This window comes from Talpa occidentalis, unplaced genomic scaffold (genome assembly GCF_014898055.3).
Source record: "Talpa occidentalis isolate TD23 unplaced genomic scaffold, MPIMG_talOcc4v2.1 talOcc4.17, whole genome shotgun sequence".
NCBI lineage: Eukaryota > Metazoa > Chordata > Mammalia > Eulipotyphla > Talpidae > Talpa > Talpa occidentalis.
In genome coordinates this window covers 7130492-7252387 of record NW_023601754.1, presented here as the reverse complement: position 1 = coordinate 7252387, position 121896 = coordinate 7130492, and the positions used below count along the sequence as shown (strand labels likewise).

General features: G+C 50.0%; 5 protein-coding genes and 1 long non-coding RNA gene across 14 annotated transcripts in view; 2 read left to right on the top strand and 4 right to left on the bottom strand.

Annotated features, from left to right (window-relative positions):
- Window positions 1-412: 412 nt before the first annotated feature.
- SMPD3 (sphingomyelin phosphodiesterase 3) lies at window positions 413-24852 on the top strand. Its single transcript, XM_037515973.2, has 9 exons — window positions 413-454; window positions 1115-1186; window positions 11426-12955; window positions 17816-17891; window positions 17996-18151; window positions 19495-19584; window positions 19853-19916; window positions 21597-21759; window positions 22009-24852. Exons 3-9 carry the CDS (start codon window positions 11630-11632, stop codon window positions 22108-22110), a joined length of 1977 nt encoding a protein of 658 aa, XP_037371870.1. The 5' UTR covers window positions 413-454; window positions 1115-1186; window positions 11426-11629; the 3' UTR covers window positions 22111-24852.
- Window positions 6379-15243, bottom strand: LOC129146056 (uncharacterized). Its single transcript, XR_008552395.1, has 3 exons — window positions 15121-15243; window positions 14066-14153; window positions 6379-7659 (listed from the first exon to the last, which is right to left on the bottom strand). It is a non-coding gene; the product is annotated as an uncharacterized LOC129146056 (long non-coding RNA).
- PRMT7 (protein arginine methyltransferase 7) lies at window positions 24599-74645 on the bottom strand. Of its 4 annotated transcripts, none has more exons than XM_037515967.2 (18): window positions 74562-74645; window positions 71073-71265; window positions 67154-67190; window positions 57464-57613; window positions 51981-52089; window positions 45419-45531; window positions 41403-41644; window positions 41002-41182; window positions 36760-36887; window positions 36230-36365; window positions 35187-35270; window positions 34747-34794; window positions 34076-34165; window positions 31358-31519; window positions 30160-30234; window positions 27156-27316; window positions 26230-26326; window positions 24599-25998 (listed from the first exon to the last, which is right to left on the bottom strand). In XM_037515967.2, the coding sequence occupies exons 2-18, from the start codon at window positions 71165-71167 to the stop codon at window positions 25819-25821; spliced, it is 2088 nt and encodes a 695-aa protein (XP_037371864.1). In that variant the 5' UTR covers window positions 71168-71265; window positions 74562-74645; the 3' UTR covers window positions 24599-25818. The 4 variants fall into 4 exon arrangements, with proteins under 4 accessions (XP_037371864.1, XP_037371867.1, XP_037371866.1 ...); XM_037515970.2 differs by having other exon boundaries at window positions 74587-74645; XM_037515969.2 differs by lacking the exon at window positions 74562-74645 and adding an exon at window positions 74324-74504.
- Window positions 74646-74702: 57 nt separating this feature from the next.
- SLC7A6OS (solute carrier family 7 member 6 opposite strand) lies at window positions 74703-81934 on the top strand. Its single transcript, XM_037515971.2, has 5 exons — window positions 74703-74929; window positions 75025-75303; window positions 78073-78273; window positions 79280-79400; window positions 80829-81934. The coding sequence occupies exons 1-5, from the start codon at window positions 74735-74737 to the stop codon at window positions 80954-80956; spliced, it is 924 nt and encodes a 307-aa protein (XP_037371868.1). The 5' UTR covers window positions 74703-74734; the 3' UTR covers window positions 80957-81934.
- SLC7A6 (solute carrier family 7 member 6) lies at window positions 79906-110667 on the bottom strand. 4 transcript variants are annotated; one of them, XM_037515972.2, is made up of 11 exons: window positions 110629-110667; window positions 108711-108837; window positions 102316-102874; window positions 92988-93113; window positions 90679-90823; window positions 89911-90034; window positions 89593-89696; window positions 87462-87558; window positions 85365-85514; window positions 85070-85253; window positions 79906-84535 (listed from the first exon to the last, which is right to left on the bottom strand). In XM_037515972.2, the coding sequence occupies exons 3-11, from the start codon at window positions 102836-102838 to the stop codon at window positions 84441-84443; spliced, it is 1548 nt and encodes a 515-aa protein (XP_037371869.1). In that variant the 5' UTR covers window positions 102839-102874; window positions 108711-108837; window positions 110629-110667; the 3' UTR covers window positions 79906-84440. The 4 variants fall into 4 exon arrangements, with proteins under 4 accessions (XP_037371869.1, XP_054552910.1, XP_054552911.1 ...); XM_054696935.1 differs by lacking the exon at window positions 110629-110667 and adding an exon at window positions 110352-110394; XM_054696936.1 differs by lacking the exon at window positions 110629-110667 and adding an exon at window positions 109314-109860.
- Window positions 110668-112258: 1591 nt separating this feature from the next.
- The window catches only part of PLA2G15 (phospholipase A2 group XV), a 16663-nt gene continuing 7025 nt past the window's right edge, over window positions 112259-121896 (bottom strand). For 2 of the 3 annotated variants that reach the window (XM_037515965.2, XM_037515964.2), the window contains 5 exons: window positions 120141-120297; window positions 118034-118152; window positions 117691-117789; window positions 117089-117313; window positions 112259-115112 (listed from right to left, as the gene is read on the bottom strand). In XM_037515965.2, coding sequence (XP_037371862.1) covers window positions 114601-115112; window positions 117089-117313; window positions 117691-117789; window positions 118034-118152; window positions 120141-120297 — 1112 coding nt within the window. In that variant the 3' untranslated portion in view covers window positions 112259-114600. The remainder of the gene's footprint in view (window positions 115113-117088; window positions 117314-117690; window positions 117790-118033; window positions 118153-120140; window positions 120298-121896) is intronic. The other variant, XM_037515966.1, reaches the window with a different exon arrangement.

The following is a 121896-nucleotide window of genomic DNA, read 5'->3' as shown; positions in this document are numbered from 1 at the left end:
CTCTGCCGACACCTTTGGCTTGGGGACAGAAGGCCCGGCTCTATGAGTGTAGATAAAGCTCAGGAACGGTCCGGGGAGCCTGGGGAGTAAGCCTGCCCTGCTCAGGATGTGGGGTGGCAGGAGGGCTTTGGGTCGGGCAGCGGATTTGGCAAGAGGAGGTGGCAGGCCAAGGGCCTAGTTGGCAGGGGCAGAACTTCCAGGGCCTGAGGCTGGAGGCGGGGCCAACAGTCAAGGATTCAACTAGAAAGTCAGGGGCGGATCCTGGGGCTGGGAGGCGGGTCGAAGGAGCCGGACAGCGCCTGAGGCCCGGGGCGGGGCCAGAGAGCGGCGCGCGCCCGCCCCGCCCTCCGCCATCCCCGGCTGGTGGCCTGACAGCGGCTTCTCCCGCTGGGTCTGCGTGGGATGTGGGGGAGCCAGTGTCCAAACGGAGGCGCTGTGTCCTCCGTCCACACAGGTGCCGTCCCCAAAGCCCCCTCTGAAGGCCCCTTTGGGTTCACGATGTGTTCCCGTGGAATACCCCCTCCACAGGTCTGTTTACCGTCTCCCTGATGGATCTGTTGCTCAATTTCTCTAGTTTTTCCTCCCAGCGCGACTTTCTCCTCCCTCCACCCACCCCCATGCCAGCAACCGCAGTCCCTCTGCCGGGCTCTGGGTTCAGTTCTCCAAGCCAGGTATCTCTGCAAGGCTGAGATTACACAAAGCTCCCGGGGAGAGCTCTGATTGCCCTGGCTTCACCTATCAGATCAAATCCAGGCCCGCCCGCGGGAGCTCTGGATTCGCCTCTCCCGGCCCCCCAAGCCTCCTATCCAGGGCCTGGCCTGAGTTCAGCTGTCCACGTGGAGTCCTCATCCCTCCCACTTGGAGCGCGCTCCCTACCAGCCAACCCTCCTACCCTCCCCACCCAGTCTGGCTGGTCACACAAGCCTCTCCCCCACCCCTCCCCGCTGCACTTCATCCACAGGGACTGCAGGGCCCACACCCTCTCCTGGCAACAATGTGGAGGGTGTGGCAGTACCTGCAGCAGGTGGGGCCCCTTGGTCTTTGTACCTGGCTGCACCGTGGCCACCGTTGGCTGAGCTCCTGGCACCTCCGTGAACTATTCATCTCCTTTCAGACCCTGACTGACTCCGTAGTGACGGCCCCTCTTCAGACGAAAATTAAGAAGGTCCCAGCGGCCCCTCCTCAGGTAAGACGCGGGTTTCTAGAAGGGGGTTGGGGGTGCCACTCCAGGCCACCCTTCATAGGCTGCTTCTTAATGTTTTATAAATATTGTACTGTGTAAGGCCATTCAAGGTGCTGCTACTTGGTTTTAAAGTTCGAAACCATAGCTTTGAGTTAGGTCATCTGGGGCAGACCAGCTGGTCCTGGCTGGTCCTATCCTGCAGGGGAGCTCAGGGGAGTAAATGCCAGAGGAGGTGGCATGTCTGATATACCCATATCTGTGGAGAAAACACAAATTCCTTTAATACACAGGAAAAGGATTGAAGCAGCACTTTACAAAAGTGAAGGAATATAATTTTAATGTTAATATCCTGGGAAATGCAACCAGATATCATCACCCACTAATTAATTAACTAATGTAAATTTTAATATTAAAACCCAGAGCTAATAGGGATGCTATGAAACAGGCACTCTCAAACAATAGGTGAATTGGTGGGAAGCACTTTGGCAATACGTACCAGAGCTTTCAAGTTACCTAAAGTGAAACCAGGAACGCTGGCTTGGAGGGAGGTTGAGGTCGCGAGCAGCTGCATGTGGCCCCAGATGAGCGGGATCACTAAAGCCTCCCCGGCTGGACTCCAGGTCTGCAGGTGTGCAAGGCTGACTCTTGTCAGTCATCAGGGATTCCTATTATCTTGCCGACTATGCACTCAACACACAGCTAGGGGCAGGTGATGAATAAAACACTGAGTGCTGGCTGGGGACTCAGGCCTCAGACTTGGAAAATGCATCCCCAGCACTGGAGGTGGAGTGGACGTGGGGAGGACCCCAGTCCTGCAGAGTCTTCTCACAGGGCCACATATTTAAGGTCCTCCCTCCTTTTGCTTTGAGGGGACGGAATTTACTGACACTGCTTTCTCAGTTCTGGTCCTAGCTTGGGAGCTCTGAGGGCGAAGGCCCAGTCACCTTTGTGGTGTACAGACTATAAACGCACAGAACCACGAGCTGTCAAGAAAGCCAGGTCAAAGGTCCCCTAATTATCCCCGGGGGTCACAGAGTAGGGGAATGGCTGGGGTTTGGGGAAGATACCATCACTATGACTTCTGAATCCAGATTTTCTCTGCCAAGGCCTCACCCCTTAATACAAATGAGTGATGTGGGAATAGCCCCAGCAAATGCATGGAGGCCTAGAAGGGCACAGTTCGGGAGTTCCTGGGACTCCAGAAGCAAAAGGGGATGCAGCACAATTAGGCTACTGGGTCCATGCTGCTGTCCCCATCCAGGTGCTTGGGCATCTCCCTGGGGTCAGCAGGAGCCACTATAGAGTTTAACAGGGAAGCAACGTGGTCCGATGTGTAGTTTGGAAAGATCCCACCAGCCACCATGTGGGTCAGAGGAGCGGGGATTGCCGTGGAGAGAGCAGGGGATGGTGGTTGCAGTGTCAAGTGCCAGAAGGTATGGCACGAACTGGGCATGGCCAGGGAGTGGATACAAGGGGAAGGAAGAACCAGAAGGAAGGCTGTGAAAGGAGGCTGCGTATGGAGGAGGCCCAGGGCCTAAGGACTATTTGGGAGACTGAGCTGACATTGGGGAAGTGGGGGAAGAGGAATGACGAGCTTTTAGAGCTACGGGTCAAATCATGGGATCAGAGATGAGGCGAGAGGAGAAGTCACTTGGAAAGAGGTGACTCGAGAAGGATCAACCAAGAGAGGAGAGACAGGCAAGGGAAGGTCCTGCCCCTCAGGGCGAGCCAGGGAGGAGGGGACAACAAAGGGCTTTGGGAAGAAGCAGTCCCAGGGGCAGGACTGCAACTGGGATGGTGGCCCAGGACAAAGGGGCAGAGAACTCAGGGACAGATGAGCCTCTTGTTGGGTCTGTTTCTTAAAGCCAGTCTGGTTGAACTGCACAGACTCTTTTCTCCTTGCTACTTGATGTCTGTTCTGGAAATTTTCTTTCCAAAACTGTATCAGAAAGATACCCTGTCCACTGTCTCACAATGGGGGGTGTGGGTGCAGTAGCCTCAGCTGGGTCAGCTCTCAGAACTCCAAGCCAGCCAGAGGGTCACTCAGCACTTCCAGAATGAGGATACAGGCGGGCCCCGCAGAGCTACACTCTGGCTGCTGCCTTGCTCCTGGCCAACTTGGTTTGCTCATTGTAGGAAGGATGTTAACCAGACATTGCAAGCATTTAAGTTAATCAAACCCAAGAAGGGATACACTATAAGTGAATTATTTGACTCCTCTCGGGCCCATTTTCCATAGAAGCTCCTCCTCAGTTTCTCCTTCAGGCCTACAGTCTGGGATGCAGCTGTTAACCTGGTCACCAGGGGCATGACCTGACAGCAGGATTTCCTAGTGGCTCTGCCTCCCATGTGCTAACCCTTGGCTCTCTCTCTGATCCTCCACCTTACGTCCCTCCCTTGCTCACTGCTTGCTCCACCCACAGCCCACCATTTCCACTGTCCATATGCTCTAGGAGAACACCCCCATGCTCAAATATACACGCCTCAAAAGCAAAGGTTCGACCCCCAGAAATTTCTGACCCCTTACTGTGATATACCTGGACCAGTTACAGTGCTGCCTCTGACTCACTGGCACTAGATGGCCAGGCCCTCAGCCTCCCAGCTGCTGTCCTGCCCCTGGACGGTCCTGGCATGCATCTGGCAGCCCAATCTGGCAGTGTCTGACCTCGCCCAGCATTGGGCCTGCTGGCTCCATCTCAACCTGCAGGCCACCGTAGTGGATCCTCATCTCGTCCTCCCGCCCAACACCTGCAGGCTCTACTTGGACCCTGGGACCAGCCCCATCTACCAGTCCCTGACAGAAGCTTCTAGTGGATTTATTTCCCTATGTCTATGGATCAACCTGGCTACCTGTATCACTAGCAACTGCCCCTTCTCTGAACAGAAACTATTTCCACTAAAAATTAAAGACTAAAGCTCAACTCCCCAGACTGTTCAGGGGCCAGAGGAAGTGAGGCAAGAGTCCAGCCCTAGGTTGTGGAGGCAGATGTGGACACAGGGGAAAGTCTACCCAGACCTTCACAAAGGCAAAGCATGCTTATCTTTTGTTTTTGTTGTCACTCCTGAATGGGGATGTGTCACTGTCTGTATCAGCCATCTGGGGACACATAGCCTCTATGACCAGAATCAAGAGTTCATGTCTCCTTTTCCAGAGGTCAGGCTTCAACAAACAAGAGCAAATAAACTTTGTCCACAGCAAAGACCAAGTCACAGTATTATGCAAATGAAGCTCCCTGTGAGCTGTCAACTCCAGCAGCCCCCAGTCCCCACCATACTCATTCTGGAGGCAGGTAGGAGGCCTCCCCAAGCAAGTGGCCTTTGGTCACGCTGAGCTGGGGCATCTTTTCTCAGGGTGTGTGGGGGTTCTGGCTGGTTCTCTCAGAGCCAGGGGTTCCTGTAGTACCATGTGCAGGGGAGGACCTGAGTCTAGCAGTGAGCTGGGGGGTGGGGCGGTGAGGTCTCTGAAAGACCCTGAACCAGGGCCTCAACCCTCAGAGTGAGACCCAGCCTTCATCCAGAAAGCCAGGCCCTCAAGTGGCCCAAAGCGGAGGACAGTTGGTGAAATACCGATGCCTAATTTTATTTACTCATTTGTGCTCATTTGCATTTTAATCTCTGCATAAATTCCCCTCTAGGACTCAATTTGTTGAATGTTCTTTGCATAGAAAACTTTCGGCTGAATGTGAAATGATTCCCTCCAGAAGAATTTTAGCAAGTCTGTTCCGTTTTAGGAAAGTTTGTTGTCTTCATCTGTGTTCTCTGGTGCCTTGAAATGCCTACACACAGCTCTGTCGGCCAATCCATCCTAGGAGGAAACGTTGTGATTGAAATGCAGCTGAACGCTGGGTCTGCAGAGAGCCTACCATTTGTGTGGTCTTGTATTTAAAGTTCTACTCCCACAGAAAGTATGTTGTCACTTCTTCACAAGCAAAGTATGTTCTGAGCCTTGTTCTCCTCAGGAACCATTAACATCAACCCTCCTGTCAAGGGAGCAGGGACTTTGCTGGGATACAGCGTCAACAGTAGAGCCTGAGAAAGCGGGATTCTGAGATTCCTCCTGGCCTCCATCCATAGGAGGGTCTCTCCTGAGGGTGGAGGTGGTGCCAGCCAGCTGGGGCTATGTGGGGGGGGCTGGCACTCAGCCAGTCATGCTGCTGATACAGAGCTCGCCTGAGGCAGGTGACTTGACTGGCTGCTTGTGGCTATTTTTGAGGCCCCACTGAGGCACACACCCCAGCATCTGGGAAGACTGAGTGCACTTGGGGTAGGAGGCCCTTGCTTGTGTATCTCCTGAATTGGGTCTGCCTGGGGATGTTGAAGCCTCCTCACCTCTGGTCACTGCCCTGCCCTGAAGATGCCCTGCCAATGCCCTGTATGGAGGACTGTGTGAACACAGTGCTCTCAGAGCTGGTTTTCCCATTGAGCAGGTCCCCACCACTCCACTCCCACCCTACTCCCTTCAGCCCAGGTTCAGCCTCCAGCAGACTGCAAGCAGATGGATCTAGCTGCAGACAGGTTCTTGAGCACTTAGACTTCTCTTTAATGGCTCCACTGTGGTCACCAATAGATGATCCTAGAATGGCAGGCAATGGAGGGGAGAGGGGAGAGTGGATCCCCTCCTGTGGTGGAGGCCACACTCTCTGGCAGGTGCAGGCTGAGGCTGCACAAGGGCCTAGACCAGGGATACTGCTTGTTTGAATAGCAGCTTGGTTTGCACACCCTTGGCACATATGTTTCCAAGCTGACTTGAGATTTGCTTTCCTCTCATGCAAAAATTCTGGGTTTTCTGAGTTCTGACATGGAAATGCCGAAGCTGGCTGATTGAAGGAGTGCCACCAAGCTGTTTGCAGCCTGTTCCTATTCTTAGAAACCACAAGATGCATTAATAGCTCCCATAGAATGTTGCTTTTGAAAATTTTATGGCCCCTTTGCCTGCACATGGCTTCTGCAGCGACCTGTGACTTGGGCTTGCACAGGTCCTGCAGGAGACAGAGGCCCTGTCATCCCCTGCCATCCTTCCTCTGCTTATGGGATTGCAGGGCACTCACTTTGCCAAGCAACTGACCATACAAAGAGGAAGCTATGAAAGCTCCAGCTGTATTCTGAGGGCCTTTGCAGCAAGAAAATTACTACTAGTAATAAAAATAATACTACAGATGAGGCAGGCACTGCACTCAGTATCACGGTGCCTCATCTCCAACTACCCTGACAGGTTGTTATCATCCACCCTTAACAGCTAAGGAAACTAGCGCACACAGTCACTTAACCATCTTGTCTAATATCCAGCAGGAGGACCGGAACCTGGCATGTCTGACACCAGTTTGTGCCTGTCACGTCTGTCCTGCCATCTCCCCAGGGATGCTCATTAGACACCAACCTCATTAGACACCTCACAGCACCTTTAGGAACTCAGGAGGGATGCCCCATTTTGCTCAGTGAACAGCAGGCCAGCGGTGCTACTTGAGGTTGCACAGGAGAGGAACTGAGAACTGAGTTATAGATAGAGCACATCCCTGGGATAGATTAAACAGGATTCCTTTGGTGGCAAGTGACCGAAACTCAACTCAAAGTGACACAAGCAAAGAAATGGGTAACAGGCTGATTTGTAGGGTTTTGCACTGATTCATTAGTTAGAGTCTGAGGACTGCTTTGCCTTCAGACACAGGAAAATCACTAGGACTTGGCCTCTCTCCTGCTGCCCTGAAGTGGGTTTTTTTCCCCAACAGGATTTACTTTCAAGGAAGGCTCCAGAAGCTTCAGGCTCTTAGTCTTTCCATCTCTAAAAGAATGTTAGCTTGGGCTATGTGAACATTCATCTTGGGGGGAGAGGGGCCCGCGGTGCCAAGTGCCTGATGTGGCTCATTGCATTCCCCTTGGATTGAAGCAGGACAGACAAAAGTGTATCTGCCTGAAGAGAGGTGGGGCAGGCTGGGACTTGGGACCGGGAACTCACAGGCTAGTGGCAGCGCCGCAATGTACAAACAGGAAGGTGCCTGATTAGAGGGGCAGTCAGGGGTGAGCAGGGCAGGAAGAGTGTGGGAGCACTGGGGAGGTTGGTGAGGGCTTCTGGGAGGAGGCAGATAATGTGGATCATGAAACAGTTAGGCATTTACCTGGCACACCTATGTCAGTGGGTGTTGCTACTACTGTACATGTGCTCACGCCAGACCCCACTTCTGCTTTTGGGATATGGCTTGCAGGATTAGCTGGGATCCGTCTGACCCACATCACTCAGAAAGGTGCCCTCCTTAGTCTTTCTTCCTGTCATCTCAGCGATGAGTTGACTTCAAGTTTCAGCAGCTCCGAGCTTACGTTGCCATGACAACCCCTGCAGCAGGCATCCAGGCAGAAATGGGCTGGCCCATCCAGGCCCTGCTGGTGGATGTGAGCACATTCGGGTAATTGGATCGGAGCAACCCTCTGGGCCTTTCCTGCGGAAACCTGGGGCTTGGCCCGGCTCCTGTTCAGACGGCAGCCTGTAGACACAAAGAGGAGGGGAGTAGTTGTCTGTCCAGGCCTCCCAGCTCTGCTGCTGGAAAGAGGGCTGGGCACACTGAAGACAGCAAAGAGCAATGAAGCCGGGCCATGTCCTGTCCTTGCCCCACCAGGGGGCGACTCCCGCCCCTCATCAGCTTCCTGGAAGTTCCTCAAGGTTCAGATTCCTAAAGATGGGTTTCCTCAGAGCAGCTGCTGGGGAACAGAGCTAGTCTGGCTCACTTACTTCCCCACTGTAGGAGAAATTCAAATTCACAGCCAGTGTCCAGCCAGTGCCCCGGGAGTCTGCAGCAGGTCTTGGGTACCAACATGCCTGCCAGGTCCATTTCCCAGGGAGGTGGGCAGTGGAATGGCTGTCTTGGTGTCAGTGTTGTTTGGCATCCTAGTAGAGGTTCTGCCACCTGCAGCTTGCCCAAAGAGGTTACTGGGGTCTCCCCCTCCTCAAACAGGACCAGGCCTGGCTAGGCCCTGTAGCCGAAGATGCCCTTCCCAGGGAGCAGGAGCTTGGCCAGCCCCCAAGCCTTTAGAGCCCCGTGTAGGGAGAGACTTGGGTGTAGCTCAGCCTGTCAGCAGTCTGAGTCCCCGCCATGTGCTGTGGCATCACAGGCTGCAGGTTAGCAACCAGGTGTCTCACTGTTACAGTTGCTACAGATGATCAATAACCCACAGAAGCAAGCACTACCCCATGTCATACATGAGGAGACAGTGCCAGGATCTTATTTAGGTCAATCAAACCCCGAGCCCAAGCTGAGCATTGACTGATGCCCCTGGAGGAAGAGGGGAGTCTGGGGTCTCATGTCTAGGACAGAGAGGTTGATTCCTAGGAGCACTTTCTTGGGACACTGTGTAGCCCCTACACTGACCCCAGAGTTTAGGAGTGACCATGAAGATTTGAGCGCATCTGGAACCCCAGCCCAGCTCTGGATCTGTGGCGTTGGGGCATCCCCAGCAACCCTAATACACACTGGGATTGGCAAAGGGGCTAAACCCAGGGGTGACTAACAGAACCTGAAAGGGAAAAGCAGCCTGGGAGGTTGACTGGCAACAGCGCAGCACACATCATCTGTGCTGAGGGACTTGTCAGTCCCATCAGAGATGCCCATGATGGGCTTTGCTTGGCAAAGGACTTGGAAGCAGGGAACTAGGGCGAGGAGGGGGGAAGGTACTTTCGCTGTGCAACCACCCCATGTCAGCTGCACAGTTGGAGCACAGCTAGGGGAAAGGTTACACAAGGGCTGCAGGCTGGGCACCTGTGTGCCCACCCCCCGCCTGCCCACCTCCCAGGACTCCAGGATTCTCTGAGAAGTTGCCAGCCTCTAATGTTTAACTCTCGCTCTCTTTTATGAAGAAAGTGTAGATCAGACTAATTAATGTGTTGTTGTTTGTTTACCCTCCCTTCATTTCACTGAGACAAAATAATTAACCACAGAGCTTTGGAAGCCCGCGCCATTGGTGGCAATCCCTTTTGTGTCAACTGCGTCAGCAGCTTCTGTGCGTAGGTGCCAAGACTGCATGGGGAGCAGGGCAGGTAGGCAGCACCTGGAGGCTCCTTCTGCCCAGGACACTGTGGGAGGGCAGGCAGGTGAGGGACTCTGGACAGGTGGGGCCAACGCAGCTGTGAAGGGACAGGATGGCAAGCAGGAAGTGCTCAGCCCTGCCAGGTCTAACAGGACCCCTCACACCCATGGATGCTTGACTGGGGACCAGTGACATTCCTAAGACTGGCCCAGCGGAGGCAGAAAGATCAGGCCCGGCCACTGCCAGTGCATGTGGAGCTGGGGAAGAAACTTGCTCAGAAGGATTTCTGGGGTTGCAGCGGGAGTAAGGGGGACACCAGACAGGTAAAGAGGGGGACCCTGCCCCAGCTGACAGCAGGTTCCAACACTGTTGGGGATGAGTCACTAGGTCCACCTTTGACTCATAACAGAAAGGAGGTGGCTGCAGAGAACCCATCTCCCGTGATCTACCTGCTTCTCCGAACTGTAAATTTCCAGTGTTGGCTTTCAAGCCATTTCCCTTGACGAAAGTAAAATCCTTGCAAAATGTTGCCAGAACTTACTTAACCCCCCGCTGAAGCTCTCCCTTGAGTCTGGGGTGAGTGCCCTGCCACTGTCGCTCAGCCCTAGGGATGGTGGCTGAGGATGTGCAGTCACACAGACTCCCCTCCTCACACAGGGGCCCGCGGGCAGCGCAGAGGCTCCTCTCCTCACGCTTACCTGCCATTTCTCGAGCTGCCACTGGTGCAACCCTGGGAGTCTCGATGCCCTCAGTGCAGCTGCTTCTTTCAAGAAGTTCCCACTGGGCAAAGGTGGGGGGGACTGGCATCCCATAAGCATTTATGGTCTGAACCACAGAATGCAGGCCATGCACGGGGGGACAGGTCCCCCAGTGGAGGGGCCTTGGCACCTGGGCAAGGAACAGGCTCAAGGTTCTGTCTGAGAAGGTGATCTCTAAGCTGAGTATTAAAGGTCAGGGGCAGCAGCTGGGCAATGGCAGGGCATATGGACAACAAACCACATCTCCATGGGTGGCAGGTGAACACAGAGCAGGTGGGGCTGCAGACACAGGCTGAGAGGTGTCTCCTGTAAAGGCCGAGCAAGGCCTCCGAGGGGTTGAAGCAGGCCTGAGGATGGCCTGAGAAGGTGGGTGATGTCTCATGCAGTGCCAACCAGCACAGGAGCTCCCGGGGGCTTGGGTGGGGAGATGGCACTGAAGGGACATGTGGACTGAGGGAGGATGGAGTTTAGCTGACACCCAAATTCTGGCATGGGTGACCAGGGACACAGAAGGAAGAGCGTCAGGCCAGGATGACGGCCCCCATCTTGCCAGTGCAGAGCATGAACCCCCAGCTGACTGGTAATGAAAACTCTGGTTTGCGCTCACACAAACCTCACCACAGAGCGAGTACTACAGGCCTCTGGAGGCTGGGTAAACACTCCACACTATCGTCTTTATTGATTTTATATTCAGTGCAATAAATGCACCTGCTGGCCTTTCCCGGGTGAGGCCCTGGCCTGGGGTGCTTTGGGACCCCCCTGTGGCTGCCACACAGGCTGGGATTAGTCAAAGGTAGCCTTGTTCTCACCCTGGGCTGCATCTCCACATAGGAAGCGGATTAAAGCTCAGGCCAGGCCTTGAGACCCCAGGAAGTGCCTATAAAAGTCATCCTGTGGTTGGGTAACAGGTCATTCTGGAAGTTGTTAAGGTCCAGGCTGTGCCTGGATCTCCCTGGGATGAGGATTTCTGCCAGGGGTCCACAGGGTGTGCACCATGTGTGTGCCGAGTGTTCTGCTGCAGCCCAGTCAGACAGCCCTCCACCCCAGGACTCTCCAGCCGCTTTCCCCTGCAGTTTGTTCCCTCTCCTTCCTGACCTGTGGGTGCCCAGTGACAGGCAGCTATGCCTGCAGTCCCTTTCCCTGCCAATCATGCCCCTGGCTGCTCCTAACAGGCTTCCGGCTGCTCCAGCTCAGTGTCAGAACTAGATGTCCTCTAGACTCCCCGGCCTGCCTCCTGAGCACCCACAAAGCTATGCAGCCAGGCTTCAAGGTCAAGCTGCCGAGCTGGAAGCAGTCAGGTCACCAAACTTTTACAAACAGGAAGACGGAGTATACAGGACAGCTCCGGTCCAGTCCTGGAATAGTCTTGCTCATGGGGAGGAAGCAGGAATGGGGTGAATGGGGACAACGGCCCCAGTTCCCTCCTGTTCCCCTAACGATAAATAATGGCCTCTCACTTTTTGTCTTGCAGGTTCTCCAGCAGGCCTTGGTGGCCCAGCATGGCCCTGAGGTGAACCATGACCCGCTGGCCAGCACTCGCCACTGACCATCGAGAGTTGCATCTCACCGGGAGGTGACCTCCTGCTGCCCCCTCTCACCCACCCCCACCCAGGAACGTGCCCGCGCCGCCACGGACACCATGTAGTAGGGCCGCTGAGGCGCCCAGTGAGCTGCGATGGTTTTGTACACGACTCCCTTTCCCAACAGCTGTCTGTCTGCCCTGCACTCCGTGTCCTGGGCCCTCATCTTCCCATGCTACTGGCTGGTGGACCGGCTCGTGGCCTCCTTCAAACCCACCACGTATGAGAAGCGCCAGCAGGCCGACGACCCGTGCTACCTCCAGCTGCTCTGCACCGTGCTCTTCACGCCCGTCTACCTGGCCCTCCTGGTCGCCTCACTCCCTTTCGCGTTCCTTGGCTTCCTCCTCTGGTCCCCACTGCAGTCTGCCCGCAGGCCCTACATCTACTCCCGGCTAGAGGACAAAGGCCCAGGGGGTGGGGCAGCCCTGCTCAGTGAATGGAAGGGTACGGGTCCAGGCAAAAGCTTCTGCTTCGCCTCTGCCAACCTCTGCCTCCTCCCCGACTCACTGGCCAGATACAACAACCTCTTTAACACCCAGGCTCGGGCCAAAGAGATCGGGCAGAGAATCCGAAACGGGGCCAGTCGGCCCCAGATCAAAATCTACATCGATTCTCCCACCAACACCTCCATCAGCGCAGCCAGCTTCAGCAGCCTGGTGTCCCCGCAGGGCGGTGATGGTGTGTCCAGGGGCGTCCCTGGGAGCATTAAGAGGACGGCCTCGGTGGAATACAAGGGCGACGGCGGGCGGCACCCCAGTGATGAGGCTGCCAACGGCCCAGCCTCTGGGGATCCAGGGGATGGTGGCAACCTTGAGGACGCCTGCATCGTGCGCATCGGGGGAGAGGAGGGTGGCCGGCTCCCTGAAGTCGATGACCCGCCTACTGGGGTCCAGGCCAGGAATGGAGCCAGTGGGGGCTCACGGGGCCAGACACCCAACCACAATCAGCGGGATGGGGACTCGGGAAGTCTGGGCAGCCCCTCGGCCTCCAGGGAGTCCCTGGTGAAGACACGGGCCGGGGGGGACAGTGGCAGCGTGGAACCGGGCGCCACCAACAACAGCAAGCTCCCGTACAAGACCTCAGTGGTTAAGAAGGCCACTGCGCGCAAGAGGCGGCACCCCGACGAGGCCTTTGACCACGAGGTCTCGGCCTTCTTCCCTGCCAATCTGGACTTCCTGTGCCTGCAGGAGGTGTTTGACAAGCGTGCGGCCGCCAAGTTGAAAGAGCGGCTGCACGGCTACTTCGAGTACATCCTGTACGACGTGGGGGTCTATGGCTGCCGCGGCTGCTGCAGCTTCAAATTTTTCAACAGCGGCCTCTTCTTTGCCAGCCGCTACCCCATCATGGACGTGGCCTATCACTGTTACCCCAACGGGCGAGGCTCGGATTCCCTGGCCTCCAAGGGAGCGCTGTTTCTCAAGGTAGGAGGCTTCGGCCGCCCAGGGCACACGCTGGCCCCACGCTGGACATGGTCCTACATGGGGGTACCTAAGAGGTATATTCAGGGGACCCTCATCTCTTGAGGGACTGAGAGCAGACAAGGACTGCTCTATCATGGAGCAGAAGAGGGGAGGGGAACAGCTCAGGGATAAAGGAAATGAGAAGGTGGGGGAAAGCAGCTGAGACTCAGGGATTGGACAGACCTGGCTGGATGCCCTTGGGCAAATTCCTCAGATCTCTGAGATGCTGAAAATTGGGGGCCACCTAGTGCCTACTCAGGGTGAGGAGGCTAGTATGAGAAACAAGGCCTGGTGGTGTAGGTGGCTGTGGCGATCATGGCGGTGAAGAGGGGGCAGGAGGAGGCAGGGGGACCCTCTCTGTTATAGAAAAGGGAAGCCAGAAGTTGCTAGAGGGAAGTTGGGGCTTCCAGCTCCTAGCCTAGGCCACCAGCCTCACTGGCCCGGATGCCCCTCCCTCCTCACTGTCATGCAGCTGCCGTGCCAGGCACTCTGCCCACCAGCCCATGGCTGCACTTCCATAGTCACTAATTAAAGTGAATCATAATTATTTCTGCTAATTTGAATGCAATTGGAGGAGTTTTTAGACCATGGTAATTTGGTCATTACGAATTATCTTCTACTAAGCCTGACACGCTTGGAGTGCCGACTTTTTGTTCCTTGTCCAAAAGCCGCTCTGGTGCCTCCAGAATTTTCGGAAGCAGCATTTGGCCGGCTGATACAGAGCAGCGCCTTCTGTCCCTAGAGGCAGCAGCTGCTGTGGGTGTGGGTTCTCTCTTGAAGCTGAGAGGTGAACAAGTAGAGGCCCAGGAGGGAAGGCATTTCCCTCAGGACTTCTCAGCCCCCCTTAGAGGGGGATCTGTGTGTTGGTGTGGGGAGCACTGGTGTGGCTCATGCAGGAGCCCCATTATGGTGAAGCTCTCATCCCCCAGTCTGTCAAGGAAAGGGCCATCACCAGGGGCCTGGCCCCCACTCTGAGGTGCCTAATAGCTCCGTGTGGCTCTGCAGGTCCAGAATTGGAGTCCCTGGTTCTCTATTCGCAGCCTGAAATGCTGAAAGTGAATGAACTCTTACCGTAAAGCCCGCGTTCCCAGTTCGGCATATGGTTCAGCAGTGTTCTGTTCCACAGATGTATTTTGGTCTCCGCAGCCAGAGTGACTTTCTGGGGAAGAAGGAGACCTGGCTCAGGGTGGGAGAGCACAGCCCCCTCACTGCACCTGCCCCCCCCCCGTGGCAGATGGTTCAGGGGCTGAGACCTCACCCTCCCTCTCCTCACCGCCCTCCTGGGTCTGGTGTTCCAGCCATGGTGGCCCCAGGCCAGCAGCAGTGTCCTTGGGCCAGTCCCGCAGCTAAGGCTCTCCTCCCCGCTCAAGCTGTTCTTTCCAGGCTCCTTGTCACCTGCCTGTCCCTTAAATGCTGCTTCCTCTACCTCATGGAGCTAAAAATGGTCTGCAGATATGTTTGATTTGTTCTATACCACTAAAAAATTATGTCAGTTAACACATAAAAATCTGGTATTTCACAGAAAACCCAGTTTGCCACCTCTCTCCCTACCTCAGCAGATCTGGCAGCCCCGGGTCTGTTGCATTTCACCCAGCTCTCAACCGTACAGTGAGCCCCACCCAGTAGACCTCCTCGTTTCCAGATGGTCATACCCCGTCCTACCAACCTGGCTGGGTGGGACTCCACAGCCTCCCTTCCATCCTCGTCCAGCGCCCTCAGGTTTGCCTCGGCCCAGGTCTCTCCAGAGCCATCAGCTCTTGTCTGACTGCCTCCTAGACACAGTCTGTGGACTCTTGGATCCAACTCATCAGCTGCTTGTCCCACCCTCCCAGGTGCCAGGTGCACCATCTCTCGGGCCTTCTTGATTCCTCTTTGTGCCCAGAGCCCATCTAACCCATTCATGATGGCTAGCTGCACTTTCCAAACTCATCCGGGTCCACTCCATGTGTCCAGGCTGCCAACCCTCTGCATCAGCCCAACTGCATCCTGGCTCCCTCTCTAAGCCTCCCATCCTGGGTTGGGCTCCTCTTCCCACACTTCCCACTGCCTTCACCTGAGCCCCTCTACCCTCAGCCACCTGCACCCTACACCCAGAGGGTGCCAGCCTCCCACTTGTCTGCACTCACCCTGGGTTGGCTGCCTTGCACAAGCCAGCTGTCCTTTGGTAGGGGACCTTCCTCAGCCCTTGTCCCCAGGATCTTGTCTCCCGTCTCTCCTACCAGATTTGAGAGCGGAGCTGGGTGTGCCCCACACACAGCAGGCCCAGCTCAGCTGCTGGCGCGTGCCTGTTTCTCCTGCATGCAGGAACAAGACCATGAAGTTTCAAGAACCATACCAGCTCAGGAAGGGGTCCAGGGCGGTGAGAAAGAAGCTGCCCCGGCCAGCACTCCCTTCACCTGCAGGGTTCTCCCCTCCAGCCCCACCCGCCCAGGTTGCTCTGTGGCACTCTCATGGCACTTCTGATCCTTGACAACTTCCAAGGGGCCCTGAGAAAAGACGGGAACCACTTCTGCCTCACCTAGCAGAGAACCTCGTTCTTGGTCTTGTCTATTAACAATCTTTGCCCACAGGACTAAAAGGCACAACCTCCTCAGTGTGATTGTTTGTTTTTGCAAGAGAAACATAAGCCTTTGCGGCTCCCAAGGACTCGAGCCTGAAATCAATAAGTTCCAGCGCATAATAAAGTGGCTCTCCACAGCGGCAGCGGCAGCAGCGGTGCAGGGGCTAGCTCGCAGACTGATGGGGCGTGGAGTGAGGGGTTGAGAGGTGGGGCAGGGGTAGGGGGCAGGAGTGGCCTCACCCTGTGTCCTCTCCCGAGGTGGGGTCTCAGCTCAAGGTACAGTGGTGCCTCTCTGCACCTGACCCCTGGGCCCACCCAGAAGGCAGCACAGGCAGGTAACACTGTGACGAGGGAGTGAAGGGCTGACCCACTGAGACCATCAAATGGGAGGCCAATGATAAGCCTGGCCATGTCCAGGAGCTCAGAAAGCAGCACGGAGCAGGGTGAGGAGCTAGGTGTGGGCAGCAAACGGATCTGACTTGAACAGACCTCTGCCATGGGGGCCTTGTGAGCCCGGCCAATTGTGGAATAATTCTAGCATGATCCTCATAGTGGTTGCAAACCTCTAGCAAGGCAGTCTTCGGGACTAAGCACTAAGCATGAATGCTCATAGCTTGATATTACTCCAACAGACCCATGGCCAGAGAAATACCAGGGACAATAGCGCCATCACGTGGTCCTTGGGGGCACTGTGGTTTAAAAACTGTTGTGTTTTTGCAACGCGGAGTGGGGGTGGGGGGAGCCGGGGTGTGCGATTGTCCCAAGCAATTCCAGGCACAGGGGTACAATTAGGCTCAGGTGTGGTTCTGGGACACGGGCAAGAAGTGAATGGTCAACATGTGAGTTTATAAGCATCCCCAAATCTCGGCCACCTAGCCTGCTACCAGGTAACTAGACACACACACAACCCCCCGCCCAGGGAAAGACAGACATCCATCCTCACTGGGGAAGGGGGTGAAGAGCTATAGAGTGAAGCTGTGAAAGCCCGTATGGAAGAGAACAGTGCCAACTGCAGCAGCAAAAGAAAGACGGAAGCCTCCTGGGGCTCTCAGCAGGGGGCGGCAGCGAGTCTAGGCCATTCTACCGGGAGGACAGGCAGGGTCATGATCATGTCCCTGCTGCTGCTGCAGGACTCCTCAGCCAAGAACTGGCCTCTACAGTAATGCTCCCTGCAGGGTTCCCAGCTCAGGGGTTCACTACTTCTAGTCCGGAGTGCACTGTCAAATTTCCAGAAGACAGCCGGGGCTTGGACAAGAGGAGGCTAAGGGGCCACCCAGGGGAAAGGTGCCCACAGGCGGTCCTGGGAGTGTGTCCAGGAGGGGCCTTCCTGTTATGGCCTCCAGCAGCTGTGCCATAGCCTGGGGCTCGGGAGAGCTGGCAGGCTAGGCAGCCATCCCTCGCCTCCCCGGCCACAGCCCCCACAATGACTCAGACTTGCTTTGGGGTCACCACGGGCATGGGGTGGGAGGTGTGCATTTTCAGTTGTCTGGGATGTATCATTAAGAAGCTTGTTTTCATTACGACCTCTGGAGACAGCCTGTCAGGGTCATCTGCGGGTTGGCAGGAAGTCAGGGGAAGATCTGACCCCTCTCCACCCCAAGGACTCTTGCTGGGGTTCAGGACAGGCTACCTGGGGCCAGCCTCTGACACAGGCCGTGGGGGACACAGATCACAGCTGTCATCCAACAATGAAAGACTAACAGTCAAAAAGATAAAGTGATTTCTCATGAAGCGGGGGGCGGGGGGCGGGCAGATGCTGGGGAGAAGGAGTAAAGAGTCCGGGGTGAAGCCTTCACAGCAGAGGGACAGTGGTTAGCTTTGCAGCTGGATTACATCACAGAGGGAGCCCCACTTAGATTTCAGACACAGACTCTAGGGTATGACTGAGGGAGGGAGGAAAGAGACACCAGGCTGGAGCAGACAGGACCTGAGGGGCTGGCATGAAAGTGTCATCCACACGGGCATTGCGCTTAGCCAGCAGGAGACAGCAGAGGTTTGGGGAGGGAATATGAAGTGGTTTCTGCATTTTTCCTCTTTTAAAGCCTTGCATGAATTGCCAATAGTACTCACCATGCCAGGGGCCAGTATTTCTTTATGCTTCTGCCTTCCGCACTGGACCAGAAGTTGCTAGAAGGAAGATGTGCTGTTCCTACCTGGGCCAGGAACCGACAAAGCCAGGCTTGTGGGGTTTGACCTGGTGGGGGTGGGCATCGCCAGGGAGTCACTGCTTCATCGCCAACACCACACTTCCTCCCCCACAGGTGCAGGTGGGAAGCACACCTCAGGACCAAAGAATTGTCGGGTACATCTCCTGCACACACCTGCATGCTCTGCCAGGTAAGGTCTGGGGCCCGTGCTTTTCACAGGATGGGCTTGGTGCTGGGGCCTAACCGGGGTCTGCTGCAGCTTCATCACCAGCTCTTCATGGTTCTGCCCTGCAGAGGACAGTGCCATCAGGTGTGAGCAGCTGGACATGCTTCAGGACTGGCTGGCTGATTTCCGAAAATCTACCTCCTCGTCCAGCACAGCCAACCCCGATGAGCTGGTGGCATTTGACGTCATTTGTGGAGATCTGAACTTTGACAACTGCTCCTCTGGTGAGGCCTGGCTCATCCCCGTTCCATGAGCTCCTGGGGAAGGCGTGGGCTCCCAACAGGGCTGGAAAGACTGGGGTTAGACAGCTTGAAGAACTTCCTGCTCCTTGCGAGCATGTGGGTGGGATATTAGCAAGTCTATGATTTCTCTGCCCTGCCCCCTAGAAAGTCGAGAACAGAAAGAGCCCACGCTCTGCCTAGAAAGCTCAGGGGCTGCCTTGCTGGAGACAAAGTGACATCCAAAAAAAGGAAACTGACTAGGAAGGCCATGGGGCCCGGGAAACTCAGACTAAGGGCGAGTTAGTCTTCACTAAGTCTTCACTCAGTTCTCTCTGCACTGGACACAATTCTAAGGACTGTTCACAGGCCAACTGTTTCATTTCCGTCTCATAACAACTGTAAGAGTGGGCACTGGTGTGGAAGAAGCAGCTGAGACCTAGAGTTGTTAAGTAACTAGTCCAAAGTCACACAGCCAAGAAGTGACTGAAAGTGTATTTGAACCTTAGAAATCATGCCTTAAACCATTAGGCAAAAAGAAGAAAAGTGCATCATGGGTAAAATGATAAATAATTGATTTTTAAAACTGACCTGTGACTCAGATGATCATGCTGACTCTAAGGGCTTCCTGAGAGCTGAGGCAGCTCTGAACTGCCTTTGGCCCTAGAAGCTAAGTGCCAGGAACCACCCCTACCCACCCACCTCTAGCCCACTGGCTCTTGGGCCCCTCCCCACTGGCCATAGGCCCCAGGGGAGACTGAGGATGGGTAGGTGATGGGGGGTCTGAGAGTTCATGCCCATGCATCAGTGAAGGCAGGAAGCCTAAAGATCCCAAGGGTGGGGCTCACCCTGTTCACGACCCAAGGAGGATCACTTGACAATGGTGGCAATTCCAGGGTGAGTGGGGAGAACAGGACCCACCATGGAACACAGCCTCCCCACAGCAGCCCTGTAACCCCCTCAAAGTCACATGCCAGCTCCAAATGCTGGGCACCCCTGGCAATCTTCCTGAGTCAGGATGGGGACCCAGCATATATAAGAGGTTGTCAGGAGGGGGTTCCACTAGGGTAGCATCAGCCAGACCCCACAGAGTTTGCCACAGGATCTGGAAAGGCCTTAAAATCACTGAGCCCTAGAGCCCAAGAGGGACAATGACCGCCGTCCTCAGACAGGAAGCTGAACACCCATGTGTGGGTGGAACAGGGGGCATTCTCAAGGACCCAGAAAACCAATGACAAATGAACCACGGACCCTACCTAGAGGCGGTTACTGAGGGGCAGGGACCAGAGCAGCTGACAGGAACCGCTAGATACCCTGAGTCACTGCATCCCCTCTTCCTTCCTGCACAGACGACAAGCTGGAGCAGCAGCACTCCCTGTTTACACGCTACAAGGACCCGTGCCGCCTGGGGCCAGGGGACGAGAAGTCGTGGGCCATCGGTGAGCTGGGGCTCGGGGGAGGCAAGGGAAGGACACGGCTTAGGCCTGAGCCCACCATAAGACCCAATACCATACAAGGCTTGGCCCCCCACAGGTTTCCCAGAGACTCCAGGGCCTGCCCCCAAGAACTCAGAGTGGGAGGGCAGTGGGGGTACACAGCTACCCAGGCAGGCCAAGTTCTCACCTGCCCCTCCTGCCCCAGGGAGGCAGCTCTCCTTGAGCTGCTGGGAACTACACACCTTGACTGCTCTCACCCCCTCATCCCCAGGTACCCTGCTCGACACGGATGGCCTCTATGATGAGGATGTGAGCACCCCTGACAATCTGCAAAAGTAAGCACCCAGCACCCGTGCGGCTGCAGGCAGGTTGGTGGGCCAGTGACCCAGGGAGGCTCCCAGGTGATGAGCACTTGACCCAGGTTGGAGAGACAGGTGCACAGGGCAGACTAGACAGCACTGCCTTGGGAGAAAGAAGCCTTTGGGAGCCTCAGGCACTGACGCTGGGAACAGGCAGAGGCCCTCACACCCCAGGGCTGGCCTTGTCAAGAAGAAACCAAGTTGGCCTGGGGTCTCCCGGTGGCATTTTCCACACCAGCACCCTGTGTCTGGGCTTCCTTTTTAAGAGCTTGGCCTGCCCAGGCCTCAGCCTACTTTGGGGGCTTGCTCAGTACAAGAAAAGGGGCCAGAATCCCCAGGGGCAGAGCTGAGGGTTGCCCAGACCCCTGGAGAAGGGCCCTGGGGATGCTGTCTGCTCGGGGTGCCCAGCAGCTGGTAACCATCAATTAGGCAAATCAAAGAGAACATTGGTGGTCATTTTTAAAGTCGAGATAGTTCTATCCCAACCAAACCTCATTCTTGAACCTGATGAAACTTCCATAAAGGACACAGTTGAGAGACCAACAGCAGAACCAATTTATAATTCTCAGTCCGAGACTGCACAGTCACGGCGATGGTTCTTTGCAGCTAATTTGGGCCAATTAATTAGATTATAGACTAAATTTGAAACATCATCCTATACTGAGAAAATTATCTTTTTATGAGATGATTAAAAAATGACTATCAGAAACTCCTAGAACATTGATGCTGGAATTATTTCTCAAAGGCAAAGGACAGTAACGGATTACATTTCTGATATGTGATGATGCCCTGTGTGTTATTAGTATATTTATCTCAAGGCTCATGGAGACCTTGCAGGGACCCAGGTTTGCTGCTGGCAACCCTTCCATTGGTCCAGACATCAGCGGCCCTGGCCAGCCTGTGCAACCTCCCACCCCCAACACGGGCCTCAGCCTGCCCTCTGTGTCCTGTGAAGGAAACACACCCACTGGTGGAAACCCCCAGGAAGGACTCAGGCCCCAGCCTGCCTCATGGCAGATGAGATGGCAGACTCAGATTCGGGATATAAGGCCCCACCCAGGAGCCCAGCGCTCCCTGTAAAACCCTGACAAGCCCTACCTAAGCACACAGGGCAGTTTCCATCCTCTGAGAAGTAGGATGGCAGCCACATCCCACCCCCTGGGATGATGTCTGCCTCCCCTGCCCACCAGCCCACCTGAAACAATAGCCACGGGCAGCCTGGAGGCATGTAGGAGAGAAGGGTTCCTGGGGTTCAAAGCAAAGAAAGACCTGGTTCTCTCAAACAGACCCCTGCTGGCTCGGGGCAGAGCTCCACAGGGGAGTGCAGTTCTGGCCCCAACTCACCACAGATTCTGGCTGGTGCCGGGTGCAAGTTGTGGCCAAGGCCCACTTCCGAGTACAGAGGGGAAAGCCAGCGCTTGGCGAACCAGTGGACACGGGGCAAATCTGGACAGGCTGGGGTGGCCCAGTGCAGCCAGAGCTTGTAGGCTCGAACTGTTTCCTTCCATCTCAATTCCGTTTGGGGGGTGGGGGGGACCAAGGGAAGACAGTTAAATGCAGGAATCTGGGCTTACCGGCTTTTCACTCACTTGGGGTTGAGAATGTGGCTCCACCCTCAGCACCTGGGGCTCACTCGCCTTCTGTGTGTGTGAGCAGGGTCTTGGAGAGCGAGGAAGGACGCCGGGAGTACCTCGCCTTCCCCACCAGCAAGAGCCCCGGAGGAGGCCAGAAGGGGCGCAAGGACCTGCTGAAGGGCAATGGCCGGCGCATCGACTACCTGCTGCACGCCGAGGAGGGGCTGTGCCCCGACTGGAAGGCCGTGAGTCTTGAGTGGGGCAGGGCAGCCAGGCTGTGCGTGTCATTAGGGGACCCATGCACCCTTCATCGGTACTGAGCTCCCCTCTGAAAGTGAGATGGCTGGCCCCAGAGCCTAGGGGCCCCAGAGGCGCCTCCAGGTCCCATCCTACTGCCTGCAGGAAGATCTGGGCTGGCCCAGCCCCGCCCCACCCACCAGGCCCCTCCTCGAGAAAAATGCCCTGAGTCTAATCCGATGCTTCTGCCCCTATAGGAAGTGGAAGAATTCATTTTTGTCACTCAGCTGTCGGGCCTGACAGACCACCTCCCGGTGGCCATGCGGCTAATGGTGTCTTCAGGAGAGGACGAGGCATAAGCCAGCCAAGTAATCAGGAGCAGCGGGCCTCTGCCAGCCTTTAAAGCCGCAGCCCCTCCCGGGCCACGTCCCCTCCGGCAAGCACCGCCTGGTGCTGGGGGAGGGCAGAGGCCTGGGAGGAGCCGCAGCCAGTCCCGGTGAGCTGAAGCAGCATCGCCCTGCACCTCTGGGGCACACGCCGTGGACAGGAGTCAGGCCCACCCGGGGAGCCCCAGCTGCCCGACCAGTGCCATTCTTTCACAACGTGATTTTCTACAACTCTACAGCACAACCTAGTTTGTAACCGGTGGGTTAGTATGAGAACCGGGTTTCTGTACTCTTTGTATCTCTTCTCAAGCTTTGTCCAGGGTTCACTCTTTCTGTCTGCTGCCATGTTGTCTCGCATGCCCACACCCTCGCATGCCCGCTGCCCGCATGCCACGTGCCACGCCGTAGCCACACAGACCCCTTGCTCGGGCCTCACCCAAGGCCAAACTCCAAACACAATCAGAACCAGCCAAAGAAGCACTTCTGGGCACAGGGCCGCCAGCTGGCCGCCTCCAGCCCGACAGCTCATGAGCAGGGACCGGAGGGCTGTGTCCAGTTACCAGCAAGCCCACACTCCCCCCAGGGTCTTGCATTCAAGGGCGATTACATTTTAAAAAGAAAAGTTCAGAGCAAAAACCACCCTTCACGTTTAAGGGTCTGTAAGCCCTGAGTGAGAACGTTTGCTCTTCCTGAGTGGGGCTCCCTTCCTGGCACACCAGGGCCCCCACCGCAGGTTCTCTCTGATGTGGGCAATAGAACCAGAGGCAAGAATGCAGAAATGCACCCTTTCTTACAGGAAGGGGAACTCAAAAGCAAGGGGGTTAGGCAGGGTTTCTGGTTTTGAAAATGACTGATTTGTAGCTTCTCTCAAAACCTACACATCCTCTTCTTTCTGACTGATCCCTCTCCCCTCCAGACACCTCTCTGGTTCGGGACTAACCCTCTCCTAGGGACTGTCCCCATCCACATGCTGGCTGAGCTCAGGAACTGGCCAACTGCCTCTGGGTGGGGCTGCGGCTTCGTCCTCACAAGCCCTCAACAGCGACCCAGGGCCCCGGACGCAAGGGTGGAAGTCAAGGCGGGGAGAGTGACCTGTCCCCTCAACAATATGCAGGATGCAGCAGCCATCGTACCCAGGTCAGGGAGAGGCACTGCTGGTATCCAGGAGCACAGGCACCTACCCTGTCACCATGCCAGCAGGGCAGCCCTGGGCACTAGGCACAGCTGCTGGAGGCTGCAGGTGAGGCCTGCAGTTCCCCACCGCACAGCAGCACTGCCTCTGCTCCCTGCCTTTTTAAATACCCCCACGGATACCCCACAGTCAGACAGGGAGGGTTTTGTCTGTTTCCTGGTGCGAGGCTCCTCCCACTAGGGACACTGTTCTTGACAACCACCACAGGTCCCCTCCTCCCAGGACGCTGACCTCCCAGGATCCCACCTGCTGGGGGAGCACTGATGCTGTGCCTTGTGACCCACTGAGCTGCATAAGGGACCTAAAGGGGGTCACGCAGCCAGCCAGACACCAGGTTCTGTGCTGGGGGAGACTGGCCCTGACAGCCACACTGAGGGGGCACTGGTTGGGCAGTGCTGGGCTGAGGGCTTTGCTGCCAGGAGCACTTCCCTGGCTAGGCCCCCAGCAACATCCAGAGCTATGAGTGGCTGCTCATCACTGAGGGCATTTTCCTTTTGGGGCCCTGCTGTACCCCTCCTCTGAGGCTGGTCTTCCTGGGCCTTGGTTAGGGGCAGCCTAACCTGGGGCAGCCAGGAATCTGCTCACACAGGCCAGGGGCCCCAGGCTTTGAGCCAGCCAAATGGCCAAAGCAGAGGAGGTAGATGCCAGGGCTCCTGAGGCCGAGCAGCCAGCACCACGTCCCTCCCTCAGAGGGGCCACTGCCCAACCCAGGCCGCTCGCAGTGGGAGCCAGAGCACAGGGGTGCCTGCTTATCTCCCCAACTCACAGGGCGGCCTTAGGCAAGTCATACCTCCCTGTGCCTCGGTCATCTCCTGTCCTAAAAGGTCGCCTCTGTCCAGCTTGGCCTGGCATCCAGAGCAGGGCCGGCCCTCCAGAGCCCCTCGCACCTCCTCTCCAGTGGCCTCGGCGCCTGGGTCACCATCACACAACCACGTTTCTCGAAGCCTGTGGACTCCCAGGCCATGAACAGCCAGACTTTTGCATTTTCACTTTTTTTTTTTAAAGAGAGAAAAGAAACATTACCAGGATGTGAGATTCTGTGGCATCTAGTCCTGGAAGGGCAGACACAGGTGTCACCCAAATCCCAGACCAAGACCCCACGCCTGGCCTCCTCTGAAGAAGCCAGGAGGTGGGGGTCAGCTTCAGAGGAAACGGCCATTTCATTTGTCCAAACCACCTTGAGTTTTAAGTATGAATATTACTCTTGATGCTTTTTAACTATTGTATTAACTTGCTGAGATTTAGAAATACTGTTTTAAAAAAGAAAAACACTTTTTTAATTTCTGTATTTTTTTCTGTATTGTATCCTCATGGGACATTAGGGGTTTTATATGGTAAGCACACCTAAGGTTTTGGTAAAAACATTATCAAATATATATCCAGACGATTCTTCCCTTGAAGAAAAACAACCTTTACACCTGATAAAATATTTTGAAAAGAGAGGTGTTTTTTTCCTTTATTGGTGCTGAAAGGAAGGATGGATAATGAGGAGAAAATAAAACTGTGAGGCTCAAGTTTGTGTTCTCCACTTATTTGCGGACAAGCTGGGGCTGCGCCGCCTGATGGGTAGTAGGGGACAGCTGCCGGGGACTGCCTTCCCTGCCTCCCCACAGGATGGGTACAGCCTAAGTCTGCCCTGAACGACCAAGAAGTTAGACTGTTGGGTTCTCTTACTCAGGGTGTGCTTTGTCCCCTCTGAGAACCGGGAGTAAACAGCACAAGAACATGCTATGTGGGGAACAGGAAGGCCGAGGCCGGGGTGATCTTGCACCACATGTGCCCATTGGCCCAGAGACTTCTGAGGGGTGGGAGGGCCTTCTGCTGGAATGCAGCGCATGCAAAAGGCTGTACTTTTGGCTCCTGCCACTGATGGCTGAGTCCCTGGGCCTGAAGCTCTGGACAGCTTTGGGATAGCCTCCGCCCCCCTCCCCCTATCCCCAAGCAACCTGCTGTCTGGGTCTCAGGTCCAGACACTCATGAATGTGGCTCAGTGATTTACCCAGTGGGTGAAAGGGTCAGTCTTCAGCTTGCCCCTGCCAAGGTCTGCAAGGCCTAGAGCTCAGGCACAAATCAGCATCTCCGCCCCTAGAAGTCCCTCCTAGCCCAAGTCAAGCAGGTAGGACCTAGAGGTCCACAGAGCAGGCCAGGGTAACTCCCAGCTGTGAGCCACACGCTGCCTCGCACTGCTCTTCAGCCAGCAGACTTGGGCGCCACTCCCTTTCGGGAGGGCAAAAGAAACACTGCGTGCCTTGGAGCTTTCTGAGCAGCACAGAACCACAGCAGGGTGGGCTCCTGGACCCTCCTCAGCCCCAAATTTGACTAGCGGCTCATTCTGGCTGGCACATCTGGAGCAAGGAGCTGGAGGTGCAAAGATGCAGAAAGGGAGGCCAGGCAGGCCCTGGAAGAAAAGCCTTCACAGTCCTTGGCAGAAAGCCACAGCATTCCGAGCCCAGAGCCCTTGGGCCACTTTATTTCTCAACAAGTGAGGGTCAGTGCCCACCGTCCAGGGCATCTGAGAGCAAGAAATCCATGGTGACATCTCCAGTGTGGGGGTGAAACTCCACAGTGTAGCTGACAGTCTGAGGGCCATCCAGTGGCACTCTGGGGTCCAGCGTGGTGCTGAAGAAATACACAGCCTGCTTGCAGTGGGGGTTCCAGCAACAGTCTCCCTACAGAGGAACAAGAAGCCAGTGAGGGTTCTTATACTACTCCTGGCCAGTCTCCAGCCCTGTCAGCTTGTAGTGGAAGTTGCTGCTGAGGGCCAAGTGACCTGGGGTGACTAAGGGTTTCTCATCTGGCTGAAAGTGCCGGGAATACCCAGAGTGCATATGGGTGTCTCGTCCTCCCCCAGCAGCACCTGCCCTCAGGTGGACCCCTTAGGGATGTTCACACAGCACTACCTTGTCCTCTGCAGGCTCCAGGAGACCGGTGCTGACAGTGCTGTCTGGGGTCAGGTGGTATTCCATCCACAGGACAGCCCCATGGCTCCTCCCAGGCCTGCGGGTTTAGGGGAGGGGACAGTGGACAAACTGAAACAGTCACACTCGAGAGAGGTGGGTCTGGCCATGGCTCCTCTGCTTCCAGGAAACCGCCGGTCTTCCCTACTTCCATCCTCCCCATTAAGGAACTAGTAACCCTGCACCTGACTAAAGGCCTTATGGTAAAAAAGCGGGCTGAGCAAGAAGAGCCACACGTAACGCTCCCACTCACTCCTCGCAGTACGGCCCAGCACAGCCTGAGGTCATGAAAGTGCACCCTGGCACCACAGGTTGAAAGAGCCCTCCCAGACACCCTGGATAAAAGCCCAGACAGTGACTACCCTGCCGCCCCCTTGTCAAAGGAGCCCTGAGGCTCTGAGCTCCCGGCATCCAGCCATCAGAAGTGGTTTCTTCCTCTAGGAAGGGGGGTGGAGCTGGAAGGGGCTGAACGAAGCTCACAACAAGCAGCCTCACCAATGTCTAACCTGCTTTAATTCCTAGGAGAGTACAGAAAAATGGTCCAATGGGTAACCATGGCAACCAAATTCACGTTTCTCTGCAGCTATGAGCCAACGCACTGCTTAGCTCAAAGGGAGCCTCTGTTGTGGGGGGTTGACCAAAGCCCACTCCGGTTCTCCCTCCCCACCTGGCACACCCAAAGGTGTGGGGACCTGCTATATACTCAGGGCCACTTCAGACCCAGAAGGGCAAGGCTGAGGCCAGAACAGTCGCCCTGCACTACAGTTTCCAGAGTACTTAGTCCCTAGGCAGGAACTATTAGACAAACACAGGCCCTGCCACTTGCAGGCCCCTCCAAGTAGACTCCCTAGGACCAGAGCCAAACTTACCTCCTTAGTTTAATAGAGCCCTCAGCACGGACAGGCTGCACGGGGACTGGCTGCCGAAAATCAAAGGTGAGGATCTGCTGGGGGTCAGAGAGGCTGCGGCAGGGGTACTCCCACAGAGGATGGGGCTCGGCCTCCTTGCTCTCCCTGAAGTCCAGGGCATGCTGAGGAGGGAAGGGGAGGTGGAGTCTGCAGAGTCTGAGCCAGAGCCAGTGGCCCAGGGACAAGGGGCTCACATCCCCATCTCCAGGGTTTAAGCCTATGACTCCCCTCACCGCCATGCCCAGGTCCCTCAGGGAGACAGCCAAGTCACCTGGCAGGAAGTCCTCATAGAAAGACTAGAGGCTGGATCAGACCAGCTGGCTCATTCTCCCCTTCACCAGTCACAAGCCATCTCTTCAGCAAGTCACCTCATCCCTCTAAGTCTCAATTCCTTCTTTGTAAAGTGGGATAATACTGCCCATCTCACGGCTACTTTGAGGACCAAGTAGCTACAGCAGGGAAAACTCCTGCTGCCTGGATACTCGCCATCCAGTACCCCAGTGAGCGCTACAGCTGCTGGGTCACCCTACACAGGTCCCAGGCAAGGCGAGACAAGCAACCCCAGAACCTGGTGAGCACTGCCTTCCAGCCAAATCAGGGCTGGGTGGGAAAGTGCCTAGAGGGATGAAAGTCACACGGGAACTGGCAGCAGGAAGGAGACCAAACAAAATCAAGCAGGGGTGAAGCACACAGAACGGGCTAGGGTGAGCTGAGGGGCAGGCAGGGGTGAATGCAGGGTGGCCAGAGGAGTGGAGGCAGGGGTCACTGTCAGGGTGACAGCAGGGGAGACTGTGGGGAAGGCCAGGAAGTCATGGGGTTTTCCTGCTGGAGATAGAGGGGCCACACTTAGCAATGACAGATATACTTGGGCTCTGAGTAGAAAAAGGCAGATGGGCTAAGTGGGAGAGAGAAGAGGCTGCTTAGGAGAGATAAAAGTTGCCCAAAACAGGACAGTAGCGGGGAATCCCCAGTGGTGCGGCAAGTTGAATGCAGTACTGTGAAGCTGTCCGCAGCCTCTGCAGCGCCGGTTCGATTCCCGGCTGGCCAGGGAGATTCCCACATAGCAAGGCAGACCTCTCCTGTCTTGCCTGCTGCTCCCCTCAGCAGTGTACTTCAGTTCTTCTGCCTGTTCTGCTCCCTGCTCTGTCTCTGGTGAATTCTCTCACCCTTCCGTGCCTCTGGCCTGTACCCCAGTGCTTGTATAAATAAATAAATCTGGGCCTCCCCTGGTGGCGCAGGTGGTTGAGCGCAGCGCTGTGAAGCTGTCCACAGCCTCTGCAGCACTGGTTCGGTCCCAGCCGGCCGGCAAGAATACCACATGGTGAGGCAGACCTCTCCTGTCTTGCCCGCTGCTCCCCTCAGCAGTGTATTTCGTCAGTCTGCCTGTTCTGTTCCCCGCTCTGTCTCTGGTAAATCTTCTCACCCTCCCGCACATCTGGCCTGTACCCCGGTTCTTGTATAAATAAATAAATAAATCTTTTAAAACAAATAAATAAATGAATGAACGAATAAATAAATAAATAAATAAATAAATAAATAAATAAATAAATAAATAAATAAATAAATCTTTCAAAAACAAAAACAAAAAACAGGACAGTAGCAGCAAGGGGAAAAAACTGGACCACCAGCCACTCACTGAACACCGGGTGGTTATGGAACCAATGACCAAGTACAAGAAAAGGTGAGGACTTGCAGTGAGGATGCCTGGGACCTGAGTCTAGGTGACTATAAAATGGCAGCTGGCCTAGGATGGGACAAGGAAGGGGCCAGGTGGGATGGAGGGAAGAGCAGGTAGGTTTTGGAAGCATTGCAGTCAGAGTGCCTAAGTCACCCCAGTGGAAAAGCTTCTTGGTCTGAGCTCAGTGGAGATGCAGACATTGGGCAACAAGAGAGGAGTGGCAGGGGGCAGTCAGGGAGGGAGGACAGGGCCAGGACAATGTCCTGAGGGAGACCCAGAACACATGACACTTTAGGGGATGAGAATGGTGGGAGAGTCCAGGAACGAGACTGAGGAGTGGAGAGAGAGCACCGAAATGTGCAACGACTTGACACAAAGGATATTTCTAGAAGCATGGAATGGTCAGTGGTCTGCCACAGAGGAGCAGGAAGGCTGAAAATATCCATTAGATTTATTTTCTTAAAAAAAATGTTTACACAAGCAATTCACGTTCTCAGTGGAAATATGTGGACAGAAAAATGAGCAGGAGGAGGGCAAACTGCTTCTTAATCACATAACTAATGTTTTGTTGTCCACTGTTCCGCCCTCCTTTCTGACACTAGCATGACTGCCGGGGCTCTGGCAGCTGCTGTCCTGGTGCTGACCCAATCCCCTGCCTCTTAGCATTAGGGCATTGCTAATATCTACTGTATCAGTAAGCCTAAAGGACCCTCCTTCTACATCCCTCCCCATACCTACCACCATGCTCCAAAATGGAGTCCCTAAAATGAAAATGGCTGGCTCAAAGGGTTACCACCAAAGCACCGTCTGGAAGACTGTCCCATCAAAGAACTAACCACTGATACTGGCAGGACAGTCCCAGCGGCACATGGACTGGGGTCACGGAGAAATGTGGTGACAAGAGCTGGAGGGAAGGGTCAGTGAGGTCGGGCTGGGAGTAGCCCGAGGCCCAAAACTGAGACACATCTTGCTGTTCCCACATACCTGGAAGACACATTACCTTCCCCAACCCAAGGACACCCCAGTTCCTGATTCAGGGGTTACCACACAGGGTTAAGAGTGGCCTGATACCAGATTCTAAGACACAATGGAGCTCAGGTTTGTGTTCATGGTGGGCCAATTAAAATGGCAGTACCTGCCCTCACTGTGCCAAACAGAAGCATTCTCTGTATGCTGCTGGCACTGCCCACCCTGGTCCTTTCATGGAAGCCAGTGCTCCCTGTCAGAGATCTGTGGCATGTGAAGTGGGTCAGTCAGGCATAGGGTGGGAGCTGTGGCCCTGCCTACCTTAATCATGTCATCCATGATGTGCACATCGAAGCCTTCACAGTCTCCACAGGGGCTCCGGATCCGCCACAGGTCCTATGAGGAGCACATAGCCCTTGTCATTATCTCCCCCGCCACAGCCAGCACACCGATGTCCACACCCAAGGTGGAGCACGACCATGTCTCAGGCCCTATGGGACAGCACATGAACCAGCACCACAGAGAAATGTGGTGACAAGAGCAAGAGGGAGAGGTCAGTGAGGTTGGGCTGGGAGCAACCTCAGACCCAAACCTGAGACACATCTTGCTGTTCCACATGCCTGACAGGGACACCCTTCCTCCCCCCACCTAAGGTTGCAGGAATTTCTCTGAATCTGCAACATCTCGCACGACCCCAAGATCTCTCCCACAAGGAGATGGTCCCCAGAGCACCCAGGCTAGGTTATCTACAGTCCCCGTCCACACCATCCTGATCACTGTTTTTTTGAGGAGAAATCTGTGAGCCAGTTCTTGAGGTCCTGCACCGATAAATTGGAGCATGGGGCCAATGGGAAGGGGGACAGTCAGCCTTGTGGCCTGCATCTAAGAATAAGAGCCCACTCTCCACATATCCTCTTTGGCTCTGAAAACCAAATTCATGTGGAAATCTGATCAGATAAATACCTGATACAAAAGAAATGCCCAGAAAATAAATGATGGCACAACTAAGCTACCAACAGATAAAGCCATTCTCATAAAAGAACTATCAAATGAGGTTCACGCTACATTTCAGGTTAAAAGCATTTCACAATCCTTTTAATAAAAAAATGCATTTTCCAAAATGACTTTGTGACCACGGTTCTACTTTGATGAGAAAATTAAAATGAAGCTTTTCAATTTTTTTCTTGCACAAAGAAGCTGACTCTCCTGTCTCAAAATGCTTTTACCAACCGGAGCCTCAGCGCTAATGAGAGCAGAGGAGGCTGTGCAGCATGCCTTCTGAAACACTTAATTTATATTTTTTAATTATTCTGATAAGCCATAATTGTAAAATGACAACACACAGCCATTTCATTTCAAATGTCTGCCTTTTTGAAAAGGTACGTCTCTTCTATTCAACTCTGCAGAGTACTGACACAGAAAAGCAAAGGCCCAACACGAAGTCCCAAGCTGCATCATCTGCACCTAAGGCATCTGCAAGAACATGCCCCCCTAGCCCTTTTGCAGAAAGGCAGCCTACCCTGAACTCTACCACCACTGCGTGCAGTGAGGCAGCATGGGGCATCACCACGGCACCAGGCTCCAGGTGCTGGTCCACGGCAGTCCTCACGTACCAGAAGTACAGGTTGTGCCATGGCAGCAGGCTGGTGGTGAAGAATGGCTCACCCAGGAGGAGAGAGACCTGGTGATCAGAGCAAGATGAAATCAAGGTGTCAGAGGATTTGACTGAACAGTGAAGGACAAGTCTTAAGTTTCACAGAAATGTGGAAGTAACAGGCCATTCACTCAGTCAGTCAACAAATATGAGACACAGACACGAGTCCTGCCCTGAGGAGTGCAGGGTGGAATGGGGAGCAGACAAGGCCGGGGCCTAGGGTTGTACAGTCAGGCAAGCTTTGACAGAAGCAAGGAAGGGGCATGTGAAGGAGCCCAGAGATAAGAACACAGGAAGAGCTTCCAGGATGGCATCCTCTAAACCCCACTTAACTACCACAACATGTCTCATTGATGTTTGTCTGTCCCCTTCACTGGCCTCTTGAGCGCCATGGAAGTGGAGATGTGACAACACAGTCTCCCCAGAACTCAGCAAAGTGCCTGGCCCAGAGCAGGAAACATCTGCTGAGTAAGCGTACAAAAGTAAAAGAGTGGGGGGGTCCAGACAGAAGAGCAGAGGAAAGAGTAAGGGTGCAAGTGAGAGCAAGGCATTTTCAGGAGCTCCTCAGACCAGCAAACAGGGGAGGACAGTGAGAGCGAGGCAGTGGCTGGAGAGGAGCCATGCCACCCAAAGGCAGCTGATGACATTAGAGGGGTGCACTCAAGAGGCAAGGGGAGCCACAAAAAGGCAAGGGGGCCACTAAAAGCTTCCATCAGGGCTCTGAGCACACCTCCCCACCCTGGGGAGAGCACAAAGCAAGGATGCTGCTCTCGCCACTTCTATCCAACATGCCTGGAATCTAGTCAGATGCATCCCATTAATGGCTTACAGAATGTAAGCATCTTTTCAATCCTCAAAAGTGAGCGGGAAAATGAGCAATTTATACATGAATGTTCAAAAGTGGATCATAGTAGTCAAAAAGCAGAAACAACCCAATGTCCATCAATGACACAAGGATTTTTAAAATGTGTCATAACTAACTGCAAGGGCTGTCTGCATGCATTACTGAAGGGGATCCAAATGTCAGAGTTGGGCCTCCCCTGGTGGGCCTCCCCTGGCTGATCAAGCGCAGTGCTGTGAAGCTGCCCGCAGCCTCTGCAGCGCAGGTTTGATCCCAGCCAGCCGGCGAGGGTCCCATATGACGAGCAGACCCCTCCTGTCTCACCCACTGCTCCCCTCAGCAGTGTATTTATTCTTTAGTCTGCCTGTTCTGTTCCCTGCTCTGGCGAATCTTCTCACCCTCCCACACATCTGGCCTGTACCCCCGTTCTTGTATAAATAAATAAATAAATCTTTAAAAATATAAATAAATAAATGGCAGTGTCACTTTAGACAAGAGTTGAGCAGTTTCTTAAGTTAAACAAAACTATCATACAGCCCAGCAATTCTAAACCCAGCCATCTACCTGAGATAACCAAAAACCCACTGCCTCACAAAGGTTCAGACACCAACGTTCACATAGCATTTTTCAAAAATAGTCAAAACTTGGAAACAATCCAAATGTCCATACCCAGGTGACAGGACAAAAATTGTGGCAAAGGAATACGATTTAGCACTAAAAGGAACAAAACACTGGCACATTCTACAACACGGATGACCCTCAAACACCCTCAAAGAAAGACACACACAGTGAAGAAGGCCGACACACAAGACCAAACACTGTGTTATTTCAATACTAAGAAGAGTCCAGAAAAGAAAAACTGATGGAGAGAGAGAAACCACAATAGTGGTTGTCTGGGGCTGCAGGCTGGTCATGGAAACGCTCTAAAACTAGATTGTGTGATAGTTGTCCAACTCCATAGACTTACTAAAAATCATTAAATTGAACACTTGAAACAGGCTAATGTCATGGTATTTCAATTCTATCACAATAAAGTTGTTTAAAAAAAAAAAGACTGGCAAGAAAATGATAGATTCCAGCTTGAAGGGCCTATTGGACACACAAGGAAAGACATCCAGATAGAAGCTGGGCAGAGATTTGCAGACCCAGCCTTGATGGTCACAGATTGCTACCCGGGATGGGACATTATCACCCACAGAGGAGACACAGAGGAAGACCAGAGAGCACACCGAGTGACATGCCTAGCCCGGGGAAGGAAAGAAAGGCCTCACAAAGTGCTGAGGAGCAGCAGCCAGAAAGACAAGAGGAAGACTGGGAAAAACAGTCTCTTAAACACTGCAAGAAGTGTGCTGAGGAGCAGGAGGTCCCTGAGTGGTTAGAGCCCTGGGATGATCTTGGGAGATGATGTTCAGTTACAAAGTGGCTGCTAAGGAGCACCAGAGGGACAGTTCTGAGGCACAGGCTAGGGACTGAAGAGCGCCTGCAGAGGGAGCAAGGTGTGGGGGAGGGGAGAGGACACGACCTGCTGCTGTGAACCCCAACAGAGGTATCTGCCTGAACGTGAAGGAGCAGAGATCAGCCAGAGTTATGAGGCATTCGGCTGTTCCCCGGGTAGCTCTGCCAGCGCCTCACGGCACCCTCCATAGCAGCAAGGCCGTGGCTGGTGAATTACATAAGGGGCCACCCCGGGTGGTTTCAGGGCTGAGCTGTCTGGCGCCAATGCAGAGCCTCTTGATACGTACTTTTTTACCCTCCAAGTCTGCGGATGTTAGCAATTCAGGACGCTTCTCTATTATATTAATTTTATCTTCCAAGTGGTTAGCCTTGAAGATCTTAAAAGAGAAAACAAACAAGCAAAATCTCAGAGTTGCTTTATCCACTTGCAGTTTTCTGGCCAAATAGCTCTACACCACCACCTTTATCTGTCTGGTGGATACTCTCCCGCCTAGGAACATCCTATAGTGATCTAGAAGAGCTCACTAGCAAAGTGATGTACTGGCAACAAAATTTTCTCTTGCAAGCACATGAGCAGGACTTGGTAACAGGCTTGTAGCTCTGGTGGAGTGGGTTATCCTTCAGGGAGGGTGGCCTATGAGCAGGGACTCCCTGAGCACTGGTGTCCCAGAAACAAACCATAAGTTCAATCTAACACTGCAAAGACTCACTTTTCAGCTCTATGTGAAATGAGGAGAAAACCCTAAACTTCTGCTGCCACAGTGAAAAAAGGCAGAGGGAACACACTGGCTTCTACTCAGCGACAACCCTGGACCTCCGGGCCCGTTCTCAGTGCGGGAGCAATGTGAGCTTCCACTGGCAGCAGCTGCCCTGCTGTCAACGCTGCTTCAAAGTATCCCAGGCTCAGGAAGGCAGGCCCATAGGTCCCCTCATTATTCCACTGACAATTATCACTTACCTTTTTCATCAGTCTATGAGAAGCTGCAGAACTCTCTACCATAAACACCTAAGGAGAATAACATACTATTAGCTGGAGAGTCACTTAACAGAGAAAGAAATTAAAGATTAAAATGGGGAAAGATCATCTCATGGCAGAAAGGTCATCTCATTTCCCCCTGGGCCTGTGCTCATTACCCACTGGGACAACAGCCACATTCTGCACTGGCCCTCATCAGGGTCACAGGCAGAGCTGCAGCCAATGGCAACAGCTACTATCTGAGTCCAGCTGTACAAGGAGTCAATAAGCCCCAAAGCGCACAGCAAGCTTTATGCCGGACCAAGAGCACAGCATAAAGGCACAGCAGCTGTGGAGCTTTACTCCCAGAACTGTGACCCAGAAGATACCACCCCGACCCCAGAGCTGCTCCCAGGAAACAGGCAGACGATCATGTCCAGTACCTGTTCAGCCCCAAGGTGATGGGCCAGCATGGCGAGCAGACTGCCATCACTGACACACAGGCAGGCACCGTCTGGCTTCAGCACCTGCAGGAAAAGAGCAACCTTAGCTTAGGTTTACCAACAGTATGTCAAGAAATCCTTGTTGGCAAACTGAGAAAAATGTCCTTTTTCTCCTGACCCCACTAACTTGGGTTCTGTGATCAATCAATCTGATCTCCTCACCCACCCCCTACCACCCCTTGTTCACTACATCTCTAGTGCCCCTACACTAGTCATGCTTGCCTCCCAAGCCCACACTCCAACACAGCTATCTCACTCACCACCCCCCTCAGTGCCCACTGTCAGGAAAGACCCTCCTCATGCCATCCTAGAAGGCCCCAGCTGAAGGCCTGCCCCACTTGCCAGAGGTCACCTCCCAGTTCACAAGGCCAGGATTCTTCCCTGGCTTGTCACAGCAGGGAGACCTGTGGGCCTGTCAAGTGACTTACCAGAGGCAAGGTTCATAGATCCCTCTAAGGGAAACTCAGGATCTCCCTCCACTCTGTCCCTCCCTCCACGCAAAGGCAAGCACGTGCACGTAGCACATGTACTTCTGCACAAGACTCCAAGGGATCCCCCTCCCTCTAAGACCCCAGGCCAAGAGACCCCAACTATAGGCAGCAGGGAGCAGATTTCTAGCAGGAGAGTTACTTAATCAGATTTACATTTCAGAAAATTTTAGAAAGGCAGAAGCAGATAAAAGGAAGAACAGGTGGCTGAATGCACTAGAATCACTCACAGGAACTGCTGATGACCACAGCGGCAAAGTATCTAGCAGGACAAAGGCAGAGACTAGGGGGTGCTTCCCAGCCAAAGACTCTCCCAGAGGCCAAGCCCAGAAGCAATCTCCCAGCTCTCTGCCTGAGTGCCCACCCAGGAGCCAACTGCAGGCTCTCACAGACAAGGGAGCACAGGACACTAGCAAATCCCAAGAGAGCAATGAGCTAGGGCACATGGGACAAACTGCTTCTTGTCCACGACTATCCAAGGGGCTGGACACTTACGGTTCTCAGGGCCTGGACGTATTGATCAGTTCTGTCCTGATCGTTGATTTCTCCAAACCGAGGCCGGTTCCAGAGCAGGTGAGCCTGGCAGTCGCACACTGGGCGCACTGAGGGGACTTTCCCATTCTTTTGGGGGCTGGGCCAGAAAATGGAGACAGGGCAATAAGCGAGACCTGCTAGCTACCAGTGAGCACAAGGGTATGGCACCAGCACCTGTCCCAGTGACACTGCGAGGAGTCCCAGAAGCACTCCCTGTCCTCCACAGGGTAACAGTCTAAGCACCGGCTCTGGAATTCGCATTAGGGTGCGAGCCCTCCCCTGCTAGACCTCCCTATACACCTGTTCCAAACAGAAGCTCCAGAACAGGGCAGCCTCTCCCGAATACACGGGTAGTGACATCCAGTCACAAACCTTTGTTCTTATTTCATTCTGTTCAGATACAAATGTGACCACCTGTGCCCCTACAGAGTCCATAAAAGGGGGTTCTCCATAAGCAGCTCATTGTCACAGGTCAAAGGCTCGGGGCACACCTGGTGCTCTGAAGGCTGTACCAGATGCAATAGTCGTCGTGGTGGGCCAGCAGGCAGAGGGCCGAGCCCTGGACGACTGACTCCTCTTCTGGCAGGAAGTACACACACTGCATCCAGTGATCCCGCCACTGAAATAGAGAACCAACCATCACCAAACTAAACAAGAGCAAAGCCAAAAATCGGTTTGCAGGGAGACCATGGAGTAGGTTACAAAGACCACTGTGACGAAGAAATAAGGAAAAACATTCGAGTCTGGGGCTAGTGGCCCCAGTGCTTGCTGGAACACTGGCTTTAGGAAGACACGGCGTGGCCCAAGGGCAGGCGTCTCCAAAAGGGACTCAGAGGAGGGGACAAGTGAGGTCTCCTACCGAGACAGAAGGAAGGGGACAGAGAGGAGGAAGAGGGGAAGCAAATGTGGTCAATGCCAATGACCGGAAATTTTTTTTTAATGATTGGCAATTTTAAATAAAGAACATCCCAGTTTTAATTTTCACAGTTTGTGGATTAAAAGTTTTCAAAATACAGGGCCTCCCCGGTGGCGCAGCGGTTGAGTGCTGGGTTGCGAAGCTGCCCGCAGCCTCTGCAGCGCCAGTTCGATCCCCGGCCGCTCCCCAGCCACCGGAGGAGGGTCCCACATGGCGCAGACCTCTCCTGCCGCCCGCTGCTCCCCTCAGCAGTGTACTTCGGTCCTTCTGCCTGCTCTGCTCCCTGCTCTGGCTCTGGTGAATTCTCTCACCCGCCCATGCTTCTGACTGTACCCAGTGCTTGTATAAATAAATAAATCTTTAAAAAAAAAAAAGTTTTCAAAATACAAAGTTGGGAAAATATTAGAAAGGTTTTCTTTTGTTTATTCCTTCTGAAATGCAATCATTTTGAAAGAACTGGAATACTCTAAATACTCTAAACTGTGAAGTAGTTGGGCCTCCCTGGTGCCTGGGGGTTAAGTCTCAGGGCTGTCATGGCCGGCCAGGGAGCTACCCACATGGTGCAGCAGACCTCTCCTGTCTCCCCGCTGCTCCCCTCAGCAGTGTATTTCAGTCAGTCTGCCTGTTCTGTTCCCCACTCTGTCTCTGGTGAATCCTCTCACTCACCGCACCTCTGGCCTACACCCCAGTTCTTCTATGCAAAAATAAATAAATCTTTAAATTAAATGAATAAAAATAAATTGTGATGCAGTTTACAATAATCCAAATCAACCTTAAATAAGCTACACTGACCCTTTTGGATAATGTAAATCCACATACAAGATTGTATCCTGGGGGGAAAAAAAGGAAAAAGGTTATATTCACATTATATTCATATCATAGAACTATTTACACTAGCAAAAACTGGAATACACCCAAATGTCCAGACTTTCAGAAATGGGTTCATAAATCCTTATACAGAATATACTCAAGACATTTAAAATGATGACTATGAGGACTATGGTGCAGCATTAAAAAAAAAACAACAACAAATAAGCAGAAAAAAGCAGCACTAACAAAAACCCATGCATGTGTACCGAGCCCAAAGGAAGGTTACTTTGGGTGGAAGAACCACGAGACTTTTGATTCATTTTGTTTTATTTTATATCAGGGCTATTACTCGTATAATGTTAAACCTCTCTTAAAAAAGAAAGAACTGTTCTAAAAAAGTAAATGTTGGACCCAACTCTGGTGAGCTAACTGCCTGCTCAATCTCCGCCCTCCTTAGACAGGAAGGTGAACCTGGCTTTGGGGGACTCCAAGAGCACTGCTGAGCTTGGAGGCAAAGGAAGAAGACACTGGTCCCACTTCTTTTTTTTTTTAGAGGCATGTTTTTTTATTTATTAATTTATTATATTTGTTTGTTTGTTTTGTTTATACATGCACTGGGTACAGTCAGAAGCGCGGGAGGGTGAGAGAATTCACCAGAGCCAGAGCGGGGAGCAGAGCAGGCAGAAGGATCGAAGTACACTGCTGAGGGGAGCAGTGGGTGGCAGGAGAGATCTGCGCACCATGTGGGATCCTCCTCCGGTGGCCGGGGAGCAGCCGGGGATCGAACCGGCGCCGCCGAGGCCGCGGGCAGCTTCGCAACCCAGCGCTCAACCGCTGCGCCACCGGGGAGGCCCTGGTCCCACTTCTGAGGAACACATCCCACCCTGTCTTGAATTTAACTAAAAGGAAGGGGGATGACAGTCCCATGTATCTAAGATGTCTATTTAACACAAAAGCTAGAAAAAGAAAACATATCCAAATATGTTCTAGAAAAAATAAACAGTAACAAGGAGGAAAAAATAAGTCCTCTAAAACATGCTTCTCATCCCCTCCTATGCAGTGTCCTGAGAGTGAGAAGCCCTCCCTGACCTGGCATGCTCCCAACAGGCTTCCCTATCATGTTTGCCCACGCAATTTTAAGCTAACATGACAAGACCCACTGTCCGAGGTGGGATGCGCTGAACAGATTTTGCAACCAGAGCAGTTTAGTGAAGTCATGAGGGAGATTCATTAGCAGCTCTTCAAATTCCTAACAGTCACCACTGTGGGAGGAAGGAAGGACACAAGACCCAGGTAGGAGACCTGGCCACCAGCACCCACCACCACTGCCCGCCACAAGCCCCGCTCCAAGTGCTGAGCAGAGCCGCAGCGCTGCATAGCTGGTTACCCAGCGTGTCTTATATGAGGATTCAAGGAGAAATACACATGGGAGCACTCTGAAGGTATGCAAATGAAAAGTATTACCATTTTTATTATATTCTTATGCTAATTTTACAACCATCACACTCCTGGGGAAGAACAAAGCAGCCCAGGACCAGTTTCAATGCTGTGGGAGATTTCTGCCCGATCTCCTCCCCAACACACACACACACACACTCTCTCTCTCTCTCTCAGCTTGCTGAGGACAGGGGCACGCGGCGAGCTCAGGCACACTGCTCGCGTGCACAGGCAGTGTGACTCCGCCAAGTGACTGGCTGGTAGCATGGAGCAGACCCTGACAGCAATCCCACAGCAGGCCTGACCCTTTAGTCTAAGCAGCCAGTCAGGGAGCTACTAGGGCTTCCTGAAGTCACCCCCATGTATCTAGATCCAGCAGGTGAGCAACCAAAACAAAGTCAGTGAGCAGTAAGAGGATAGAACACACAGACGCTGGTGCCCAAGACACCAGGGAGAGGGCAGACTTGACTGCTCAGCCCTGAAGTAGTCTTCCCACCTTTTCCTCTGTGTGTGTGTGCTGAGAGGTGGATAAACATGCACATGAAAGAAAATCCAAAAGATATAAAAGGGTCACAGTGTAAAAAATAAGCTTCCTTTCCACCTCTAACCTCAATTTCTGAGTTCTTCCAAAGATATCCTCACACACACCACACACATAGTCATAAACACATCTATTCTTATTTGTAATAATGCCAATGTTGGCACACCGCGTACTGTTCTGCACCTCTATTTCTGTTTCACTTCACCTTCTGCAGGCTGCTCCCCCATCAAGAATGGAGAGTTGCTCATGCTCTGCTAGGACACAGGGCAGTGGGCAGTTAGCCACGGCCCTGCTGGGGCCCCTGGGTTGTGCCACTCTTTCTTATTAAATCTGGGCTGCCCCGAGTACCCCAGCACACACATCACTGCATAGCCGAATGTCTGTAAGGAGCATCACTCCCCAGCGTGGCAGGCTGCACTCGTGACAGCTCACTTTCCTGCTCATTGCCACAGCCCCAACTGTGCTACCACACTTTCCCAACTATATTCACTGACAGGAGAAAACTGGTATCTTCTTGTGGTTTCAATTTGCATTTCTCTTATGAGTAAGGCTGAACAACTTTTCCCATGTTAAGGAGTTGTTCTATCTCCTTCTCTGTAGTTCATGTCCTCTGTCCATTTTCTATTGAGCTGAAGAGGTAGATTTTGAGATCACAGAAGATGAGGCTGTAGACAGGTCATAGTAGTCTACTCCAAGCTGATCTGAGGTCCCCGAGGCTCCGCAGGGCTGGGGGGGGGGGTGACCTCAGAGCGGCTGTGCGGGAATAAAGGAGCCAGCACACCAAAGCTCCCCTAAGGCTGAGTCCCCTGGTACAAACCATAAACTCACACTGAGAAATCGATCTGATCACAGCTAGCCCTGCTTTTGTCTGGTCCCCTTTAACTTCTTCATCGATACTGCCCCTTCTGTCATAGCCCCTTCCGTCTCCAAACTCTTGTGACTCTAACGTTCAACACGCTGCTTTCCCACAACTGAACATGGACCAGTTTCCGGATGTGCATGAAAATGTGCTCAGCTCCAGCCTCTTACCTGGAGCTGCCCTGGGTCTGAGTGCGCCCAGAAGGGGGCCATCGTGCACTTGATCTTCCCCTCAGGGTCCATCTCAATGTCCCACCAGGAGAGAACCACCTGCGCTCGGCCAGATGCCAGAGGTTCAAACTTCCTGCTGTGGCAGGCTGCCGAGCTACTGACTTGCTTGCTGAAGTCCACGCTGTGGAAGAACATTTAGGAACTTAAATATTTTTTAAGCTCACATATTCCATTTTTAAGCTTTTATGGTGAAAGTTTATGAGATTTGGCTGCAATGGACTCCTTCCTTCAGAGGCAGGTGACATGGCCTAGGTCTCCTTCCCACTCAAAAAAGAACGTCCAAAGACCCGAATTCCACCAAATTTCTCAAAGCGCCGTCACCTGGCATAGCTCCTCGGTACCTGAACATAGGCAGCACGTCACTGAGGGCAGTGAAGTCAGTGGGCGACACCTGGTTCAGCTGAATGTCATAGACAGAGGGTGCGCCGGGGCACCTCTCCAGCTCCAGCGGGGGGACGATGACCTGCTCTCCACAGCTGGTCTGAACGTGGATGGGAAACAGCTTGTTCCACGACCACATCTTTCTTGACTCCACTAGCTGCGCATAGATGGTTGCTCTGTGAGGCACCGCCTCACAATTTTCCTAGGTTATAGTAAAAAAAAAAAAAAAAAAACAGGGTATGTTGGCCCACCATAATACCCACTGACCGAAAGAGGTATATTCCTCAACAGAGTACTACTCAGCCACACACACAAAAAAAAATCTTGCCATTTGTGACAACATGTATGGACCTTGAGGGGTTACACTAAGTTGAAATAAATCAGAAAGAGAAAAACACACACTATGTGATTCCACTCATTTGGGGAATATAAAATAAAAGCAATTAAGCGAACAAAACCAAACCAAATCCACAGACTTGACAACAAGGAGGTTACCAGAAGGGAAGGAAGGGGAAGGGAGAAGGCAGAGAGAGCTGACTGGCTGGTGGTGGTGGAGACTGGACAGCTGAGTGGGGTGCCCACTGGATGTCTGGGCTTGAGCATGGCATAGAAATACAGGTGCTGAGGTAAGAAAATGTACACCAGAAACCTCATGTTACCTCAATAAAAAGGGGCAAGAGAAAAGAAGAAGTGCATTCTTTAGTGTCAGGCTGGCTCGGTAACAGCTAACATTTTATCAGCTTTTGGATAGCAAACTGTTCAGCCTGATACCCTTGGAAAAGCAAAAAAGAAACCGGATTTCAAAAAGAATGCATGCTTCTGCCTAAAATGATTTATGTCAGGTAAGTTCCCAGCTACCTGACACTAAATACTTCAAAAATAAGCCTTAATTGTCATCATGCTGATTAACTCCCACACTAACTTTGAAGAAAAAGTCCAAGTCTTACTGCTAATGTGATCATCCTGGCACAGGCTCAGAGATCCTTTCAATATAGCAATCTGGTGTCTTGCCCAGACACCAGAACCTTCTTATCACACAGCCCAACTGACCTGACCTTCTGGCTTCACCTGGCACTGCCAATAAGCATCTTCCCACTTGGCTTTGGCTGCAGTCCCTTGTCCAGTTTTACTCCTATCTCATTCACTCATCTAACACCCTCTATACTCCAGGTACTAGGGGCCCAGCTGTGAGGCAGGTGACAGCTAGTACTGCATGACAAGCAGAGGGTCTCTCTACGGCAGTACAAGTGACCTCTTTGGCCAGATAAGCCTTTGTCATGGGAGGCGGGGAGGTTCTGTGCATCATAGCATGTTTAGCAACATCCCAGGCCTCCATCCACAGATGACAGTAGCATATTCCTTCTCAGTTGTAACATAAATAATGTCCCCAGACATGGCCCTGGCTGAGAAGCGCTGCTCTCCCTGCTGTTTCCCTCACAGGTAATGCTTCCTCTGTCCATCCTCAAAGTGGGAATTCCTCAGAGATCTGGTCTGGATAGCCTATTTCCTCCCTCCACATAATCTCCTGAGTGTCCTCAACCTCTCCATCTTCACTTAGCAAATATCATCATCTAAAGGCCTCTTAGTCCTCTCCACTTCCCTCGCACTCAGACAGGTCACCTCTAAACCAGTAAATCACCTTCAGCCCTTCCCTTGCCTCCTCAGGTTTGGTCCTCCTCCTCCACTCCCATTCCAGGGATCCACATCCAGTCCAGCTGCCCACGCTGCAAACCCTGGCATCATTCTCAATCTAAGTGAGCATCGACTCCTTGATTACCTCCTCCTCCCTGGGTCCAGACCTATCCTATGGCCTTGGTGACAGCTCACCTCTGCCAGCGCCTAGATGACTCTATATATCCTTTAAACAGTCTTCCCGCCTCTATTCTTGTTCCAAATGCTCTGCACATGCCTTCCTGCATAAACAAGACATCAATCCTCTGGTTAAAACACTTCTGTGACCCCACTTGCCTTCTGGAACACGCAGTCTTTCTCGGTCTAGACCTGCCCAGTAATCTAGGCTTAACATTAACACCACCTCCTGCTCCTCCAACATTATGCAAAATCTGATCAGCCCTCAAGGTCTGGGCATCCCCACACCAGCAATACTTCATGTCTCTGTGCGTGTGGTCCCCTGTGCTGCAAATACCCCCCAGTGCCAGGGCAATACCTGATGACTCTTCAAGACTGACTCAGCTCAAGCTTCATCTCCCATGACTCCTCTCTGCCCCCTACCAGAGCAGGTAGGCTCTTACCCCACTTACCATCCTCACAGAGTACCTCAAACTGTACTACAAGGACCTGCCTACCTACCTTGTCTCCCCAAGAACTCACCTTCAAAATCTTAGTGCCCCCAAAAAGGGCCTGGCACAATAAAAATGCTCAAGAACTGTGTCTTCTGAGATCACTGCCTGGGTTACTTCAATACCATACGGACTATTTGTCGGACACACCACCATCCTGGTTCCATGACCTCCAGCACAGCAGGAAGAGGGACAGGGCACTGGTAGTCTTTGTGTACAGCTGCAATCCCTGTAAGCTCAGGTACAGAGTGGGCAGGTGGCGATAGTGATTAGAGTGGACAATGGACCCAGACTGCTACAGGCCAGCAAGAAGAGGAAATGGCTGCCTGCGCACTTTCATAAGAAGAATTAGAGAAAGACAAATTGGGACACAATGAACATGATTCTATTTTTTAAAATTTTTAAATATGTTTCTTCTTTATTTGTATGAGAGTTTTAATCTATCTGCTTATTTTTTTAATAAAATAATTTATGTATTTATATATGTTTAACATGATTCCAAACATTCTCTATTCCAGGGATTTGTCTAGTTGGTGGTTTCAACACAGTGAAACATTAATTCTTATTACTGATTGATTAGAAAAGGATTTTACATCCCAGAGACAATGAGACACCTCCCAGTGGGGGACCTGCAGGGCTATCACCACTGCACACTGCCCATGTAAGTAAGGTGGGGTGGACTCTGGCTCTGAATACCCTAGAAGGAACTCCCCTCCTCATTCTGGGGACATGAAAGCCCCCGGAGAAGGTCCTGGGCTGGGCCAACTGCAGACTCAGATGGATGGTGTCCACCAGGCTGGTGCCAGCAGAAGTAGCATTCACACCTTCCCAGTTCGCCTCAGCCTCTGGGTCTCTACCTCCAGCTTATGCCCATAAAAAAAGCAAGGCCAATGCTTCCAAGACAAAAAAAAGAAAGACAAGCCTTCAGTATGTCTCTCCATTTTCAAAAAGTTTGCCAGATTGTCACTATCCAGGACCTCCCCTGCTGGCGCAGCGGTTGAGCGCTAGGCTGCAGGGCTGCCCGCAGCCTCTGCAGTGCCAGTTTGTTCCCCAGCCGCTGGCGAGGGTCCCACAAAAAAAAAAAAAAAAAAAAAAAAGGTCACTATCTAATCTCCTATAGCTAGAATGATCTGGCATGTAAGGCCTTTGACCTTCTACCCCAGCCTCTGCCTTTAGCTCACAGGGCCCCCAGGCTGGTTTTCTCACTGACGTACCAACAAGTCCTCTATCTGGGACACCTCTACCTCTCCCTCTCCTCGGAGTGTAGGGTGTTTGCAAATTCTACCCTTTCCACACGTGTTCGCATCTCCTTTCTGACCTGTGACCTCTTCTGTCAGTCCCAGACCAAATAGCAGTGTTGCTTCTGTCAGCCTCTTCATTCAGTCCATGCAGGAGTCATCATCACTGTCCATTATGGGTTAGAGGGAAGAAGGTTGTCTTATACCTCTTCCTGGATGCCAGAACATTTTACCCAGGAAGAATATTTGTTGCAGCCAATTGAATTTGAAGACAGTTTCTTGCCTTTCAACTCTACCAAGGTTTGGCAAATATCCTAACTTGAGGAAACCAGTCTTACAGGAACGGGGTGTCACAGGGTATGTGGAGAAGTACTGGGCGCTTGGGTAGCATTCAGCAAGGTGTACTAGCTAGAGCTGTGTAGCCAGCCGGGCCCCTACCTGCACGAGATGCCTGTGAGCGTGCTCATAGGAGGGCAGCGCCCCCTCCCCAATTAGCTCCGTGTCAAACAGCTCCGTGATGAGGATATTGGCACGGCATGGCATGTCACCATCTGAGAAACACAAGGAAACATGAAGAAGCAAGCACAGATTAGAAAAGATATTTACAGCAAGTATTATGGGGGGAGGAGAGAGATAATAGGCTATTGGAAGCACACACATATGCTACAATATTAAGAAGGGTCATGATGCCTGCAATGACTGCAATGGTTGAGCCAAAGATCCGTTTACATATGTATATCAAACAACTGGTGGCTACAGACGCTAACAATTGGTAAAACTTGGTTTATTGAGGGACTGAGACCTGCTATACTTCCCTTTCAGTTTTTCTGTCTGTGCAGTACTACAAGGGATGTGTAAAAGTCTTAAGAAAACTGTAAGTACCCAAAAAAAGAAACCAGACAAAAATACAAATAGTTCAAAATAGAAAAGATATCAAACACATGGGAAGTTTTTCATTCTTATTAGCAACTGGAGAGAAACAAATCTACAAACTTGACTATTAAATTAGCAAAAAATATTTGAAAAGCAAAAACTGAAAGCTGATACTTCAGGTATTTCTAGGTTGCAGAGAGAAAAAACAAAAGCAAGAGAGAGAGACTGACGACCTTCTAGTTACCATGAGTTCAGCTGATTCCCCTGACACCCAATAATACCACTGAGATCCATGATTCAGAATCCCTATTCTTTATATTAAATCTTCCTTAATTAAGCTAGTTTCTTGTTACCCAAGAATTCCCTAAATAACAATTGTTTCAGGATAGTAGGATTATGGAGGATCTTTTGTTAACTCTGTTTTCTAAACCTCTGTAATATAATGGTTACCCCTACAATTATAACCTTTAATGAGCTAAGACAAAATTATTTTGGAAGGGGCTATTCATCACCGAGAACAAACGAAAACACTCCTAATGGCTTGTGAATTACCATTTGACAAAGCCCACTCATCTTTCCTACACAGAACATGAGTCTCTTGCAAGAGAAGTAATGAAGTGGTTCACAGGAGGCTGAAGTAGAGGGAGCTTGAACCTAGAGGCAGAGACCTAGTTCTGGATCCTGCTTTCTAACCCACCCACTGCAAAATGGGGGTAGGAAATGAGCTCTACCTCATGTGGTGGTTAGGACAGGAAAGGTAGGGCTGTACACAACTCCTATGAGGTACGGTTGTGCTCAATGGCGGTATAAAGAAAAAGAAGTCTGAGAAGAAACTTCTGTCTCCTGGCACAGAGACTTCCCTCCCAAGTGGCACTGCCCATCTTCTCTGATGTCATGTCAAATCTCAGTTGAGTCCCAAACTGAGGGCCACCCTGGTGGCACAGCAGTTAAAGACAGTGCTATCAAGCTATCGCCAGCCACTGCAGCATGAGTTCGATCTCCGGCCAGGGAGGTGACCCACATGATGTAGCAGACCTCGCCTATCTCCCCAGCTGCTCCTCTCAGCAGTGTATTTCAGCAGATCCGTCTGTTATGCTCTGTCTCTGGTGAACCCTTTCACCCCCAACACCGCTGGCCTATACCTCATTTCTTATGTATATAAATAAAATCTTAAAAAAAAAAAAAACACCAAAACATTGTCCCAAACTGAACCAAACACACCCTATCTGCTTCTCCCTCTGATGTTTCTGCCTAAGTGAATGGCATCACCAGTCACTCAGTCCAAAAACTTGGACATTATTTCCTAGCTCCAGGAGAGCAGGGACCCTAACCGGTCTGTTCACCATGTACCTCAGTGCCTAATGCAATGGCCAGCACCCAGTAACAGTCAGCAAACATTAGCTGAATTCTTGATGCCTCCTTCTCTGTCACTCTGCATCCAATCAATCACCAAGCCCTGCCAATTCTACCCCCTGAATACTTTTTAAGCCAATTATGTAATTCAGAATGATTTATTGTCCAATTTTGCTTCAAATAAATTAAACTTTATGATCCAGTGAATTTCAACAAACACTTCAGGGGAGCCTATGAGTGCTAATGTGAAAGGTGCAGAGTACAGTAGGAGCCTGAAGAGGGGCAGTTACCCGAAGTACATCCTAAGTCTTTACAAATACTGTTCCCTGAGTCAGTGGCGCCACAGGCCTCATATAGTCCACCTCTGGGAATAGGTAACAAACTGCGATGGCATTTTCAAAATGGGCTGAGAACAGCACCTTGGAAAACACATTTCAGAAAAGAAAGCTGCAAAGGAGAATCATGACTGGGAGATGTCACTGAGGCCTGGGAAGTGACATCTCCCAGTCATGATGAATGAAGAACTGAATGGCACAAGTATCAAAACTGCAGTGCTTGAGACAAAAAGCAGAGGGAAGACCATTAGCCTTGACAATGAGGAAATGGCTCAACAAATCAGAGGAATGGAAACAAAGTTCCACTTACAAAGGGTTAAGAATCAAGCAAAGCTGACAATCTACCCACTGAGTAAATATCGCTGTGTTCTTTTCTGCGTCAGGCCCTGTGCAATGGAATGGAAAATTTAATACCACCACATAGTCCATGACCTCAGGATGCCTCAGCTGTGTGGGGATATAGACATTAAATACAGAATTACATAATTGCTTAATTATTGCAGTGATGAGTGCTACAAAAGGAAAGTATTAAGCACATAAGGGGCCTACCTAATGCAAGGAGAGTGTGAGCAACATGCAGCCGAGAGGAGGCATAGTCACAGGGAGAGCGACATGGCAACGGCTGCTCTGGGGGTTGGTCTCGGTGCTGTCAAGACAGATCAAACTTTCAAAAAGAACTGATCTTCATTGTGGTCAAAATAGCTGGGATCAACTGTAATCAACTAGACAACTGGACAAAACATATGAAATAGTATTTTTCAGATTTTGAACAAAAGGCCATGCAGTTTGCTCCCCAAGAAGGGAAACACAACAGTGACCCTTACTCTGCTCTGGCCTTCAGCCAGCAGGTACAATCCAGACCGAGGGAGTAGTGAGAAGTCCCACAAAGCACAGCTGAGTTCAGGACAAAGCAACTGGAGTTGAGGGAAGGTGAGGGGGCTGGGATTTGCAGGAGAAAGAACGAGGAAGTCAGTTACACAGAAAAGGGGCTTCAGAAATCTGCACAGTGCTCCCTTAAGTCTGGCTGAATATACTTTCACACAGGGTAAGACTGTAGAAGGTCACGTAACTGTAACCTGAACAATTTCTAGAGCTCATGGAAGACTGGGAAATATTCCAGTGCTGCTTAGACAGTACCCAGGCACTTAGCAGAAGGCCCAGAAAGGTCAGACTTTAGCAGAAAGGATAAAGCAGCCTTAGAGCAGGGGTTCTCGGGTGATGTGCCCCAACCCCCATCTCCCTATCTCCCTGGTGACATTTTTTGTTGACATAAACTTTTGGGGGGGGTTGGATTTGGAGGTGCTACAGGCTTTTACTGGTTAGAAATGGGGGGGTGGTTTCTGCTAAATCTATAATACACAGGACTGCTCCCAACAACAAGCAATTATCAGATGTAAAGTGTCAACAGAGCCAGTGTTGAGAAACCATGACTTAAAGCTACTCTAACCGTGCTCAACAAAGCTCAAAAGCAAGACTTTGAAAGGATCAAATTCATCTGCAAGGAATTCAACTGTGTGCCAAACAAAGTTCTTAGACAGACAACAAAATCTAGCACTCACCAATAAAAAATGCCCAATATCTACAACATCCAAATAAAAATTACTAGACATGCAGGGCCTCCCTGGTGACACAGGGGTTTAGTCTCAGCGCTATCAAGCTATCGCCAGCTACTGCATCATGAGTTCGATCCCAGCCAGGGTGCTGACCCACATGGCACAGACCTCTCCTGTCCTGCCCGCTGCTCCCCTCAGCAGTGTATCTCAGTGGATCTGCCTGTTCTGCTCCCCACTGTCTCTGATGAATCTTCCCACTCCTCACACCTCTGACCTAGACCCCAGTTCTTATATGCCTAAAAAAATAAAATATATCTTAAAAAAAAATTACTAAACATGCAAAGAAGGAAAATGTGACCCAGTACCAGAATAAAAATCAGTCAATGGAACAAACAGAAAAAACAGAGATGGTGGAAGCAGGAGGTAGGAATGTTGAATGTCGGAACTGCTAATACAAATATGTTAAGTAGTCAAAGAAACACATGAACATATAATGAGAAAAATGGAAGTTCTAAAAAAGAACTGAATGGAACATTTAGAAACATAGTATTACAAACAAAAAGTTCACTAGATATGCTTCACAGCAGATCAGACACACAGAAGATCAAAAGAAAAGTATCAGGGCCTCCCTGGTGGCCCAAGGGGTTAAGCACCTTATTATGAAGCAATCCACAGCCTCTGCATCACAAGTTCAATCCCCATGGCCGGCCAGGGAGCAACCCACATGGTGCAGCAGACCTCTCCTGACTCGCCCGCTGCTCCCCTCAGCAGTATACTTCGGTTGATCTGCCTGTTCTGTTCCCTGCTCTGTCTCTGGTGTATCCTCTCACCCCGCACGCCTCTGGCCTGTACCCCAACTCTTGTATGCATAAATAAAATAAATCTTTTAAAAAAAAAAAGAGGGGACCTCCCTGGTGGCGCAGCGATTGAGCGCTTGGTTCCGAAGCTGCCTGCAGCCTCTGCAGCGCCAGTTCAATCCCCGGCTGCTCCTGGGCACCGGAGGAGGGTCCCACATGGCGCCCAGACCTCTCCTGCCGCCCGCTGCTCCCCTCAGCAGTGTACTTTGGTCCTTCTGCCTGCTCTGCTCCCCGCTCTGGCTCTGGTGAATTCTCTCACCCTCCCACGCTTCTGACTATACCCAGTGCTTGTATAAATAAATAAATAAATCTTTAAAAAAAAAAAAAAAGAGGGGCCTCCCTGGTGGCGCAGGCGGTTGAGCACAGCATTGTGAAGCTGTCCGCAGCCCCTGCAGTGCTGGTTCGATCCCTGCCGGCCTCGGAGCAACCCACATGGCCTGCAGACCTCTCCTGTCTCACCCGCTGCTCCCCTCAGCAGCCTGCCTGTTCTATTTCGTCAGTCTGCCTGTTCTATTCCCTGCTCTGTCTCTGGTGACTCCTCTCACCCTCCCGCTCATCTAGCCTGTACCCCCACTCTTGTATAAATAAAATAAATCTTCATTAAAAAGAAAAGTATCAGTGAACCTAAAGGCCTATTGAGAAACAACTTGCATCCTTCCACCAACAGGTGAAGCGATAAACACCTTCTGGTATAAGCACACAGAGCGCTGACAGCAACAGAAGAGAATGAACTTTAATACATAGACAATGCGGATGAATCTCAAAAGCACCATGTTATAGAGAAGGAAGTAGGCACAGAGAAGCACACTGCATGATTTCACCTACTCAAAATTCTAGAATGGGCAAATCTAATCTATATTGAAGAAATTAGATCAGTGGGTGCCCAGACCCAGGGATATGCTGGAGGGTGGGGGGGGCAATCTAAAGGGTCCTGAGGAATCTCTTTGGGCATGATACAGATAATCTACTGTCTTGCTTGCCATGGTGGCTGTGAGTTTACATTTACCAACCCATCAAACTATACTCTTAAAATAGGTGCATTGATTTTATGTAAATTATACCTCAAAATGTTGATTAAAAATGGGATAATTATTTGAGTGTTCTTTTGTATGTGTGTTATGTTTTAAAAATAAAGCATAGTAGTCTCTTCTTTGTAAATGCTGGAGATTCTCCATTAATTAAAAGACTATTTATTTATTTTTGCATAGAAGATCTGGGGTGTAGTCCAGAGGTGCAGAGGGTGAAAGCACTTCCCGGAGACAGAGTAAGGAGCAGAACAGGTGGATTAACTGAAACATACTGCTAAGGGAAGCAGTGGGAGGGACAGGAGAGGTCTGCTGTGGTATATGTGGATTAGCTCCCTGGATGGGGGTTGAACTCAGGCTGTCAGGGTTGTAGTGCTGAGACTTAACCCCTAAGCCACCAGGGAGGCCCATTAAAAATAAAAATTGTTTTAATTGGAGAAAAATGCTGTCTTTAAGCGCAGATACTTCAATTCTAAATTACTGTATTTTTTAAAAACTGCAGTGATATATCATTACCTTATCCCGGAAGCTTCTTTTGCACTTCTTTCCACTGTGCTAGCCAAGCATCAGAGGCATGTAAAATTTCAGAAGTCTCATTCGACTTCCCAGATTTTACAAAATATTCTGGCAACCTGGAGCCTGTGCTATGCAGGCAACTCTCTCATGTGGGATGCTGAAACAGGACGTCAGGGCTAAGCAAGTCTCTTCCTGCTCTCTAACCAGTTTCACTCCTGTTTGATGAAACTTGAAACTGAGAGAGTTGAGCCACAGTACTTCTAATTGCTTGAAGAAAAAGGAAATTACATTTGTGTCACCCCAAATGCACTTGATTAGCTCTTGTTTGCCCACTGCTGCTTTGTGTTAACTAGTAGAGATGCAAAGTGTTTATCTTCAGACCACCCCGTGGACAGGCACTATTTCTAGGCAGTCAGCCTAGCATGTTTATCCCAGACAACTGGAATAAGTGATCCCTCCTGTAAGAGTAAAATATGTGTTCATCTTACCTGGCCCGACAGTCACTTCAGTGGAATGCTTGTTGATAACCTTAATCTTATCACTGAAGCCATTTTTCTCCACAATCTTCACAGCAGCATCAGCCATAGGCTTGAAAACCTAGAAATTAGAGCCAAACCCAAGGAAAAAATAAGTGATAAATTAAATAACATCTTAATACCCAAGATTAGCAAGATGGTCCCTGATTCCTTTCCTAAGATGTGAAGTAAAAGAGGCTTTCACTTCTGGATTCCCTCCTAAATACACAAAATGTCCCTTTGTTACAATTCAAGATGTAGGCAAAAATTTTGGGGGGGGCCGATTTAAAATAAACAAGACTTCATCTGAGTAACTTAAATATTTTATTCTCCAAACATGTGTCATGAAAATGAACACAAAGGGATAAGATTCTGCTGAGTTTAACTTGCAGCTAGGAATTCCCATGAACACGTGTTTCTTCTACTATAATCAAGGGGGAAATGTTTTGTTCTGTAAAGAATATGTCTGTGCTTAGCAAGGAAAAAAAAATCTTCATAATCAGTTTCAAGTGACTTCTAGGATCTGGCTTGACATTATAAGATGTACCTGGAGGGTCTCATGTCTCAGTTCTCACCCATACTGGCCTCTGCCTCAGAATATCCCGTGCTTACACCACCCTTCAGTGCTCTTGCCTCTTGCTGGTCACTCATCTCCTCTCCTGACTTTAGGCTCTGAGCGTCACAGGCTGCTTCTCCTCAGCCACCCAGGAGTTCAAAATCTCACCCGAACCTCTGTCAGGAATGGACACTAAAGCTGACTTGCCAGCATCATTCTGTGTCCTCCTCAGCCCTTGAAATCAGTTTGGGGAATCCACCTTTTCTTGAGTGGTACATCTGTCTGGTCTCAGAGTAACTGAATCTCTCTAACCAGGGACAAGTTCAATTAATTGGGATTTAATCTTATTTTGGCCAATAATACCCACAGAGAGGTGTGCCAGCAATTCCTGACAAAGTTGTTCTTGCTGTTAAAAAAGAGGAAGGAAGGAAACCAGGACAATGCTTTTCTATCAGACACACAGCCTGAACTGGCCCTTGTGGGTCTGCTAGTCCTCAGTGGCCTATTGGGCCACAATTTAGTTACCTACAGTTCTGTATTCCTAAGCAAGATCAGAATTGCCCGGTCAATCAGTTATAGGAGCCCAACCCTGCAAGATGCCTTTCAAATCAATCAAGAGCAGAAAGCTTGATCACTCTGGGAAGGCTATACATCACGAGGTATGACCGGAAAGGGTGGGGAATGCCACGCAGGGCAACAGTCGGGAGATGGGGGGGGGGGGACACGGGAGTGGACACTGATGTATAACAAGGAACCCCAGAAGCTGAATACTTTGTTGATAAAATTGAAACCCTGGCTGGGGATCTAGGGCTTGATCTCAATTACAATACCAAGTCATCAAAGAGATGAGAAGCTGGGCCTCCCTGGTGGCATAAGGGGTTAATACTCAGCTCTATGAAGCTGTCCGTAGCCACTGTAGCACAAGTTCAATCCCCGGCCAGGGAGGTGACCCACATGGCGCAGCAGACCTCTCCTGTCTCCCCACGGCTCCCCTCAGCAGTGTATTTCAGTCATCTGTCTGTTCTGCTCCCCACTCTGTCTCTGGTGAATCCTCTCACCCGCCCCTGCCCCCCAATCTCTGGCCTGCATCCCAGCTCTTCTATGCATAAATAAATAAATCTTTAAAAAAAAAAAAAAAGGAGATGAGAAGAGCCTGGAAGGCAGACTCACAATCCCGGACACTACAGGTAACAGCTCATTTCCTTGTCTCACCCTTCCCCTTTTCCTTTTTCCCTCCTTCCCCTCACAACTGACACTGCATGATTATTTTAGAAATAAAAAGGCCAGGATCTTGCTCTTCCACAGCATCCTGCATTGTGGGGCCTTCTCCACGCCTCCTGTATCACTTTCTGCATCAGTGTGGTGTTGCCAATGCAACAAGCCCTCAGCACCAGTAACGGTGCCAGCCTCAGGAAGAGGACAGGTGAGGAACAGAGAGATCTGGGGTCTCATCCACATTCTTACCTTCTGAATGAACTAACCCTGAAGCCAACAAGACTCTGGATTTCCTGACAACATCCTTCTCCAAGCCATCTGGGAGGGTTTTCAGGCACGTGCTACAGAAACCATGGTCACAAGTAACCTTGGCCAAATACCCCTTTCCTTTCAAAGGTACTAGAAGTCTACAGTCTTTGTCTGTAATTTGTTGTATTCCTCCACTCCTCAACTCTACTCTCTCCTGTAATATCGCCTAAAGGTCACCAATGACCCAACAGCTTTCTCCTCCTGCTCAACTCTCCAACACAGTAGCCCCATGTAGCTATATAAATACAAATTGATTAAAGTGGAATAAAGTTAAAAATTCAGTTCCTCCATGCTACCAGTTACATTTCAAGTGCTGGGCGGCCACGTGGCTAGGGACCACCTCACTGGACAGCACTACTACAGGAAACTTTCATCATCTTGGAAAGTTCTATTGCACAGTGCTGCTCTGTAATACCTACCCCTGCTGACACTCCCTCTTTCTCACAAATTCCACGCAGTTTGCCCTTGCTGGTTTCCAACTCTGCCTTCTAGGTTCTCTTTGTGTTTGAATTTGACTCATTATCCCTCGGCACCTAAATGTTCCAAGGTTTGCTCTTCTCCCTCTATTCCCCTCAATCTCCCACGCGGCCAATATCACTTGTCGCATCGCAGTGAATCCCAATCCACGTGCACGCGCCACTCTCTTGAGGGCCAACTTCCACCTCTAGGGCCAGCGGCATCTCTCTATACTTATTCTTCCGAACCTGTCTTTGCTGTTGTTTTGCAGCTCAGGGAGAACTGAAAGTCAAGCAATCCATGGACAATGCCAGTGATTCAAAGAGGTGGTCACTGAAGTAAAAAGTGGGAGGCCACTGTAAGATGCAAAGAGCCAAATGGAAGAAGTACTGAGAGCCAAAGGCCAGCGCAGCAGAAGCAAACTAGAATTCAGCTAAGACAGGAATATGGAAAAATCCAAGGGCAGAGTCCTGCCAATTCTGCCAAAAAAACATGTTCTCACCCTATATTTTTAATTAGCAGTGTACACACATACCAGCTCCTGCCCCAGGACCTCCTCTCTCATACTTAACATGGTCAACATGAAATGCATTTTCTCTCCCACAAAGTAAGCATCCTGTTGACCAGTTTTTAGCTTACTAGTCAATGGCATCACTGTCCGCCCCCACACCAGAGCCCGCCCCCACCCCCTCCCCTCCTCCCCTACCCCCCAACACCTCTCAAAACTTTCAGAGACCTAAAGCCCAATAGTCTCATTAGGTTAAGAAAACCTGTACTGGGGCTTCCCCGGTGGCGCAGCTGTGAAGCTGTCCACAGCCTCTGCAGCACAGGTTCGATTCCCAGCCAGCCAGGGAGATTCCCACATGGCATAGCAGTCCTCTGCAGTGTCTTCGGACCTTCTGCCTGTTCTGCTCCCCGCTCTGTCTCTGGTGAATCCTCTCACCCTCCCGTGCCTCTGGCCTGTACCCCAGCTCTTGTATGAAAACAAATAAATCTTTAAAAAGAAAAAGAAAACCTGTAACTTTCAAGATACAGTTCCTTACTGTGGACTCAGGAGTTCCACAATCTGGGCTTCTATGATACCCTCTGCCAAAACAGTGGATGACAATGTTCCCCAAACACAACACAGTATTCCCTCAGCCTAAAATGCCCACTTTCCAGACCATGAGCATGAGGGCCACACTGAAGGGGTGGTGGTTGGGAAGGTAAAATGAGTCGGGGTAGGATAGCCTGGAATGCTCTCAGTCTTCATGTGAAAGAGCAAAAAATTTCTACCTTGTTTAAGCCACTGTGATTTGGGGACTTTGTTATTTGTACCCCCGTCACCTTAACAACCAAATTTCTCCCAGAAATGTGTTAGAATATACCCTTCGCTCCCTGTAACCTTGAGAGAGCACACACCAAAATTTTAACAATGGTTAACTTTGAGTAAACATACTATTTCTGTTTTACATTTATCAAATTCCTATAATGACGTATTATTTACAGTATCAGAAAAACATATGTTTAAAACATATGCTTTATTGGGGCCTCCCCGGTGGCGCAGCGGTTGAGCACTGGGTTGCGAAGCTGCCCGCGGCCTCTGCAGCGCCGGTTCGATCCCCGGCTGCTCCCCGGCCACCGGAGGAGGGTCCCACATGGCGCGCAGACCCCTCCTGCGGCCCGCTGCTCCCCTCAGCAGTGTACTTCGGTCCTTCTGCCTGTTCTGCTCCCTGCTCTGGCTCTGGTGAATTCTCTCACCCTCCCGTGCTTCTGACTGTGCCCAGTGCATGTATAAACGAACGAACAAACAAACAAACAAATAAATAAATAAAACATGCCTCTATAAAAAGAAAAAAAAAATTAATAAAAAAAAAATAAATAAAACATATGCTTTATTTAGAGAAATAACAGGGTCTTCCCTGGTGGTGCAGCGGGTTGAGCGCTGCACTGTGAAGGTGTCCGCAGCCTCTGCAGCGCTGGTTTGATTCCCGGCCGGCCAGGGAGAAACCCACCTGGCATGGGCAGACCTCTCCTGCCTCGCCCGCTGCTCCCCTCAGCAGTGTTCTCAGTCCGTCTGCCTGTTATGTTCCCCACTCTCTCTGGTGAATTCAATCACCCTCCTGCACCTCTGACCTGTACCCCAGTTCTTGTATAAATAAATCTTTTAAAAAAAAAAAATAGAGAAATAACAGACTGCCAAATTACCGGTAAACATAATCTGATGGGTAGCTCTGCAGAGAAACGTAAAGTAGATGCCCTGCTGTGCTGTGCAGTGGGTGTGCTGGGGGACGCCCCACATAAAAAAATCCCAATACCCAAGCCACACTCTAGAATAATTTAACCAAATCCTGGGGGCAGGGTGGGGGGAGAAACATAGTCGATTAAGCATTAGTTTTTTTTTTTTTTAAAGATTTACTTATTTTAAAAAGATTTATTTATGTATTTATGCATACAAGAACTGGGGTATAAGGCAGAGGCGCAGGGAGGGTGAAAGGGTTCACCAGAGACAGAGTGGGGAGCAGAACAGGCAGATCTACTGAAATACACTGCTGAGGGGAGCAGCAGGAAAGACAGGAGAGGTCTGCTGTGCCATGTGGGTCAGCTCCCTGGGCAGGGATTGAACTTGTGCTATAGTGGCTGCCGATAACTTCATAGCGCTGAGACTTAACCCCCTGCACCATCAAGGAGGCATTAGTATTTTTCAAAGCTCCTCAGCAATTCTGACATGGAGCCAAAGCTGGGAACCACTATTTTCAGTGGAGAAAACAAGTTTCTAAAGGAAGGAATTGTGTCTGATACAACATGATACTCTCAGAACCTAGAGCTGTGCTGGGTACAGAGTGAGCATCCTGCGGCTGTTGGTGCACAAGTTGAGGGGCAGTGTATAAGGGACAGAGGGACTTGGACTTCCCACACATGACAACCAAGAGTGGCTCACCTCGACAGCATAGCAGAAGTCGGCACCCGCTGTGACTGCCATCATTGACAGGAGTCCTGTGCCGGTGCCAATGTCAAGAACCAAGGCTTTCTGTCCTCTGTCTTTCACCCGGCTCACAGCTGCCTGGATGCCCTGGTAATATTTTATATTCTAAGAAAAAGGAAGAAAGAGCTGTCACTTCACAACACTTAACAATACATAAGTGAAAGGCACTCTGTGAAGCTCTGAGAGATGGTTGGCAGCAGTAGCATCACTCCGGACACTGGCCACTCTGGTTCCTCAAGGAACAACACTGGCCGCTGCGCTAAGCAGGCTCGTGAAACTGCACATGCTTGGGGCCAGTCTCCTGCCGTTCACTGAGCAGTCAGCTCCCCTCTCCACCAGCATTTCCATACCCTGCTTAGACCATGGCGGGCGTGGGGCTCTGCCCACATTCTGACAACAGGGAGCTGGAGGGCTCCTGGCAGGCAGGAAAGAGGATGCTGAATGGTCGCTGCTCTCCTCTGTTTCCTCACAGGAGAAGCAGGTGGCTCCAGACCCCAACTTCTCGAACTGCTCCCTAGCCAGCCTCCTTGGGCCCCTCCCAGGAAGAAGTGGCATGGGAGCAGCGATCCGGCCCAGAGATTTGAGCACCGGCTCCACAGGACCCATCCGCCACGTGTCTAGGTTTGGGAACTCCAACCTTCTTCTAATTGCCCAGCCCTAGGAAAGGTAATAGCTTTCTGCAACTACTTCTGGGTTATCCAGATGCTGCATCTGCCTCCCAGTCCCCCCACTCTGTATAACCAATTTCTTCTGCTGAACTATGTAACATGGCTTTTGCGTCCTTACTAGACTTACTAACCCATACAGCTTCCTTGTCTAAAACACATCTACCCCCTCAGGAAATCAGTTCTTTGTCTTCAGTTCAGGACATCGGTAACTTTAACAGCCACATCTTCGCCAGGAACGGTCTGGCTGGAGAGGTGCTCTGACTCTTCTGTTGAGAATAATTTAAAATGATGGGGAAAGTAATTGTAAACCTTGTTCAGTGCACCAGTGACCTGTGACAATAGTTAAGAGTACATTAAAAGGCCAAACCTGTGGCGGTGGCTCCACCGCCCACTGAGCATTCTTAGGAGCCCTAGAAGCTGACACTTGACACCTTGTCACAGCTGATAAAAACCTGAGCTCAGGGATGCACCCAAGCTCACGCCAATTTTCTAACCCATAGAAACAGTGAGATCAAAAAAATCTTAAGTCATTAAGTTTTGTAATAATTGTTTATGTAAGAGTAGGTAACAAATTCAGGTTTGGTATCAAAAGGGCAGTGTCCTCTGTCATCAAGTTAGAAACATCAGTAACAAAAATATAACTGAAGAAAAAAAAAAAAAAAACTTCTGAACATCAAGAAATTCTAACCTCAAAGGTAAATTACTAAATCAAAGGGGAAAATTAGGAAAATATCTAGAACTGAATCATTTTTCTAAATTACATATCAAAGCTCACGGGATGTGAAAGCAGTATTTGAAGAGAAATGTTAGGAAAGCCAAAATATGAGCTAAGCTCCTATTAGAAGACTGTAAAATAAACTCCAAATAAGTAGATGAATGAAAATGGCAAACAAAAATTACTGATCTAGGAAACAAATGTAAAATAGAGAAGACTGACAAGATAAAAGCTCATTATTTCAAAAGACTAATAAGGTCAATGACCTGGTAAAACTAGTCAAGTAAAAAATGTAAAGGGAGGGGCCTCCCCGGTGGCGCAGTGGTTGAGCGCTGGGTTGCGAAGCTGCCCGCGGCCTCTCCGGCGCCGGTTCGATCCCCAGCTGCTCCCCGGCCACCAGAGGAGGGTCCCACATGGCGCGCAGACCTCCCCTGCCGCCCGCTGCTCCCCTCAGCAGTGTACTTCGGTCCTTCTGCCTGCTCTGCTCCCCGCTCTGGCTCTGGTGAATTCGATCACCCTCCCAAGCTTCTGACTGTACCCAGTGCATGTATAAACAAAACAAATAAATAAATAAATAAATAAAATATGACTCTATAAAAAAAAAAAAAAAAAACTATAAAAAAAAAAAAAAATGTAAAGGGAGAGAAAAAAGCACAAGTAACCCAAAACTGGGAATGAAGAGGGAGGATGCACTATAGGCAGATAAATCTATAGATATTACGGCCTCCCTGGTGGCGCAAGGGGTTAAACACCACGCTATGAAGCAATCCGCAGCCTCTGTAGCACGAGTTCGATCTCTGGCCAGGGAGCAACCCACATGGCACAGCAGAACTTCCCTGGCTCACCTGCTGCTCCCCTCAGCTGTGTATTTCAGTCAGTCTACCTGTTCTGCTCCCCAGTCTGTCTCTGGTGAGTCCTCTCACCCTCCCACATCTCTGGCCTGTACCGCAGCTCTTGTGTGCATAAATAAATAAATCTTTTAAAAAAAAACTACAGATATTAGAGATTGAAGTGTATTATGAACAACTTTTAGCAAATAAATTTGAAAAAATCACAGAAAGATTCTATTCAACATACTAGAACAAGAAAAAAAATGCAAGGGGGGGCAAGAACAAAGGAGAAAATGGACTATGATGCTGGGTGCACTACTGGGGAAACCCTATACTCCCAAAATACAAATAAAGGTGTAAGCTACCATACCTCAATTTAAAAAATAAAATAAAAAAAACCTCAAGTCTAGAAAGATATAAATTATTATTCACAAATGAATGTCTCTGAAGAAAGCCCAATATACCTACAAATAATTATTACAATTAATAAGAAAACTTAAAATTATAGGATTCCAAATTCATAAATAAAATAAAAATAAATTAATTCATAAAATAAATGAATAAAAAATTCAATTAAATTTTTTAAAGATTTATTTATTTATTTATTCATACAAACACAGTACAGTCAGAAGCGTGGGAGGGTGAGATAATTCACCAGAACCAGAGCGGGGAGCAGAGCAGGCAGAAGGACCGAAGTACACTGCTGAGGGAAGCAGCAGGTGGCAGGAGAGGTCTGCGCGCCATGCGGGACCCTCCTCCGGTTGCCGGGGAGCAGCCGGGGATGGAACCGGCGCTGGGTAGGCTGCGGGCAGCTTCGGAACCCAGCGCTCAATCGCTGCGCCACCGGGGAGGCCCCAATTAAATTTTTATGTATTAGCAAAAGCCTTTAAAATTTTGGCCAAAGACTTTTTAAATAAGAGACAAAAAGCATCCATCAAAAAATGAAATATCAGGCCTCCCCAGTGGCGCAGCGGTTGAGCACTGGGTTGTGAAGCTGCCCGCAGCCTCTGCAGCGCCGGTTGGATTCCCGGCTGCTCCACGGCCACCAGAGGAGGGTCCCACATGGCGTGCAGACCTCTCCTGCCGCGTCCCTCTGCCTGTTCTGTTCCCCGCTCTGGCTCTGGTGAATTCTCTCACCCTCTCGCGCTTCTGACTGTACCCAGTGCTTGGATAAATAAATAAATAAATAAATAAATAAATAAATCTTTAAAAAAAAAAAAAAGGAATTATCAGATAAATATGACATTTGGTTTAAGAATTTAGGATTATCAAATAAAAAAAAAAAACACAAAGACACCTGTGACAAAAAAAAGTGACAGATGACTAGTACCCAGAACATATTACAAATATCTCCTATAGTCATAGACGATGAAACATGAGTAGTTAATAAACAAATGAAAAGAGCTCATACTCATTAGTCATCAGGGGAATGCAAAATAAAAATATAATGAGAGAATAGTTCAAATCTTCCAAATTGTCAAAAATGAAAAAATTGGTTAATACCAAATACTGATGAGGATGTGGACAAGAACTATCGCACACAGATGGTGAAAATGCAAGTTGGCATGATCACTTTGGAAAAGAATTTGGCATCATTTAGCAGGGCTGACCACACCTATTCCAATCCTAGCAATTCCACTCCTAGGCCCAAAAAACCAAGAGAAAAATGTGCATATACCCTACAGTGCATGCACTGGAATGCTATAGTGGCATTACTCATAGCAGCAAGTAGTTAGGAATAACTTCAGTCCATCAACAGAAGAATGGGCAAGTAGGGCCTCCCTGGTGGCACAAGGATTAAGAAGCGACCTATGAAGCTGTTCGCAGCCTCTGCAGCACGAGTTCCATCCCCGGCCAGCGAGCTACCCACATGGAGCAGCAGACCCCTCCTGACTCACCCACTGCTCCCCTCAGCAGTATACTTAGAACAGAACATTTGCGTGTTCTGTTTCCTACTCTGTCTCTGGTGAATCCTCTAACCCCCCGCGCCTCTGGACTGTACCCCAGCTCTTGTATGTATAAATAAATAAATCTTTTAGAAAAAAAAAAAAAAGAATGGGCAAATAATGACCTATTACACATTGGAATCTACACAGCAGTGAAAACAGTTGAACTATAGCCTCATGCAAAACGGATGAATCTTAAAAACAATGCCGAGCAAAGAAGCAATTCACAAAGAATAAACACAGTATGACTGCATCATATAAAATTCAAAATTAGGTGAAACTAAGAATTTATCTTTTACAGATACATAACAGATGATAAAACTGTAAGGAAAAGCAAGGGAGTGGTTGACATAAAATTAAAGACTGGGAAATTCTGGGGGATGGAAAAACAATGCAATCAAGGAGCACACAGGCGAATTCTGAGTAATGACAGTATTCTATTTCCTAAGCAAAGTGGTGAGTCTATAGCACTTACTTTATTATTTTTCACATGGTATGTATACATTTTATCTCCTTTATATTATATGTCACAAGGTTTTTTTAAGATTTTTATTTTATTTATCTTTGCGTAGAAGAACTGGGGTGTAGGCCAGAGGTGTGGGTGGTGAGAGGATTTACCAGAGACACAGTGGGGAGCAGAACAGGCAGATCCACTGAAATACGCTGCTGAGGGGAGCAGCAGGCAAGACAGAAGAGGTCTGCTACACTATGTGGGTCAGCTCCCTGGCCAGGAATCGAACTCAGGCTGTTTTGCCAAGGGCGCTGAAACTTAACCCCTAGGCCACCAGGGAGGCCACCTTAAAAAGAATTTTAATGAGTACGAATGGTACCGATGTTCAAAATAGTAACACTGAAGTCTAAAAGAGAATAGAGTGATACAGTCAAAATTCTGAAGGGAAGTGATTCTCAAACTAGAATCCAAAGTCAACCTCAGTCTGAAATGTAAGGGTAGAAGGAAGAACTTTTCAAGAAAGTCTCAAACACCTTACCTCCCATGTACCCTCTCACAGGAAACTGGGGAGGAAAGCGCCTCATCACAGGCCCTTAGGAAGACTTAGGATTCAGGAAACAGAGGGCCCAACACAAGCAAGATCTGAGGACAACAAACAAGAATGCTGGGATGGCAGATATATAACAGGTCCAGAGACCATCTAGATCAGGCTAGAACAGTTGAAATGACCCCAGAGACATTCTCCGAGAAGATAAAACTGACAGAACACTAACTGGTTGATCTTTCCTTCTGAAAGGAGAGACATACAATTGGGGGAAATTTGGGCTCAAAACAATGATTTCTACAAAGAAAAAGGAAAACTAAGCTAATTATTATTATTTTTTTTTTTTAAGATTTATTTTTATTTATTTCTACAAGCACTGGGTACAGTCAGAAGCGCGGGAGGGTGACAGAATTCACCAGAGCCAGAGCGGGGAGCAGAGCAGGCAGAAGGACGGAAGTACACTGCTGAGGGGAGCAGCGGGCGGCAGGAGAGGACTGTGCGCCATGTGGGACCCTCCTCCGGTGGCCGGGGAGCAGCCGGGGATCGAACTGGCGCTGCAGAGGCTGCGGGCAGCTTCACAACCCAGCGCTCAACCGCTGCGCGCCACCGGGGAGGCCCTAAGCTAATTATTTTTATGCAAGAAAGGAAAAGTAATCAGAGAATCACATAGCTCAACTCTGAATAGTGTTTAGTAAAGTAAACGCAAGATTTTAGTAAACATAAGATTTTAACTAGTAAAGTAACGTAAGATTTTAACTAATACACACTTCTGTAAGGGCTTACCTCATTCTGTAAAAGGAGGGTATATCATCCTGTTCACAGTGCCAAAAAAGGGAAGGGTATCCCTATTTTACATATGAAAGAAAGAGAGGGACAAAGTGACTTGCCCCTGAAAAGTAACTGTTGATCTAGCAAAAATTATATTGCTTTCAGAAGAAAGGGGAATGAATTGGAAGGAAAAGCTGAAAGAGAGAGAAGTCAACAGATAATAGCTCTGCAGATTTGGAGGTAAAAACAGACAGCTCGAAGAGAAGAAATGAGGTTGCAACTGAGTTGGAGCATAAGATGGTTTGTCTAGTGAACATGATACACCAGGGAATAGTGTTTTTCACAGCAGATCTTAAAGAACTATTTGACTCTTAAAGTTTGTACATTTATGTTGTGGATAAATCAATATGACATTTTACGCTGTGTGATTTAAAATCACAAATAAGAGTTTTTTGAAAAAAAAAATCAATATTGCAATTGATAGAATTTGTTGAACTAAAAAACTGAACATTAATACATTATATCCCCCCAAAGCGGGCGGTGCTGTTTTCTCTGGGTCAGTGTGGGACTGGGAGCTAGCCTGGGAGACTGAGTATAGCCATGAGCTGACTACCTGAGAATCCTCAACACACCCTTCAAACTGCTGACATTCAACAGAGTAGCTATTAACTTTTAATTACTCAATTTTGGAGATCCTGTAGGGAAACTGGAGCCCCATAAAGGGCAACGTAGGTTTTTCTGGCTTTTGAGATGCTGAAGGAAGGAGACAGTGTGCTGTTTGTTGCAAAAAGTCCAGATTTTCTTAGCTCCTCTGTCAGAAGCCATAATCAACTATGCTAAGAAGACAGAAGCCTAAAATTTGTACATCAACCACATGAAGGGTTCAAGGGTCACTGAACAGACTTTCTGCGTCTGGTGTGGGTGACATAGCGATCCAGTCAAGAAAGGCAAACCGGCGCTGAGAATGGCACTATCAGGCAGTAGTAATTTGACAATGGAAGTCATACTGGAGACGATGACATATTTCTTTACTTGGAAGAACTGGGGTCACAGGGTACCAATAAAGGCAAGTGAAAGGTTCTGCCATTGCTGGACCCAGATGCACAGAAATGTGCAGACTTATGGCCTGGGATTAAACCCAATACTGGCATCTTCAGTGTATTTGTGAATAACTAAAAAAAAAAATTGTTTTCTATCCTACCCCCACTCCTGCTCCCAAAAAGGCAATCTGGGGCAAAGACGCCAGATAAATCAGATAAACAGAGTCAACTGTAAGGTGACAGATGGAATTAGATTTGTAATAGTGAAAAAAATACAGTACATACAGATGCTAATTTGTAGTGATGCACTCTGAAACGGCAATTTGGCAGTATCTATCAAAAGTCACACGTATACCAAAAAGGTTATCCAGACTATACCAAAATGATATCCAGATGGATATCATTTATCATTAATCATTATAAAAATGGACAATAAAACTACAATGAGACATCACTATATACTCACATTCAGATAAAATGGCTAAAATCAAACACTGACAATACCAGATTTTGTGAAGAAGTTGGAATCCTCACACATCAGTGGTAGAATGTAAATAGTACTTCCATTTTGGAAAAGAGTTTGGTAGTTTCTTCAAAAGTTATACATTTACCATAAATGTACACTTACCCAGGAACTCTACTTTTATGTATCTACTAAAAGGAATAAAAAACAAAGACTTTTATATGAATGTTTACAGCAGGACTATTCAAAATAGCCCCCAAACTGGAAACAATTCAATGTCCATCAACTGGTAAATGGATAAATAAAATACAGTATATCCAACAGTGGAATATAACTAGTTATTAAGAAAGAATGAATACTGATATATACTCAACTTGAGTGAACTTCAAAAACATGAAGTTAAACAGACTCATGAGAACTTATCTGTAGTTTCAGAATCATATTCCATATATTACATGGTCTCATTTACATGAAATTTCTAGAAACGACAGAACTATAGAGAGAGAAAGCAGACCAGTGAATGGTTGCCTGGGGTTGGGGTTTGGCAATGGGATAAAAGAAGTGCTCTAAAACAACCACCAAATGCACGGCGCCACGCAAAAGCAGAGAAATATGTCTATCTATCCTGCCTCTGTCCTTAACCAGCATTTTCTTTCTTTTTTTTTTTTTTAAAGATTTATTTATTTATTTATACAAGCACTGGGTACAGTCAGAAGTGCGGGAGGGTGAGCGAATTCACCAGAGCCAGAGCAGGGAGCAGAGCAGGCAGAAGGACCGAAGTACACTGCTGAGGGGAGCAGCGGGCGGCAGGAGAGGTCTGCGCGCCATGCGGGACCCTCCTCCGGTGGCTAGGGAGCAGCCAGGGATTGAACCGGCACTGCAGAGGCCGTGGGCAGCTTCACAACCCAGCACTCAACTGCTGCGCCACCGGGGAGGCCCCTGAGTCCCATTTTCTCATGTATAGAACTGGGGAAGGGAAAGAAGTAAAGTATTAAATGATGCAGATTCAGGAATATTCTGGCAAAGAGTTTGGATTTTTTTTGAGACCATGAAGGGTTTTAATTAGAGAACAAACAAGGCCAGACTGGCATTCAAGAAGATCCCTTGGGCTACTGTGCAAGAGAAGGAAAAGAGGGGCCAACACCACATGAGAGTTAGGCAGGCAGTGGGGTTGAAAGACCAATCAAATTTGATGACAGACTGCTTGCTCAGATGAGGAAAAGGGCATCATCTTTCTGGAGTGGCTGACTGGATGGCAATGCCATCTGTCCAAACCCCCTGGAAGCTGGGGCAAAAAGCACCCTCTTTGCAGATGACACTAAAATCGGCCTCTCTGGTTTTAGTGATTAGAGAGTCCAATAAGAAGCCAAGACCCTTAGAGAGGCTTAATCAACAGCCAAGAATAATGTTTATCCCATATTCTGTAATTCCCCAACAGCTCATCAAGGGCACTCAGGGAGGCTCCAGCCCCTTTGTTGTGGCCTACACACTAAAGGTGCTCAAGGAGATCATTCTGTCATGGTGTTTCCAAGAAGCAGGCAGGTTGAGGTATTAATCGGTGTGGGGCGAAGGAGACACCACCACCACCAAGACCAAGCCTAACACTTGCCCTGAGCTGGCTTCTACCTAGCACTGTTCAGTGCCTGTCCCTGCATCGTTCTCCTTCAAGCTTCCCAGCTTCTGAACCATCCAGATGAGGCCAACTAGTCAAGCCCTCAGATAGATTGGGAAATTCTGGGCTGCTGTCATAAGACCAGAGCTATACTGTTCCATGATTCAAACATGAAAGTTTAGATGAAAGAGAAAAGCTGAAATGGAATTCTGCAATGAAAGCCTAATGTGTTCTACAAAATACAGTGTGCAGTGACCTCTAGAGATTTTATTTTAGAATTGCAAGTAATTTTATACAAGGCGAATCATCATGCAATTAGAGAATTTTTATCTTGAGATCATGGAGATTAGCCAGCATATTTCATTCACTTTAAATCTTAATAAACAGTTTCTCTAGAGGTCCCATGCTCTGAGCAAGGCTGCATTCAGGTCAACAGCAAAGCTGGGAGTAGGTAGGACCCAGCTCACCCTTGACTGATTTCCTGACCACCGCACGACACTTCCTCTCAGCATCATTCTAACATCATGCCTCTGAGGGAGTTTTTAACCCTCTTGTAATGAAAGGTTTTAAGACACCCCACTAAGATAATGGCTTCCTTTAATACTTACTCTGTCTTTGTCGTGCAGCATATCAGCATAGGATGACCTAGAAACACAAAAACACAAGTCAGAAGAAACCTCTGCAAAAATGATAGACAACGCCCCAGGGGGTAGTCACATACATAAACGCAGTCCTGGGCCTCCCTGGTGGTGTAGGCAGTTGAGCGCAGTACTGTGAAGCTGTGCGCAGCCTCTGCAGCGTGGGTTCGATCCTGGCTGGCCGCGGAGATGCACACAAGGCGTAGCAGACCTCTCTTATCTCGCCCGCTGCTCCCCTCAGCAGTGTATTTCAGTCAGTCTGCCTGTTCTGTGCCCCACTCTGTCTCTGGTGAATCCTCTCACCCTCCTGCACATCTGGCCTGTACCCCGGTTCTTGTATGCATAAATAATCTTTTTTTAAAAATGCAGTCCTAAATCAGATGGGACACACATTCAGGCCCATTTTAAACTATTTTAATAGAGTTACATGCTGGCCTCTGTGGGACGAGTTGGATCCCTGGCTGGCCAGGGAGCAACCCACATGCTGCAGCAGACCTCTCCTGTCGTGCCCGCTGCTCCCCTTAGTAGTGTATTTCAGTCAGTCTGCCTGTTCTGTTCCCCGCTCTGTCTCTGGTGAATCCTCTCACCCCTCCACATCTCTGGCCTGTGCCCCAGCTCTTGTATGCATAAATAAATAAATCTTTAAAAAAAATAGTTATATGCTATCATTCTCCAGTATTGCAAAAAACATCAGAGATAAATGTTATTTTCAGGAAGGAACCTCGGACCTAAAAATGCTCTGCTAGTCTGTCCTTTCACAGTAATTCCACAGCTACCAGCACACGAACATGTTATACATCCTATGTTTCTTTCCTCAGGAACACCTCAGACTCATACATATATACAATCTTGCATACATTTGTACACTGGGATAGTCACCAATGTAACACATGGAAGAGCAACTGGAAAGGAAAAGCAGACACCCGTTTTATTTTAAATCTTTTTTTTTCCCCATAGGGGAAAAGGGGTGTAGGCCAGAGGTACGGGGTGGTGGGTGGGGTGAGAGAATTCACCAGAGACAGAATGGGGAGCAGAACAGGCAGATTGACTGAAATACACTGCTGAGGGGAGCAGTGGGCGAGACAGGAAAGGTCTGCTGTAATATATGTGGGTCAGCTCCCTGGCTGGGGGATCGAACTCAGGCCTTAGCAGTGATAACACCTGAGATTTAATCCCCAGGCCGCTAGGGACCTGTATATGCCAGGGGACCATGATGGCATTTTCATTTATGTCATCAGGGAAAACTAAGAGCTCACCAAACTACAAGGTGTTAACTCATTTATGTCATCAGGGAAAACTAAGAGCTCACCAAACTACAAGGTGTTAACAGGAAGAGAGTGCCTTATCCAGATTGTCTACCGTAGAACCCACAATTTGAAAAACCTCTAGTAGGGTCAGGAAGAACCCCACAACTCAGCAGCCCTCACCCATAGATGCTTTGCCAAAAGTTCCCTGTGAGAACTAAGGCTTTCTCACTAAAACAGAGGATCTCCAGCTTCAGTCAACATCAGAATCTCTGGAAAGCTTATTGTAAATGCAGATTTCAGGGAGTCAGAGAGGGTTCAGCTACAGTCCGGAAATCAGCCCTTGATGGTGCGCCAGGCAATCGCCATACTTGCGTTCTCTAAACTTTGAGGAGTGCTGCAGTAAAAGAAGAGGGCTTTTTTTTTTTTTTTAAAGATTTATTTATTGATGCATACAAGATCTGGGGTATAGGCCAGAGATGCAGGGGTGAGAGGATTCACCAGAGACAGTGGGGAAGAGAACAGGCAGACTGACTGAAATACACCGCTGGGGAGCAGCGGGTGAGTCAGGAGAGGTCTGGTGCGCCATGTGGGTTGCTCTCTGGCTGGCCAGGGAGCGAACTCATGCTGCAGAGGCTGCAGATTGCTTCACAGTGTGGTGCTTAACCCCCTGCACCACCAGGAAGGCCCCAAAGAAGAGGGCTTTTAAAAATTTATTTATTTATTTATTTATTTATTTATTTATTTATTTATTTATTTATTTATACAAGCACTGGGTACAGTCAGAAGCGCAGGAGGGTGAGAGAATTCGCCAGAGCGGGGAACAGAACAGGCAGACTGACAAAATACACTGCTGAGGGGAGCAGCAGGCACGGCAGGAGAGGTCTGCGCGCCATGTGGGACCCTCACCGGCAGCCGGGGATCAAACCGGCGCTGCAGAGGCTGCGAGCAGCTTCGCAGCCCAGGGCTCAACTGCTGCGCCACCTGGGGAGGCCCAAGAGGGCTTTTTTTAATGGCACACCAAATTTTTGACATTTGAACCCACTATGAATGTTTAGTTGAAATCTGGTCTTTCCTTCCCTTTTCCACTCCCCATATCCCCTGCCTCATTCCCCTCTCATTCCCCACCAGCCCACTGACAAGATTCCCCACCACTCCACTGACAAGATTCTTGCTAAGCACCACCAGCTCACTCCCATTGTAAGCACTGCCATCAGCATCCAGGACTTCTCTGACCCTCAGATATGCCTTCTCCCTGAACTGCTCTCCTTTCCACTCTGGCCATTCCTTCCTACCTCCTCAGCTATTCTAGAATCCCTTCCCCAGCCCTCTGCTTCTCTGATACCATTCCTTCTCTGAGAACAATCTTTCAGTTTCAACTCTCATTAACAACTGCAAATTGTCTCCAGACCTATATTTCTCTGCCCATCTCTATATGGATGCCCATATCCAGACACCTCATACCCATCACCTTCTCCTCCCCAGCCACACCCATTCTGCCTGTGTCCTCCCTCTCAGGGAACAAGAGCTCCATCCACCTAGTCATCTAGCTAGAAATCTTGATGATTATTGAATTTTTTCTCTCCTCCATCATTGCATCCAATGAACTTCAAACTCAGGCTTCCTCAAAGTTGAGTCCCGCTCTCTCCACCTCTACTACCTCAGCTCTGGAGCTGCAATATCCATGCCAATGGGCTCCTATTTCCCACACTGCACTCAGTGAGTGCTCCAAACACAACCTAGTTTTTTCCTTACTTGCTCAACATCTTAATCACTTAGAAAATAATGTCCAAAATCTTTAGAGAGTATGATTTTGAGTGCTTATTCTGTACCAGACATTGCATTTCATTCAATCATTAAACAACCCTAAGATGAGGGTATTATATGATAAACTGTGTATTACTATATTGAAGCAAGTATTATTATATTTTACACTGAGGCATATATTATTATACTGAGGTTCACAGAAGTTAAATAGGTTGGCTGACATCCCAAAGTTAAGAAGTAACACAGAGTCACCCCCTAAACCCAGAGTCACCTCCTAACCCAGATGGTTCTTATTGCTTCCATGAACTTGTGTTCATTTCAACTCGTAGTTTTTATGCATTTGTACCTCCCACAGAACTGCATGTTCCTTGAGGATGGAAACCCTATCTTCTCCATTTTAGTATTCAGAGCTTTAGTACAGTGCCCGTATGTTGTATAGACATAAAGATTGCCAAATGAGAGTAACTCCCATATTTCTAGATATCCCTTCCCAGGAAAAAAAAGCATTCCCCTCTTTTCCATTTTAGAGAATTTAACTATGATGAATGTGTCACCACTTCAGTGACATAGTAAATAATTTAATTTCATAATCTCCACTACCACCACTACTGCTGTTGCTGCTACACCACTGGATCTTGGGTCCTCTTCACTACAGACACCCTCTCAGACAATGGTAAGGTTGCTACACAATATCTGATTCTCCACACAGGTGTGACTTAGTGCCTGACACCTATACTCAACTGGCTCAGCAGACCTGCTCATGACCCACACCTGCCCACATCAGAAGCACTGGAGACAGCCTAGTTCACACTCAGATTGGACTCTGAGGCATCTGCTTTGTGATCAAGTGCCACAAACTGCGAACAAACCCTCATTACCTGGCAATCTCCTGGTGGTAATCATAGTGTTCATCCTCCTCTAGCCACTCCACAGATCCTGTGGTGGGATTGGCCCGCCCACAGAAGACCTTCATGGTGCCAATCAGTTCTCAGTTTGTACCGAAGAGCAGACGTGCCAGATCACTTTCACTTCGTGTGGACAGGTCTGATCATCAAAAATCTATTCACATCACTGTGCCAAAAAAAAAATTGAAGAAAAAAAATTTTAAAGCCAACAAACCTTAATAAATAAATCAAGAAATTCAAATGTCAAAGTCACTGAAAATAACTATTAATCATAATTTAATCTTTCCAGCAAGAGTTATTTACTTTCATATTCTGCTTACAACATTAAGAACTATAATACGACAAATAAAAACAAAACAAAAATAAAAACAAAAACTGTAAGCTGAAAGAGAACAAATTGCCGGTTACCAGTAAGGGGTTGGGGGTGAATGAAATGGGTAAAAGGGGGCAATTAGACAGCGGTGGTGGATGGAAACTAGACTTTTGTGGTGATCTTGATGTAGTATCTACAGATGTCCCAACATAATTGTACACCTGAAACTTCTGTTACACAGCAATGATATTTCATTAACAATTTATTTAAAACCCCCATACATAAATTCATAAAAGCTATTAGAAATTCAGCAGTCCTTAGTGATTCTAACAGAATCAATGCGCCTCACAGGGGCCTCTGGGTGCAGCCTCAGGTAAAGGCAGGTGAGAAGGGCAATAAAGAGGAAAGGGCTAAAAATAAAAAACAAAAGAAAAAAAAGATGAAAGGACTAGCAGGTAAGGGGAGCAAAGAGAATGGAATGGTGGTAAAGGGGACCATCCATGCTGTCTTAGGATACTGAACACTATGCTTAAGGAAAAAATACGAAGATAAAGCAGTTCCAACTTGGAAAACCTGCATTTAAACAAATAATTCATAGCTACACACAAACAGGTCATTCTAAGAGTATAACGTTGAAGCAAAAAATAAGTCACAGTACACATAAAAAGATTACATTTATATAAAATTTATAATTGTGCAAAACAGAATATATTCTTCAAGGATCACAGTAAAAAGCACAGCAAGGTGCAAGCCTGGTTAACTCACTGAGGAACGGGAGAAAGATGAGATCAAGGGTCACACAGAGGCCTTCAAAAGTAATAGCACTGTTCTTTCCCCAAAACTTCAAGTGTTCCACACTCCACTTCTTGTAGAACATTGATCCATCTCCAGGAATCCTTAGAATGTATACTTCACAGGTCCTAAACATTCCTAAGGTATTTTATTGGCCAGAGTGACTGAATTTCTTTTGACGTTTTCTAGACTAAGCAAATATTAAATTCTTACACAAGAGGATGGAAAACAATCTTTTCTGGAAGAGCTCCGGCAGTCACTGCGCTGGTTCAAAGCAGGTAATCTGTCCTTCAGTAAAACTCTAAAATTCCATCATATCTGTCCTCTGATCTAATGGGCTCTCAAACTTTCTGACACCCCCTGTGATATATTTTATATTGAGATACAACACACACACAATGTAAAGTTTATACACAGTAGTCAGCTTTCCCATGGGCAAGGCCCTCTGACAGATTCTATTTTATTTTTCTTTTAATTGCTGGCCAAGATCTACTAAATTCATTTCGTAACTCACCAATGAGTTGCAACCCATAGTTTGAAAAGTGGCTACTGCTGTATTCTATAAATTTGATATGCTAATATCTATTTTCCAAAGACACAGAATACAGAACCACTGGGATCTGTAAAGTGCTTTAGAAAACTAATAAATGTTGTAGTTGGCAGAAATGACCACATCTGGCTGAATATTCAGAGAAGCTTAAAGTTTAGATGGGCATGGGGCCCTTCTCCAGATTAGAGGGCCCTTCTCCAGATTAGAAAGGCATAGACAATCACGTACAGTAAGTAAGTCTTGCTGAAATGAAACTGAAAAAGGTGCCAAACATGTTGGGGTTCATACTGGGGAATTCTGAAACCTTAATCTGTGGTCCACGTGGAATTAATTCTGAAGCCAGAGGTTGAAAGTGTTGTATAGAACTTCAGTCTATAAAATTCCCTTTATAGCATGATGTTTTTGAGGTTATAACTAAGACTAGTGTCCCTGCACAACTGCAGCTCACCTCACCAGTTTCATATAAGTCTAAATAAACACTTAAGGATGGGAACCATGTCCTGTAGCCTTGAGTACTACACACCTTTTATGGGAAATCCTCTCATCTAATGATTTGTCCTCTCACAGAAGCCCATACTCCAAATTCTGGAGCTGTTCTCTGACCACTTCCTCATTCTCCAAAAGCTGTGAACTCATATGGCCATTTACAAGGAGGGAATGGAATCACCCTGCCAAGTCCTAATTTCACCACGAGTCAGATTTCAGAACAAATGTGTGGCTCATTCACTCAAAATTTACCAAGTGTTTTGATGCCTAACATGCCTAACACCGTTTTAGACCTGGAAAACTACCAAAACAAAGCCAAGGTCCTTTTCCTCCAAGAATATACAGCCTGTAATTGGGATGAGTGAATTTAAGTATAACACGTGAGTACAAAAAATGAAATATGCATTGTGCTATGAAGGGGAATAACAAGGTTGTGAAAAGACTGAAGAATTTGAGCGGCGCCAAATAATCCAGGTCAAAAACTGGGAAGAATTGTGTTTTATTTCAGTTATCTTTAACCCCACTTTTCCAAGAAAAGAGCCTCAGGTGGAAAAAAAAGAGAGACACATAAGCAAAAACGACAAAAGCCTAAGAGACTGAAGCGCGCTGAGAAGAAATGAGAGATTAGGCGTGGGCTTCTGGAATTCACAGTGGGCCACGTTGGCTTTGGAAAGGTGTTTGGGTTTCGTTCTAAGTACACGGGAAGCTGCTGAAGGGTTTCAAGACTCCCCACGCCGGAAGCACCTCTTACAGGGCCGCTGTGGCTAGTGTGTGAACAAGACTATTTTCCAAATACTGAGGACACCGAGCCTGGAAAGGTGAGCCCGTCAGCAGCTCCCTGAACCAGAGAACGGTGGCCCAGGTGTAACAGGGTGGTCCCCAGGAAAGGGGGAGGCTCCCTTGGGTGGGGCAGGGAACCTCCCCCTTTCCTGGGGACCACCCTGTTACAATGGCAGCGGTGCGATAGCTGAAGCTCCGGGAGACTGAGAGGTTCGGGTTTCTGTCACTGAGGAGAGGCGCCCCATATTGTGATCCCGGTCCCCAAGCGTGTGGTCCGCCACGAGAGCAGCAAATGACAATCACCTGACTGGACAGGAGAGAAGGGGCCGGCCCGGAACCCCGCGGTCTCCGCCTGCCTGGGCGCTGAGCCGCCCCACGCGGACTCTCAAGATTCTCAAGAGTCCCAGAGGCGCGTACCCCGACGCCCGAGCACACCCACGCCAGCCGCTCTGCCGGGACCTTCAAACCGAGGACGGCGGCACCGCAGGCTCCTTCCCAGACCCCAGCTCGCCCAGCCGGCCCAGCCCGCCCAGCTCCTCACCCGCCTTAGGATCTTCACCACTCACTTCCGCAGCCGCCGCCATCTTGCCGCGGCTGGCGCGTGGGGGTGACGTCACCCGGTGGCCGTCGGCGTGCCGGGGCGGGACCGGAACCGGAACTCGAAGGGCCCTGGGACGCGGGCGCGCGTTCCCATAATGCCCCGCGACAGCCGCTATGGAGGCCGGCAGGGCAGCTGTACTCCGAGTGAAGCGGAAGCGCAGCGCGGAGCCCGCCGAGGCGCTTGTACTTGCTTGTAAACGTCTCCGGGCCAGCGCCGACGAGTCGACCGCCCAAAAGACGCCCCCCGAGGGTCTGGAGAGAGCGGCGGAGAATAATGTCTTCCAGTTGGTGGCCACCGTGCGCTCCCAGGTATTGGGGAAATAGTGGGGGACAAGGGAGTGCAACTGTCTCCCTGGCCCCTTCGCGACGCCTTTTAAGTCGGCCCCTCTCCCGCCACCCCCCAGGAGGAGCCAGTCCAGCCTCTCCTGCGGGAAGCCCTGCGCCCTTCCCAGAGCAGCCAGCAGCGTATCCGCCGTGACCTCCGCGCGTCGGCTCGGGAGATCCGGCAGGAGGGCCGCTACCGGGTGGTCTCCAGCCGCCGATCCTTGGGGATTCCCTCAAGTGGCCTGGCGTCCGAGGGCGCGCCTGGAAGTCCGGACGCTACCGAGGACGCCGGATTCCAGCTGTTCGACCTGGTCCACGAAGAAAGAGACTCAGAGGCCGCCTCAGGAATCTCACACAAGGTGAGTGGGTACACTCCCCGAGGCAAGCGGTGGGCTTTTCGGAATTGATAAGAATCTAGAGTCTGGACTCTGAATCAGGACACAGTTAAAAAGAGGATGCAGGCAGTACTCCCACTGCCCACCTGTGCCTATGCAGGTGCCTCTTTTTACCAGCTCTTTCCCTCTGCAGGGCAGCAGCTTCCTGCCTGCCCGTGACCTGTCCTATGCCGGGGCTTCCCTTCACTGACCTCCCTCAGCGAGGCCGCTCTCCTCAAGGCCGCCTGCCTCAACTATGCAGGCCTCTCTCAGCAAACCTGTACCTTTCGGGGCAGCTCTTCCTGCCCGCTTGTGTCTATGCAAGTGTCTTTTACTGTTTTATCCCTTCCCTAATAAAACTGTTCTTTAAATATAAAAAAAGAAGAGGCTGCACACGGCTACACTTTAGAGATAGTGGTCCTAGGGCATAGAGCAAGCTAGCCTTGGTTTAGATTAGATTATTCGTTCAACTGTATTTACTAAGGAGCCACTATGTGTCAGGCTTTGTTCTTAGGTTTGTTGAAACAGCAGTGAGGACCTAACATTCAGGTAGAAGAGAGAAAATTCAATGTCAGATGATGATATGAGCTGTAAGGGAGAAAACAGGAAAAGTGTGGTCCCATTTCATGGGGGTCTTACTGAGAAAAGGACAATTGAGTGGAGACTTGAGGGAGGTGAAGGGCAGTGCATGTGGATGGATATCTTGGGGAGAGGGTTCCACACTAAGGAACGGCAATTGCAAAGATCCTGAAGCAGTTTGCCTGGGTTTTCAAGGTCAGTTTGCTGGGAGCCTAATGAGAAAAGTTAAGGTGTTGTTTGCTTTTGCTCAGAGAATCCCCTATTCCCTTATCCACTACAATCACTGGAGGGTTTTAAACAAGGTTAGAGGAGATGGGAAAATCTTTCAAAGGGAGGTAAAAGGATTAGTGGATTAGTCCTGGGTAGCACATTGAGTTTGAGGTCTAGAATGCAGGAATTAAACCCATTTAATCCAATGATCTTCCCACTACATTACATTCCTGTTAGTTTTGTGATTCACTGCCAAAAAGCAAAGTCTTCTGTGTGCAGGAAGACCAAAGAAATAGAAATTTCTGGGTCTCCCCTGGTGGCGCAGGCGGTTGAGCGCCGTACTGTGAAGCTGTCTGCAGCATCGGTACTATCCCCGCCGGCCGGCCGGCGAGGGTCCCACTTGGCACAGCAGACCTCTCTTGTTGTGCCCGCTGCTCCCCTCAGCAGTGTATTTGTTCAGTCTGCCTGTTCTATTCCCCGCTCTGTCTCTGGTGAATCCTCTCACCCTCCCGCGCATCTGTCCTGTACCCCTGTTCTTGTATAAATAAATAAACAAATCTTTAAAAAAAAAATAGAAATTTCTTTCTAAAAAAAAAAATTTCTATTTTTTTTTTTTTAAAGATTTGTTTATTTATGCATACAAGAACTGTGGTATAGGCCAGAGTTGGTGGGAGTGGGGGTGAGAGGATTCACCAGAGACAGTACAACCTCCGGCAGTGAACTTGTCAGGATGGGTTGCTTACAGCTCATTTCCAGTTGACCTGGGCTGCCCTAGATAACAAAGCCTGCAGGCATAGAGCACACCCTACCTTGGTCAGTTTTATCTGGGGCAACTCGTCTCAAACTATTCTGTCACATCAAGGGTTTTAGGGGAGTCCACTGCTGATTTGTGATTAAAAGCACAATGTTAGTTTGGGCATGCCAAGTGATGGGTGATGGCGGACGGTAGTCACCAGGGATCAGGCATCACGTTTATGCTCCCATAGAAGGCCACACAACTGCAAATCCATTTGGGTTTCAACCTTAGAAGCACTACTAAGGGCCTATGGATACCCAAGCAGAGAATATCATGCCATACAAGTTCAAAGAAGACCCAGGGGCAGTAGAGTCTGCTTCTGGCTCTGTTGGCCCTCACCTTAGGCAATCTACCATGTGATCTATGCCAGCCCAGCACAGAAGGGCAGGAGGCTACCTTGTAACTTTCAGTTGCAAAAGAACTACACAAAAATTTTATATAAAAGTTCTTGATGCTTTTGATTTCATGGCTAAGCAAGAGATAAGTAGGTCATGGTCCTAAGAATATATATATTTTTTTTTTTTAGGTTTTATTTATACAAGAACCGGGATAAGGCCAGATGTGCGGGAGGTGAGAGGATTCACCAGAGATAGAGCGGGGAACAGAACAGGCAGACTGACTGAAACACACTGTGGAGGGGAGCGGGCGGGTGAGACAGGAGATGTCTGCTGCACCATGTGGGTTGCTCTGCAGCCAGGGGGGAACGAACTGGCACTGCAGAAGCTGTGGACAGCTTCACAGCACGTCGCTCAACCACCTGTGCCACCAGGTAGGACCCAAGAATCTTTTTTTTTTTTTTTTAATTTTATTTATTTATGTATACAAGAGCTGGGGTACAGGCCAGGGGTGTGGGGGTGAGAAGATTCACCAGAGACAGAGCAGGGAACAGAACAGGCAGACTGACTGAAATCCACTGCTGAGGGGAGCAACAGGCGAGGCAGGAGAGGTCTGCTCTGCCATGTGGGTAGCTCCCTGGCCGGGGATTGAACTCATGCTGCAGTGGCTGCAGACAGCTTCATAGGTTGCATCTTACTCCTTGCGCCACCAGGGAGGCCTGGTCCTAAAGAATCTTGAATCCAACATAGAACTTAGGGAGGCTTCCTTCACCCAACTATTATGTTCTTCCTCTTAGAACATCATGTATGTGTCTTCTGCTATTTTATTTACAGACCTCTGACCCGGATGTGATCCTCTGCAATTCCGTAGAGTTGATCCGTGAGCGGCTGACTATATCTGAGGAGGGGCCAAAGGCTGGGCAGCCGGAGGAGAAGGAAGACTATGTGTATGACATTTACTACCTGGAGATGGCCACTCCGGGATGGATTGAGAACATCCTTTCTGTGCAGCCCTACAGCCAGGAGTGGGAGCTGGTAAGGGGGGCATGAGGCAGCCTAAGCTGCTTTGCTAGTCAGGGTGCTTTGCTTCGCGGGTTCCACTACTGATCAGCATTGTTCTTAGTTGATCTTGTTCTTGCTCAAAAGGAAAAATTTATTTTAAATTCCTTCTAGGATCCTGGGTTTAGTAAAAGGATTTTGGGAAGGATCAGTTAAATCAGTATGTTATGCTCTTAATGAATCTTTTATAAGGTTTGCAACATCAGCTTTATTGTTTCTAAAATACCCACTCTAACATGAATGAGAACAACAGCTTTAAAAAAAATTGCAACTTAAAAGGGTAGGGAGGAAACCCTGTATTAAGAAAGCTAACATCCTGACTGGTGTTAAATTCTAGAATGACTAATGAGCAAAGTTAAGGTGGGTGATGGGAGGACTGTAGGGACTGCACATAAGGGGAGAAACGAGTTGCTGTACAAGAATGAACAGCAATGTAGGAAAATAAGAAAGGGAAAAAATTATTTTTAAAACAAAAAAAAAAAGTTAAGGTGGTACTTATGCTCTCACTCTGGGAGAAGCACCCCATCCCACCACTACACCTGTAGTTCAAGACCACCTGCCTTGGACCAATGCATAGCCCCTACTTCTGCTTTCCTGCACCTGTCACACTTAGGCTTTGGTTGTGACCTTGAGTGTCACCCATAATCCATATACTCCTCACACCTGACTGTCCTTTGAGAGTTTAAAGATCTCTGTCGTCACCTGCTCAGAACTCTCTCTCCTTCCCACCTTCTGAGGTAGTGTAGACTATCCCACCAGCAATGTGGTACCTGGAGCCAGACTCTTAAGTGGAGTAGGCACTAGCTCCCTCTTCTATCTAGACTGAGTTCCTACATCCTCTTGTGCAGCAATGGCAGACTAAACCCTGGGCTGCTGCTTTTTTGCCTGGCATCCTTAAATGACCGCTGAGTTGGCCTGATAATAGCTTCTCCCATAGCCTAACTATAGAGGTTTAGACTTATATTTGTGTTGAGATATGCAGGTGAATGATGACCAACAACCAGAGGACATTTATGATGATGAAGATGATGAGAACAGTGAGAATAATTGGCGCAATGAATACCCGGAGGAAGAGGACAGTGATGGAGATGAAGATTCCAGGGGTAGGTTGGATTGCAGCCCTGGTTGGAGAGGGATCCCAGACTGAGGTAGAGCATGATTGACAGACACATCTTACATGGCCTTTTCTCTGCCATTGAGCTCCAGCAACTCCACCACTGACCACCAGAGCCATAGGAGACCCACAGACCAGTATTTCCAAGGGGGCTGCTGGGTTCTGTGGGTCCAGAATCCTTACTTACTGTATTGCCTAACTGGATCTTGGGCAAATTATTCCACCTCACTGACCTCATTTTCTCACCAGAAAATGAGAGAATACTGCACCAACTTCAGTGAAACATCTAGCTCAGTGTCCTTCTCCCTGTTTCGATCAAGACTACATGGGGCCTCCCTGGTGGCCCAGGGGTTAGGTCTCAGCACTGTCACCATGACTGCCTTAGTTCGATCCCCAACCAGGGAGCTGACCCACATGGTGCAGCAGACCTCTCCTGTCTCGCCTGCTGCTCCCCTCAGCAGTGTATTTCAGTAGATCTGCCTGTTCTGCTCCCCATTCTGTCACTCGTGAATCCTCTCACACACACACATACCCCTCACTGCTGGCCTGTACCCCAGTTCTTCTATGTAAATAAATAAAATAAACCTTAAAAAAAATACATTGGAGAGGTTCACCAGTAGGGTTAGGGCCAGGGCTTTCACACACCCATTATCTAATCTCTTAAGAAGTTGCTGTATTCACAACTTTTTTCAGAAAGTGGTAACCCAAACATGGTACCTGTGGGAGAGAATATGGAAGGAACTGAGCTGTTGGCTCAGTTCCAACAGAAAGTACTTTCTAGGGGTCTATTACTGTGGAAACAAGCAAACCATGGATTTTTTTTTTTTTTTAAGATTTATTTATTTATGCATACAAGAACTGGGATATGGGCCAGAGGTACAGAGGGTGAAAGGATTCACCGGAGACAGAGTGGGGAGCAGAACAGGTGGATCTATTGAAATACACTGCTGAATGGAGCAGCAGGTGAGACAGGAGAGGTCTGCTGCGCCATATGGGTCAGCTCCCTGGCCAGGGTTCGAACTCATGCTACAGTGGCTGGTGATAGCTTGATAGTGCTGAGACTTTAACCCCTGCGCCACGAGGGAGGCCCAAATTAGGGAATATTCTATTAGGGAAGTGCTTATAATATGTTAAAAGGAAAGGAACAACATACAAAATTATATTTACAATATGAGTACAACTATCAAAACAAATCCTGTGTTAGGGGAGAAATGACAAAATATTCAAATTTAAAGGAAGGACTCAATTTGAATGGTAGAAATTCAACCACTTTCTCTTAAATTCTAAATTCTCTTTGTTAAGCAAGTGTTTTATAATGGAGAACAAAAAAATAGACCTTTTGAGAGGGGTGGGGGGCTGTTGTAATCACCTAGAAAGTCACATAGTTTTAGAACCCACGCCTGTCATCTCATTCTAGGTTCTAGCAACAACCTAAGTGAAGAGGAGGGAGGAGGCCATCGCAGACCACAGATGTGGAGCAAATACCCTTTGGATGTGCAGAAGGAGTTTGGCTATGACAGCGCTCATGACCTAGATTCAGACTGATCATCCTGTGATAGCCACGAGGCTCTACCACAAGCCCTTGGGAGCTCTGCGACTACAGCAACCGCCACCTTAGCGGCTTCCTCTCGGATTTCCTCACTTACCAGGGGGAAGGAAAAAGCCTATCAAACAGCACGATCCCACTGTAGTGAAAACTTGTGCTAAGGGAGTATGTCTGTGCACTCAGAGCAGGGCCATTTTGCTGCAATGAAAAGTGACCCTGTGGCCCTCCATTGGGGACTGAGCGGGGCCTGATCAGAGGATGTTCCTGGCATTCCCTTTCTGAGGCTGAAGCCAGTGGGTGCATCTGGAGGCTCTGTTTCATCTGCAATAATATTTGGCTTTCCCATACCACCGCACCACCTGTGTCCAGTAAAGCCTGTTCCTTTTGATAGAGGAAACTTAGGTGGGGCGCCAGTGGATCCCTCATAGCGCCCCAGACTGCACAGTAATGGCCATTCGGAAAGGACAGAGAATCCACCTGGGCTGTGGAGGTTTAACAGCTGTGTCTACCTCCCTGCTTCCTGGCTCTGGTAATGGTTGCGGAGATTGGTCTTTTTGCAGTGCTGACAAGGGACAGAGTGTATGTGTGATCACTTTTCAGTAAAAACTAACTTTGAATGTGTGAGTAAGTAATTCCTTTGAAGTCTTAAATCTGAGTATCTTAGTGCTTTCCCTTGGTACTTTTTCTCTTCCCCCGTTCCCTCCACCACCCCACCAAAAAAGGGGGCAGGGGAGTAAGATAGACCTTTCAGACACTAAGGGTTTCGGGCAAATAAAAAGGCAAATATACTATGAATTTGGCTTTCCATGGAGAAGTGTTTATTCCTAGCATTCGCCAAAAACAGCTGTGTAGTAGGCACTATACATGCGGCTGCTGAGTACTGCAGATGTGATCGGTACAACTGAGGGATTGAATTTTTAATTTAACTAGTGCATGTGGCTAGTGGCAACTGGACTGGACAGGGCAGAGCTAGGGAAACAGTCTACAAAAACCCTTGATTGGAGGTGTGCCCTCTTGCCCGGTGATGCACCGTCAAGTGGGAAGGTGAGTCACACAGGGAGATGTCTTCCCACCTCTGGTAAGAGGACATAAGCATCGCTACTTCCCTGTCTCCACCCACTTCTCTTTATATTCACTTTGTACATCTTTAGCAGTACACTAGTTCCTGTCCACACAAAGTTGTTAAACCTGCCAGAAGTGATGAAGTTCTGCCTATACGTGTGCTCACACCCTCCTGTTGCAGCTGTAATCCAAAAAGCTGTTGCTTTCCCATCCTAGCTATCCACAAAGGTACAATTCAGTGTTAAAAGTAACAGGCAGACTTACATGTCTAATACTAGTCATCTTAGTCTCCTGTAGGCATGGAAACAAAGGATTACAAATCACTCGATGCCACTATAATGTGCTCACTCATTTATGTACTCATTGAAGTCTGCCAACTCCAAAGGGCTTGACATCTTCACAAACTCCCACTGCAAAAGGGATTAGCGCTGTAGAAGGGTTGAAGGAAACAACAAATACCTAATGAGATTACTTCTGTGGTGAAGCTTGAGTGCTGTGAGAAGTCTGGTACCCCCACAGAGGGGTTAGTGGGAGAAGTCTATATCCAGCATAGAGGGAAGAATGTGGTCACCATCCAGTGGAGGACGACTTGGCTCACTAAGCAAGTACTAGGCGACCCCAGGTGAGAGGGCCTTGCTCCCCCGGGAGTCTCTCTGGGGCAGCAGTTCCTGGGATTAGCTGGTCATTTACTTCAGTGGAGAAAGCTAAAGCCTGAGTTGGCGATCTTCAAGACACGTGTACTCTTAAAGGATTAGCTCCAGAGGATCCCTGGGGTAGGTGCCAGCCTGGCTCAGCATGTTTATGTAGTCTAGGCAAGTCAGCCTCTGCACATGACTCTGCCATCAGGCAGGAATTTGCTGTACAAATCTCCAACATGTCAGTCGGAAGGTTCCCCCATGTTCTCACAGATGCATTCCCTGAACCAAAGGCATCTGTGATCATGCTCCCTTGAATCGTCTTTGTGCCAAGGGTGACAGGGTCGATGGTGTCACATTTGTACAATCCAGTGCAGCCATACCGCCTGCCAAGGAACGTGTGGCTAAACTTGCCACTCAGGCCTAACCTGAGTCCTAAAGTACAGCCAGAGCACAAGAATGAGTTGCTTCCAATCACGTTGTCTGCTGAGGAGCCAGATTGAGGTTGAAGCAGCTTTTTTTCTGGAGTTTTCACTGATCTCCACAGGGAGAAAACAAGTCCCCACAAGTACCAAGCTCTTCCTGCCACTGTAGCCCTACAGGGACCTCAGGGTAAGAGGAAGCGGACGGGAGGGGCGTGTACCATCCCTGATGCACACCAAAGCTACTCGAGTGTAAACAAAGCCTGGTGGCAGGGACAAGTAGAGAATGCAGCCTTGTGTGAGGTTTTCAGAAAAGAAAATGACCACTCCTAGCACCGAGGCAGGCTTGTTTGGGTCTGCACAGCAGCCCCTCACACTAGCCCTTAGAGAAGCAAGCTATGCTATGGTCTGGACCCATGAGCCAATGACAGCTGTAAGAATTCAGGTGATTCTGAATTCTAGAACAGTTTTCTGACCTCTTAAAGTTCACACCAGAAACCCAGAGATTTACTTCCTATCAACTACAACAAAAAGCTATGTAAAATAGAGGATAATCCTTCAGAACAGTATTGCAGATTTCTGACTCATGAGTTTATTCATTTGCCCTTGCTACACTTGAGCCAGGTGCTTGTAAACGTGATCTATCCCTATACTAAAGTGTGGGGCATGAGTAAAAAAATCTTTGAAAGTTTACTTTGCAGGTGAGGTTCAACAGAAAATTGTGCTAAAGCTGAACAAAGAAAATCTGGTCAGAGTCTGACCCACTGCCACATAGAGGCCCCTCTAAGGGCAGAGTGGCTTGGCTTTGGGTACTTGACGTTTTTAAACAGCTTATTGCATCATGTAGTTGAATGAACACCAATGGCTTGCTAGAACTGGGTTCTGGATTATTATCAGCAAGTAATGAAATACAACCCTTTCCCCCTGCGAGGAACAATTTAGAGCCAGAGGAAGACGTAGCATTTCAGGGCTCTAAAATCAAGTCTTGCACCTGGTCAGAGGAAAACTTCCCATAAAGCAGCCTCTCTGGTTCAGATCTCAAAAATCAAATTCAGAAACTACCAGCCACCCCTCTTCCCTCAACGCTAACTCTCCAGCTGTTGGTAAGGGCTGCATGTACCCGCCAGGAATAAAACTAACCCACAGTCCCACCACCACCTTCTGAAGTCCCTACCTTCAGGCCAGCCCCCAAGTCTCCTCCCATAGCTTACCAATGAGCAGGCCATCAACTCTAAGCCCCCTCAGTGTCAGCCAACAGGCTCCTTTGTATGGGGAGGGTTGGGGCATGCAGTCTTGTCATCTGGACTTTGGTGGCTGTGACCACAGGTAGCCTTCCAGGCCGCAGTGGACGTCACCTCTGGTATCTAGTCAGTTTTGCTATCAACGCTTTTTTCTTCACCTACATCTAGGTCAGTCAGGACGCAAAAGCAAAGCCTCTGTGTGACTTTGGTGATGGTGGCTAAAGGAAAATAGAGAAAACAAGAGTTTAGCAAACATTCAGCTCCAGCCTCACTCTGAATACCACAAGGCTGATTAAAGCATATCTGACCCTCCCCGCCTGTCCCTTGGGTTCCCTGTGCCAGGCTTGGCTCCTCACTCCCAGGAAATATCATTGCCCTCCTTCCCATGTCCAACCAGAACATTCTGATGCATGACTTCTCCTCTTCCCAAGCTTTTAGGAAGCAGCGTTAACTCCCAAACAGGATTCAAGTTAGAACTGAAGTCTCCTGGCCTCCGGAGCACTGCTAGGATGCAGGAAACCTAGCTAATAGCTCCACCTCTGCACATACTGGTGTGGACACACACACACACACACACCCCCTCCCCCCACCACACACACACACCCTCCCCCACCCCAAGTGATGGGCTCACCCAGGAACTTAGCTAATAGCTCCACCTCTGCACATACTGGTGTGGACACACACATATACACACACACACCCTCCCCCACCCCAACACACACACCCTCCCCCACCCCAAGTGATGGGCTCACCCAGGATATTCCGAATAAAGACTGGCCTCCGGGACACTGGTAGGTAAACAGCCAGGAAGTAGACGGGGACTCCGGAGAGGGCGATACCAACGCCAATGAGGGAATTGATGGTGTCGCTGTAGAGGGGCACAATCACCAGAAACAAGGAGCATATGCAGAACACGATAGGGAAAAACAGGCTCAGCTGCAATGAAGGGAGTAAGATATTAGGTGAATGGGATAGGGGACAGCCTATAGGCAAGAAGATACCTGGAGGAGATGGCCCATCCCATCTCGTCTGCCCAGGGGTGCTGACCTTGAGAGGCCGGGGACGGTCGGGCTCCTTCCAGCGAAGGTAGAGCTGTCCAGCCACAGACAAGCCCACAAAAAACCAGTAGCTGAAGCTGAAGTAGTTGATGAGCAGGAACACATCCTCCACAGTGAGGTAGATGAGCGCCATGGCGCACTGTAAGCAGAGGCAGGGAAGCACTGTCATCACCAGGCCACCCCAGGGCACTCTGCCATCGGGAGCAGCACAGATCTGATGACTACAGATTAGGCTTCACCCATTACCTCCAGTCCTTTTCAATGACCCTCTGGCACCCAATGGGTCCTTTCACTCCACTAACCTTCAGGTGGTTTCTCTCCCTTTTCTTGGGTTCCCTTCCTATACTCAGTGCCTCTCTTCTTTTTGCAAGCATTTCAGTAACAAGCCAGACTCCTTTCTCCTGGTGACAGTGGGGCCTCCTCACTGCCCAACCTCAATGCGAATCACACTGTGATGGAAAAGGACACCATTCCACGTGGTCTCTACTGCCTGGCATTCAAACGAGGAAAATGCCTCTAGAACCATCTTGCTGTTCTGGGACCTTACAAATGCAGACCAGCAAAATGCCTCTACCTCTGGAGAGAAAGATATGACAGCATTTCTCCTCTGGAACAAAAGAGTTCTAGAGGACAGGGGTCAGGAACTGCAGTCTTGGGACAAGATCAGATTTGCTTGAACTTTAAGAATACAGAGTTCCCCCTACCTATCTTTTCACCCAGATTATCAATGAAGGATTCAAAATAGAAAGCCTGCTCTGGAGAGAGTACAGGAAAAAGTGGGATGCAAGGGGATTTATTTAAAAGACAATATGACAGCTCTTCTCTAAATTTTAAATTCAGTGCTATGCCAACCAAAATATTGAGAGGATGTTGTTATTTTGATAAAATTATACCAAGGTTTATCAAGAGAAACAAATGTGAGAATTTCCAGGAATTCAAGTAGGGGGAAAGTATCTTCAGTTCCTCTTTAGTTCAAATAATCAATAGAAAGCTAAATAGTGAAGCTTCGTGCTGATGAAGAGAATTAATTAAAATGACAAATTTGAAAGGCAATCTCAAGTAACCTAAATCTAAAAAATTAACTATAATTATTTTATATGATAAAAATTTGACAATTGTGGTAAAATTGATGATTCAATAAATAATAATGGTATAGCTCTGGCTAGTGATTAGAGAAAAATTAAGTGAATACCCACCTCACTCTATACACCAAAATATAAACTCCAGATGAGTCCAAAATTTACTTAAGTTAATGAAGTCATAAGAGAACTAAATGACAAGAAAAATGAACTGAACCTAGTTTGGATAAAGGTCTGTCTAGGGTCTCTGTAAACCTTAATGAAAATTAGGAAATAATCCTTCTTCAGGATTCTTCAGAATACTTTCATAATTTACTGATTCTGTTGGATTTACTGGATCTAGTTTACTGCCATCCACTACATATAGATCTGTGACGTCTGTGATACAAATAGAGGCCCCTAGGGTGGCTGGTGTACAACCAGCCTGATTTTTCTAAATATGATTTAATTTAAAAGAAAAAGAAAAAGGAGCTAGAAAGAGAAGTCACTGACTTGAACAATAATTTTTATAAATGCAGTTCTATATTCTTTTGTAATCTGCCTTCTCTAAAACGACTATACTTTTATCTTCATATATTTTTTTCAATTTTAAGAAAAAGGAAGAAACTCTGAGATGGTTGGGAAATATCTCAAGAAGTTATTTCCTGGGGGCCTCCCTGGTGGTGCAAGAAGTTTAAGTCTCAGCACTGTGAAGCTATCCGCAGCCTCTGCTGCACGAGTTCGATCCCCAGCCAGGGAGCTGATCCACATAGCGCAGCAGACCTCTCCTGTCTCCCCGCTGCTCCCATCAGCAGTGTATTCCAGTCAATCTGCCTGTTCTCCCCACTCTGTCTGGTGAATCTTCTCACCCCCACCCCCTGTACCTCTATTGTATACAAATAAATGAAATCTTTTTTTTTTAAAAAAAAAAAAAGGAGCCATCTCCCACCTAACAGTCATCTCACAGTCAGCAGAAGTACTAAATAGACTGCTATAGCCAGTCCCCACACTCCCCCAGCAGAGCTTACATTAAACAGTAAAGCAGGGATGGGTGTGAAACGCTCAATGTGGATCATGGACAGAAGGTCGGGGAGGTGGCCCTCACGGGAGCCCACAAAGAACAACCTGGAAGGATAAGAAATATGTCAGCAGGATCCTTTTATGCAGCTATGCAGCCACATTCCCCATTCAAACTAGGCTCAGAGTCCCAGAAAAGAGCAGGGGGTTATGTCTCAAGATGATCCCACGTCCTCTGTGTGGCCAGCCCAACATGTCCACACATGTCCCCATGTGCCAACCACAGGCACCTTACCATTACCCACAAGTGCCCTATCTTGCTGCTACCTGCTGACACTCCCAACCCCACAGCTATGGAACTCACCACCACCCACAGATACTCCCCACTGCTCTCAACCAGATACCTCACCATTATCCACCTGTACCCCAATCCATTCCACCAGGGGTATCCCCATTCTGCCACCCAACAGATTTCATATTTGACACAAAGGTATTTTAAACTTTTTTTTTTTTAATTTTTTTTTTTTTAATAGAGGCATGCTTTATTTATTTGTTTGCTGGTTTGTTTGTTTGTTTGTTTTGTTTATACATGCACTGGGTACAGTCAGAAGCGCGGGAGGGTGAGAGAATTCACCGAGCCAGAGCGGGGAGCAGAGCAGGCAGAAGGACCGAAGTACACTGCTGAGGGGAGCAGCGGGCAGCAGGAGAGGTCTGCGCGCCATGTGGGACCCTCCTCCAGTGGCCGGGGAGCAGCCGGGGATCGAACCGGCGCCGCAGAGGCCGCGGGCAGCTTCGCAACCCAGCGCTCAACCGCTGCGCCACCGGGGAGGCCCGACACAAAGGTATTTTAAAGAAGGGCAGCCAAGCTTCTGTTGTCCTCACATATATTCCCCTGAGATCCTGATTTGTGATGTGCCAAGGTAAGCCTGGGGCTCATGGGACAGCCCAGATTTCCTCTCTGCACCTAACGAGCCCTACCAACTGGAACCCAGCAGCAGAGAAGTGGCATGCCACCCAGAGGAACAGGTACCGTCCCGGAGCCACAGCACCAGGCTTGGGGTAGATGTCCCCTGGACGGGTGTCACAGGGCAGAGATGGAATTGGATCATGAGGCTAATAATCTGTACCAAGTGGAGGAGAAATGTGCTAAGGGAAATGCTGCAAGGGGTGATGTGTAGGTGAGGCAAAGGTCTCTAGGACAGAGCCAAGATAGCTGCACAGGTAATAAGAAAAAGGTGACAAAGGTAACACAGGCAGAAACAACCTGCGCTATCTTCAAATGGCTGCGATGCCCTTCATGTGCAGGTCCAGAGTCACCACTGTCCCACCCCTCATCTTCTTGTCAATGCCACAAGATATCTGAGTGGGTGAGAAGTTACCACTACCTAGTATTTATTTGGGGATGACTGGCAGAGCCAGTTGGGATGTCTGGGACATAGAGAAGGAAGGGACTATGGTAAACACCATCTTTTTTTTTTTTTTTTTAAGACTTATTTATTTTTATACAAGTACCGGGGTACAGGCCAGATGCGCAGGAGGGTGAGAGGATTCACCAGAGAGAGAGCAGGGAACAGAACAGGCAGACTGACGAAATACACTGCTGAGGGGAGCAGCTGGCGAGACAGGAGAGGTCTGCGACGCCATGTGGGACCCTCGCTGGCCGGCCGGGATCGAACCCGCGCTGCAGAGGCTGTGGACAGCTTCACAGTGCGGAGCTCAACCACCTGTGCTACCAGGGAGGCCGGGAAACACCATCTTTGGGGGTAGGGGACAAGGTGTCTACCTGTTGGCCTTGATGTTTTCTGTGAAGTGACTGACAGTCATCCTATACCAGTGCCTGGGACACAAAAAGTGCTTACTAATTCCTTCTGGAAGCAGTGGATTCTGCAAGTGCCACAAGTGCGGTATAACCCACAAGGAGCCACGCCTAGACCCTGACAGAGCTACTGCATTCCTCCCCTCTGCCTCTTACCAATCTGTCCTCGCCTCAAATGCAAATGTGAGCTACCAGCACAAATGTACATACACACACTATATTTCCAAGAGCGGGGAGAGGGAGAAAGAAGGGCCCTTAAGGGCTCACCTGGAGCCTCAGAGAATTAAATACTGTCCATCTGTTATGGGTGAAGCAAGACACAGTACCTTGATGAGGCAAAGATAGATGCGTTGAGGCCCCCAAAGCAGGACAGGGCGACAGCAATGGGAATGGTCCAGCTGAACATGCCAAATGTCCGGTCAGCAAAAGTCTGGGGGCAGAACACAGAAGGAGCATTTGGCACAAGGCAGGATTCCATAAGCCTCCTGCATCTAAGCTCGCAGGACAAACGCTGTCATGGCAGGCATCCCACTCTGGCCTAGATCCATCACCTTGCCCTGCAGAGCTGAAGTGGCTGCAGAAAGAGAAATCAAGCCATTCAGTACCAAAAGGTGATGAGCAAATGGGGATCCCAAGAGACTCACCACAGCCACAGCATCACTGTCAAGGACATCGGAAATGCTCAGCACTGTGTAATAGGCCACGTTGGTCAGGATGTAGATGAACGTCACAATTGGCATAGAAATCCCAATGGCCAGGGGCAAATTTCTGTCAGGACAAGTGAGACAGGACTACCTAGAACCAACCTCTACTTGAGGTAAAAGTTCACCCAGGGATTTTTTTTTTTTTCCCTAATTTTTTAACAGTCCCCTGGCCTCGGGGTCTTTGAGGCAGGCTCCTCACCCCCTTGTGGCCTAGGTTGGGTTCACACCCCAGCCCCAGGATATTTCAACTGAATGAGAGAGAGGTGAAGACCGGGGAGGACAGAAGAGGGGGAGAAAGAGAAGCAGAGGGAAAGGTCATGATCATTACTTGATCCTTGCCACAGCAGGACAAATGGGTCCTGCTGGAGGAAGACGTGTCCTCTCGGGACTAGAAGCCAGGCTGGAACCTGCCTTCCCAGAATAAATGTCTGGGTCCCCAGGCTTCAGTGTCAGCACAGAGTGTGGCTGTGCCGCTGCCACTGAAGGACCTCTCCTCAAGAGAGGCCCTGGGGTGCTCCAGTGTAAACAGGAGGATAAGGAGCCAGAGGCCTTCCCATCCTACCCTGTAATCCTTCTGAGCAAAAGTGAGGGAGTAGGAGGAAGGATGAGAGGCGGGGGGCGGGGGTGGGTGGAAAAGCATGTGCCCACAGTCAGCCCGTGTTCCAGCCAACTTGGGGAGTGACAATGATGGTGTGATCGTGCCTTTACCTTTCTGGGTTTTTTATTTCTTCTGTTACAAAATTAAGGGTGTCCCAACCTGAGAAAGAGAAGAGGGCAGAGAAGAGGGCGAGAGAGAGGTGTCCCAGGTCCCAGGAGGAACCCTCAAAGGCATCCTCAAAGTACTCAGAGTGTCCTGTGTGAGACAAAGGTAGATGGGGGTTCAGGGAGAAGGAAGAGGGAGAAGGAGAAGGGGGAAGAGAGAGGAGAAGAGGCAGGAGGGGAAGGGGAAGAAAAAAAAAAAAGGAAGGGGAGACGGCCAAAAGGAGAGAGGAAGAAGGGCAAGGAAAGAAGGGAGGAGCAAGAGGGCGGGGGAAGAAAAAAACATAGTTTAACACCAAGACAAGAATTTCCACCAGCTCCCTGCCCTGCCCTTTACCACCCCACCTCCTCCCTCAGAAAGTTCACATCCTTTTAGTAAAACTAGACAATCTCAGAAAAAATAAGGGCTTTCCCGGCTGCCTTCTGTCTGACGTGATAACGCCTCTTCCAAAGTTCTAATGAGTTTCCATTTCCTGCTCACAACCTCAAAGCAGGCGACAGCTGTTCCTATTTTCTAGGAAAAAACCCTGTTTCACATAAAGGACCCATTTTTGACTAACATTTAGACCTTCCTGCGGCACTAGTTCTCTTGGCCCAGCCCAGTACACAGTTTGATCAACAGAGAGAGCTCTGTTGCTACACTTGGTGTGGTGTGGTTGTATGAGGCAGGAAATCACAGGCTACGTAGGCACTAGGACCTTATAACTGGGTTTGGGGTAGGCCTGAGTCACCTCCACCCTTGCAGATCCAGCCCAGGCACTTGTCACTCCCCTTAGCGGACACCAGAGACTCAGGACTTGAAAGTCAAGAGGCTAGTTAGTACCAAGCTGCCCTGGCCAGAGAGCTTCAGGCACAATGGCGGGTTTTAACTACACCCAAACTTGAAATGAAGCCTGCTGTCACCCCCTGGAGAAAGCTAGACCTATCCCTCAGTGAACAGGCCAGTGTCTGCAGCAAAAGGAAAAATAAAGAGTCCCTAGGGCCCAGCGGTGTGAATCATCACACATAGCAGATGGTCTTTAAAGCACAGATCTTGGAGGGAGGATTACTCAGCCACCCCAATTTTTTGACCTCAGGATGTTCCTGAGACTTGAGGGACATCCAGATAGCTGGTTATACTAACTTGCCATACAAGCACAAAGGTGCTGAACCAGCTGCCTAAGAATCACCCAGAGTATGTCTTAAAATTGCACCTTTTTTGACTCCAAACCAAACAGTTTGCCCCCACAGGTCTGCCCCGGGGTAGGGGGAGTGGGTCTCAGCTCCCCAGGTGATTCTTAACACAGCCAAGTTCAGAGGCATCATCTAGAGAACTGCATTGTTAATTGATTGGTCAAAGACTACTCAGAACTTCTCTAAGGGCTCAGGAGATCCTGGTAGACCTGTTCCCCTCACTGCCAATCTGCTCTGATGCAGGAATGAAACTTTTTAAAGTCAACATATAGGAAAGTCAGTGCCAACTCCACGATATTTTAATATTTTGCTGAGAGCTGACTTGGGGAGGAAATACTAAAGAGCAAGTTCAGATGAAAAATAAAGCCTAGGCCCTTCCTGGTGGCGTAAGGGGATAACAATGAGGCTGTCTGCAGCCACTGCAGCACAAGTTCGATCCCTGGCCAGGGAGCTGCCCACACGGCGCAGCAGACCTCTCCTGACTTGCCTGCTGCTCAGTCAGCGGGCAGATACACAAACTGCATCTCAGTCTGCCTGTTCTGCTCCCCATTGTCTGGTGAATCCTCTCACCTCCCCCCCACCCCCCACCTCTGGACTAAAGCCCAGTTCTTGGATGCATAAATAAATAAATTTTTAAAAAATAAAAATAAAGCCTGCAAGACAACCCCTCATTTCAACAGCCACCTTCATACCACGCATATGCCCCCCCCCCCCGCCACTCCTCTCAAGCTCCCCTAGGCTCTGCCTGGGCGTCACAGACCTAAAACAGGAGCACATACTATGCTCACTGATTATTTTTAAGACCCTATGCATGGTCCAAGTTTCTAGAGCGCTTAGGCCCTGGCAGGCTCCTTGTAATGCTCTCAACCTTCACGAAGGGAAAGCAGCTCTGAGCGAAGGTGGACTCAGGACCAAGGCAGCCTGAGCCAAGAAGCCCAGGATGCCTGGGCCGCTGACACACGCAGGCTAGCATGGATGCAGAGAGAGCTGAGCCATGGAGCTAGCAGAGTCCCATGTCCTCCTCTGGGAACCCGGAGGGACTCCAGGAGTCAGCCACCCTCCTCCCCACCTTAGGCCCTTCTTACCCTGGCACAGTTTAACAAGGCCCATGACAATGATGGCAATGAGCGCCAGGACCTTGGCATAAGTGACTACGTCCTGCACACGTGTGCCCCACTTGACGTAGGTACAGTTCACAAATGTCAGCAGACCTAGGAGGAAAACCATAAAGTCACTGGTAGGCTGGAACTGAGGGCAGAGAGGCCCAACATCCCTTTACAAAGAACATCATTTCTGTCCTATCTGCCTAATGTAAAGGGGTCAATGGACTAGTCGGAACCAGAACTGGCAAATAGGGGGACATTGCCCATCTGCCCCAGCTGAGGGGTAGCTGTATAGCCATCTGTATGGCCATCACTGTTGACAAGTGAGCTACATACATTCACACATTCCGATAGCCAGAACCATTTTGTAAATGCTCCCACCCCCAGGAATGGTGGACTCACCCTCTCCTCCCCACTCAAGCGCCCCAATTTCCAGTCAGATGAGGCATAAGACTTCTCCATGACTACATAAAAATATAGGCCCACCAATAAATTGAGTTGAATCTGAATGCAGGTGGTAGGTCACCAGGAAGTAGAAAGACAGTGTTTTGCATGTACGTGTGTGTGTGTGGTGGGGGGGGAGGGTTGTTAAGGGCCCGACAACTTCACATACATCCTCAAAACTAATTCTCACCATCCCAAATACAGACATTCCTATTCCCATCTCATTGGTAAGGAAACTGAGGCTGAATGAGGCTAACAACCATTCCCAAGCACACATGGACCCCACTGATCTCCCACCCCCATTTCTATCCAAACCTTCATGGACCTTGCCGAGGGCCTTGAAGCAGCAAGCTGCCTTGGGGGCTCCGAAGGCTCGGGCAGCAGGGCGGGCTTTATGCTCTGGTTCTGCACATACCCCAGTGACAGCGGGGCCCTACATGGAAAGTCCCAGACCTTACCCTTGCTGAACAGGGATCGCTCTGATCCATGGGGCACAAGAGGGGAATAGAAGAGACCCAAATAACCAGGGATTCCAAAATGACACCTCTGATTTCCAAAAACAGAACTTTTATGTGAACCTCAAATGTCACCACAGGATCTGCTGGGCTCATCCTCCAGGTCACTTCTTAGTCCTCCCACCCACTTGTACGCTCTCCTTCAGCCGGCCTCTCTCCTCGGTGCCAGATAAGCCTATAAAGAATCACCTTCCCTCTTCCTCCCACCACGGACAACAGCAGCTCCCACTCTCAAGGCAGCTCACCCCCACTTCCTCGGCAAACACTTCTCCAAATACACTAGCCAGCCTGTCACTGAGCTCAAGCGTCACTGAATTTTCCAGCATTCCCACTCCACAACACAGCTAGCTCCTCAAGCTGTAGTCATGTAGACAGCTGTCTCATGCCAGTCTCTCCCTTGGGCATTGGGGTGGTACATCCCCCAGGAGACCACAAATTCTCAGGGGGAAACAAAAGCACTCTGTTTTTCTTTTCTTTTCTTTTAAAGATTTATTTATTTATTTGTTTATGCAAGCACTGGGTACAGTCAAAGCACGGGAGGGTGAGAGAATTCACCAGAGCCAGAGCGGGGAGCAGAGCAGGCAGAAGGACCGAAGCACACTGCTGAGGGAAGCGGGCGGCAGGAGAGGTCTGCGCGCCATGCGGGACCCTCCTCTGGTGGCCGGGGAGCAGCCGGGGATCGAACTGGTGCCGCAGAGGCCATGGGCAGCTTTGCAACCCAGCGCTCAACCGCTGGCCCACCGGGGAGGCCCAGCACTCTGTTTTTCTAAGCTCAATGTCAAGCAAAGAGGGGAACTGAGGAGCCCTTACTGGAAGAAGGTGGCAGTGATTTCACTTAACTGCCAGTTCCCCAGGGAAAGGAAACTGCCAGACAGCGGATGATTCTCCACTCGAGTGGAGGGGACTGCCGAGGACCAGTCTGTGAAATAAGCAATGTGGGGGACAGAACAATCTCCAGGGCACTTCAAGGGCTTTCACTCAACACACTGGCAGTGACCCAGGTGCTTACTAGCCTGTAAGCAGTGACTAGTGTTGGGGGGAGGGGGTGACCATGGTCAAGGTGAGAGAGGACCAAAGGAATGCAGGCTGCTGGTAGGTCTCCCCAGGACCTGCCTTGCTTATCAGTGTGCTTCCTGGTGCGAAGCCTAGATCAACTGACATAGGACAACCTGGTTAATAATCACCGGTAATCCCCAGGCCCCTGTGCAAGGCAGTAAGCATAACTCGAGGGAGCTGCTGAATCCCTTCTTAGAAATTGTTCCTCCTCTCCAACCATGGCTGATCCGTTTAGACACTGGACCCAAACTTCACTTAGTGAATAATCTCTCCTGACACAGAGTAGGGATACCAAGAGACTGAATCTAGCTAACATTAGCAACAAGCTTGGGACCATAGTAAAGTCAAAGTCACACACAAGCTCTTGTAATAGAGAAACAAAAGCCACAAGAAAGCAGAGGAAGGAAACAGGACTCTAGAAAGAAGCAGAAGCGAGTGGCTGTACAGCCAGTGAGAAAAACACTGACGGCGAGATATGCAGGACACAGGAGACAGAGATAGGAGACAAAACAGGAGACGGAGACAGACAGAAAGGGACAAAAAGATGGGCATGCACACAGAGAAAGAGACTGTCTCCCAGGAACCTGGCCGTGCTCCCCCAGCTTCTGGTTTGTAGAGCGAATGTGGCTGCAAGATGAGGAAGAGGGCCTCCCTGGTGGCGCAAGGGGTGCAGCCACAGCACTATGTAGCTGTCCGCAGCCACTGCGCGGGAGTTCCAACTGCAAGCTCCATCCCCAGCCAGGGAGGTGACCCACATGGCGCAGCAGACCTCTGCCATCTCCCCCGCTGCTCCCCTCAGCAGTGTACTTCCGTCAATCCACCTGTTCTGTTCCCCACTCTGTCTCTGGTGAATCCTCTCACCACCCCACACCTTTGGCTTGTACTCCAGTTCTTATATGCATAAAAACCAAATCTTTAAAAAAAAAAAAAAAAAAAGATGAGGAAGAGAAGTTGACACTCGTTTGCCCCAGACCAGCAGTCCCTGCTTCTGCTTCCTGCCATCGTGCTACAGACTTCTCGCAGGGCTCGGTGCTCTCCGCACGCCAGTAAATAAAGGAAATATTGCACATGGTAGGAATTCAGTGAATGACAGCAGCCTGTTGCAAGTCCCTGCAGAGCCCCCCCTCCCCCAACACCAGCTGGAAGGAGATAAGGTTGCCTCTGGGGAGGAAGACTGAAGCTCTGAGGGACAAAGACATTTTCCACTGTACATGCCCTTTTCTACTTTTATTTACCATGCACATATGCTTCTTCCTTAATAAAAATAAAAATAATTAACAACAGTGTGAGGCCAGGGAGCACGACCAGGGGTTGGGCAAGGGAAGTGAGGCCCCTGGGGCATGAAACTAAAGGGGATTCGTCCAGGGCCTCCCGAGAGAGGGCACCTCCCAAATGCTGGCCCAGGGGCCTCGTTGCCTCACCCTCTTCTCAGGCCTGCCAGAGAACAGAGAGCTCCCAGAACAGGGCTGCCGAGCAGAAACCAAGTACCTTCCTTGACTGTTGCCCTGATTCTAATTAAGAAACAAAATGTCGCCATCTGCTCTCCACCCTTTGTCCCTCCCAGAACTCCCATCCCTACGGAGTGCATCAGAGACACCGACTATGTCAGAACTTAGAGACAACATGGCTAGCCTGCAGGCCAGGGGCTCCACCATGAAAACACCCAAGCTTCCCTCTTCCCTTCTCTCATTTCCTCGCACCAAAGATTCTGGCACCCATGTGAGGGTCTTCAAGGCTCTCTGGGGGCTTGATGCTGACAAAGAAGTATTCAAACAGCAAATCCAGACTCAACTCCAAAACAGAAACAAATCCCCAAAGTCTCTATGGCAAAGAGTGCTAAGTATCGTCTAATGTCTGTTCTTCTACTGTTCCTTAGCAATAGGGGTTTTAGCTGGAGTCATGGCTGCCCAAAATAAAGTTGCAGGTCGATGGGACCAAGTAACTGGGTTCTGGAAGGATGATAGCAACGTTTCACAGAAACAGAACCTCAGGGAAGTACATCTGCAAGGTGGCAGATGCCGTGCTCTGTCCTTCCTGCCCCTACGATGCAGACGGGCCAGCTAGGGCTTAGGCAGCCAGCATGGACCCCCGACTCACAGCGACACGCTGAAGATGGATGGCAGAGCAGTAAGACAGAAGGAAGAACCCGGTTCTTACTAAATGATGACGTCATCGTACCAGCCCCACACTGCTCCTTTTCCCATGTGAGAGAAACACACCCCAGCCCAGTATGTGTGAGCCTTGCTGCTTTAGGCTTTCCATTGCCTGAAACCCCATAATGCACGTGCCCAGAGACAGAGCTGCGCCCCCCTGCTCTCCTCAAGAGCAGCACAGAGTAATCCTGGCCTGCCGGGAGGCCCAGCTCCCTTTCCCCAAAGGCAACAGGGAGAAGGAACCCTTCCAATTCCTCCCACAAACAGGCTGGGTGTTACTCACGGGCATTCAAGGACAGAGGCGTGCAATCCTTAACAACAACAAAGCGGGAGAAAGGAGAAAAACAACGATTAGGAGAGAAAAGTTCTACTGTTCAGTAAAAGCAAACAAACCCTCCCAAATGCAGAACCACCACGCAGAGCTGCTTCTTGGAACCGCATGAACGTGTGATGGACATGCCTTCTTAAGAACAATCTTCTCGGCTACAGACTATTTTTGCTTTTATTTATTTATTTTTGCACTGCTGGAGGGAACTGTGTTTTTTCCACCAACATTCCTCGGGTCCCCTGGACGCCAGCCTCCCTTTGTTTATTAAAGGTTCGCGCCTTTTTTCAAAAAAAGCCCCCTGGCTTTTTATTACACACATATGTATTAAGCCTTATTATAAAAATTTCACTCTTATTATAAAAACTTCTTATTCTGTATGTATACAGAGCAGAGTTAGCTCGGGCCTTAAAGCAACTACGGTGAACACACAAGCCTCCTCACGCCTGCCGCTGGCAGAACAGGGAAGCTTATCTGGCCATAGCAACAACTCACCAAAACAGGGAGGCACATCCTTCCTACTGAGCAACCTGCCCAAGTCAGCGTCCAGGACAGCAAGAGACAATAGAAAGTTACTGAGGCTTCCTCAGCGTATCTTCACTCCAGTCTCACCCTGGCAGTCTCCCTCCCCTTCACCTCTTCCCGCACTGTCAGCCTCATCACGCAAACCCTCGGGGGAGATACTGCCCAGCAGACTTCCGCTTTGCTGTCACACTGTCAGTGTTGAACCGACTTCCATATTAAAACCTTCCCGGCAGATACTCCGGTGGTGTGTGTGAGGAGATACCACAGGCAGGATCCCACAGAGATAAATGGACCGGCCACAACTCAGCCAGAGACATTACCCCTGGCGTTCAAATCAAGTACTCTTCAAGTGCTAACTACCTGGCCTACAGAGAACATACCTGTCACCTGGCCAGGGAGAGGGGCCCAAAGAAGACCTCAAGAACTCCCATGCTCCCCCCACGCTCCCATAAGTGAATAAGGGCTCCCAAGCTTTCTGAGTTCAGTTTGCAGCCTGAGGCCCAACCCTCCACAGAAGATTTCAAGATGCAGAATGTGTAGAGGAGACTGTACCTCGGGACGGAGATGTCAACCTCAGTACTATTGACATTTTGGGTCAGACAAGTCCTATTTCATGCACTACAGGATTTTCAGCAGCCTTCCTGACCCCATCATAGATGCTAGTGGCACTCCCTCCCAACAGCTGAGGCAGTCTCCAGACCTTGCCAAAATCCACTGGGGAGCAAATTCACCTAGGGTTGCGACCCACTGCTCTAGGATAATGAGTTGCTAAGACAGCCTGAAATTCAAAAGTAGCTATTTGGCTCTCTCTGCCAGTGTAACCTGGGCGGCTGAGGCGGGATCCAAAACAGCAGTGCCTTCAGGGGTCAGGGCAGTAATCCAGAAAAGCAAAGGCGAGAATGGAGTACAGAACAAGAGGGAGAGGACTACAGCAGACTGGAGCGTATGTGCTCCATTTAAAGGGCCCGACCACCACCTACATTCAGCTGATTGTGGAAGGCAGGACTTAGGGTCCAAGTTTGCCAGAACTTGTGATTTTTCAAAAGAAAGAGCAAATTCTGATTTTCAAATATGCAAGAAATTCACAATTGATTATAACCCGGGTGGGACAAACTATCTGCAGGCCAAGTCTGCCACATGGACCACCAACTTGTAGTCTTTGCCCTAGAGTGGAATACATGGAGCCTGTCTGGGCCTGTCTTTCTGTCTTTCTACTATGGGCTCTTAATGTCTACTTTGGCATTGCTATGATTTCTTTAGGCAGTTTTCCAACCAACAATCCTCTCTAATGTGTCAATTCCAAGACTAACTTAATTCTCCTACCCTCCAAGCAGGATTCAGTTCACCCTGAATTCAGTGCAAATTTTTCTTTTTTTCCCTCATTATGAACTAATTGGCATCTTCCAATTTATGTCACTTGAGACCAGGCTGCTCCCACTGCCACCCCTGCTCAAGGAGACTCTCTCCAGCACACCCCGGCTTTGTGAAATCATCAGCCTGATTCCACACCCTAAGTTTCAAGAAGAGAAGATGAACCTAAAGTCTAGTCAGACAGGATAGGACAGGACACATTTGGTTCCACCTGGAACCAATTTCTGCCTTCAGACCTGGATTACAGAAACATCTGGGTTTCTGGGATAGAAGGCTTGCAGGAATTCATATTCTGAGAAATCTGGGTAAAGGTACATTTAATGAAAGAAGATATCTTTTTAACAGGATGGTCCTCAGGAAAAGGGAAGGTTCCAGGTTTCCTGCCCTACCCAAGGAAGGGTAGAGCTGAGCTGGAAGAAGCTAGAGAATAGACTGGGGAAGAAAAGAAGGATGGATGGAGAGCAAGGGGGAGACCCGGAGCAGAGAGACATGGAGCCACATGGAGCAGAGAGACAGTGAAGAAGCTGCACTTGCTTTCTGGTCCTGGACTGGGTGAAACAGATGTGGGTGAGAGACCTGGGGGGAGGTTAACAATGGCAGCTTTGATTGTAATTTTGCTCCTTCTGTCCTAGATGAGCTGGGATTCTTCTGTCCCTTTTCTTTTCTATAGGTCCCCACCAGAAGGTGCCTTAGCCCTGTGGCAGGCTTTCGGGCCTCAGAGGCCCTGTTTTGGGCCAACCCTGTTTGGCTGGACATTCACCCACAAGGGGATGGGTAACTTTGGGTGCTTGATTTGGAAACGGCATTTGTCCCCTTTTCTGTATTGCACACTAATTGTACTTAACATCATGACTTTGCATTTCTAAGAGGTGAAATCATTCCAATCAAGAGATTGGCTCTTGCCATGGAGATGGACTTCCTAAACATAAAGAAAATGGGAAAAAATTCATAAAGGAGAAAAAGATTTAACAAAAATCTATTATATAAGAAAAATTATATAAAAGGTGCACTTTGACTTGGTTATTCCTTGGAACCCATCCTATGGAATCATGGAAAGAATACGCATGCACTCTCAAGTACTCAGATAAAAAGCACAAGCTCACAGAACCCTCTAGAAAGCAATGGAGAATCTTAAAAACAGTTTATTTCCTTAGACACAGGGATTTCTCTTACAGAATTCTATCCTAAGAAATTATGTAAAAACTCTGAAAAGTGATCTATATACAAAGATCCCCACAGCAGCATTATTTATATTATTCAGGGGCCTCCCAGGTGGCACAGGGGTTAAAGTTTCAGTGCTATCAAGTTGTCACCAGCCACTGCAGCATGATTTCCATCCCTAGCCAGGGAACTGACCCACATGGCTCAGCAGACCTCTCCTGGCTCGCCCGCTGCTCCCCTCAGCAGTGTATTTCAGTAGATCTGCCTGTTCTGCTCCACACTATGTCTTTGGTGAATCCTCTCACCCCCTACCCCACACCTCTGGCTTACACCCCAGTTCTTGTATGCATAAATAAATAAATCTTTTAAATAAATAAAGTTTCTTTTGAAGGACATTCCAGGCAAAGGAAAAATCCATGATGCGTTATGTTTACAGCAACGTAAAATTACATGCAAAGTATGATGCCAATTCTATAAAAGAAAGAAATGAAGACACGATTGAACAGTTGGAAGTATTCATCTCTTGGTGATTTGAGGCTCAGCTAATTTTCTCCTTAATGACCATGTTTTATAGTAAGAAAAGTATTCACTTTTTAGAGTGTTCAGCCAGACAGAGTTCCCCTGGCCAAATCCTCTCAGACACAAACCTGAGTACCCACCTTTCCCTGTCCCAGGGCTATCCTTTAACAGTTGTCTTTAACAGATTCCTTAAAGTGAGGGAGAGAGGTGTACCGTACAACCTCCTTACTGCTAACTCCAAGGTACACTCAGTCTATTTTTAACACTGTGGATACACTCCACACACTGCCAAAGCCTTTGCTAGCAGAGTTATGGAAAGAACGGAGCATAATTAAGTGCCTCTGGCAGCACGGAGCCACGAACACAGGGAATTCTGGGCCACCTCTCAGCTAAAACACTAGCTCTATAAGACTGGGGAAAATTACAGCAAGCTTCTCCCCCTTTCAGTGATTTTACACAGAATCCCTCCTAACCACTTCATAAGAGAAAAAGGAAAATAAAGCGCTCAGGTTCTGTTCTCAGAAACCCAAATATGGGGTTGAAGCCACCCTCACTGGCCACCACAGAGCTTGTTTACAAAGTTAGCGTATAGAAATCTGAAACACCAATGGGAAAAGTCATGTTTGGTGTGGTGCCTGCTGCTTAGAATAGCTGCAGATAATGGCAGCGCAGGAAGGAGGAGGTCTGCTGGGTCTGAGGGATCGTGCCTTGAGAACCGCTCCCATCCCCGTCTAGAGAAGGTTATTTCTTCACTGATGCCTTTAAACTGGTTTAAGGTAGAAAAGTTGGAAAGCAAAAGAACTTTTCTTTTTTATGAGCAGCAGGATAAAGACCTCACCACTGAGTTTTTTCTGAGTTAACTTATAATGAGTAGAAAGAGAGAATAACAGTATAAAATTAAACAAAAAGGAAAAAAATCATAACTAGTGATGTTGACTCCAATCAAAAAAAAATCTCACAAAATAAATACAAGACATGCAAACTCAGGGACAGCCAGAAGTTGAAGGAATGTGAGACACCAAAAGCTAAAAAACAGATTCAGACTTTTCCCATCCCCATCCTACACTCTTATTTATCTCTCAGGATCAAATGACTTTGGTGAAATTATCTCTTCAAAGGTAAGATGCCGCTGTGCCCACCAAAAAGTAAAGTTAAATATGCTGTTCAAACATGGTACCATTAGAAGTTATTATAATAACCCACGCCCCCACACATTCTCTGTAGGAAGCCCCCAGACTTACATATGCAAGCAGCAGCAAGGAGCCGGCAGGCCAGGTACGGGGGCTCACAGGTGGGGAAGATGGGCTGGATGATGTAGTTGGCAAAGGTGATGGCGATGATGGCCTGACTGGTGGGCTCCACGATAAGCAGTGAGGCCCACAGACGGATAAAGGCAATGAAGGCCCCAAAGGCCTCTAGGATATAAGCGTAGCTGGCCCCAGACTTGGTGATTGTGGTCCCCAGCTCTGCATAGCAAAGGGCACCCACAACAGAGAAAACCCCGCCAATGGCCCATATGACCAGTGACAAGCCATAGGAGGCAGTGTGTACCAGCACACCCTTGGGTGAGACGAAGATTCCTGAGCCAATCATGTTGCCCACCACCAGGCTAACTCCGTTCAGCAGAGAGATCTCCTTCTTCAGCTGCATGATTTCTGTGGTTGCTTTAGAGGGTATGCTGACATCTTCTTCCTCCCTCAGCTGGCTGGTTTCAGGAATGAGATGGTAGGTGGGTCTGGGGCTCTCCAACTCCATAGCTTCCATAGTTAACTTTTCCTTCACACCTCTGTTTACTGTGGCCTGGCAAAGAACAGAAATATGTCAGTCTCTGGCAGGCACTGATGAAGCGTTGATTCAGACACAAAGGTAGGTTTCTCTGTCCACATCTTATATAGAGACAACAAGCCTCTCACAGAGCTAAAAGCAATGAGCCACAGGAAATAGAGAAAGGGAGATAGGCAGAGATCCACTGCTCCCGAGAAAGGCGCCATGAGCGCTCAGACACTATATGACGGCAACTCTAAAAAGGGGCCAGGCTTAAGCAGGCTGCCACTGGGATTATCCAAAGCACGGGTCTGTCGTGAGGTGCAGGTGTTGTTCTGTTCTTACCAGCTCAAACACCTGCAGACCTGCTCTACAGGGAAGACCAGGGTCCCAGCACCAGGTTCACAGCCCTCACCAGTCTGATAGGCCTCTCATGACCCACACGCAGACAGTCCTTCCCCCGCACCTCCACCAAATGTAAACAGGAACTTCCACGGTGTCCAGCCACATGTAGAGATCTGTAACCACGTTTAGGCTGAACATGGTGGGAAGGAAGATGATCAGACAAAGGAACATCACTATTTCAGAGAATGGACCAAGGAGAGCACCTTCATGAAAATGAACACCTATGTGTAGCTGTGTCCAACAACACCCACCAACTTCTGACAACACTTCTTACCCATTCAATACCCTTCTTTTTCCAAAGTACACAGGAGGGATAACATAATAAAACCAGATGGAAAAAGAACATCCAGGGCCTCCCCGGTGGCGCAGCGGTTGAGCGCTGGGTTGCGAAGCTGCCCGCAGCCTCTGCAGCCCAGTTCGATCCCCGGCTGCTCCCCGGCCACCGGAGGAGGGTCCCACATGGCGCGCAGACCTCTCCTGCCGCCCGCTGCTCCCCTCAGCAGTGTACTTTGGTCCCTCTGCCTGCTCTGCTCCCCGCTCTGGCTCTGGTGAATTCTCTCACCCTCCCGCACTTCTGATGTACCCAGTGCTTGTATAAACAAATAAATAATAAATAAATCTTAAAAAAAAAAAAAAAAAAGAACATCCAGAGGATGCCCTAACCTGGGGCTCATTTGCTTTGTTGTTTTCCCCTTTGCATGTTCCTCACTACCATCTAGGGTTGGAAAGAGAATCTTCCAGAATAGAAACCAGGAATCTTGATACCCAGTTAAAGCTATAAGACTTCTCTTATTCACAGCTCTGACCTTGGAAGGCATCCTATAAGGAAACGACGACAACACCCACACCCACTATTACCTCTGGATTAGAGCTGGGCCAATCCAGAAACCTCAGAGAAGCTGGATTCCACACCAACCTTCCTATAAAGGACCCTGAGTTTGCCAAGAAAGACAAGCACCTTCCTGACTGTGCATGACCTTCTCCCTCCCTCAATTCCTGTGCCCAGAAATCATGAATTTACATTCCCCTCTCCAGCCTCGTCTTTTGTTGTTGTTTTGCTTATTTTTATATTTTTTTTTATTTTCTTACATTGTGGATCATCTTTCTATAGTTACTGTTCCTCTTAGGTGCAGCCCTCCCACCAATAATCCACCACCAACCACCACTCCCCTCCCCCGTGCCTCCCTCCCCGGCTCCAGTCACCCCACCCTCCCTCACTAAAAGCTGTAGATCCATGGTCGGTCCACAGGCCTTGTCTCTTTCTTGGAACCACAGCAGACCAGGAGCTCAGATCCCCAGGAGCAACTGTGACCTGCCCCATCTTTTGAAGGAAGCAATCTGATAGGTCATTTGATTCCCACCCAGGAGTCAGTCCTTAACGGTCACAGAAATAAATTCCAGAGGTAAGAGTGGGATCAGTATATCATCTTCCTAGAAACCTCTCATCTACTTAACAAAGGTGATGTGCCAGAATCTTGTGTCATAAAGCCCAGGACAGGGAACCACAGCCACTCAGGTGTGAGTAGTTCTCAGGGTAAAATCCTATCTCCACAAAACTCCTGCCTTACCTGTCCCAGACTGCTTCCAGAGTGCAGACTTCAGCCCAATCGAAAAATGCTCCCCTGGGTCAGTAACAAGCGTTCCCCCAGCCCCAGCTGACCCCTGCTCAGATGAGGTTTGGCTCTGAGGAAGCAATGCTTCTCCTTTCCCTTCTAGCACCAAGCCATGCAAGTTTCCCTATAAGCCACATGGGAACATAGTTGCTTTCACGTGTCTGTCAGGTGAGCCCAGGCATCCATGAAAACAAAACCAGGAAACAGCCAAGGAGCCCACATTCTCACTAGAGGGAGAGGCTGCCTTTCCCATTCAACTTAACACATGCAAGCAGAGAAATGTGACCACTCCAGTCTCCCCCTACCCCATCAGAGCGTAGCTGGGGGGACAAGGACTGGGACTACCAGGCATTCTTTATGGACTTCTGACACCACCACTGCAGGTGGGTTTTCTAAACACCAAGCAGTGCTGGGACACCAGCCAGATGTTCTGTAATTAAACTCACTTCCGACACTACTCACCTGGAATGAGCACCAGATCCCACAGGTCAAGGGCTCAGTGCTACAAAATGGCCCCTCCCCCATTTCAGACACCCTGGCAAGTGCACATTGTTACCTGTACTTCCCACCAACTGGTTATAAGTCAGAGGTTCCTGCTCGCCCTTGTTGGTTTGCTTCATTTGCTAGACCGGTTCACTGAATTCAGGAAAACAGTTTACTCACGAAATTAACATTTTATTATAAAAGCTACAACTCAAGTACAGCAAGATGAGAGAGATGCATTGGTGTGTGAGAACAGCATGAAGTCCCCATGGCCCTTCTGGGTTCCTTCACACTTTCAGTAACTCAGAAGCTCCCCAAACTCCATCCTGTTGGGTTGTTTATGGAGGCTTCATCACAAAGGCAGACTAGACTGATTAAGTCACTGGTGATTCAGTCTCAAATTTCTCTCGTCCCCAAATGTCGGGACTGGACTGAAAGTTTCAACCCTCTAATCACAAGGTTAGTCCCCCCAGCAATCAGTCCTAGTCCCCATCCTTAGAGATGTAGATGCTCCAAAATCTACCTCATTATCATAAATTCATGTGTGGTGAAAGTGACTTAATTTTATAAATAATGAAAGATATACATTTTTCCTTTATGCTCTGGAGTTATTTTAGGAACCAGTAACAAAATTAAATATTTTAACAAAAGATGTCCCTATGGATCTTATATAGGAAATTACAGGAGCTGCGTGCCAGGAACTGTGGACAAAGACCAAATATATATTTAATTACAATATTACAGGAAGGGAAAGAGACAGGTAAGTTCATTTCATTGGATTCATTTCACTGGAAAATGAGTCTAAAAAGGAATTTCCCTGACTCTTAATTTCCAGTTAAGATGTAGAGAGCTAGGGAAAGCATCGCTCCTATTCCAATGACAAGAAAGGTTCGAATAACCTACAAAACCATAACATTTCCTGAAGCCACTAGAGAGCTGACGTTACTGGCCTGGACGAAAATTTCAGGAGAAACAGGCACCTCCACAGTGAGAGGCAAGCTCTGGCTCACCGATGGCAGAGGAAGATGATGGGACAGTATTCAGGCAAGTAAGAAGAATTCGGAGCAATTTTTAATGAACTACTAAAGGTCAAGTGTGGGTTAGCAAGAGACACAGACACTCAAGAGGTCTTCCTCCACAGACCTCAGTGGTGCGCCTAAGAAATATCAGGCAGGAAAACAGGGAAAGCCTCTCCGGGGTGCCAGCCTGGAGGAGGAAAGCAGTGACTGGCCTGGGAAAAAGACAAAGGTCCACCTGGTCCTTTTCTAACAATACAAATCTTAAATCCCTGGTAAAAGATGGAAAACTCACTCCCAAGGAAGATGGGGCAGGACAAAAGATAGGAGAACTCTCTGTGCCTGCAGGAAGGGCAAATTCTCATCTAGACCATTATACGTGTTATAGTTTATAGTTATTTTACCTCTGGGGGAGGGGTAAGATCACCAAGAAACATCCATCCACCTATACACATACACACGCACCCCAGACCCAGGGAAACAGTCTCTAACTCAGAGTAAGACTGAACAAAACAAGAGAGAAGCCCTCTGCTCCTGACCCGGCGACAAGACTGGCAGGCTGGGCACTGAGGCATAGGTGCACAAAGAAGAGCTGAAGCTGAGGGTGAAGCTTAAGGATTAAGAAAAACCACTCCCCATTAAACCAAGCCTAAGCATAAGGAAATACCTAAGGAATCTGAAGCCATTAGTGCACATGAGGTAACCATAGCAACCATAAAACCCAAGCCCAATCTCCTGACTCAAACTCCCCCACTAACAGCCTAGCAAAAGTAGAGGTTAACTTTACTCAGAATAAATATGATGTACCTCAGTCTCCACTGCTCTATACACTGTGTCTGACAATCAATAATAAATTGCAAGCAACACAAAAGAGCAATAAAAACCACCCACTATGAGAAGTCAAAACAATCAATCAGGGACTCCCTGGTGGCCTAAGGGTTAAGACTCAGAACTACCACTGCAAAGGCTTTCCCAGGCAAAGCAGCTGTTCAATCCCTGGCCAGGGAGCTGACCTACATGGCACAGCAGACCTCTCCTGTCACACCCGCTGCTCCCCTCAGCACTGTATTTCAGTCCTCTGCCTGTTCTGCTCCCTGCTCTGTCTCTGGTGAATCCTCTCATCCTCCCATGCCTCTGGCTTGTACCCCAGCTCTTGTATAAAAATAAATATTTTTTTTAAATTAAAATTAAAAAATGCAAACAAATAGCAAACAAAAACAAAAAGATTATCAAATGGTATCTCATTTAAATATATATATATATATATATATATATATATATATATATATATATATATAAAAGGAAAAAAGAGAAAAAGCAGTCCAAGACAGTGATTCCCACCATTTTCTGTCATGGTACTTGTTCTTCAAGAACAGGTGATGAACAAGGAAAAAGAAATAACAAAAAGCTTCTAAAATTATAACAATGACTTTGGATTCATTTGCACAATGGTATCGCCATTCATACATTCTCAAAAAAGCAGTCCAGGGCCTCCCTGGTGACTCAAGAGATTAAGCTCAGTACTGCAAAGCTATCGGCAGCCTCTGCAGCACAAATTCAATGCCCAGCCAGGGAGCTACCCACATGGCACAGCAGACCTCTTCTGTCTCGCTCTCTACTCCCTTCAGCAGTGTGTTTCAGTGGATCTTCCTGTTCTGCTCCCCATTCTGTCTCTGGTGAGTCCTCTCGTCCCCTACACCTCTGGTCTACACCCCAGTTCTTGTATGCACAAATCTTTTTTAAAAATTAAAAAAAGGGCCTCCCTGGGCCTCCCCTGGTGGCACAGCGGTTGAGTGCTGGGTTGCGAGGCTGCCCGCAGCCTCTGCAGTGCCAGTTCCATACCTGGCCACCAGCGAGGGTCCCACACAAAAAAAAAAAAAAAAAAAAAAAAAAAGGCCCTCCCTAGTGGCGCAAGGGATTAAGCAATGAAGCAATCTGCAGCCTCTGCTGCACAAGTTCAATCCCTGGCCAGGGAGCAACCCACATGGTAAAGCAGACCTCTCCTGTCTTGCCTGCTGCTCCCCTCAGCAGTGTATTTTATTCAGTCAGCCTGTTCGGTTCCCCACTCTGTCTCTGGTGAATCCTCTCACCCCCCGCATCTCTGGCATGTACCCCAGCTCTTGTATGCATAAATAAATCTTTTTAAAAAATTAAAAAAAAAACACCATAATTACTCTTCTGAAAGTATAACATAATATATAATTTCCTCATATAATAAATTATATGCCACATAATTGTTAATTATGTGTGAGCCATTCTTTTTACTATCTTTTTCACAGTTAACAAATAACTAAAATTCTTTACAAATCATACAGTTCCAAGAAAACTCACAGATAAGAGAGCAATAATATTCACCTGTGAGGAAATAAGGAAACATCACACTTCCACAAGCTGCCTCATCATAAATGGTCAGGTACTGGGAAGAAATTGAAGTCTCTGCAGCAAGGCCTAATTCCTCATCTCTGTCTTGGTCATTTAATCTCTGCAACAAAGAGTGAGGAAAGTAATTAAAAATAAATAAATAAAAGAACCTTGTAAGCAGTAGGACAATATTTTCCTTTGTACATGCCCAGCAGGGGCAGCAATTACTGAGAAGTTCCATCACACCCACACTGGGGTGTAACTGAAACAACCAGCCCAAACACGTGTCGAGAGAACTAAGCTGGCCATCTCGAATCACGCATGTCTAGACAGCGGCTGTTCCCGGAGCCCCAGGTCCCATGAATTTTTGTGTCACTTTTGTAGAACATCCTGGAGACTGCAGTAGGAAGCTCAAGAGGACAGAGGTCAGAAAATTTCCTGTGAGAAGGGCCGGGGAGATCAGTGACATAACTGGTATTTACTTTTGTCTGCAATAAAAAATAGGTCTACAGCCAGACAGGGGAGGAAGACGAGAGGAAAAATATGGCTGGTGGTTTTCCACCTATTAATCAGGAGAGGAAAATAAAATTTAAGAACCTGAAGGAGGTCCTCCCTGGTGGCGCAAGGGGTTAAGCACCGCACTGTGAAGCAGTCCACAGCCTCTGCAGCATGAGTTCCATGCCTGGCCCGCCAGGGAGCAACCCACATGGCAGGCAGACCTTTCTGTCTCGCCTGCTGCTCCCCTCAGCACTGAATTTCAGCAGGTCTGCCTGTTCTGTTCCCCGCTGTCTCTGGTGAGTCATCGCACCACCCGCCCCATCTCTGGCCTTAACCCCAGCTCTTCTCTGCATAAATAATAAATAAATCTCTAAAAAAAAAAAGAAGAAGAAGAAGAAGAACTCGAAGGACATCTGAGACTTAAGTTGGGAAGCAAAAGGGATCAGCACACATGAGGACGCCAGGAATGTCGGCAGCCTGGGCAGTTTCCTAAGGGGCCTCAGGGCAAAGCAAAGAGGCAAAAAGACTGCAGGAAGCACTCCCAGGTTTAGAAAAGTCTGTGCCTCCCGGATCTTCAAATCAGGGAGCAGCTCTGACAGATAAGCACCAGATGGGAGAGCACTTCGCTACCGCAGTGCTAGACGGTGCTCGCTCCCCCGGGGGGTGCGCCCCGCCATGAGGCGCGGGGCAGATTCTTTTGCACTGTGTCACCACACACGCCGCGGGGCTCACAGACAAGTGTTCCATGAAACGCGGCTCCTATTTATACCAGCGTTGCTCAACCCGCGGGCGCGCTATTTGCTTAGTGCTCAGGGAAGAATGTGCCACAAATATCTCCTTCCACTTTCGACGAGGGGATCCCCCGCGGCCACAGGATCCCGTCGCGGCGGCGCCCCCTGCCCGGGCACGAGCCGCCCCGCGGGCGCCCCGAGGAGCCGAGTCCCCTGCCGGGGCCTGGGGGTCCCGCGCCCCGGGTCTCGCAGCCACTGCCCCCAGGCGCGCGGTCGCCGCCGGCCGCCGGCCCCGGGCTCGGGGCGCCTCTCGGGCCCGCCTCCCTCTCGCCCGTGGCGGCTCCGGACGCGAGTCTCCCGCCCCGCGCCTCCCGCCCGGCCGCACACGCGGCTGAGTCGCCCTCACCTCACCCCCGCGGGGCGGCCCTCAGGCTCGGGGCGTCGGCCCCCGTCTCTCACGCGGGTCTCCCCACACGCCCCGGGCCCCCCACTGCCGGCGTCGCCCTCCCGCTCGGGTCCCCCCGACGCGCGCGCCGGCTCCGCGTGCCCGTCCGCGCCGGCTCCCGGGCGGCTTCGCGCGCGGGGCTGCGCCGAGAGAGGCCGGGACGCCCGCCCGCCCGTCCCCCGCCCGTCCCCGCCCGTCCCCGCCCGCGCCCGTCCCCGCCCGCGCCCCTGCCCGTTACCTCGCGCCCGGCGCCTCCAGGATGCTCCGCCGCGCCGCGCCGCGCAGGCCCCGCCCCCGCCACGTCACCCGCCGCGGCTCGCGACACGGCGCGGCGCGTGGGCCCGGCGCCGGCTCCCCCCCCCGCGGCCCGCGCGCCCCGGCTCCGCGCACGTGCCTGCCGCGCCCGCCGGGCACAAAGGGGGCCCACCCGCGACCGGAGGGCGCTCGGGGCCTCCCAGGAGCCCCAGGCCGGGGTGATGCCGCGGGGCAGGGGCGGGGCGTCCAAATGGCCCCCACGCCCAGTTCCTAGGTGGCTCCTGGCCCGGCCCCTCACCTGGCTCTGAAGAGCCGCCACACCCGCTCGCCGCGCGCTCCCAGGCCCCCAGGAGGACAACCGGGACTCGGCCTCCTCCACTTGCAGTTGGGACCCACACACACTCCATGAGCCCCCGGAGGCTGCCGGGATGCCTGTCCCAACCCCGGGCCTGCCTGGGGCTCAGACACAAGATTCAGCCCTCATCTTGCCTGGCCCTGCCCACACCTTTCATGGGGGAGCTGCATGCACCCTTCTGTCCTCTTCCTCTCCCTCTGCTTGCTCCCATCTCCTTCAAGGGCTCCTTTCCCTCCGGTAGTGCTGAGCCTCAGTCTTGGGCCTCCTGACCTCGTGAGCCTCCCCCTTAGCTTCCTGTCCACACATCAAGCCACGGGCCATGGAGTCATTTCTCCCAGATACACGTTCACAGCTACACCTTTCACTTTCAGACTGACCACACTCAGATTCCTGCTCTTGCCATCCAATAAGCCAACTAGAGATGGGCAGCACCCTGCATGCTTTGTCCGACTTCCTCCCAACATGAAGCTCATGTTTTCTTCTTTCCAGTCTTAGTTAGCCTCCCAATCCCTATCCTGCTCCCACTAACCCATCCCCACAGGGCAGGGGGTGCTCCTAAAATACACACTGAAACAACTTTGACTTTGTATCTGAGAGGGTTTTGCATCTTACTCCTCACAGACCTAACATGATCCTGAAAGAGTCCTCACTGGTGCAGCCCATGCTGTGCTCTTTCCCCAGAACTCCTTCCCTAGATGGGAATGAGCATATTTATTTGGAGTCATTAGCGTCTGACCCTTTGCTCCTGGATCAGTTGCTCCTGCTTCCCTGGTCAATGGCTCCAGACTCAATGGCAGCCACTCCACTTGTCCTAGCAACAGCCACATATACAACCTGCCAGCTCCTAGATCTCTGGCTTTACGGTCTCATGCCCTGGTACAGCAGCCCACAAACTGAAAGCCACTGTACACCAAGCAGTGGATCAGATGCCCTCCAGCACCAGTTGTTCCTCAGCAGTGTTCAATTATTCATCCCCATTCTTCAGATGAGGAAATTGAGGCTCAAGGAGGTCAGACTTCCCAGGCTTCTTGACCAGAGATGGTAGAGGTCAGATTTGAATCCCAGTCTACTTATCCTTAGGCCTGCTCTGACTCCATGCCTTTCCTTTGCAGGTGCAAAGGCAAGGGTGGCAGTGGGGCTGAGTGCAAGGCCACAATGGGTGGCAAGGGTAGATGAGTGTCAGGGTAGAGCTTGGGGAGCAGGCTGGGCAGGGCCTCTGTGTGAGTGTTTCTTTTTTTTTTTAAAGATTTATTTATTTAAGCATACAAGAGCTGGGGTACAGGCTAGAGATGCAGGATTCACCAGAGACAGAGTGGGGAACAGAACAGCCAGAGTGACTGAAATACGCTGCTGAGGGGAGCAGCAGGTGAGACAGGAGAGGTCTGCTCCGCCATGTGGGTTGCTCCCTGGCAGGGCAGGGATCAAACTCGTGCTGCAGAGGCTGCGGACTGCTTCATAGTGTGGTGCTTAACCCCTTGCACCACCAGGGAGGCCCCGAGTGCTTCTCTCTTTCATGTTGCTGTCCGGCTTCACCCGGGCCAGCAGTGCAGCTGGACCCGTGTAGTCAGCCATAGGCATCCTGACCTTACCTGCACTCTCCTTTTCCAGATTTGGTCAATAACGGATGTAGTATGAGTGTTCAGAGCGCCCTCTAGTGGCTCAGCGGTATGGAACCCTGAAGCCCAGGCTGTCAGAGCTCTATGGAAGCAGGAATTGGGATCCTACTCCCTTCCCCTCCCTGGCTCTGGACCACAAAATTCAAACACCCCATGACTGTGTCCCAGTCTCAGACTCTTTGTCTCTTGCCCATCTCCACTTGACCCCAGTCTCTCAGTCCCTGTCTCTGCCCATCTTGGTCTATGTCCTTACCAATCTAAACCTAGCCTTTCCTCCCTCGATCTCACTTTCTCCAAAGAGGGAGATGGTGGGCAGAGGAACTGAAGAAGTGAAACAGAAGGGTGGTGTCTTTAAAAAGAACTGAAGGACTGCTGTTTCAAAGGAAACAGGCCTGTAAGCTGAGAGGACAAAGCTGGGAAGATGGGCCAGCCAGGGGAGCCTGCAGGATTGTCAATAGCCCCTGGGCAGCAGCAGCAGCAGCAGCAGCAGCAGCAGCAGCAGCGGCGGCGGCAGCAGACCGAGCAGGAGCCACAAACCAACAGGAATGTTTCAGGATCTGGCTCTTAGTCCCAGGAGAACTAGATTCCAGGAGAGGGGGGCAGCATGATGAAGCCCAAGGAGGTGTATAGGAGTCAAGTTTTGGTGCTAAGCTGTCAAGACTCCAGGAAGGGGCTAGCCCCTGCTGCCGGCCTCTCTACCACCCTGCCCCTCACTATCTTCCTCCTCATGCTCAGAGCAGAGCATAGGCCAGTGCACTTTACAGCATCCAGAATACTTTTATTGCCAGAATTGAGGTACAGCCTGCTCAGAGCCCCAGGCAGGGCTCACCACTCAGGGGAAAAGTGACAAATGCTGGGGTAGGTATGCAACAGAGAAAATCCAGCTCCATAGTTACCTTGTGGGAGAGCAGCACAGTCCAGTCTGAATGTGGTTTCAGAGCCACACCTCAGCCTATAGCCATGGTCCACTGCCACCAAGGCAGACCTAGCTTCTTCATCCCTGCTGAGAGGGAGATCTGTCATACCTCTGGGGCAGAAAACCCCCAGGGGGGCCTCAAGGCACCTGGCTCTCTCAGAGGCCAACTCAAGTTTCCGGTTTAGTCCCTGAAGAACAGACACCACTCAGCTGCCTGGTGGGGTAGGTCCTAGGTTGGGGGGTGGAGGGGAGAGGCATGAGCTCTGTCTCCTCTCAGCCCTGTGCCAGCCCACTGGGTACTAGAGAGACCTTACAACAGGGTGGCAACACAGTAGTTATCCTTGAACCACAGTCCTGGGCAAAAGGAGCCAGCATCAATACTGTGGCCAAGAGCACACCAAGGGGATCAGGGTTCTGGGTACATATCCCCCAGAACTGGGGGCTATTTGCTGTCCAGTCCTGAGCTAGGTGGCTCTTAGAGGTGAAGGAGGTAGGAGTGCCCCAGGGCAGTCGGACTGCCCCCAGAAGCCAGTGAGGTGGCCGAGCAGCTGGGTTGCAAGGCAACCAGCAGCCCCAGCCACCCACGGCCAGGAGCAGGCCTACACGTGGCCAGTGTGCGGGAAGGGTCACGGAGGGCTAGGGGTCCATCCCTGGGACCACTGGGAGCAGGGACCACAGCTCAGTAACATCTCCCACAGCAAGGCTGAGGGACCAGGGCCTGGTGGGCAAGTGTGAGAAGGCCACAGGGGTAAGAGGTCCATGTGGCCCTGGAGTTGGGGAATGGGGCCAGGTGCCAGCCACTCCCCCTTCGGAGATGGTCTTGAGGTCACGATAATTCTACCATCAGCCACATTTTTTCCCTTAAGGCTTCCCTGAGTGGGTCTGGACTATTGTTTCTTTCCTCATTCCCACAAAGGAAGGATAAGAAACAGCACTTCCTCACAGCAGGCATTTCCTAACACAAGGCCCAAAGGTCAGTCACGAACTGCTGAATTCTTGGGCCATGGCCACTCTGAGGCCAGGAGAAACAGCTGTGGGCAAGCCACCAGCAGCCCACCTGGCATTCGGTCAGGGCTCAAAGAGCACATGTTTCAGATAGGCCAGGGTGGTGGGGTTGGCCAGCATCTCGATGTGCTCGCTGTGCGGCAGCTCCTGCATTGATACCTGGTGCTCCTGGCGGCCTCGCCAGGCCTGGCAATGCAGGGCACTCTGCAGATTCACAGTGCCATCACCATTACCAAAGTAGATTTTAGGCTCGTGGTCGGGGAAGTTCTCATAGTAGAAGGAGTCTGGCGTGGGGACCTCGGTGCCATAGAGGCAGTGCAGCGGCACACCGGGTGGCACCATGGGTTCCACAAGCCCTTCTGTGTCCTGCCGCATGAGCCAGCCATCTTTGAAGCCAATGTCCTGGAAGAACTGGGCATAGTCCCGCAGCGTGTAGTTCGTTGTGGGCGTGTGCACAAACACCTTCTCAGGTGACCAGGTGTAGTTGTAGGGCAGCAGCCAGCTGGTAGAGACGGCGGACCGCTGCTGCTCCCGGATCTTCAGGGGCCTGATGACCGGGATCCGGTTGTTGTCTCCTGCAGAGAGAGGGCTCCATCAGTCTGGCTCAGAAATGCCAGCCGGCCAGGCAGCAGGTTCACCTGCAGGTCTCCTGCCTGACCCGGCAGTGGCCCAGTTGGCGCTCGAGCCTCTGTACCAACATCATTACAACTCCTGACCCTACTGGGGCTTTTATCACTTTCCTTTATTTTTTGCTATAAAACACACAACCAAGACTTCTTCCTTTCCTTTGGCATTTCCTTACAGGGGTGGAGGCAGCACATTCCCACAAGTGATTTGTTATGCAAACAGTCCCCTCTTCTGAGTGCTAACAGTGGCCTGTGGGCACTGACCTTGTGAGAAGTGTTATCAGCAGGCTGAAGCCCAGAAGAATGTGCCTCTTTCTCTTTGACTACATCAAGTTATGTAAACATTTTTATTTTCCTGGTTCAGCCCTGTGGCCAGCCAGTCCTGGTCTCATCTTACTCATCTGCCTCTCACTTGCCAGGACAGCCAGGGCTGCAGGAGACCTGGCAGGAGAGGCCACGGGTGGTCAGAGTCCTCCCACAGACGTGCTGACACCCACCAGTGGAGCTGGATCTTGGAAACAGGGGCCTCTGACCTGATAGGATGCACCCCACTGCTCTGACTGATCATAGCTTGGCCTGGTAGGACCTGGCTCTAACTTCCTGAGGAAAGGAAGTCTAGAGCTAGTACCCCACACCTCCGCACTCTCCCCCTGCTTCCGCACTGCCAGGGCCTGCCATGACAGCTTTCAGCAGCTGAAGGAGAAGTACTGAAAGGCCAGGGTATAGACCCAACAAGGCTGCCCATCTCATAGGCAGGGGTGCCCATATCCATCCCTTCAAGCCCAGGGACGCAGCTGTGATGAGTGATCACTGTATCTGGACATCTGTGTCCTAGGGTCACTGTCCAGTCAGTGCAGGGTCACTGCTGGGAGAGGCACAGGGTCTGACCCAATCAAATGTCAGCTGACCAACAAGCAGGTCAGGTGGTACCAAAGACTTGAAGAAGATTCATCACAGCCCTAGCTCATGGTTACCAAAGTGAGGGGCTGTGAGGGTTACACCTAGTCCTAGCAGAGGGAGGGAAGTGCTACAGCTGCAGCTGACAGGTTCTGACAGCCTTGACAAGGCAGGTGGGTTGGGGGAACGGGAAAGGAGGTCACTTTCCCAACTGCCAGGTAAGCAGGCCCAGCCAGATCTGCACCTGTTTCCTCCCTGCATTGCTCACAGAGGCGCCCCACTGCCTACAGATGGAGGTATAACTCATAAACAGGAAACTGTAGTCCAATCTTCCTGCTCTGGGGCCAAGGTGGGGATGAAGAAGGGGGGGGAGTGGTAAAAGAAGGAAAAGGCTCTCCCAAAGAACTCTGTGTCTAACCAAGTTAGGCCAGTCAGGCCTGAGAGAGACAATGTGTGCACATATTTGCACAAACAAGTACCTGTATGACTAACAGTCATGCCATACCACAAACATGCTGTAAGAAACTTACACAGGGCCTCCCTGGTGGCTCAAGGGGTTAAGATGCAACCTATAAAGCCATCTGCAGCCACTGCAGCACGAGTTCAATCCCTGGCTGGGGAGCTACCCACATGGCACAGCAGACCTCTCCTGTCTCACCCGCTGCTCCCCTCAGCAGTGTATTTCAGTCAATCTGCCTGTTCTGTTCCCCACTCTGCCTCTGGTGAATCTTCTCACCCCCCACATCTCTGGCCTGTACCCCAGCTCTTGTATGCATAAATAAATAAACCTTAAAAAAAAAAGAAACACACAGATTACAAAGGTCATTAACACTAGAGAACTGACATGAGGGAATAGCATTCTCCGGGATATTCTCTTTTGGAAAGAGATGTTTGGACAGGATATCACTCAGGAAAATGAAAAGTGCTGACCAAGCAGACCCATGACAATGGCCAGGAGGATGTTGTAGAGAGAAAGAGAGGGTTCCATCCCCAGTCCAGCCCCCACGCTGGGCCCAGCAGGGTCTTACCTGAGGCCAGGACGCGCAGGGTCTTGGCCACGCCCCCCCAGGGCGCACCCAATGACACGAAGGCACGGATATACTTGTCCTTCCAGGCCTGTGGCTGCCGCTGCAGAAAGTAGAGCGTGTACATGTTGCCCATACTATGGGCAACCAGCACCACCGGGCCCCCATACAGCTGGTACATCTCCTCGATCATCTTGCGGAGGGCCAGGAAGTAAGGCCCGTTTTCATCTGCAGGCCAGAGCCAGGCAGGAGTCAGGCAGGAAGGGTCCTGGGCCTGAATCATGGACCACTTCTCAGGGCAGACCCAGGACCAGGAGGTGGGGAACAAGCTAAAATCCAAGTGGGAACAGTCCATTTCCCCTGGATTTCCATGAAGGAAGGAAAGGAGCTCCTTTCTTTCCGTCAGCCTTATGATCTCTCCCCAAGGCTCAGAGTTCCAGAAGTCCTGGGTGAGCAGCGGGAAAGGACACAGGAGACTGGCCAAGAGTGGTGGCTCTGGCCACCGGGCCAGACACCAGAGGCGCAGGGCCAGGAGAAAGCACAGGCTGTGAGCATGGATCCCCACCTCCCAAGGCCTCAGGAAGGAAATGAGGGCGACTGCTTACTTGGAGCTCGGCGCCAGTCATAAGGGGCCCCCCGGACATCCTCGTCCCGTGTGTAGCCCCAGCTCACAAGGCTTTCCACCATGGTGTGGAAATAGGAACCTGCAGGCAGAAATACGCATGACTAGAGAAGGAACAGCAACTGTCAGCTCCTCGTATCGTGTCTGCCAAGGAGGCTGTGACACCTACCACGGGAGGCCCAGGGGAGGGCACGCGGGCTCCGTGCCCACCGTGATCAGAGACGGCTCACAGGCTGCCCCTTCAAACACACATGGTTCCCGCCACTCCAGGAGTCCAGTAGAGCCCCCGGCCCCATCCCCTGGAGGACATGAGTAAGGGTACACACCCACACTGCTTTTGCTGGGGTCCAGGAACTCCACAGAGAAGGTCTTCCCAAAGTTGGGGACACGGACATCCACACCATCGGGAAACTGGGTAGTCCGGGATGTTCTGTTGTAGACCAGCCTGTCAGGAGGGGACACTGACTGGTGACCTAGAGGTGACACTAGGCATGGCGTGTCGCTACTCTGTGTCCTGAACCATACTCCCTTTGGTTTGGTTAAATGCAGAGAGGAGACCCCAAGGAACCAAGTAAGTAAAGCACAGATCAGAGTAACAACGTCCAAATGAGGGTTCCCACCAAGGGCCATCTAAAGACAGACCGCAGGATCTCTTGATGTCACCCACCCCAAATGCAGGTCTTAGATCTGGGTAGGAGAGGGAAGCGCCAGGTCTGACTCTGCCGTGATCATTATACTTGGCCCCAAAAGGCAAGCAGCCTAACCCCAGGGGCGCTTATCACCACCCTCCACAGAGCCATCTCCCGTCACCCACCACAACACTTCACTGGGCAAAGAAAATGATGAACGGGGCCTCCCTGGTGGCACGAGGAGTAAAGACACAACCTATGAAGCTATCCGCAGCCACTGCAGCAGGAGTTCGATCCCCAGTCAGGGAGCTACCCACATGGCACAGCAGACCTCTCCTGGCTCGCCCGCTGCTCCCCCCACCAGTGTATTTCAGTAAATCTGCCTGTTCTGTTCCCTACTCTGTCTCTGGTGAGTTCTCTCACCCCCCTGCAACTCCGGCCTGTACCCCAGTTCTTGTATGTATAAATAAATAAATCTTAAAAAAAAAAAAAAAAGTTTAAAAAAAGAAAGAAAATGGTGAACCAGCAAAAGACAGAACTAGACAGAAAGATATCCAGCCCAGGGCCTGAGCACCTGGGGTTGCAGCGTGGCCGGCTGCGGCGTGACCAGGAGAGCAGGTCTGGAGAGATGATGGGGGTAACATAACAGGAGACAGCACTGCTCTGTGCTGGGCTGGAATTGTCTCCTGACACCAAGAGGCAAATACACCCAAGAAAATATAGACTGGTGCTCCCCAACTCCCTCCATCCCACTTAGCCATAAAGATCAGCCACAAAAAGATGACAGGATCCCTAAAACCAGTCCAAATAATAGGTCTGGGGGGTTCACCTTCTCCAGGCAACTCTGTAGATTACTCTAATGGTCACTTAGCAAAGTTCAGAACATTGTTCTGGAAAACTAAAGCAGTTCTGTCAGACCACCAAAGGCTGACAAGCCCGTCTTGTTACCAGCCTGCACCTCAAATCGGCAGTTCTTAAGACCGTGTCTGGGACAAAAATAGAAATGCAGATCGACTGCCCAAAACAAGCCTGGTCAAACACAGAGGACGGGGGTCAACAAAGCAGGCGCAAGCAAGGGGAGAGCGGGTGCCTGCAGGAACAGTGCGTGTCTCTGGGAGAAAATGTAACTTGAGGGATTCAGCTCAAGCATGCAGTGAGCCCCAGATGTGCTCTGGGTTCTACCACCATAAAGACAATCCCTCCTTTGGGGGCCTCTGTCTGGGAGAGAAGCTCAGCTTAGCGTCACCAAATACTGCATTCACATGCGGGGGCTGCACTTAGCTGAGTGACCCTAAACAAAGCTGGACTTCTCTGAGCTTACAGATGTCCTTCTTTTGGGAGAGGTTTGCAAACCATACACGGTCAGACTAAACAAAAGGAAGCATGTAAACTGCACAGCTTCTGTATTTAAGATGCTTTCATTCTCACTGCATTATTATCTCACTTGGGGAAACAGGCATGTGGCAGGCGGGGAGGAACAGAGACATGGTATGTCCCAGGGAGAACAAACAGTGATGAGGCAGGTGTGGTGAAGGTCAGGGAAGGGGCAGGGGGCCAGGCTGAGGGTGTAAACAGGGGCTGCAGGCTGAGGCACAAGTCCTGGATGAAGAGGGTCAGGACAGGAGGATAGGGTGAGAAGCAGGAAAGGGAGGAACGCTCTACCTGGAGATTGCAGGGGTGGTGATGCCAAGCAGACTGAGGAAATGGGGGACTAGAGGTCAGTGACCTCAAGGGCTCTTGAGGAAATGGGCTTCCGGAGGCCTCCTTAGGCTGAGCAGCACCCCGTCTGCATCGTGGTCCCCACCTGATATTGTCAATCCAGCAGTCGATCAAGAGAGGCAGGAGCAGCTCCAGGTTGAGCCAGAGTGTGAAGTAGCTGTCCGTCTTCTTGCAGCAGATATAGTGTACCACCGTTGGCTTGTCCAGCTTTGCCTCCAGCTGGTTACCCAAATCTCCAGGCACTGCAGTGGGGAGTGGGGGTGGGCACAGAGCAGACCTGAGATCCTAGGGACTTGGCAATCTAGAGACCTTTGAGGCTTGAACCCAAGGGCCTTCAACCCACAGCTGTCCTAGCTACAGAGCAGGCAGGGCCTTGTGCACTTTGAGAGAAGGGGTGGGAAACAGGAGAGAGTTGGGCCACTTCACCAACCAAACTGAACCCCAGGAAGGCATTCCAGGCAGGCTTGTGGAGAGGGTGATCAACAGAACCTCAGTCTGGCACCTGGTGACCTACTAAAGTGCCCTAAAGGATAGACTGCAGGTTCCAAAGGGCAGGTCATCTGGGAGGGCCTGAGCAGCTTGGCACAGTGAGGCCTGTGTTGGAGATGTCTACCCTGAAACAACACATCATTCCAGCCACAGCCTATCCAGCCCACACAGAGCCCAGGGGTCTTGTGACACTCAAACCCATCCCTACTGATTCACTGCCCAACATCAAGACTCTTCATAGTCTACATACTTCCAGCGACCCCTCACCCCCAACCTGCTCCCATATGCCAAGCTTTCAACACTTCCCAAACCCAACCCCATGAGGAACCCATGATCATTAAGTCAACTTGGTTTTCCTGGGCTTTCAGTGGGCTCCCACTGTGAACCCAGTCCTGATGAGGACATGCCCTTCCTGAACACCACACCCCAGGGTGCGGAGGGACATGGGAGACCAGTGTGACACCTGCCTTCATCTCCTTTCAGGGTGGAAGCACAGAAATGGGGACCCCCAAGCATGACAGCATCTGGGTGACACGCCTGTGAACTAGGCAGAGCAGAGACCTTGGCCACTGTCTTCTCCAGAAAGGAAATGGCCAGAAGAGGAAGTCACCACATGTGCTCTCCCTGGACGCCCTTTGCCCTGGCCAAGCTGTGCAGCCTCTAACACAGCAGTCACTTTCTCAGCCCCATCTGTGCCTAGAACTAGGACAAGAGCCATCCACGTGCTTTTCACCTCAAGTAACACTGGCAGAGGATATCCTTATTATGCCCACTTACAGATGAGGAAGCTGAGGCTGGGGGAGATAGAATGGCTTACTACAGTCCCCTCCCTCTGTCCAGGGTCTTCTATGTATCCCTTCTTTTGCCTCTGCTTTCTCTACCACAAATTCTAGTCCCACTCATAGAAACTGGTCACCCTTAGATGCTGATCCTCTGATGGCCAAACTCAGGTCCCTGCTCTGCACCTAGGAACAGCTCATCTGATGCAAACCACAGGATTCCCAGGAAGAATGCCAGCAGCGGGGACTCCCCGGTGGCACACCCAGTTGAGCGCAGCGCTGTGAAGTTGTCCGCAGCCTCTGCAGTGCAGGTTCAATTCCCGGCCGGCCAGGGAGATTCCCACATGGCGGCAGACCTCTCTTGTCTCGCCCGCTGCTCCCCTCAGCAGTGTCTTGGATCCCTCTGCCTGTTCTGCTCCCTGCTCTGTCTCTGGTGAATCCTCTCACCCTCCAGCGCCTCTGGCCTGTACCCTAGTGCTTGTATAAATCTTTAAAAATAAATAAATAAATATAAGATTAGGGAAGGTGAACTTAAAAAAAAAAAAAAGAATGCCAGCAGCCTCACTCTCTGGG

Coding starts and splice junctions, on each gene's coding strand:
- SMPD3 (XM_037515973.2), top strand. CDS start 11,630: ATGGTTTTGTACACGACTCCCTTTCCCAACAGCTGTCTGTCTGCCCTG. Junction 19,917..21,596: donor ACCCCTGACAATCTGCAAAA/GTAAGCACCCAG, acceptor GTGTGTGAGCAG/GGTCTTGGAGAGCGAGGAAG. Junction 21,760..22,008: donor TGTGCCCCGACTGGAAGGCC/GTGAGTCTTGAG, acceptor CTGCCCCTATAG/GAAGTGGAAGAATTCATTTT.
- PRMT7 (XM_037515967.2), bottom strand. CDS start 71,167: ATGAAGGTCTTCTGTGGGCGGGCCAATCCCACCACAGGATCTGTGGAG. Junction 67,191..71,072: donor TACCACCAGGAGATTGCCAG/GTAATGAGGGTT, acceptor TTGTGTTTCTAG/GTCATCCTATGCTGATATGC. Junction 36,888..41,001: donor CAGACCCAGGGCAGCTCCAG/GTAAGAGGCTGG, acceptor TCTCTATTTCAG/TGGCGGGATCACTGGATGCA.
- SLC7A6OS (XM_037515971.2), top strand. CDS start 74,735: ATGGAGGCCGGCAGGGCAGCTGTACTCCGAGTGAAGCGGAAGCGCAGC. Junction 74,930..75,024: donor TGGCCACCGTGCGCTCCCAG/GTATTGGGGAAA, acceptor GCCACCCCCCAG/GAGGAGCCAGTCCAGCCTCT. Junction 78,274..79,279: donor ACAGCCAGGAGTGGGAGCTG/GTAAGGGGGGCA, acceptor TGAGATATGCAG/GTGAATGATGACCAACAACC.
- SLC7A6 (XM_037515972.2), bottom strand. CDS start 102,838: ATGGAAGCTATGGAGTTGGAGAGCCCCAGACCCACCTACCATCTCATT. Junction 90,824..92,987: donor CCTTGTTAAACTGTGCCAGG/GTAAGAAGGGCC, acceptor TGTCTCACACAG/GACACTCTGAGTACTTTGAG. Junction 90,035..90,678: donor GAAATAAAAAACCCAGAAAG/GTAAAGGCACGA, acceptor TTGTCCTGACAG/AAATTTGCCCCTGGCCATTG.